General features: G+C 40.0%; 1 protein-coding gene and 1 pseudogene across 3 annotated transcripts; both read right to left on the minus strand.

Annotated features, from left to right (window-relative positions):
- Nucleotides 1-24,706: 24,706 nt before the first annotated feature.
- LOC112604836 lies at nucleotides 24,707-25,314 on the minus strand (annotated as a pseudogene). Its single transcript, XR_003115288.1, has one exon. The product of XR_003115288.1 is annotated as a 60S ribosomal protein L13a pseudogene (transcript).
- A 45,911-nt stretch (nucleotides 25,315-71,225) lies between these two features.
- Nucleotides 71,226-107,281, minus strand: SUCLG1 (succinate-CoA ligase alpha subunit). 2 transcript variants are annotated; one of them, XM_025353747.1, is made up of 9 exons: nucleotides 106,974-107,281; nucleotides 96,234-96,337; nucleotides 91,046-91,162; nucleotides 89,044-89,256; nucleotides 88,841-88,898; nucleotides 81,074-81,157; nucleotides 79,236-79,387; nucleotides 73,120-73,308; nucleotides 71,226-71,467 (listed from the first exon to the last, which is right to left on the minus strand). In XM_025353747.1, the coding sequence occupies exons 1-9, from the start codon at nucleotides 107,068-107,070 to the stop codon at nucleotides 71,441-71,443; spliced, it is 1,041 nt and encodes a 346-aa protein (XP_025209532.1). In that variant the 5' UTR covers nucleotides 107,071-107,281; the 3' UTR covers nucleotides 71,226-71,440. The 2 variants fall into 2 exon arrangements, with proteins under 2 accessions (XP_025209532.1, XP_025209531.1); XM_025353746.1 differs by lacking the exon at nucleotides 71,226-71,467 and having other exon boundaries at nucleotides 72,606-73,308.
- Nucleotides 107,282-144,179: the final 36,898 nt, after the last annotated feature.

The raw sequence follows: 144,179 nt of genomic DNA on the forward strand, positions 1-144,179 counted from the left end.
CCTCAGGAAAGGGGCTGAATCCAGGAGGCTAAACAGGGACAGTCTGCAAGCCCTGCTTCCCTAGTACTTCAGAGGATGAGACCCACTGGCCTGGAACTCCAGCCAACCATGGGTAGCAGTATTACACCTCCCTGAGACAAAACTCCCAGAGGGCAAAGTAAACCATCATCTTTGCTTTTTCACAGCCTTAGCACTCTGAAGAATCCAAGGCAACAAGGGACTGGGGTGGTCCCCCAGCACAGCACAGTAGCTCTGTGAAGCAGCAGCCAGACTGCTTTTTCATGCTGGTCCCACTTCTCTTCACTGGCTGAAATCTCCCAACTGAGGTCTACAACCACCCCTGCTGCTGTTTTCAAGTGAGCAACCTTTTAAAACCTCCCTAGGAGCTCCCAGAGGGAGGGAAAGGCTGTCATCTTTGTTATTTTGCAGCCTTAGCCATTGTCACCTTCAGGCTTTGGAGAGTCAAAGATGACTGGGGGCTAGAGTGAACCCCCAACACAGCACAGCTGCTGTACAAAAAGCAGCCAGACTGCTCTTTTGCACAGGTCCCCAATCCCATTTCTCCTCACTGAATGGGACCTCCAACAGGGGTCCCCAGCCACCCCTACCAATGTGTTTGAGCCACAGCTCCCATACTGCTGCCTTGGCCACGTTCACTATTGATATATTCATTTGCTGGAAAACCCAAGGTGACTAGGGACTGGAGTGGACCCCCAGCATACTGCAGCAGCCGTAAGGAAAAGTAGTCTGAATGTTTCTTATGTGAGTCCCCAGTCCCATATCTTCTCACTGAGCAGGTCCTCCCAACCTGGATCTCCAACTACTCCCACTGGGACTATTCAGTCATTAGCAGCTCCACAACTCACTGGGACAGAGGTCCCAGTGGGAAGGATGGATTATCATCTTTGCTGTCTCACAGCCCTTTCCCTTGCTGTCCCCAAGCCCCTATGGGACTAGGGGCTGATCTGGATCCCCAGCCCAAAGCACCCATCTCACAGAAATGTGGCTGGACTGTTCTCCATGCAGGTTCTGGTCCTCACTTCTCCTCACTGGGCAGGGCCACCTGACCTGGAACTCCAGCACAAGCACTCTGCCCCAGCCTGATGACTTCAATCAGAGGCAGTCCAGCAGTGAAAGAAACACCCACATGCAGAGACGAGGAAGAACCAAAACAAGAACTCTGGCAACTCAAATAACCAAAGTGTCTTATGTCCTCCAAATGATTGCACTAGTTCTCCAACAAGTGTTCTTAACCAGGCTGAGAAGGATGAAATGACAGAAGTAGAATTCAAAATATAGATAGAAATGAATATCATTGAGATTCAGGAGAATGCCAAAATCCATCCAAGGAAACCAAGAGTCACAATAAAATAATACAGATGCTGACAGACAAAATAGCCACTATAAGAAAGAGCCTGGCCAGGCATGGCGGCTCACACCTATAATCCCAGCACTTTGGGAGATAAAGAGGGAGGATCATCTGATGTCAGGAGTTCTAAAAAATAAAAAAATAAAAAATAAAAAATAAAAAAAAAAAGCCAGGCATCGTGGCACATGCCTGTAATCCCAGCTACTCAAGAGGCTGAGATAGGAGAATCACTTGAACCTGGGAGGCAGAGGTTGCAGTGAGCTGAGATCATGCCACTGCACTCCAACCTGGGCAAGAGAATGAGACTTGGTCTATTAGATCAGAACCTAACTGATCTGATAGAGCTGAAAAACACACTACAAGAATTTCTCAGTACAATCTCAGCAGAACAGACTGAGCTGAGGAAGGAATCTCATAATTTGAAGACTGGTTTACTGAAAGACAATCAGACAAAAATAAAGAAAAAAGAATAAAAAGAAATGAAACCTCTGAGAAATATGAGATTATATAAAAATGCCAAATCTATGAATCATTGTCATCCCTGAAAGAGACAGGGAGAAAGCAAACAACACTGAAGATATCTTTCAGAATATCATCCACAAAAACTTCCCCAACCTAACTAGAGAGACCAACAATCAAATGCAGAAATACAGAGAACACCTGCAAGATTCTACAAAAGAAGGTCATTGGCAAGACACACAAACATTGATTTTCCAAGGTTGAAATGAAAGAAAGAATGTTAAAGGCAGCTGGAGAGAAAGGACAGGTCACCTACAAAGGGTACCCTATCAGGCTAACAGCAGACCTCTCTGCAGAAATCCTACAAGCCAGAAGAGACTGAAGGTCTATATTCAACATTCTTTAAGAAAAAAATCTTCATCTAGAATTTTTTTTTTTTTTTTTTTTGAGACGGAGTCTCGTTCTGTTGCCCAGGCTGGAGTGCAGTGGCGCGATCTCGGCTCTCTGCAAGCTCCACCCCCCGGGTTCATGCCATTCTCCTGTCTCAGCCTCCTGAGTAGCTGGGACTACAGGCGCCCGCCACCGTGCCCAGCTAATTTTTTGTATTTTTAGTAGAGACGGGGTTTCACTGTGTTAGCCAGGATGGTCTTGATCTCCTGACCTTGTGATCCGCCCGCCTTGGCCTCCCAAAGTGCTGGGATTACAGGCATGAGCCACTGCGCCTGGCCTCAACCCAGAATTTTATATCCAGCCAACCTAAGCTTCCTCAGAGAGGGGGAAATAATATTTTTCTCAGATAAGCAAATGCTGAGGGAGTTTGTTATGACCAGACCTGCCTTACAAGAGACCTTGAAAAGAGCACCAAATATGGAAAGGAAAAAACATTATCAGCCAATACACAAACACACTTAGTTACACAGACCAGTGACACTATAAAGCAACCACACAAACAAATCTGCATAATAACTAGCTAACCACACAATGACGGGGTCAAATCTACACATATAAATACTAATCTTCAATGTAAACAGGCTAAATGCCCCATTTAAAAGTCACAGAGTGGCAAGCTGGATAAAATAGCACGACCCAATGGTCTTCAAGAGATCCATCTCACACACAATGACAGTCACAAGCTCAAAATAAAGGGAAGGAGGAAATTCTACCAAGCAAATAGAAATCAGCATAAAAGCAGGGGTTTCAATCCTAATTTCAGACAAAACAGACTTCAAACCAACAAAGGTCAAAAAAGACAAAGAAGGGCATTACATAATGGTAATGTCTTCAACTCAACAAGATGACCTAACTATCCTAAATATATGCACCCATAGCCAAAGCAAATACTAAGCAAAAAGAACAAATCTGAAGCCATCACTTACCCAACTTTATACTACAAGGCTACTTCCAAAACAGCATGGTACTAGTATAAAAATAGGCATGTAGACCAATAGAACAGAACAGGGAATCCAAAAATAAAGTCAAATACTTATAACCAACTAATCTTCAACAAAGCAAACAAAAACATACATTGGGGAAAGGACACCCTATTCACTAAATGGCACTGGGAAAACTGGCAAGCCACATGTAGAAGAATGAAACCGAATCCTCATCTCTACCTTATACAAAAATCAACCTAAGATTAATCAAAGACTTAAGTCTAAGACCAGAAGCCATAAAAATTCTAGAAGGTAAACATCAGAAAAACTCTACTAGACACCGGTTTAAGCAAAGAATTCATGACTAAAACCCCGAAAGCAAATGCAACAAAAACAAAGATAAATAAACGGACTCTAATTCAACTCAAAAGCTTCTACACAGCAAAAGAAATAATCAGCAGACTAAACAGAAAACTCACAAAGTAAGAGAAAATATTTGCAAACTATGCATCTTATAAAAGGCTAACATCCAGAATCCACAAAGAACTCAAACAAATCAGCAAGAAAAAAAAATAATCCAATCAAAAAATGGGCAAAGCATATAAATAGACAATTCTCAAATGAAGATAAACAAGCAACAAACATATGAGGAAATGCTCAGCATTGCTAATTATCAGGGAAATGCAAATTAAAACCACAATGAGATACTATCTTACTTCTGCAAGAATGGCCATAATTAAAAAGTCAAAAAAATAGACGTTGGCCTGGATGTGGTAAAAAAGTACACTTTTATACTGCTGGTGGGAATGTAACAGTACAATCACTATGGAAAACAGTATGGAGATTCCTTAAAGAACTAAAAGTAGAACTACTATTCAATCCAGCAATCCCACTACTCAGTATCTACCCAAAGGAAAAGAAGTTATTATATGAAAAAGACACAAGCACATTTATGTTTATAGCAACACAACTTGCAATTGCAAAGATATGGAAGCAACCTAAGTGCCCATCAATCATGTAACACTACTCAACCATAAAAAATGAACAAAATAATGTGTTTTACAGCAAGTTAGAATAATGGTCTTGAGCCCCATCCAAGTGATGTAAATAAGAAATGGAAAACCAAATATTTTATGTTCTCACTTGTAAGTGGGAGCTACGGTAGGAGGATGCAAAGACATAAGAATGTTATAACAGACTTTGGGGACTCGGGGAAGGGTGGGAGGAGGTGAAAGATAAAAGACTACACATTGGGTACAGTGTACACTGCTCAGTGGATGAGTGTACCAAAATCCCAGAAATCTACACTAAAAAACTTATCCATGTAACCAAAAATCACCTGTACCTCCTAAAACTATTGAAATAATAATAAAATAAATAAATAAATATTCACCCAGCACAGGAGTACCCAGATTCAAAAAGCAAGTTCATGGAGACTTACAAAGAAACTTAGACTCCCACACAATAATAGTGGAAGACTTCAACACTCTACAAACAGTATTAGACAGATCATCGAGGCAGAAAATTAACAAAGATATTCAGGACCTAAAATCAACATTTTACCAAATGGACCTGATAGACCTCTGCAGAATTCTCTACTCAAAACAACAGAACATTCTTCTTATCACTACATGGCACATACTCTAAAATCAACCACACAATTGGACATAAAACAATCCTCAGCAAATGGAAATAAATCAAAATCATATCAAACACATTCTCAGACCACAATGCAATAAAAATAGAAATCAAGACTAAAAAAAAATTGCTCAAAACCATGCAATTGCAAGTACATGAAAATAAAAATTCTGCTCCTTAATGGCTTTTGCATAATTAAATTAAGGCAGAAATCAAGAAGTTCTTTGAACTAATGAAAACACAGATACAATATACCAGAATCTCTGGGACACAGCTAAGGTAGTGTTAAGAGAGAAATTTATAGCACTAAATGCTCACATCAAAAAGTTAGAAAGATCTCAAATTAACAACCTAACATCTCAACTAAAAGCATTAGAGACCCAGGAGCAAACCAATCCCAAAGCTAGCAGAAGACAAATAATAACCAAAATTAGACTTTAACTGAAGGAGACTGAGACATAAAAAAACATTCAAGGCCGGGCGCGGTGGCTCAAGCCTGTAATCCCAGCACTTTGGGAGGCCGAGGCGGGTGGATCACGAGGTCAGGAGATCGAGACCATCCTGGCTAACATGGTGAAACCCCGTCTCTACTAAAAATACAAAAAACTAGCCAGGCGTGGTGGCGGGCGCCTGTAGTCCCAGCTACTCGGAGGCTGAGGCAGGAGAATGGCGTGAACCTGGGAGGCGGAGCTTGCAGTGAGCCGAGATCGCGCCACTGCACTCCAGCCTGGGTGACACAGTGCGAGACTCCGTCTCAAAAAAAAAAAAAAAAAAAAAAAAAAAAAAACATTCAAAAGATCAATAAATCCAGGAATTGGTTCTTTGAAAAAAAAAAGTTATAATATAGATAGGCTACTAGCTAGACAAAGAAGAAAATCTAAATAAACACAATGAAAAATGACAAAGGGGATGTTACCACTGCCCCACAGAAATACAACTAACCAGAGACTACTGTGAGCACCTCTATTCACACAAAACTAGAAAACCAAAAAAAGGATGGATAAATTCCTGGGCACATACGCTCTCTCAACACTGAAACAGGAAGAAATTGATCCCCCGAACAGAACAATAATGAGCTCCAAAGTTGAATCGGTAATAAATAGCCTATCAACCAAAATAATCCCAGCACCAGATTCACAGCTGAATTCTACCAGATGTGCAAAGAGCTGTTACCATTCCTACTGAAACTATTCCAAAAAATAGAGAAAGAGGGACTCCTCCCCAACTCATTAAGTGAGGCCAGCATCATCCTGATATGAAAACTGGCAGTGGCCAGGTGTGGTGGCTCACACCTGTAATCCTAGCACTTTGGGAGGCTGAGGCAGGAGTTTGAGACCAGCCTGGACAACATAGGGAGAGGAAACACTGTCTTTATATTAAATAACAATAATAATAATAAAAAGAAAAAAGAAAATCTGGCAGAAACACAACAAAAAAAATAAAATTTCAGGCCAATATCCTTTATGAACATTGATGTAAAAATCCTCAACAAACTGAATCTAGCAGCACATCAAAAAGCTAATTCACCATGATCAGGTAGGTTTTATCCCTGAGATGCAAGGTTGGTTCAACTTATGCAAATCAACAAATGTGACTCATCACATACACAGAATTAAAGACAAAAATCACATGACTATCTCAATAGATTCAGAAAAGGCTTTCAATAAAATTAATATTCCTTTATGTTAAAAGCTCTAAATAAACTAGGTATTGAAGGAATATACCTCAAAATAATAAGAACCATCTATGACAAAGCCACAGACATCATCATACTGAACGGGCAAAAGCTGGAAGAATTCCCCCTGTGAACTGGCATAAGACAAGAATGCCCTCTCTCCCAACTTTGATTCAACACAGTATTGGAGGTCCTGGTCAGAGCAATCAGGCAAAAGAAATAAAGGGCATCCAAATGGAGAAGAGGAAGCCAAACAATCCCAGTTTGCAGATAACATGATTTTATATCTAGAAAATCTCATATTCTCTGCCCCAAAGCTCCTTTAGCTGATCAACAACTTCAGCAAAGTTTCAGGATACAAAATCAACGTAGAAGAATCACTCTTTTCTTATATACCAACAACAGCCAAGCTAAAAGCCAATCAGAAACCTAATCCCATTCACAATTGCCACAAAAAGAATAAAATACCTAGGAATACAGCTAACTTGGGAGGTGAAAGATTGCTACAGTGAAAATTACAAAACACTGCTAAAAGAAATCAGAGATGACACAAATGGAAAAACATTCCATGCTCATGAATAGGAAGAATCAATCATTAAAATGGCTATACCACCTAAAGCAATTTACAGATTCAATGCTATTCCTATCAAACTGCCAATGACATTCTTCACAGAACTAGAAAAAAAAACTATTTAAAACTTTATACGAAACCAAAAAAGACCCAAAATAGCCAAGGCAATCCTAAGCAAAAAGCACAAAGACCCAGTTTCAAACTACACTTACAGGACTTCAGTCACCAAAACAGGATGGTATTTACTGGTACAAAAACAGATGCACAGACCAATGGAAGAGAACAGAGAATCCAGAAATAATGCTACACACCTACAACCATCTGATATTCAACAAAGCTGACAAAAAACAAGCAATAGGTAAAGGACTGCCTATTCAATAAATGGTGTTGGGATAACTGGCTAACCATATGCAGAAAATTGAAACTGGACCCCTTCCTTATATTATATACAAAAATCAACTTGAGATGGATTAAAGACTTAAATGTAAAACCCAAAACTATAAAAAACCTGGAAGACAATCTAAACAATACCATTCTGGACATAGGAACAGGCAAAGATTTCATAACAAAAACGCCAAAAGCAATCATAACAAAAGCAAAAATTGACAAATGAGATCTAATTAAACTTAAGAGCTTCTGCACAGCAAAAGAAACTATCAACAGAGTAAAGAGACAACTCACAGAATGGGAGAAAATATTTGCAAACTATGCATCTGACAAAAGTCTAATATTCAGTATCTATAAGGAACTTAAATTGACAAGAAAAAAACACCATTAAAAAGTCAGCAAAAAGCCGGGCGCGGTGGCTCACGCCTGTAATCCCAGCACTTTGGGAGGCTGAGGCAGGTGGATCACGAGGTCAGGAGATCGAGACTATCCTGGCTAACACGGTGAAACCCCCATCTCTACTAAAACGACAAAAAGTTAGCTGGGTGTGGTGGCGGGCGCCTGCAGTCCCAGCTACTCTGGAGGCTGAGGCAGGAGAACGATGTGAACCCGGGAGGCGGAGCTTGCAGTGAGCCGAGATCGCACCATTGGACTACAGCGTGGGCGACAGAGCAAGCAAGACTCCATTTTAAAAAAAAATTTAAAAATTAAAAATAAAAATAAAGTAGGCAAAGAACATGAACATTCTGGGGAAAAAAAAAAAAAAAAAAAAAGCTCAGTATCACTAATCATTAGAGAAATGTAAATTTAAACCACAATGAGATACCATCTCACATCAGTCATAATGGCTATTATTAAAAAGTCAAAAAATAACAGATTCTGGTAAGGTTGTGGAGAAGAGGCCATCATCCTTATCAAACTAAGGTAGGAACAGAAAACCAAATCCCACATGTTCTCATTTATAAGTGGGATCTAAATGATGAGAACCGACCTGGACACAAAGAGGAGAACAAGAGATACCAGTGCCTACTTGCGAGTGACAGGTGGGAGGAGGGAGAGGAACAGAAAAACTAACTATTGGGTACTAGACTTGGTACCTGACTGACAAAATAATCTGTATAACAAACCCTCAGGATACAAGTTTACCTATATAACAACCTGCACATGTACCCCTGAACCTAAAATAAAAGTTAAACAAAATAGAGTCGAATAGTTCTGAGTTTGTGTGTGTGTGTGTGTGTGTGTGTGTGTTTTAGAAAAAATAGCCCCTTGACCCGCTACCCCCACTCCCACCCACCATTCCCACCCCCACGCCACCACTGCAAAATACTGAATTGAGTATTTTGATATTTCCCTCCCTTCAAAGTTTTTGAGGCTTCCTCTTTATCATTATGGGTTTTCCATACTTGGAGATGAAGATTTAGCTCTCACGATTGCCTCTTTTCCTAACCACACACATGCCCATTTCCCAACTGCCCACTACAGAACTCTGTACTTTTGGTTATACCAGTATTTGGCGTTAACTTCATAATGATGTAAGTACTACTGACAGCTGAGTAATCTAAAGTAATATGCCTTTTCCTTTCCTGCATAACAATTTGTTTCTCATGAAAAAAACAACTGCTTTGCTGCGTCTTTTTCTTAGTTTCCCTGTTTAGTTGTGACTGACTTGTTCCAAACTCTGACCCCACCTATTACCTTTCTATATATTTTCATGCTCATCTTCTTAAAAAAGCCAGTCCCCAGCCTTCTGGCCAGCTGCAGTCTGAGCTGGCTGCTCTCTGGGCCTGTTGCTGTTGTCTTCAGTTTTCCTTTCAGCATCATTCTGGGATTCCCTTCATGTATTACCTCTCTCTTGATTTACTCCCTCATTTTCATTAAACACATCTTCCAGTAGCTTCCTGAGAAAGTGTGCATGAAAGACAATATATTTTAGACCTTACCTGTTACAGAGTTTTTATTCTATTCTTATACCTGCTTGATAATTTGACTGAGTTTAGACTTCCAAGGTAGAAATATTTTCTCCCAGAATTTTGTAAAGCTTTGTTCCATTGTATTCTAATATCCAGCATTATCTTGAGAAGCTCAGTCACTGTGAATTCCATGGGGCTTCAAGTAAATAATGTGGCCGGGGTTTGGGGAGAATAAACCTGGATCTCAGCATCTTAATGTCTTTTCTTTTGGACTAGTCAAAATTTCTAGAAAAGGTTCTTACAATGTCCCAGCTGGAAGATATAATCCTGGAAGCCCACATTCTGAGGGCTAGGTGGGAAAGAAGGCTGGAGATCTCCACATTCAGTAGACAATCCTCTACTTATGATGTTCCTGCCGTCGACTGTGACTGGTGTTCCAGACCAGAGACTTTCTCTTTTGCTCTCTTCAGAAGACAAACTTCCAATCTTCTGCCAGGGTGAAAAGATAGCACTCACTCAGAGGTGAGTAAGCTCTGTGTCTAACAGCTTTTTCGAAAGTTTATTAAAATGACCTCAAACATTCCTCATTTTAACAAAAGGGCATCCATAAAAAACCATCCACAAGCATCATATTTAATGCTGAAATATTGATCTGAAAGAAGACAGGGATGTCCACTTAGGCCACTTCATTCAACACTGCACTGGAGGTTCTAGCTGGGTCAGTTAGGCAAGAAACTAAGTAAAAGGAATCCAGATTGAAAAGAAAGAAGTGTAACTATATTTTCAGATGACGTCTTATACATAAAAAGATCTTGTACATAAAAAGTTTCTAAGAAATCCACACAAAATAATTATTAGAGGCAATAAACAAGACTGAAAAATACAAGATCAATATACAAAACTCAGTTGTATTTCCAAACACTAGCCATGAATAATCTGAATATAAAATTAAGACAACAGTAGCATCAAAAAGAATAAATTACTTAGAAATAAGTTCAACGAAAGACACATAAGACTTGTACACTGAACTGCTATAGATACTTCTCTTAATGACCCTAAAAATAATATCTTCCTGTGGGATTTTACTGTCGCTAATATAAGTGTTAGCATAAATAATATAACCTGAATCACTACCATGTGACTTTTGTCACTGCAAATAGTTAGGTCCTGAAATATTAAACAATATCTTATATCCCCACTACTGGCGGAATCCTGGTATTGCAAGTTCTTCAAAAGGAATGTTTACATCTCCAATTGAAAGGTGGAAAAAGCACAAACCCCTACCTTAAGTTACAAGCAAGTGTGACTTTGAGAAGATCCTGCAAGTCACCACATGGGGCCCCAACACAAGGAACACATGTGAGCTCATATGCTGCCTCTTTCGATAGCATATACTGTCAAGGGCTAGTTACAGGCTCAGAAAGAATGAGTCTGCTTTCCTCATCTTTAACACATGGACCACCCACACTGGAGCCATCCCTCCCTCCTCTCACTGTGCACTCTCCACTTAATCATTTGTCCCTCAAACATTTTCCTAATCATGTAACCATCTCCTGAAAAACACTCGATTGTGCTTAGTGATCTCTGAGATGAAAACAGGAGTCTTCATAATCCGACCCCAACTTACATACACAAACACATTCTTCCCAAACACTGAAGGAAAACATTACTGCATCCATGGAAATCTCTTCAATGATGTAGTCCCCATAAACTCTAAGAGGATCTACAAATAAAAGGTTTTCATCTGAAATTATCTCTACCGTCTATCCCCTCTACAATAATGTACATTTTACCTGTTTCCCAAAGCTCAAATCCACCTCTTTCAAAAAGTTTTTCCTGATGCATATTTAGTTTTTTCCTGAAATGTTACCTCCTTTGGTGGTATTGGTTAGTGAAAAATTGTGGGTTTTGCCATTGAAAGTAACAGCAAAAACCACAATTATTTTTGCACCAATCTTAATAGTTATGCTATTTATATTAATACATAATCATGTCTTTCTATTTCTGTAAATCTCAAGCTTAGGAACTAAATTATTGATCAGCTTCTGGTACTGGAGTTAATATTTGGATACGTCCAATACATGGGCTTCACTGTAAGGTGATCAGGTCAAGCCACATAACTTATATCCACTAATTTTTTAAAGTGCTGAGGAAACTTCTGTGGGGAAAAAAATGTACTTTATTCCCATCCATGATTGAGTTTCAGAGATGTACAGATATTTGTGATTGTCTACAGAAAAATCATGGGATACTTGGAGATAGACCCTGTCCTGAGTTGAATTGTTTCCCCCTGTGTCCCTAAACTCATATGTTGAAGTCCTAGCCCCCAATACTTCAGAATGTGATCTTATTGGGAGATAAAGTTGTTATAGAGGTAATCAAGTTAAAGTGAGGTCATTAGGGTGGGGCCTAATCCAATATGACTGGTGTCCTTATAAAAGGGGAAAATTTAGAAACAGAGACATGCATAGAGGAAGACGTTGTGAAGAGACACAGAGAGAAGACGGCCTTCCACAAGTCAAGGAGAGAGGCCTGGAACAGGTCCTTGCCTCACAGCCCTCAGAAGGAACCAACCCTGCTGACACCTTGATTTCAGACTTTCAGCCTCTAGTACTGTACAAAAATACATCTCTGTTGTTTAATCCATCAGTTCGTGGTACTTTGTTGTAGCAGCCCGTGAATTTTTCACCTGTTTGGAGAAGCTAACCCTCTCCACTCTGTAATGGTGATATTTTTTCAAATCCATTTCACCTTGTTTGGTTTTTGTTTGTTTGATATTTAAAAGATAAAATAATTAAAGATATCCCAGAGTTAGTATCTTTTAGTCACATTGGGAGCTACAAGAGGGCAGCTTTGACCATATCCACATTCTCCCTTAGGAATCTTAATACTTTTCATTCGGTGCAGTGGCTGGAATTTACATACTATGTTGTTTCTTCACACCAGTCCCAGTAAGACTTGCACTGGATCTCAGGGACTAGAGAGACCTGGGGGTACCAATTACTGACTCCTCTGTGGGATTCTGTTTCCATTCTTAAGGCTATGGCCCTGATGTGAATACCACCAGAAACACACGAGTGTTTTTGGTGAAGCAAGCACTTCTTTTTACCCTTTCCCACACATACCTCAATACTTAAACAATTTAAATTCCCACAGAAATGGATAGCAAACTCCTTGAGCACAGGGTTCTCCCACAACCTTCGGTCTTTGATCAGGCTCAGAGGTTATAAAACACCACGCATTCGGGGAAGTCTAGTTCTGAAAAACTCTTAGCTGGCTATAGAGTATGTGATGTAGTAAGCTCCAGGGACAACAGATCACTCTGAATATAGAGAATAAGCAAGACTTACCTCCTGAATCCATAATGAACCCCACAAGCTAAGCCCCTGTCCTGAAGTAGAGCACCTAAAATACCTTATACGGAAGCACAGTCCTACTGTAGATGTGTCAGGGTGCAATGCCGGCCTGCTGCTGGAGACAAGACAGCAGTCAGGACCCAGAGCACCTTCCCGTCTTTAGACCTAGCTGATACAGCAGTCATTTGATGGGTTTTAGAGAAAGGAGAAGAATACACTCAAACTAGGCAGCTGGGAGGTCCCCTGACAGCCACAGACAATCTCCTCTAGGTCTACAAACCCTAGGGCAGCTATTTTCAACACGGACTATACAATGTGATCAACTGAGAACTTTTCAGAACTGTTGAAGACAACCCTTTCCCTATATAATTTTTTTAAAACATAGCACAGGTGCTCAAAGGAAAAAAAAAAATACAGTCAGTACTCCCAACAATTAAATGAGAATTCCTGGAGGGGAGAAAATGTAAATACCCCAGGTTATTCCAACGTGATCTGGGTTGATAACCCATTTCTCTGAGCAACTTATCAACTCTGGCATTGCATTAGAACTGCTGATAAAACAATAGATGTGGCCAGGCACAATGCCTCATGCCTGTAATCTAAACATTTTGGGAGGCCAAGGCAGGAGGATCGCTTGATGCCAGGAGACCAACCTAGGCAACATAGCAAGACCCCAACTCTATCTTAAAAAATAGCCAGATGTGGTGTGACACACCTACAGTCCCAGCCACTCGGGAGGCTGAGATCGCAGGATCACTTGAGCCCAGGAGTTGCAGGTTGCAGTGAGCTGATTGTGTCACTGCACTTCAGCAGGTGTGACAGAGTGAGCCCCTATCTCAAAACAATGATGTAGTACCCCACCTGAAACTGATTGAATCTGAATCTTTAAGGTTGGGTCCCAGGCATGTTCTAAACCCTCAGATGATTTTTTTTACACAACCAGGATTGAGAATCACTGGCTCCAAGAAAAAATTCCACTTAAGTGAAATGGCCAGGGTTTGATATGCCCAAGGATACTGCTGTGATAATGCCCAAACCTATAGTTTTAGACTCTGAAACCTCAACTCATAAAGAACACAGACAAACCAAGTTCTTCTCAGGTCAAATTTCTCACTGTGCACAAACCAACCTCACTTGAGTTTTATCCTCCAGGACTAGGTCACCTTTAGGTGGACAGCCAAAGAGCTATCTGAGGCAGAGGCAAATAGCCACTCTCCCTTGGCCCACATATCATTAGAAGTTCAGTCAGGGCCTGAAGACTTATTTAGAATTAAAATAATAATAAGAACCTCCTATGTTGATATAACATTTCACTACTCTTCTTACCTAAAATGAGTCTAGCTGCTAGAATTGAGCACAAAGAGCCTGACCACAAAGAGTTGCATGGTGGGATCACATACAAACGTTAGACAGACAAAGCCAGCTTCTCACAAAAAGCCTGGAACAGAGATTTCATAATGTCTCTTACCTTGTTATTTGGTGCCCCCATTCAATGATGAATGATCCATCCTTCTGCTCCAGGCTGGTACAGCATGCAGGCCTCAACCACAATTATAAAAGACAATAAACTTGCCATTGCATTTGGTTTAGCTTTTCCAGGAACACATTATAGTGCTAAGTATAAGCATTTGCAGTGAGAGATTCCTGCTGTGAAAACCCCATTGACTTCAGCAAATCCCATGTAACGAACAAGATGTACTAGCTTGAGAGTACAGGTAACAAAGCCAGAAATTCCATTTCAATATGTTCAAGGGAAATGACATGTATCCACAGATCAATCTGGAGGGGCTTACTGAAGGAAGAACACCAGTTGACTTTTGCCAAGTGTACCTGAGACATCCTTGAAGGAAAGATCTGTTTTAGGTTACTGAGGTCCATTTTACACAGGTGAGGAGACAATGAAATTTGATGTGACCCAATTTTATTATTTTTTCTTTTTTCTTTTTTTTTTTTTTTTTTTTTTTTGAGACAGAGTCTCGCTCTGTCACCAGGCTGGAGTGCAGTGGCGCCATCTCGGCTCACTGCAACCTCTGCCTCCCGGGTTCAAGTGATTCTTCTGCCTCAGCCTCCCAAGTAGCTGGGACTACAGGCGCATGCCACCACACCCAGCTAATTTTTGTATTTTTAGTAGAGACGGGGTTTCACCATGTTGGCCAGGATGGTCTTGATCTCTTGACCTCATGATCTGCCCGCCTTGGCCTCCCAAAGTGCTGGGATTACAGGCATGAGCCACCATACCTGGCCTGATGTGACCCAATTTTATACTCAAAAGTAAAGTATGTGGAAGCGTGGGTTTCACATATTGAGGTAATAACAGAATTGAAACTCCAAATGAGGGCTCATGACTCCAAGTGTGATATTCTGGTTCCTGAGTCAGGATCTTCCTCCATATGCCAGAAGTTACAGCTTAGCCCTTATCTTCCAGCAAGAATTAATGACTTTGCTTCTGGATTCTAAATAATTGACTATATATTGTAATCAAATAAGATAGCCCAGGTTATAGCAGCTTGAGAGCAACAGAAGTAGTTTATCTATACCAGAATAAGAATAACCTTTTTATTCATCATCACAAATTCATCCTGGAGGGGGGAAAAAAAAAGCATGTGGACATAAAGAATGTGGAAGCACATATATATTGCTATATATTCAAGTGGGAATGGTATGTGTATCTGTATCTACAGATACAGACATAGGTTGGATGTGGTGACTCACACCTGTAATCACAGCACTTTGGGAGGCCAAGACAGGAGGATTGTTTGAGGTCAGGAATTTAAGACAAGCCTGAGCACATAGCAAGATCACGTCTCTACAAAAATTAAAATAAAAAATAAAAAAAATTGTTCAAGTGTACTGTTGCAAACCTGTAGTCTCAGCTATTCAGGAGGCTGAGGCGGGAGGAATATATGAGGCCAGGAGTTTGAGGCCAGCCTGGGCAATGTAGCAAGATCCCATCTCTACAAATAAATAAACTGGCCAGGTAATGCATGCCTGTAATCCCAGCTACTCAGGAGGCTGAGGTGGGGGGATCACTTGAGGCCAGGAGTTTGAGACCAGTCTGAGCGACATAACAAGATTCCATCTATATTAAATAAACAAATATACCAGGTGTGGTGATGTATGCCTGTAGTCCCAGATACTCAGGAGGCTGAGGCAGGAGGACTGATTGAGCCCAGGAGTCTGAGACTGCAGTCACCTATTACCTCATACATATCACTACACTCTAATGTGGGCAGCAAAGTAAGACCCTATTAAAAAAAAAAAAAAAAAAAAAAAGGCTATAACATATACACATTAGAGTTCATTTGCTAAGATTATTAAGGGAGGCTTTTAAATTAATATTTTACTTTAATAATCTGACACTGTAACTTTTTAGAAGGAAATGAACTTTAAAAGGATATAGTTCTTACTAATTTCCATCTCTGCATAAAATTTATAATTACCTTGGAATTATTTTAGTTTTTCCATAAAAGTATAAGATGATATAATGAATCAGGTATCACGATGTCTGATTATAATGATATCTGACAACAATAACTGTGTTGCTTTGAAATATATGTGTGCACACTACATGCCTTGCCTAAGCATAATACTAGTGTCTTAGTCTGTTCAGGCTGTTATAACAAAGCATCAGACTGGGTGGCCCATAAACAACATCTATTTCCCATAGTTCTGAGAGGCTGGGAAGTTCAAGATCAAGGCACTAATAGATTCCCTGTCTGGTGAAGGCCCACTTTCTGATTCATAGACTGCATCTTCTCATTGTGACCTAACATGGCAAAAAGGGAAAGAGAGCTATCTGGGTTTCTTTTATAAGGGCACTAATCCCATCCATGAGGGCTCCACCATAATGACCTAATCATTGCTCAGAGGTCTTACCACCAAATACTATTACATTGAAAATTAGATCTCAATGTATGAATTTTGGGAGTATACAAGCATTCCATCTATAGCAACTAGTGACTTGATATATGTTCAATTTGTTTGGCAATCTTGTTCTGTGGAGTTCTCTAATCTTTCAAGTGTGCTGATTTTTTGTTTCATTTCAAGTGTCTTTTAAAACCCAACTCAAAAAAAGAATTTCCTTTTGGTTTGAATGCTATACTTCGATTTTTAGTTTGAGTTATGAATATTTTATTTAATATTGGCTTCTTAAATAATTTTATTGGCATCCTAAAATTCTAACAGAAACAAAAATGAACTTCAAATTTTTTTTAATTACACAGACTGGAAGCCCTAGCCAGAGCAATCAGGCAAGAGAAAACAATAAAATATATCCAAATAAAAAAAGAAGTCAAATTATCTCTTTGCTGACAATATGATTCTATGTCTAAAAAACCCTAAAGATTCCACCAAAAGACTCCTGGAACTGATAAACAACTTCAGTAAAGTTTTGTGATACAAAAATCAATGTATAAAAATCAGTAATATTTCTATATACCAGTAATGTTCAAGCTGACAGCCAAATCTAAAATATAATTCCATTTACAATGGCCGCACACACACACACAAAAAAACATAAAATACCTAGGAATACATTTAACCAAGGAGGTGAAATATCTCTACAAGAAAAGCTACAAAACACTGCTAAAAGAAATCATAGATGATACAAACAAATGGAAAAATATTCCATGCTCATAAATAGGAAGAATCAGTATTGTTAAAAAAGGCCATATTGCCAAAACCAATCTACAGATTAAATGCTATTTCTATTAAACTACCAATATAATTTTTCACAAAATTAGAAAAAAAATTCTAAAATTCCCATGGAGCCAAATTCATGTGGAACCAAAAAAGAGCCTGAATAGGGAAACCAATCCTAAGCAAAAAGAACAAAGCTGGAGGCATCACATTACCTGACTTTAAACCATACTACAAGGCTACAGTAACCCAAACAGCATGGTTTATGTGACATATGGTCTATGTGACATAAAAACAGACACATAGACCAGTGGAACAGAATAGAGAGCCCAGAAATAAAGTTGCACACCTATAGCCATCTGATCTTAGACAAGGCCAACAAAAATAAGCAAATGGGAAAGGACTCCCTAGTCAATAAATAGTGCTAGGATAGCTGGCTAGCTATATACAGAAGAATGAAAGTGGACCCCTACCTTCCACCAAATAAAAAAAATTAACTCAGATTGATTAAAAGTTTAAATGTTAGACTTCAAACTATAAAAATCCTAGAGGAAAACTTAGGAAACATTATTCTGGAAATTGGCCTTGGAAAAGAATGTATGATTAAGTCTCAAATGCAATCGTAACAAACACAAAAACTGACAGATGGGACCCAGTAACTAAAGAACTTTTCCACAGCAAGAAATCAACAGAGTAAACACACAACCTACAGAATGGGAGAAAATATTCACAAACTGCATTTGACAAAGGTCTAATATCCAGAATCTATAAGGAACTTAAATTAACAAGCAAAAATCAAGCAATCCCATCAAAAAGTGGACAAAGGACAGGAACTGACACTTTTCAAAAGAAGAGATAAAAGTGACCAATAAACATATGAAAAAATGTTCAACATCACTAATAATCAGGAAAATGCAAATCAAATCCACAATGAGGTACCATCTTACATGAGTCAGAATGGCTATTACAAAAATGTCAAAAAAACAACAGATGTTGGTAAGGCTGCAGAGAAAAGGCAATGCCTATACACTGGTGGTAGGAATGTAAATTAGTTCAAACACTATAAAAAGCAGTTTGGAGATTTCTCAAAGAACCTAAAACAGAACTACCATTCAATCCAGAAATCCCATTATTGGGTATATATCCAAAAGAAAATAAATCATTCTACCAAAAAGATACATCCACTCATTTTCACTGCAGCACTATTCACCACAGCAAAGGCATGGAATCAACCTAGGTGCCCATCAATGGTGAATTGCATAAAGAAAATGCAGTACAAATACACCGTGGAATACAGCACAGCCATAAAATAGAATGTAATTATTCTTTGCAGCAACATGGATGCAGCTAGAGGTCATTATGCTAAGCGAATTAATGCTAGAAAACAAAACCAAGTATTGTATTTTCTCACTTATAAGCAGAAGCTAAACATTGGATACTTATGGATATAAAGATGACAATAGACACCAGGGACTACCGGTGGGGACTGGAGGGGAATAAGAGTTGAAAAATTACCTGTTAGGTACTATGCTTACTAATCGAGTGGCAAGATCATTCATATCCCAAACCTCAGCATCACGCAGAATACCTATGTAACAAACCTGCACATGTACCCCCTGAATCTAAAATTAAAATTAAAATTATTTTAAAAATTAATTATGCAGACTGCCAAGTTGAACTTCAAAATTTACTAGTTAAAAAAGCAGACAGAAAAGATATATGTGATTGAAGTCATTGTAGTTTCCAGACTAGTATTTTGAAAAAGGTAAATCCTCATGTGTTACATATTTTATATCAATTTATTGTATATTATTTTCTGCACAAAGACATTTTGAATCAAATCATAGACCTATCCACCAGAAAAATAAACATGAGAAATTGTTTTCTAATATTTAAAAATATATGAAATAGATAAGTTAACATATGTAAGCAGTTTAAATTATATAATAGAGATTTGCTTCATATCTTTATATTTGAACCTAAAATAATCACAAAATCTCTACAAAGTCTTGATCTTGTTGTTTCTCATGACCTGTGCATACTCAGTGTTTGGCCTGGACTATGACACATAGGTACATTTCATATGTTTGTCAATTACATGGATTAATTTCTGAAAGGTGAATTTGTTTTTAAAGTTGTTCTGCTTTTCCAAAATTTGAAAAGTAAAGACCAAAATAACTTTTATATGCATTCAAGAATTTAAGCAAGTTGGAATGCAGTTAAAGACCATGCAGTTAAAATTGTAAATTAACCCAGAAAGTTACCTACACGTTGTAAAGTGATATCAGTAGAGACGCTTCCTGTATTGTCTGTGGGTTATGGTTGCAGTATCTGTATTCTGAAAACTTCCAACCTAATACTTTCCATGACTTTTAATGCATACGATTTTTTATTTTATCATTTTTTCCAATAACTAATTTTTCTGAATGTTCTCTATTACAAATTGTGTCGAGTAAAAAATAATTTTGCTTTGTTCCTGAAATATGAGGACAATTTTACACAGTAAAACAAATTTAAAATTATGTCATCAATATAGATAAAACCTCTGTTTTGTTTTTATTAGAAACAGTGATGAAAATATACTTCTATTAAACATTTTACAGTATATCATACTGATTTATTACTTTTCCATTCATGGCACATAAAATAGTTAATGAGGACTATTTTTTTAGTTTGGTAGGCAACAAGAAATCATTTGCCATCTCTGATTAGGAAATTAGTATAGGATAAATTACACGTGTGTGCTGAATGTGGGAAGCCATGCCAACCAACCTATGCCACTCCTCATTTCACCAGGTTTACAGAGCCTTTTATACGCCAGAAAACACAGAGCAAGAGAAAGCTTTTTAAATCTAAAGAATGAAGGAATCCTTCCAGCCAAGAAAAAGACAGTTTCTTCTACATCGCCTTGTCTGTGCAAAAAAAAAAAAATTCAAGCATCACATCTACAACTAAATTTTGATTTATCCCTAAACCTGCTCCTCCCTCACTAGTAATATCATTATTATTGCTCATACCCCAAAACTGAGGATAATCCTCCACTCCTCTCCTTCCCATATCCAACCAACTACAAATATCATTTGTGTTACCCTCTAAATACATTCTAGGGAATCAACCACTTTTCTTTTCTTCAGCTTTTAAGTTCAGAGGTACACATGCAGAATGTGTAGATTTGTTACATAGGTAAATGTGTGCCACAGTGGTTTGCTGCACAGATCAACCCATCACCTAGGTATTAAGCCCATCATCTCTTAGCTATTCTTCTTGGTGCTATCCCTCCCCTGGCCCTCATAACAAGCCCCAGTGTGCATTGTTCCCTGCAGTGTGTCCATGTGTTCTCATCAATCAGCTCCCACTTATAAGTGAGAACATGTGGTGTTTGGTTTTCTGTTCCTGTGTTAGTTTGCTGAGAATAATGGCTTCTAATTCCATCCATGTTTCTGCAAAGGACATGATCTCGTTCCTTTTCATGGCTGCACAGTATTCTGTGCTGTGTATGTACCATAATTTCTTTATCCACTCTATCACTGATGGTAATTTGTATTGATTCCATGTCTTTGCTATTGTGAATAGTGCTGCAATGAACATATGTATGCATCTTTATAAATGCATATAAATGTCATCTTTTGTAAAGTGTCTGTTCATGTCCTTTGCCCACTTTTTAATGGGGTTGTTTTTTCTTGGAAATTTGTTTACGTTCTTTATAGATTCTGGATATTAGACCACTGTCACATGGATAGATTCCAAAAATTCTCTTCCATTCTGTAGGCTGTCTGTCCTCCACTCTGATATTTCTTTTGTTGTGCAGAAGCATTTTAATTAGATTCCATTTGTCAATTTTTGCTTTTGTTGCAATTGCTTTTGGCATTTCTGTCATGAAATCTTTGCTCATGCCTATAACCTGAATGGTGTTGCCTAGATTTTCTTCAAGGATTTTTATAGTGTTGGGTTGTATATTTAAGTTTTTAATCCATCTTGAGTTATTTTTGTATATGGTGTAAGGAAGTATTCCAGTTTAATTTTCTGCATATGGACAGCCAGTTCTCCCAAAACCATTTATTAAACAGGGAATCCTTTCTCCATTGCTTATTTTGGTCAGGTTTATTGAAGGACAGATGGCTGTAGGCGTGCGGTCTTATTTCTGGATTCTCTATTCTGTTCATTGCTCTACATATCTGTTTTGGACCAGTACTATGCTGTTTTGGTTACTGTAGCCTTGTAGTATAGTTTGAAGTCAGGTAGTGTGATGCCTCCAGCTTTGTTCTTTTTGCTTAGGATTGTCTTGACTATCTGGGTTCTTTTTTTGTTCCATATAAATTTTAAAGTAGTTTTTTCTAATTCTGCAAAGAATGTCAATGGTAGTTTAATGGAAATACCATTGAATCTATAAATTACTTTAGATAGTATGGCCATTTCCACAATATTGATTCTTCCTATCCATGAGGATGGAATATTTTTCCACTTGTGTCTTCTCTGATTTTCTTGAGCAGTAGTTTGTAGTTCTTCTTGAAAAGATCCTTGACTTCCCTTGTTAGTTGTATTCCTAGGTATTTTATTCTCTTTGTAGCAATTGTGAATGGGAGTTCATTCATGATTTGGCTTTCTGCTTGCCTGTTGTTGGTGTATAGGAATGCTAGCATAGTTTGAATCCTGAGACTTTGCTGAAGTTGCTTATCAGCTTAAGAAACTTTGGGGCTGAGACAACAGACTTTTCTAAATATAGGATTATGCCATCTACAAACAAAGATAATTTGATTTCCTCTCTTCCTATTTGAATTTGCTTTATTTCTTTCTCTTGCCCAACTGCCCTGACCAGAACTTCCAATACTATGTTGAATAGGAGTGGTGAGAGAGGGCATCCTTGTCTTATGCTGGTTTTCAAGGGGAATGCTTCCAGCTTTTGCCAAATCAGTATGGTATGGTCTGTGGGTCTGTCATATATGGCTCTTATTATTTTGAGGTATGTTCCTTCAATACCTAGTTTATTGAGAGTTTTTAACATGAAAAGATGTTAAGTTTTATTGAAGGTATTTTCTGCATCTATTGAAATAATCATGTGGCTTTTGTCTTTAGTTCTGTTTATGTGATAAATTACATTTATTGATTTATGTATGTTGAACCAACTTTGCATTACAGGGATGAATCCAACTTGATATATGGTGGATAAGCTTTTTGATGTATTGTTGGATTTGGTTTGCCACTATGTTATTGAGGATTTTTGCATCGATGGTCTTAGAAATACTGATCTGAAGTTTTCTCTTTTTTGTTGTTGTATCTCTGCCAGGTGTTGGTATCAGGATGATGCTGGCCTCATAAAATGAGTTAAGGAGGAGACTCTCTTTTTCCATTGTTTGGAACAGTTTCAGAAAAAAACAGTACCAGTTCCTCTTTGTACTTCTGGGAGAATTTAACTGTAAATCCATCTGGTCCTGGGCTTTTTTTGGTTGGTAGGCTATTTATTACTGTCTCAATTTCAGAATTCATGATTAGTCTATTCAGGGATTCAATTTCTTCCTGGTTCAGTCTTGGGGGGGTGTATATGTCCAGGAATTTATCCATTTCTTCTAGATTTTCTAGTTTATGTGGATAGAGGTGTTTATAGTATTCTCTGATGTCAACCACTTCTTATCTCCTCTGTAGCCAATGTCTACATCTCTCTTCTCTTCCCTCACCTCACATCACTCATGTGCCCTTTTTCAACAGCCTCCTGACTCCAATCCTTGCTGATACCAAAGGCTCAATCTCTTCTCCTACTTCAAACTTCTTCCTCCACCGGCTTTTGATCTGATTGAGTCTCAGAAAGAAGGGAGCCTTCACTCTTAATACCTTCATTAATTGCCACGTTGCTTATCTATTTTTCCTCCCACACTCTGTGTTCTCTGACATCTCCAGAAACACTAGTAGTAACAAAGAGAACATATTAGGAAGTCTTTAAGTGACCCTCAAAATATTTGATCCAAGAGATATTCACACTCCAGCTAGAAACTTTGAAGCAGCTGGCTTATTTTTCATTCTATCCCCTCAATGTTCCCTCTATAGAAATACAGGCTATAGAAATAGATAACCTGAAGAAGGAAAGTGATTTTTATAGCAGTCAGAAAAGAAAAATATATAATCATTTCCAGTGGTAATAATTTCTCAAAATATAATCAAACAGAATAAGGGAATAAAGAGTAACTCAGTGGGATGGAAGGCAATTGAATCAAACCCAAAAAAGTGCAAGTTAAGAAAGAAAGATCCAGGACTGTGTGATTTCAGTCAAGCTTGATCGACACTACCTGAAGTCTGAGATAGGTGGAGATGGGTAGCAGATAGGAAACGTTGCTAATCTTGCAGGGAAAGAAATTCAGGAAGATTGCCAAGGAGATTTGCTGCCATACAGTGTTTGAGCAGGAGAGATTAGGAGACAGATTTCAGGAGTTAAAAAGAAATGTTAATTAAGTCTAATTATAGACTGCTTTCAGTATGATTTGACAGGAAAAAGAATTAGCACAAATAGGAGGGAGATAAAAGAAACAGCAGAGTCAAGCAGTTTCCCTATTTTTAATGAACTCCTATAAATTTCTGAATGGGTAAGAAACAAAACCTATAAATATGGGAACCCAGGGACAATATGGAGTGAGAGGGAATTCAGGACAGTGAGGGTTTTAATTAGACACAGCGGGAAGGGATGTAGCGCCCTGGTGAAAAGACTATAAAGGAAGGGGAGGGAGATTACTCTCTGACATCACAGGGAAGTGTTAGAAAATAGATTTGGGGAGAGTGTTCTGTGGAGAGAGAAGATGACAAATGATTTCGGTCTTGTGTGGGGCAGGGATTAACCTTTTTTTCTTTCTTTCTTTAAAAGCAATTTATTTCTTATTACAAAATGCAGGTGAGGAGCACGGGCAATGCCTGTAACCCCTTGGTTGCGCATCTTCCCAGTCTATTTCTGCTTCTAGAAATACCGTGTGTACAACACCAAGCTCATGCTGTCCCCAAGCGCTTGCACATTCTAACAGCTGCAGAGTACATGAGCAGGTGGAAAGTCCAACAGATGCCCCACTCACAAGGCAGGGCCCTCCAACCCCTCTTCTGGCTCCCTTTTGCTAACAGTAACTGGTTGCTCTTCCTACTGGTCATAGATAAATGACACCTCCACAATTCTCTGAGAGCTTTCAGGCAACCTCGGGAGGCAGTGACTAAGACCCTTCCCTTGCTGCCAGCTTCCTATGTCCCAGGCTGCCTGTGGCACCTGGACCGCTGCTGCCCCTGGGTCCCGCACATTCCAGGGCAACGATGGAGGAAGGGCAGGCCATGCATGAGGATTTAACAGTCTTTACTGGACTCAGACCAGGAGTCAGTGGGTCTTGAGGACCTCTGTGTATTTGTCAATTTTCTTCTCCACCTTCTTCTCAGCCTGTTTCCGTAGCCTCATGAGCTGTTTCTTCTTCCGGTAGTGGATCTTGGCTTTCTCTTTCCTCTTCTCTAGGGTGGCTGTCACTGCCTGGTACTTCCAGCCAACCTCCTGAGCCAGGCACCTCAGACAAGCAAACTTTCTTGTAGGCTTCAGACACACAACCTTGAGGGCAGCAGGAACCACCATCCTCTTTTTCTTGTCGTAGGGCGGTCGGATGCCGTCAAACACCTGGAGGCGGTCCAGGGCGGCCTGGCCTCCCTTGATCTCGCACGGCAGCAAGTCTGCACGGTCTGCCAGAGGATGTGGCTGGGGGCCTGGAAGTGGTAGGGGCCTCTGGAAGTGTTGGTGTTCATCCGCTTGCGGAGGAAAGCTGGGTACTTCAACTTGTTTCTGTAGAAATTGCCAGAAATGTTGATACCTTGGCAGCATAGGACCACCACCTTCTGGACCAGCAGTGCCTGTTTAGCTGCGATGGCCGCCAGGGGGCCCAGGAGATGGCCTCGAACATTGAGCACCAGGACCTGTACCTCCGCCATCTTCCGCAGCTACCTGGGAAAGGGGGGACTAACCTTTTAAAGAGGATTAACCTCTTTTGCCTCAGTTCCTCCTCTCTGCAATGGACTCTAAATACTAATCACCTCACGGGGTAGTTGTGATGATTAATGAGTTAATCCATAAAGGCCTAAGAACTGTAACTGATGCAAAGAATCTCTCAGTGTATATGAGCTGTTATTATTCAATCTCATAGTTTTCCACAAATGCAAAATAATTATTTTGTCATAATAATTAGATATGACAAAATATTAATGATTATATAAAGTCTCATCATAAACAAGTTATTTTAATGAAAATTATATCACTTATTTTTCTCTATAATCATTTTTTCCACAGTTCATCTGGATACCAAGCAACATTTTCATATTGCACAGATGAGGAAATTAAGGTTCAAAGAGATTAGTGGCTTGTCCAGTTTTCACATTAGTAAATGATAAAGCCATGGCCAACCCAGGAGTTCTAAATCCAAATTCTATTGTCTTGACATTAAACTGAATTTCTAAATAAGGGAGAATTTCTTTAAAGGAGATTTCTGAATGGATCTTCACACATCCCAAAAAACTAATCATGGTTACCAACAGACTAAAGATTTTTTAAAGACAACTCAATTTCAACAAATCAGTCATACTGTCCTGTCTTTCCCTTTGCTGACAGATAAATGCAAAATGATAGTTCTTCATGTGATCACAAAATGACAGTCCAAACTCTAAGTATCACATCCACATTCAAAGTAGAAACAAAGAGGGAAAGATACAAGCTCCATCTGTTCTTTCTAACAGCAAAACAAAAAGTTTTCCAAAAGCTTTCACAGCACTCTTCCTTTGTATCAGGATTAGGTCACATGACCTAGTCTAGCTGTGATGGACACCTCGGGCTGGGCATGTGGTCACCCTAAACAAAATCTGAGCTACCCTGGCAAGTAAGAAGAAGAAATGGATATTAGGCAAACAATTAACAGTGCTAGTTACAAATACTCCCTGAGCTGGCAGAGTAAGTCAACCCAAGCTCAATAGGAGCAGCATGTAGGAGAGCAATCCGAGAACAATCACAGACCAAGGACCAGGTTCCATTACCACTTTCCAGATGCCAGGCAATTAAACATATTCCAAGACCTGAGAATGGTGGCAGAGTTGTCCTCATTGATATTGGATTTATTGCTAACACAGGCACAGAGCTATACCTAATTTTATTTGTAAAACAGGCTAATATGTTTTTTCCTTGCACCCCAAGTGTGTGGAACAATCTACCAACTACATTTGTCTTCTGAGTTCTCTACTGCTGTGCATCATTCTAAAAACATTAGCATTTTAAAGTAACCTTCCACAGAACCCAGAAAAGTGACTCATCTGGAATCGTCAAGTCAATCCTAAGCAGAAGCTATGAGGAAGTCAGGAACTAAAAACAGGGAGACTGATCTAAAGTTTGTGTTAGGTTGAACTACATGCAATTGCCTATTGTTAAGAATTGAGGTGTCTCCCACAAATATTCATGTGTTGAAATCCTAACTGCTAGTACCTCAGAATGTGACCTCATTTGTAAATAGGTTATGCTAGCCCAAGACATTCAGTGAACAGGACTGCAGAGTGGGATGATGCCTGCAGATGTTGCAGAGTCTCAGGGACATAATTCTAAACATCACCTGTCACAGTTTCCCAGACCTGGACTGTGCTGGGGTTGCTTAAACAGTGAACTGAAGAATCAGATTCTGTGAAAAGCAAAGACTTAGACTTTGAGAAAAGATTTTCAAATCACATATCTAATAAAGAACTTGTATCCAAGAATATATTAAGAACTCAAAACAATACAAAAACTAACAACTCAATTTTTAAGATTGTCAAAAGATTTGAACAGCCTTTTCACCAAAGATGTATGAATTGCAAATAAACACATGAAAAGAAGCTCAACATCATTACTCGTTCCAACCAAAACTATAATGATACCACTACATACCTGTTAGTGTCACGGGACCCCTGGGGTGTCACTTCACCAGCTGGAAACATCTGTGGCTGGCAGTGTCTTCTGCCTGAGTGTTGCTCATGCCCACTGGGCTCGTTGGGCCCACTCAGCTTGGCAGGCTGTGCTCAGCTCATGCTACCTGCTCATATCCCACACCTGCCAAGGGTGAGCCAGGTTTGGAGTGGTGAGGGGTGTGTGGGCAAGTGAGCACAGGGCCTGGCCACTGCATACAGCCAGGCACACAGGCTGCTGCAGCTAGGCAGGCAGCTCCAGGTACCAGCACAGGTGTCTGCTCCATGTGAGGCTGCAACTGGGCCTGATGTACTGCACGTGGCTTCTGCTGCAAGCACCTGCATCTGGATGAGGGGAACGTGGTGGCACCCAGAAGCTTGCAGACACTAGGAACTGCAGACACCCAAAGAGGGTGTAACAGCCCTGGCTTGGGGAGCTCCTAGGCCTGGGCTCCCCAAAGGGCTGAAGCTCTTCTCTCCTTCTCGTCACCCACAACATGGTGAGCAGGGAGCATGTTTCAGCACTTTTTGTGTTACAGCTTTTTAAGTTCCACCATTTGGTGAGTCCCTAGTTCTTGTCCCATATCCAGGAAGAATGAAGTACATGGACAACTGGAGGGTAAGCAAGGCAGAGTGGAGCCTCATCAAGTGACAGAACAGCTCTCAGGAGACCCAAAGTAGGTAGCTCCTATTTATGGGCAGATCCTCCTGATGTCTGAGTCTGGCTGAGTTTGGGGTATTTATGGTGTCAGAAAGGAGAAAGTGCATGGCCAGGCCTGGAAAAAGCACTAAGTTATCACTCCAGTCTGTGGACTCTATCCAGAATTGACAGCCCAGCCCCCACACTTCAGACTATCCCTGACTTAAAGGTGGAGCTTCACCAGGGATGTGCCCCTTTCCACCCAGAAGCCTGTCTGCCTCCTGTCACCATCAATCATGTCCATCACACCCAGGCTATTCCTGCCAAGGAGCATCCCCACCCTTGGCCCCCTTCCTGTGCTCACTAGTGTCCAAAGTCTGGAGGGGGGCCAAGGCAGCAGGGGGCTGGTGTATCAGCGCTGCCCCAAGAATGCACACACCCAGCCAGGTTGTAACATCACCTGGTCTTGGCCTCAGCTTTGCTCCACAATCAGAGTGGGTTCTGGGAGTGGGGATAGGCCAGGCAGTGCGGGCAGACACTTCTGAGCCTGTGGAGGCATGGGGGCTTTCCTGGTCCCCAAGAGTGCAGGGATGCCCAAGTCCACAACCACCACTGGGTGGCTACAGCTGTGCCCAGGAGGGTGGGAATCCTGCCCCACCAACTCCGTAGTGCGTGGAGTGTGCCTTCCCTACTACTGCCAGCATCTTCACAGTAGCTACGCCAGAGAGGCCACCACTGCCATCATTAGGATGGCTAAAATTCTATCATACCAATTGTTGGTGTGGATGTAAAGCAACTATAACTCTCATACATTGCTGACAGGAATGTTGAATGGTATAACCACTTTGCAAAACACTTTTTCAGTGTCTTAAAAAGCTAAATGTGTACTTACCGTACAACCCAGCCATTCTATTTCTAGGTATTTACTCAAGATGAATGAAAACGTATATCCATACAAATAACTGTTCATGAAAATTTATTGAAACTTTATCTGTAATAGCTAAATCCTGACTGCAATCGCAGTGTCCATCAACAGCTAGATAAACAGTGAAATACTACTCAGCAATAAAAAAACTATTTAGACATGCAACAAGATGGATGAATCTCAAAATAATTATGCGGAGTGAAAGAAGTCAGACCAGAAAACATGCATACTATATGACTCCATTTGTGAAAGAGTCTAGAAAATGCAAACAAATCTGAAGTAACTAAAAGCAGATCAGTAGTTGCCTAGGGATAGGGGATGCAGGGGGTGGTGAGAGAAAGGGATTACAAAGAGCTGTGTGGAAATTTTAGGGATGAGACGAAGTAGGGATGGGACTTGGCTTCAGCTCACCCCCACCAGAGCATTACTTCATGCATTCCCACTGACCACAAGACCTTGCAAGCTGTAAGTTATCTGAAGAAACCAAGAAAAGTGACATTCTACCATAAATCTTACTCAAGAAAACTCCCACCACCCTCATGTGCAAAATGCCAGGAGAATGACTGACCCTTAACCTTAGCTTCATTACAATACTAAAAATCACACCCAGGGGTGGAGACTCAACATGCTAAAGAGATGTGATGCATGCGGAAGCATGTTAACAAACTACATAGGTGCTAAAAATTCCCTTCCTCTACATGCCTAAACATCACTCCTTTCCCAACATAGCCACCCCCCATAAAACTGCCTTTCCAACTCCCCAACAGGAGCCCGCCTAAGAATATTTCCTCTCCCCCTCCGCCTCCCTTTCCCTCCTTCCCCTTTCCTCCCTCTTCACCTTTTCTCTCCCTCTCTCTCTCTCTCTCTCATGTTGCCTCCCTATGTCCAGGCATAAGTTCCAATAAAACCATCTCTGGGAAAATTATTTTGGCCTTGTGTCAATTTCAGTTGCATTGAGAGCCCAAGAACCTGTGGTAATGGGGAGGTGATAGACACACTTATTATCTAAATCATGGTGATATTTTATGGTTCCAGGGTAATTATGAGTGAAAAAAAGCACAGTTTTTTATCTGCTCTCATCCCACAATGATCAACACAGAAAACTTCAGTAACCAAATTTGTGGGATGTTTTACCCCCATACCAAGCAAGCAAGCAATCCTGCAGCTGCCAGCTGGATGCTCACTAATTAAATTCTGAAACTATCTACTTGGAGATAGCATCAGATCCCATAGGTTGAGGGCTCAGTCCCACAAGACTTCCCCCTATTTCTGATGCCAATCACAAGCCCCAGGTGATTTTACCTGTGCTTCTGTCTGATATAGTTTGACTGTGTCCCTACCCAAATCTCATCTTGAATTCCCACATGTTATGGGAAGGACCAGGTGAGAGGTAATTGAATCATGGAGGCAAGTCTTTCCCATGCTGTTCTTGTGAGAGTGAATGAGTCTCACAAGATCTGATGGTTTTATAAAGAGGAGTTCCCCTGCACAAGTTCTCTCTCTTTGCCTGCTGCCATCCATGTAAGATGTGACTTGCTCCTCCTTGCCTTCCACCATGATTGTGAGGCCTTCCCAGCCATGTGGAACTGTAAGTCCATTAAACTTCTTTTTTTGTAAATTGCCCAGTCTTGCATATGTCTTTATCAACAGCATGCAAATGGACTAATACACTCCCCATCAACCTGCTCACTATAAATCAAAGTTTCCACAACTCCCTTCTCAGGTTTGATTAATTTGCTAGAGCAGTTCACAGAATTCAGGAAACACTTATGTTTACCAGTTTATTATAAGAGATATTACAAATGATACAGATGAAGAGATGCAAAGAGTGAGTTATAAGGGAAGTGGCATGGAGCTTCCATGTGCTCTCTGAGTATACCAACCTTCAGGAACCTCTATGTGTTCAGCTATCTGGAAGCCCTCCTTACCCTGTCCTCTTGAACCTCTTATGGAGACCTCATTGGATATGAATGATTCATTAAACCATTGGTCATAAGTGATTAACTTAACTTTTAGCCCCTTCCCTTCTCTCCCTTAACCCCAGGTTGGGGAAAGGGGAGTAAGGCTGGAAGTCTCAAACCTCTAATCATGACTTGGTCTTTTTGGTTACCACCCCAATCCTGAAGCTACCTAGGGACTGCCAGACATCAGTCAACACAATATTAGCATACAAAAAGACATCACTTTAGAGAGTCTAAGGATTTTAGGAATTCAATGCCAAGAAAGAGATGGAAGAACAAATATGTATTTAACAACATCACAGGTATATACATATGTCAAAACTTATCAGATATTATATTAATACTTTAAATATGTGTAGCTAATTATATATTATACCACAACAAAAAAATTTAATTGGATTCTATTAAACTGAGATTTTTGTTTTCCCTTTGCTTCTTTAAACAAATTATTTCACAGTGGTTTAAAATAAGAGATTAACTTGCAAAAAATTATGAGACCACAGCAAACCATAATAGAAAAGAGGATTCAATGTTGTTAACACCAGAGGTTATATTTATTGTAAGCAGCCTATTTGATTTTGAAATTCCTGACTGCTGAGAAGGAGAAAGTAAGAAATGTAATTAGTTACACTGTTCTTATTATCTCATAAATGGAAGCATGGCAATTATTTAAGATAAATTCACCCTTGAATTCTGAAAGGAATTCATCACATGCGACTTTATGAGGATCACTGAATGATATAATGAACAATTGCTCTAACAGCAATTCCATAGCAATGGCAAAATCCTCTTTGTGTGGCCATCTCCTCAAGTCAGACAAAAGGCATACCATTAAGTCTAACCATTCTTAAGGGGAATGAAACCAATGTGGTCAGAAAGGTAGCATTCTGATTTTCTAATTTGAAGCAGTATAGTTATATGCTTGCATCCTCAGTTATATAGATAAACTATGCCCTGAGTCCCCAGGCCTAGCCTGCTGGTAAATAGATACAGACATGGAATCCAAGCAAATTTTATCTTCTTGTTGCCTGCTCATGTAGATGACCTCAGAACCCTGACAGATCTGCTGTCCTCCCAGCGTATCTGTTAGATACCACCCAGGTTCCTGCAGACCCCATAGTGCAGACCTCTCCACACCACTCTGCCTCTGCTGTCTGTGGAGGTCATTGTGGCTCAATGGACAACTTACACTGCTGCTTTCCAGTCTCTGGGAGGCCTCTGTGGAGGTCATTGTGGCTCAATGGACAACTTACACTGCTGCTTTCCAGTCTCTGGGAGGCCTCTGTGGAGGTCATTGTGGCTCAATGGACAACTTACACTGCTGCTTTCCAGTCTCTGGGAGGCCTGATTTGTTCCATGGTCTGCAGCAAAGCAGAGAGGAACATTCCTCACTCCAATTATGTCACACACTGTTAGTAGTTTTGCTGGGACCCGATGCTTTGAGTTTTTACTGGAAAACACTTGTCATTTCTGTCACAGTCCTCTCTCTCCCTAGGTCTAATATTTGCAACTGTGACACTAGGCAGGGGACAGAGTGAAGTGAATACTCCCAAAAGCAGAGTTCATGGCCTTTGTACCTGGGTATGCCTGGCTCCTTCCTCCTTGGGGATGGATTCTCCCCTAAGAAGCTAATCAGCCCCTCCTCCACAAAAATTTTGGTTGTTCATCTGACTCATTCTCCAGAAATGACTGGCTATTTCCAAATCCATGGAGTTAACATAATAAACACAAGTGGTCTCAAAGTTTGTCGCATGTTAGAATCACCTGGGCATCTTTGAAAAGTCCCCATATCCAGGAAGTACCCAAACCAGAAGATCTTAGATGGATCCCAGACATCAGTATTTTTCAAGAGTTTCCAAGTGATTACAACGTGCATCTAAGTTTGAGAACCTGTGATCTAGACAGAAGCTGAAGTCCATGCTACAAATACACCTGACAATTCTCTTTTGTCTCCCAAGACAAATGAAAACAAAGTTGAGAGATAACTCACTCTGGATAGCCATCTCCTCATCTTTGGATTATAAATTCATAGTCTAGATGCAAGGAAGTTGAGGAATATTTAATAGAAAGAGAAATGCAAATTAAAAAGTTAAAACCACGGACTGTGAAAAGTCTCAATACAATCAGAAAAACAAATTTTATGCTCAAGTAAAACACATACCAGGAATCACCTACTCCCACCTTTGCTTTCCACCATTTGTTTGTTTTGTGCTGAAATGATAAGTTTTGTAATGAAAGCATATTTCAGACTCAGCCTTCACAGGAAACCTTCTACACTTTCTGTTTAAATGACAGCACTTAGGATGATGCATGAATTTCAAAGAGACAACGTCCAAGCTCATCGCGGGTTTACTTGGGCATTATTATTCATGAAGCCCTTTCTGAGCTCTATTTGAGGATATCTGTAAGCTGTTTCAAAAGACCAGGGACCCCTACTGTAATAAACAAGTCATTTACATGGGGGAAATGAAAAACCTGCTATGTCTGCCAAATGAAGGCAGACGTGTCTAAGCAGAGGAGGATTGATGAAGCGAGATTAGAGAAAGCTAAAGGCTGGATTAAAATACATCAAATCTGCCAAGTGATGGAGAATATACTACCAACCAACAGGAATGGATGTTAGTGCCTAGATGATGTTGCCATTGATTTTTTTTTTTCAAAGCAGTACATATGAAAGCTTCAAAACCTAAGATTTAGCCAAATCACAGCCCGAGGATTTCAGACACCTGCCAGGTGCTGGTGAAGCATAACTGCATTTCTTGATGCTTTCTCCTTCAGCAACCAGAACAGCACAAATGTCCATCCTGCTTTAATAGATAAATATTTCTGTACTCTGCATCTGGTCCCTCAGCTTCTGGGAGAACTGCTGTGGCCTGATACATAGGCTGTGGTCACCAGCAGGTAGTAGCAAAGGGTACTCTGCAAGGGTTGTGCATCACTCCGCCCACCTGCTCTGTGTCTCTCTCATGGTAGCCTATCCTGGAACACTTCTCTTGAAACCTTCAGTTATTTTGCCAAGCATGGTGGCTCATCTCTGTAATCCCAACATTTTGGGATGCCAAGGCAGGAGGATCACTTGACGCCAGGAATTTAAGACCAGCCTGGTCAGCATAGTAAGACCCCCATCTCTACAAAGAAAAATGTGAAAATTAGCCCTGTGTGATGGTGCATGCCTGTAGTCCCAGATAGTGGGGAGGCTGAGGTCAGAGGATCGCTTGAGCCCAGGAGTTCGAGGCTGCAGGGAGCCATAATTGCAGCACTGCACTCCAGCCTGGGCAACAGAGTGAAACCCTGTCTCAAAAACAAAAAAAAAGTTTATTTATCACTTACATAGCACTCTTTCTGTGCTGGACATTGTGGTAAGCACTAATGAATAGGAACTCATCCATTCCTTACAACAACCCTCTCTATAAGATAGGTACGACTGTGATCTGAGTGACAGAGATAAGGAATTGAGGAATCAGAGCCATGGTGAGACTGAGTACAGTGTTCCAGGTCACAAAACAAGTGAGCAGTGGAGACAGGATGTGCAGGCAGACCAACTCTGGCTTCAAAGCTTGTCTCCTAATGACTGTTCTCCACCTCCTTTCTGGCAGCTATGAGACCTGGTAGGGTCTTGCTCTAGCATTGCTGTATGACTGTTAAAGGTCTAAAGCACTGGTTCTCACTCTTTGGCATGCATCAGAATTAATATCCCTTGGAGAGCTTGTTAAAACACAAGCGGCCTTAGAGTTTCTGAGTCAGTGAGTCCAAGATGAGGCCCAAGAATGTACATCTTTAACAAGTTTCTGGGTAATCCCGATTGCTGCTGCCTTGGGAACCACACTTTGGGAATCACTGGCCTAAAGCACTATTTTTAACTGTTGATGGACATTGGGCTAATAAACTGATAAGCTTTTGGATGTTAAAGGATTCCATCCTATGTCATTTTTATATAATTGGAAAGAAGAAGGATAGTCTCTCCTGGAAAGAAAAATAAAAAAGAAAAGATACTCACAATATTGTGTGTAGACTTAGAGTGAAGACACATGGTTTTGTTAGCTTTTCTGTTTTTAAGAAGGAAAAAAAATAAATAAAACTAGTGAATACACCAGAAGGAAGTTTCAAGATTTCCTGATTGGCAGGTGCAACTCTCCTGGATCCTTGGCTGCTGAAGAAACATTGGACTAACCAGCATCACCTAGTGGCCATGTGGCATTGACTCCACTGAAGGGGAATGAACTTGTCCCTTGGTATTTGAGTCTTTCTACTATGTCCCCATATATGACTTTGTTCATGTAATTAGTACATTATTATTGCTAATTTGTCACACCCTTATTTTAATAAGAAAACATTATATAGGTAAATACAAGTAATCAGAATATGTGCTTCACTTAGTCCTTCATTGATCAAACAATATTTACTGGGATTTTGTTATACACTCAACACTCTAGTAAGGACCAAGTGGGCACAAACCAATTATAAAACATGGTCCCTGTCCATATAAAACTCACAGCGCAGCTGGGAAGGCAAGTCACTCTCATTAAAACAGAAAAAAGCACACAAGAATCAAAACTCATGTTATCTATTATTTACAAAACAAATCCTTTTTTTCTTATAGTTATACTATATTATTTTCCCCATTTATTCAACAAATATGAACTAGGCCAAGTATTGTGCTGGACTCTGGGAATAGAAATAGAGACACACTTCTTGCCTTTAAGAAGTTCACAGTCTAGAAAAGAAAGGCACTTAAACAAGCATATACCAAACAAACAGGAGGATACAGCCAATCTGCCTGGACTCAGAGGGTAGTGAAAAGTTTCATGGAGAAGGTGACACGGAACTGAGGTAGGAAATGTGAGTGGGAAATTGTTCAGTGTACAAACTGTACACTGTAGAGGACTTAGCTTTCTACCGAGGAATGGCACATGCAGAGGCAGACAGGCCTCACCAGGAGGGCAGACTCCAGAATGGCCAGCGAGCTTGTACAGCCAGAACAGGGTGTATTTGAGGGAGCTGCAGGAGAAGCAGCCACCTGTCAGCAGGATGGGCTTCATGTCACCGGAAGGCAATTAGACTTTCATCAAAACAAAATGAGAAGCCATTGAAGAGTGGCAAGCAAATGACATACTGTCAGGAGAATTCTGGGAGACAGAAGAGGGTGGAGTGAAGAGAGGTAGGATACTGCGATCATTGTAGTATAGGATGATGAGGGTCTAAACTCAGATAAAAGAAGGCAGATCACAGAGTTTATTAAGAATATAGATTCATAGAAGCTTCTATAGACGTAGCTCACGAGGGACAGGGAGAAGTGCAGGATAGCAACATTGAAAGAAAAACATTAACATAACAATGTGGAATAAATAAAATACACTATTTCTCTAAAATGAAATGCCACAATACTAAGACAAAGAATGATGAAGAAGGAAAGGAAAATTAAAAATGAGAAGAGTAACAATGTTTACTTGTTAAAAGAGTAACAAATTTAATTAAAAAATTAAATCTTTATTTAAGATTAATAAAATTATGGGATGCCAATAATCAATATAAATCAACCTGGAAAAGCATTAGTCAGAAAACATGCTATAACAGTTGAGCACTGAAATGAATTTGGAAATTGTTCTTGTCCTATGCATATCTCTAACTTCACCTATGATACACAAAGATGACTTTCATCTTCAAAAGAAAATAGTTTCCTTTTCATTTGGCTTTTTAAATGACCATCAAGTCATTGGCACAGACTTTGGAAAAAGTCTACTTACACATTCCTAGAATCTAATTTAGGCATAGACATCTATTCATAGATCTCTCTTAAGAGGTTGAATATTAGATGGCTGGCAAGATAGTCGAATAGGAACATCTCCGGTCTGCAGCTCCCAGCAAGATTGACACAGAAGGCAGGTGATTTCTGCATTTCCAACTGAAGTATCAAGTTCATCTCACTGGGACTGGTTGGACAGTGGGTGCAGCCCAAGGAAAAATGAAGGAAAAAATGTTAAGGGAGCCAGAGAGAAAGGTTGGGTTACCCACAAAGGGAAGCCCATCAGACTAATAACAGATATCTCAGCAGAAACCCTACAAGCCAGAAGAGGGTGGGGGCAGTATTGAATATACTTAAACAAAAGAATTTTCAATCCAGAATTTCATATCCAGCCAAACTAAGCTTCATAAGCAAAAAAGAAATAAAATCCTTTTCAGACAAACAAATGCTGAGAGATTTTGTCACTACTAGGCTTGCCTTACAAGAGCTCCTGAAAGAAGCACTAAACATGGAAAGAAACAACCAGTACCAGCCACTGCAAAAACATACCAAATTGCAATGACCATCAACAATATGAAGAAACCACATCAACTTATGGGCAAAGTAACCAGCTAACATCATAATGGCAGGATCAAATTCACACATAACAATACTAACCTTAAATGTAAACTAGCTAAATGCCCCAATTAAAACACACAGACTGGCAAATTGGATAGTCAAGACCCATCAGTGTGCTGTATTCAGGAGACCCATCTCACATGCAAAGACACACATAGGCTCAAAATAAAGGGATGGAGGAGAATTTACCAGGCAAATGGAAAGCAAAAAAAAAAAAAAAAAGAAGAAAGAAAACCCCATCGTCTCAGCCCCAAATTTCCTTAAGCTGATAAGCAACTTCAGCAATGTCTCAAGATGCAAAGTCAATGTGCAAAAGTCACAAGCATTCCTATACACCAATAATAGACAAACAGAGAGCCAAATCATGAGTGAACTCCCATTCACAATTGCTACAAAGAGAATAAAATACCTAGGAATACAACTTACAGGGGTTGTGAAGGACCTGTTCAAGGAGAACTACTAACCACCGCTCAAGGAACAAGAGAGGACACAAACAAATGGAAAAACATTCCATGTTCATGGATAGGAAGAATCAATATCGTGAAAATGGCCATACTCCTCAAAGAAATTTAAAGATCCAATGCTATCCCTGTCAAGCGAACACTGACTTTCTTAACAGAACTGGAAAAAACTGCTTTAAATTTCATATGGAACCAAAAAAGATCCAGCATAGACAAGACAATCCTAAGCAAAAACAACAAAGCAGGAGGCATCACACTACCTGACTTCAAACTGTACTACAAAGGCTACATTAACCAAAACAGCATGGTACTGGTACCAAAACAGATATATAGACCAATGGAAGAGAACAAAGACCTCAGAAATAACACCACACATCTACAACCATCTAATCTTTAACAAACCTGACAAAAACAAGCATTCCCTATTTAATAAACAGTGTTGGAAAAACTGGCTAGCCATATGCAGAAAGCTGAAACTGGATCCCTTCCTTATACTTTATATAAAAATTAAATCAAGATGGATTAAAGGCTTAAACATAAGACCTAAAACCTTAAAAAACCCTAGAAGAAAACCTAGGCAATACCATTCAAGACATGGGCATGGGCAAAGACTTCATGACTAAAACACCAAAAGCAATGGCAGCAAAATCAAAATAGACACATGGGATGTAATTAAACTAAAGAGTTTCTGCACAGCAAAAGAAACTATCATCAGAGTGAACAGGCGACCTACAGAATGAGAGAAAATGTTTGCAATCTATCCTTCTGACAAAGGGCTAACATTCAGAATCTACAAGGATCTTAAACAAATTTGCAAGAAAAAAACAACCCCATCAAAAGTGAGCAAAGGATATGAACAGACACTTCTCAAAAGAAGACATTTATGCAGCCAATAAATATAAGAAAAAAAGCTTATCATCACTGTTCATTAAAGAAATGCAAATCAAGGTCACAATGAGATACCATCTCACACCAGTTAGAATGGCGATCATTAAAAAGTCAGGATACGGGGTCGGAGCAAGATGGCTGAATAGGAACAGCTCCAGTCTCCAGCTCCCAGCGCGAGCGACACAGAAGACAGGTGATTTCTGCATTTTCAACTGAGGTACTGGGTTCATCTCATGAGGGATTGCCGGAAATCGGTGCTGGTCAGCCTGGGAAGTGCAAGGGGGAGGGGAATCCCTTTTCCTAGCCAGGGGAACTGAGACACACAACACCTGGTAAATCAGGTAACTCCCACCCCAATACTGCGCTCTACCAAGGATCTTAGCAAACAGGCACACCAGGAGACTATATCCCACACCTGGACGGGAGGGTCCCACGCCCAGGGAGCCTCCCTCATTGCTAGCACAGCAGTCTGTGATCTAACGGCAAGGCAGCAGCGAGGCTGGGGGAGGGGTGCCAGCCATTGCTGAGGCTTAAGTAGGTAAACAAAGCAGCTGGGAAGCTCGAACTGGGTGGAGCTCACAGCAGCTCAAGGAGGCCTGCCTGTCTCTGTAGACTCCACCTCTGGGGACAGGGCACAGCTAAACAACAACAACAACAACAAAAGCAGCAGAAACCTCTGCAGATGCAAACGACTCTGTCTGACAGCTTTGAAGTGAGCAGTGGATCTCCCAACACAGAGGTTGAAATCTGAGAAAGGACAGACTGCCTGCTCAAGTGGGTCCCTGACCCCTGAGTAGCCTAACTGGGAGACATCCCCCACTAGGGGCAGACCGACACCCCACACCTCACACGGTGGAGTATACCCCTGAGAGGAAGATTCCAAAGCAAGAATCAGACAGGTACACTCACTGTTCAGCAATATTCTATCTTCTGCAGCCTCTGCTGCTGACACCCAGGCAAACAGGGTCTGGAGTGGACCTCAAGCAATCTCCAACAGACCTACAGCTGATGGTCCTGACTGTTAGAAGGAAAACTAACAAACAGGAAGGACACCCACACCAAAACCCCATCAGTACATCACCATCATCAAAGACCAGAGGCAGATAAAACCACAAAGATGGGGAAAAAGCAGGGCAGAAAAGTTGGAAATTCAAAAAACCAGAGCACATCTGCCCCTGCAAAGGAATGCAGCTCAGCGCCAGCAACGGATCAAAGCTGGACGGAGAATGACTTTGACGAGATGAGAGAAGAAGGCTTCAGTCCATCAAACTTCTCAGAGCTAAAGGAGGAATTACGTACCCAGCACAAAGAAACTAAAAATCTTGAAAAAAGAGTGGAAGAATTGATAACTAGAATAATTAATGCAGAGAAGGCCATAAACAAATGGACAGAGATGAAAACCATGACATGAGAAATACGTGACAAATGCACAAGCTTCAGTAACCGACTCGATCAACTGGAAGAAAGAGTATCAGTGATTGAGGATCAAATGAATGAAATGAAGCAAGAAGACAAATCTAAAGAAAAAAGAAGAAAAAGAAATGAACAAAGCCTGCAAGAAGTATGGGATTATGTAAAAAGACCAAATCTACATCTGATTGGGGTGCCTGAAAGTGAGGGGGAAAATGGAACCAAGTTGGAAAACACTCTTCAGGATATCATCCAGGAGAACTTCCTCAACCTAGTAGGGCAGGCCAACATTCAAATTCAGGAAATACAGATGATACCACAAAGACACTCCTCAGAAGAGCAACTGCAAGACACATAATTGCTAGATTCACCAAAGTTGAAATGAAGGAAAAAATCTTAAGGGCAGCCAGAGAGAAAAGTCGGGTTACCCACAAAGGGAAGCCCATCAGACTAACAGCAGATCTCTCGGCAGAAACACTACAAGCCAGAAGAGAGTGGGAGCCAATATTCAACATTCTTAAAGAAAAGAATTTTCAACCCAGAATTTCATATCCAGCCAAACTAAGTTTCATAAGTGAAGGAGAAATAAAATCCTTTACAGATAAGCAAATGCTTAGAGATTTTGTCACCACTAGGCCTGCCTTACAAGAGACCCGGAAGGAAGCACTAAACATGGAAAGGAACAACTGGTACCAGCCATTGCAAAAGCATGCCAAAATGTAAAGACCATCGAGGCTAGGAAGAAACTGCATCAACTAACGAGCAAAATAACCAGTTAATATCATAATGGCAGGATCAAGTTCACACATAACAATATTAACCTTAAATGTAAATAGACTAAATGGTCCAATTAAAAGACACAGACTGGCAAACTGGATAAAGAGTCAAGACCCATCAGTCTGCTGTATTCAGGAGACCCATCTCACACGCAGAGACATACATAGGCTCAAAATAAAGGGATGGAGGAAGATCTACCAAGCAAATGGAGAACAAAAAAAAGCAGGGGTTGCAATCCTAGTCTCTGATAAAACAGACTTTAAACCATCAAAGATCAAAAGAGACAAAGAAGGCCATTACATAATGGTAGAGGGATCAATTCAACAGGAAGAGCTAACTATCCTAAATATATATGCACCCAATACAGGAGCACCCAGATTCATAAAGGAAGTCCTTAGAGACCTACAAAGAGACTTAGACTCCCATACAATAATAATGGGAGACTTCAACACCCCACTGTCAACATTAGACAGAACAACGAGACAGAAAGTTAACAAGGATATCCAGGAATTGAACTCATCTCTGCAGCAAGCAGACCTAATAGACATCTATAGAACTCTCCACCCCCAAATCAACAGAATATACATTCTTCTCAGTACCACATTGCACTTATTCCAAAATAGACCACATAATTGGAAGTAAAGCACTCCTCAGCAAATGTACAAGAACGGAAATTGTAACAAACTGTCTCTCAGACCACAGTGCAATCAAACTAGAACTCAGGACTAAGAAACTCAATCAAAACCGCTCAACTACATGGAAACTGAATAACCTGCTCCTGAATGACTACTGGGTACATAACAAAATGAAGGCAGAAATAAAGATGTTCTTTGAAACCAATGAGAACAAAGATACAACATACCAGAATCTCTGGGACACATTTAAAGCAGTGTGTAGACGGAAATTTATAGCACTAAATGCCCACAAGAGAAAACTGGAAAGATCTAAAATTGACACTCTAACATCACAATTAAAAGAACTAGAGAAGCAAAAGCAAACACATTCAAAAGCTAGCAGAAGGCAAGAAATAACTAAGATCAGAGCAGAACTGAAGGAGATAGAGACACAAAAAACCTTCAAAAAAATCAATGAATCCAGGAGTTGGTTTTTTGAAAAGATCAACCAAATTGATAGACCGCTAGCAAGAATAAGGAAGAAAAGAGAGAAGAGTCAAATAGATGCAATAAAAAATGTTAAAGGGGATATCACCACTGACCCCACAGAAATACAAACTACCATCAGAGAATACTATAAACACCTCTACGCAAATAAACTAGAAAACCTAGAAGAAATGGTTAATTTCCTGGACACTTACACTCTCCCAAGACTAAACCAGGAAGAAGCTGAATCCCTGAATAGACCAATAGCAGGCTCTGAAATTGAGGCAATAATTAATAGCCTACCAACCAAAAAAAGTCCAGGGCCAGATGGATTCACAGCTGAATTCTACCAGAGGTACAAGGAGGAGCTGATACCATTCCTTCGGAAACTATTCCAATCAATAGAAAAAGAGGGAATCCTCCCTAACTCATTTTATGAGGCCAACATCATCCTGATACCAAAGCCTGGCAGAGACACAACAAAAAAAGAGAATTTTAGACCAATATCCCTGATGAACATCGATGCAAAAATCCTCAATAAAATACTGGCAAACCGGATCGAGCAGCACATCAAAAAGCTTATCCACCATGATCAAGTGGGCTTCATCCCTGGGATGCAAGGCTGGTTCAACATTTGCAAATCAATAAACGTAACCCAGCATATAAACAGAACCAAAGACAAAAACCACATGATTATCTCAATAGATGCAGAAAAGGCCTTTGACAAAATTCAACAGCCCTTCATGCTAAAAACACTCAATAAATTCGCTATTGATGGAATGTATCTCAAAATAATAAGAGCTATTTATGACAAACCCACAGCCAATATCATACTGAATGGGCAAAAACTGGAAAAATTCCCTTTGAAAACTGGCACAAGACGGGGATGCCCTCTCTCACCACTCCTATTCAACGTAGTGTTGGAAGTTCTGGCTAGGGCAATCAGGCAAGAGAAAGAAATAAAGGGTATTCAGTCAGGAAAAGAAGAAGTCAAATTGTCCCTGTTTGCAGATGACATGATTGTATATTTAGAAAACCCCATTGTCTCAGCCCAAAATCTCCTTAAGCTGATAAGCAACTTCAGCAAAGTCTCAGGATACAAAATTAATGTACAAAAATCACAAGCATTCTTATACACCAGTAACAGACAGACAGAGAGCCAAATCTTGAATGAACTTCCAGTCACAATTGCTTCAAAGAGAATAAAATACCTAGGTATCCAACTTACAAGGGATGTAAAGGACCTCTTCAAGGAGAACTACAAACCACTGCTCAGTGAAATAAAAGAGGACATAAACAAATGGAAGAACATACCATGCTCATAGATAGGAAGAATCAATATCGTGAAAATGGCCATACTGCCCTAGGTTATTTATAGATTCAATGCCATCCCCATCAAGCTACCAATGAATTTCTTCACAGAATTGGAAAAAACTACTTTAAAGTTCATATGGAACCAAAAAAGGGCCCGCATTGCCAAGACAATCCTAAGTCAAAAGAACAAAGCTGGAGGCATCACACTACCTGACTTCAAACTATACTACAAGGCTACAGTAACCAAAACAGCATGGTACTGGTACCAAAACAGAGATATAGACCAATGGAACAGAACAGAGTCCTCAGAAATAATATCACACATCTACAGCCATCTGATCTTTGACAAACCTGAGAAAAGCAAGAAATGGGGAAAGGATTCCCTATTTAATAAATGGTGCTGGGAAAATTGGCTAGCCATAAGTAGAAAGCTGAAACTGGATCCTTTCCTTACTCCTTATATGAGAATTAATTCAAGATGGATTAGAGAATTAAATGTTAGACCTAATACCATAAAAACCCTAGAAGAAAACCTAGGTAATACCATTCAGGACACAGGCATGGGCAAGGACTTCATGTCTAAAACACCAAAAGCAACGGCAACAAAAGCCAAAATTGACAAATGGGATCTAATTAAACTAAAGAGCTTCTGCACAGCAAAAGAAACTACCATCAAAGTGAATAGGCAGCCTATAGAATGGGAGAAAATTTTTGCAATCTACTCATCTGACAAAGGGCTAATATCCAGAACCTACAAAGAACTCAAACAAATTTACAAGAAAAAAGCAACCCCATCAAAAAGTGGGCAAAGGATATGAACAGACATTTCTCAAAAGAAGATATGCATACAGCCAACAGACACATGAAAAAGTGCTCGTCATCACTGGCCATCAGAGAAATGCAAATCAAAACCGCAATGAGATACCATCTCACACCAGTTAGAATGGCAATCATCAAAAAGTCAGGAAACAACAGGTGCTGGAGAGGATGTGGAGAAATAGGAACACTTTTACACTGTTGGTGGGATTGTAAACTAGTTCAACCATTACAGAAAATAGTATGGTGATTCCTCGAGGATCTAGAACTAGAAGTACCATATGATCCAGCCATCCCTTTTCTGGGTATATACCCAAAGGATTATAAATTATGCTGCTATAAAGACACATGCACACGGATGTTCATTGTGGCACCATTCACAATAGCAAAGGCTTGGAATGAACCCAAATGTCCATCAGTGACAGACTGGATTAAGAAAATGTGGCACATATACACCATGGAATACTATGCAGCCATAAAAAAGGATGGGTTTGTGTCCTTTGTAGGGACATGGATGCAGCGGGAAACCATCATTCTCAGCAAACTATCACAAGAACAGAAAACCAAACACCGCATGTTCTCACTCATAGGTGGGAACTGAACGATGAGATCACTTGGACTCGGGAAGGGGAACATCATACACCGGGGCCTATCATGGGGAGGGGGGAAGGGGGAGGAATTGTATTGGGAGTTATACCTGATGTAAATGACGAGTTGATGTGTGCTGACGAGTTGATGGGTGCTGACGAGTTGATGGGGGCAGCATGCCAACACGGCACAAGTATACATATGTAACAAACCTGCACATTATGCACACGTACCCTAGAACTTAATGTATAATAATAATAATAATAATAAAGTCAGGAAACAACATATGTTGGAGAGGATATGGAGAAAGAGGAATGCTTTCACACTATTGGTGGAAGTGTTAATTAGTTCAACCATTCTGGAAGACAGTGTGACAATTCCTCAAGGATCTAGAACTAGAAATAGCATTTGACCCAGCAATCCCATTACTGGGTATATACTCAAAGGATTATGTATCATTCTACTATGAAGACACATACACACTTATGTTTATTGTGGCACTGTTCACAGTAGCAAAGACTTGGAACCACCCCAAATGCCCATCAATGATAGACTAGATAAAGAAAATGTGACACATATACACCATGGAATACTATCCAGCCATGAAAAAAAAAAGGATGAGTTTATGTCCTTTGCAGGGACATGGATGAAGCTGTCTATTCTCAGCAAACTAACACAAGAACAGAAAACCAAACACCGCATGTTCTCACTCATAAGTGGGAGCTGAACAATGAGAACACGTGGACACAGGGAGAGGAATATCACACACCAGGGCCTGTCAGGGGTGGGGACTAAGGGAAGGATAGCATTAGGAGAAAATCCTAATGTAGATGACGGGTTGATGTGTGCAGCACACCACTATGGCATGTGTATAGCTATGTAACAAACCTGCATGTTCTGCACATGTACCCCAGAACTTAAAGTATTATTTTTTTAAAGGTTTGAATATTTTCTCATTAATTATGCCAGAGAAGAATGAGATTATGCACAAATATGAATAGATAAAACACATTAGAACTTTATTACTGTATTACTAGAGTTTAAATAAAATGTTAATTTTTTATTAATGAAAAGAACCACTGTAATGGTGCAGTTTATCATAAGTATATCTGGTAAAAATATAATCGTGTTTCTCCATAGATTTCTTCACTGATGATCAAAGCAGTGTTCATAATGCTTTGGCAAATAATGTGTAACTGGCTCTGTCCCTCCGATTTCTGTGATGGAAACCTCAAGGAAGGTCGTACTCTACTAAAATAATCCCCAACTATTTGGGGGCAATTCATCAAGGGTGTTTATGCTATGATTAATAAAAATAAGCTGATACATAATTATTTTTCACCTCCTCTGCACTCACTCTCAATCTGGTTCTTTGAGGTTCAAGGCAAAGCAGTGTCATGGTGCATCCCATCTCCAGCTGACACCCAGCAATGCAGTGCACAGAAGGACCCAAAACACCTGCTGTGTTATGGTCCCACAGGAGGGAAAGATCAGTGACAGCATCTGTACTATGTTACAGCCACACGGGGGGTGGCTGAGGGGATCACATGCAGGCGCCCAAGCCAAACCTGTCCAATGAGAGCACTGCTTCTGTGTTTTCCACACTGGAGGTGGAGGAGCGGGGAGCTGTGGGGAGTGGACACTGAGAACTTGTGTGTCTCATTGATTTAGACCTTTCCACATGGTAGGAACTCTCACTGAATTAAAGAAAGAATAAACTGAGGCACTGTCGTTGGCACATCTTGTCAGCCTAAAGTCTTCTCCCCCCAGGGTAAGGGTCTACAGGACTCTCATTTTATCATTCCACAGGTGACACCTACTCTATTAACCATTAATATATTTATGTACACAGTCAAATCTATATAAGCATGGTTTAGGGTTCAACTGGGATCCCATTACCTGACAAAATACACCCCAAAATGAAACAGGGTCTTGTGTAAGGAAGTGAGTTCCTCAGCTCTCAGAATTTTTAGGCAGAGGCTGGAAGACCATCTGTCCCTTCCCTAGGAGGGAGGCTGGTCCTGAAGACATTGCCATCTCTAATGTTTTATTTTTCTAGTGACAGCAGAGTAATAAGTGTCATATTTCTAGGTCTTCTAGACCTCAACTTAGCTGAGAATCAGGGCTTCCTTGTGGCAATACCAATTCTAGATACATTTGCTCTGAAAACCCAACTGTAGTCTTCAATTCTAAGACACACATTTTTTGTACTAATATGTCTAAAATAGTGATGTGTCTTCTAACCAGTGACTTGTCATTGTTAAATTTCCAGCACTTTGCTTTTTATTCCTTAGTGGCATATAAATGACAGCGTGCCTAACAACTGATGATGTCTTAGATTCAACTGAGTATGTTAGGTCTTTCACAGGTTCCTCTGATACAAGCATAGTCAATCTGTTCTGTTGTTTTTCTTGTGATTCTCGACTATGTATATATAATCTACCCTTTTAGCTATATACCCACGGGTTTTGCAGGCAAGCCTGCTGGATTCTCTAAGTTCTCAGATTAAAATTTTACCCATCTTGAAAAAAGAAAATTTTTTTTACCCATCTTGTTAACAAAGACTCTTCTACTTCTTAAGAAGTAAGGGACCCGAGTCCCATCTAACTCTCTCCTTGAAATTTCTTCTTCACCAGAGAGAAAATAAAACCCAGAGAGAGATTCCAAACAATGTGAATCATTAAGCAAGCCACCAATTCCAGACCTTGAGAATTTCTAAACTGCCTAGGACTGGGGGCTCCCTAACCTGAATCTGTGAGCTGTAGGATATTCTGATTTTGAAATGGAGGATAAATTTCATAAGAAGAAGAAATGCTTGAAAAACAAAATGCCACGTCTCTCACTCCCCGATCATTTATATTCCTTCCTGAATTCCTATGGCAGATATGCCCTAAGGTGCCCACAGCAAGTCACACCCTTGTACAATCCCCTCCCTTGAGTTGGGGCAGAATCTGTGCCTTGCTTCTCAACAACAAAATACTGCCAAGGTGACAGGATGTCACTTTCTTGATTATGTTACACTATAGAAGACTGTCTTAGCCTACTAGAATACGCAAACAGCCATGTGTGACTTGCCTGTGGGAGGACCACGTGGCAGAAAATAGCCTCCAGTCAGTAACAGGTTAAGAAGCTGAGGCCTTCAGTCACACTGCAAGGAAATGACTCCTGCCAACAACCTGAGTGAGCTCAGAAGTGGATATTTTCTCAGATGAGCCTCCAGATGAGAACACAGTCTGGGGAGACCCCTGCAGAGGGACTAGTCAAGCAGTGCCCAGATTCTTGACCCATGCAAACTGTAAGATAATAGGTGTTGTTTTAAGTGACTACATTTGTGGTAATTTGTTATTGCCACAGTAGAAAACTAACACAATCTCCCTTCTGCTCTTTTACCTCCCTCTTTTCATCATTGTGTCTGCAAACATTCATTCATCCACTAAATTGAGATATATATATATATGTATATATATTTAGAATCTACGCTGTTTAAACAGAGGACAAAATGGACCAGGATTCAAGGATACAATGAGGATTAAAACAAAGTATTTACCCTCTTAGAATTTACATTCTGATAGAGGAAGACAGAAAATAAACATATGAACAACTATTTTTTATGATAGTGATAGTTTGAGAAACAAAAATAACGGGAATGTGGTTTAATCCCCCCTTAAGATTTGCTTTTAATTTTTATTCCCCTTTCCTGTCTCTTTTTCCGCATGGGTGACAACTCGGATAAAATGAAATTCATGCTATCATCATAGTATATGACCCAAGAATTATTCATTTACACACAAAGATGAACAGGTAGTTGAAGGATAAATTATTGTGAGAAGAAAATGTTCCAGGGAGGCTGGAAACATAGAAATAAACATGAGCTGGTACCAGGACTGTTTTTAAATAAGAAGGTTTTCAATTACATACTTCAACCAGCCTCTTTTGGCTTTGCTTTTCTGTGTAAAGATTTATACCAGCACATTCTGCACATGCAGACAACTTACACAATCCCCACCAAGAATAACTAACTCTTCTCTCCCCCTCACCTCTGTCTCTAGTTTGTACACAGCGTTAAGGAATCTGGGAACCATGTTACACAAGGATCAGGTGGAGAAATTTGAGTTTTTAGCTAAGCAGAAAGCTAAAGCAATGTGCTAACATGAAATTTAAATCAATGGGCTCAAGTTACAAATAGGTTTCAGACAAGTCTAATTTCTTTAATAGTTGGAATTTGTTCAAAATGGAATAAGTTGCCTAAAAAACTTATCCCTGGTGGGATTCAAGCAGAACGTATCCACCTTTCTCGTATGGTTGTGAGAAGCTATTTCTCTAGGGGCTAGAAAATGGATCCTTTAAGGCCCTTAAAGGACTTTAATCATGTAATCTGAGCTGGAATGTTAAAAGCTGATGACAAATTAATTTGTTATCCTTCTGTATCTGGGTTCAGTTGCAGAAGACAGAATCTACTCTAGCTATTTGAAACGGAAAAAAAAATGATTTTGTGTAATTAGGTGGCTGGCAGAAATACCAAAAGAGCAGGCTCAAGGTTGAGATTTCAAGAACAACTTTTAAAACTACCCATCAGAACTTACCCTCTGAGAGAGCCTCTGTCACATCAGAAAGCAAGACAAGGAATCAGGGAGCTGCACCACAAATGCTGGTTCAGTACCACACTGCCTCTGCCATAACTGGCAGCAGCAGAATGGAAGCACCTCCCTCCCTGTGTCCATGCCACCTTCCCTGTCGCAAGAGCATGTGTCTGCATGGTGAAAGAGGGCATTTGCAGAGCCCAAGATATAAGAAACAGGCTTCTGGTACAAGGGAGACTCAGTAGGATTGAGAGATTCAGGGTTCTCCAAATCCTCCCAAACGTGGTAATTCCCAATTTTAGGTTCCTACTCCTTCTCATAAACAATCAATTTTCATAGGTGATCTGGTGAGGCTGTGAGCTCTAACTGTGTTGTAATTAATATACCCCCCAACTCCCTCCCCTAATACACACACAACAGACACTGCAGATGATTTTGATTATACAAACTCTGCAACAACAAGGGATAAGAGATTATTTTAGGGCAGAAGAATCTCACTAGTTCTCTGACTAAACCTCAAAATAAAAATTTGAAACTCCAAGTCTTTTTAAGTTTTCAAATGCTGTTCTAAGTAGCCAGCACACCCCCATGGTCCAGGTATTGCTACTCCAACTATATAGTCACTCAGTCCATGAGAGCCATGAGTCCAATGGACACTTTTTCCAGATTACCCTGGAACTTATGTAACTTAAAGTTTTGTTTCTCCTGGTCATGATCTACCAGTAGCCCCTCTTCTACCAGTTACTGGAACCCAGGAGCCTTCAAACCCAGCTAAGCCATGGAATCCACCCCAGATTCCCATCCCTAAATGTTTGTTGCCTATAATCACTTCTAGCAGTGATTACTCCAGGTTCACGGCACACAGCAGAACTCATTCTGGCAAGTTTTAGTATAAAGGAACTTAGAATTTACTATTAGGTGACTTATAAAAAAAAACTAGCATAATTGAGCTGAGCTCCCAGGAGTGACTCTCAGAACAACGCAGAACTTGCCCACCTAGACAACTGCTGCCTATGCTGTGATCAGGAAGCTGGGATCAAGAAGCCACCAATTATCTCCAAAATTGCCTACCTCTGGCATGATCCTTATCAGAAATTAAATATTAATATTTGCTTCTCAATACCCACAAAGCTGAGACCAGACACTAGGCCCTCTGCTACAGATGCTATAGAAATTTTTTAAAGTACCTCCACAACTATATTTGCCTCACAATGTTCACTTCCTTCTTCTAATCTTGCATGAGCGTATCAGCTAGAAGAAAGCTGGGTCATTTGTAAAACCAAAACATAAGGGAATCTAGGAAATGCAGCATTGTATTCAGATTTGCAGCCCCTACCATTCAGTTAGACACATATCTGAGTCTCATCCTCAAAGAATCTGCAGCCTGGACGTCAGGATTTTTAAAAGCTTCTCAGGTGACTTAATGTTCAGCCAGGTGAAAATCATTGACTCAACAGCCACACATAGGCTGTCCTTAGCCAGAGACTTAAAGCTAAAGTCATCACAAAGACTCCAAATGTCTGTGTAATCAAGAAAGTCATGGGAAGTTTATTTTGTGAAGACAACCCTATATGCATCACACTTGCCTTCTACCAGGCAAAATTAAGGTATACCTTCTAATTAGAAAGATTTGCCTAACTTTATAAAACAGACTGGTTGGATTCACATTATGCCAATGCATAGGAACGCTTCATCTAAACAAGGGGTGTCCAATCTTTAAAGGCTTCCCTGGGCCACATTGGAAGAAGAAGAATTGTCCTGGGTCAGAATGATAGCTGATGAGCTTAAAAAAAAAAAAAATCACATAAAAAACCCTCATAATGTTTTTAAAAAGTTTACAAATTTGTGTTGGGCCGCATTCAAAGCCACCACAGGCTAAAAATTGGAGAAGCTTGATCTAAACACTTTTTACATCCATTACAAAACAATGTTTAAGAAACAATTCAGTTCCACACATGTTATTAGGATATACAGCAGGGGTTGGGTATAGAAACACCAATAAAATTATTCCTGCTGTCACAGACTCTACAACCTAGCCATGTAAAGTATTCAGAGAGCGTGTATTTGCTTTTATTATTACTAGCAGATACCATTTGTTGAGAATTTGCTATGTACTCAGTACAGTCATTTTACAAACATTATTCATTTAATCCTCACAAGAAAATCTAGTGACGCAGATACCATTCTTCCCATTTGGCAAATAAAGATTTTGAGGCTCAGAGAGTTAAGCGACTTGCCCAGAATCACACATATGGTAAGTATTGAGAATCGAACCTAGGCCTTCTGACTGCAAATTGAACAACAACCTAGAATCCTAGCTTGAAAGGCCTAAGGCTAGATAAATGTCACTTCTGTTTCACCTGGTGACAATTCCATTGTAAATATTCTGACTCCCCAAATAATCAAGTTCCAAACCACCTTAGCCCCACAGGCTGCAGACCTCATTTAATCCTGCCTGCTCTGCTGACTAGAGCAAGAGTATGGGGAATCAAAGGGAGAAACTCCAGGCCCCAAAGCTCTACTTCTCTTTCAAAGTTCTGCAAGCCACAGGGACTTTGGGGGGTTATTCCTTCCACATTTGTGTATTACAAAAATGGATCATAGCCTGGGAGCAAAGCTTCTCTACTTGAGTTTGTAACAGAAAAATTAGACCAGTTTCAGCAGAGACTCTACAAAAACATCTCCAGAAGATGCCACAGCCATGTTTGTTTCTCCAAGGCAATCGTCTCATTCCTGGCTGCACATTAGAATCACCTGGGAGAATTCAAAACACCTCAGTGGTGGACCCACCATCTAGATCATGCTGTAATCACACTGGTGTGAGGCCCAGGTGTTGGAAGCTTCCTCAGGAGTCTCCTATGCATAATCTGAGGATCACAGCTTCAGTGTATTACATGCTGTTTAGAGCTACCAACAAAATAAACGTGAATTTCTTGCTTCCTCACCAACAAGGACAGGGAAGAAAATACCAAGAGTAGCAGGAGCTCATATATTCTTTCCCTAACTCAGCTACTAAAGTGGAAAATAAACCATCCATGCCCAAGTAGGTCCTAGATACCTCAGAGCAAATAATTGGCAAAATCACAGCATATGTACTGCAATATGGGAGAGCCTAAGAGGGTTTTTTAAATTGTTACATCTTTAAGCATTTATCTATATGTCTGACACAAATGATAAAAAAACACATGGTTCCTGCCTTCTAAGAGCAGGAATGTATAATGAAAAAAATAATAAGGTAAAAACATGCAAAATAAACAAAAGCAAACTAAACCATAATGCAATGTGATTTCACTCAGTGCCATGGAAGTATCTGTTCATTTATTCATTAGATATTCAATATGCACATACTATGTGCCAGGCACTGAGTCTACCATGGCCAATGTGGGTAAATAAAACAGGTTATCTCTACTTTTACCAACCTTACAGCTTATGGGAGAGATAGATATTAAACAGATAAGGAGGCATATAACTCTGTATTAGTCTGTTCTCACACTGCTATTAAGTACTACCTGAGACTGGGTAATTTATGAAGAAAATAGGTTTGATTGACTCACAGTTCCACAGACTGTAGAGGAAGCACAGGTAGGAGGCCTCAGGAAATTTACAATCTTGGCAGAAGGCGAACAGGAAGCAAGCACAATTTACCATGGCAAATCAGGAGAGAGAGAGAAGGGGAAAACGCCGCACACTTTTAACCAATCAGATCTCAGAAGAACTCATTCACTATCATGAGAACAACAAGGGAGAAATCCACCCCCATGATCCAATCACCTCCCACCAGGCCCCCTCCTGACACATAGGGATTACAATTCCAGATAAGATTTGGGTGGGGACACAGAGCCAAACCATATCTAACTCTAGGCCAAATATGTATGATAATTGGTAGAGTAGAAATGAGCAGGCTGCTACTCTGAAAGAAAATTAGTAAGGGCAGGGAGAGGGTCAAAATATAGATTTGGAGGATCTGAAAAGACCTAAAGAGTGGCTGGGAAGAAACTCACCAGTCTAATAGTGTACGTAGGCTGAGGAATCAAAGAGAATAACATGTTAGGTATCCCAGTGGAAAACTGCAAAAAAAAAAAAAAGCTAAAAGCTTTTCCTCTAAGATCATAAATAAGACGTGTGCCTACTCTTGACTCTTCTATTCAACATACTACAATAAGTACAAGAAGTCCTTGCTGGGGCAAACAGGCAAGAAAATGAAAAAAAAAAAAAAGTACCCCAATTTTTTTTATTATACTTTAAGTTCTAGGGTACATGTGCATAACGTGCAGGTTTGTTACATATGTATACTTGTGCCATGTTGCTGTGCTGCACCCATGAACTCATCAGCACCCATCAACTCATCATTTATATCAGGTATAACTCCCAATGCAATCCCTCCTCCCTCCCCTCTCCACGTGATAGGCCCCGGTGTGTGATGTTCCCCTTCCTGAGTCCAAGTGATCTCATTGTTCAGTTCCCACCTATGAGTGAGAACATGCAGTGTTTAGTATTCTGTTCTTGTGATAGTTTGCTGAGAATGATGGTTTCCAGCTGCATCCATGTCCCTACAAAGGACACAAACTCATCCTTTTTTATGGCTGCATAGTATTCCATGGTGTATATGTGCCACATTTTCTTAATCCAGTCTGTCACTGATGGACATTTGGGTTGATTCCAAGTCTTTGCTATTGTGAATAGTGCCGCAATAAACATCCGTGTGCATGTGTCTTTATAGCCGCATGATTTACAATCCTAAGTCAAAAGAACAAAGCTGGAGGCATCACACTACCTGACTTCAAACTATACTACAAGGCTACAGTAACCAAAACAGCATGGTACTGGTAACAAAACAGAGATATAGACCAATGGAACAGAACAGGGTCCTCAGAAATAATATCACACATCTACAGCCATCTGATCTTTGATAAACCTGAGAAAAACAAGAAATGGGGAAAGGATTCCCTATTTAATAAATGGTGCTGGGAAAATTGGCTAGCCATAAGCAGAAAGCTGAAACTGGATCCTTTCCTTACTCCTTATACGAAAATTAATTCAAGATGGATTAGAGACTTAAATGTTGGACCCAATACCATAAAAACCCTAGAAGAAAACCTAGGTAATACCATTCAGGACATAGGCATGGGCAAGGACTTCATGTCTAAAACAACAAAAGCAACAGCAACAAAAGCCAAAATTGACAAATGAGATCTAATTAAACTAAAGAGCTTCTGCACAGCAAAAGAAACTACCATCAGAGTGAACAGACAACCTACAGAATGGGAGAAAATTTTTGCAATCTACTCATCTGACAAAGGGCTAATATCCAGAACCTACAAAGAACTCAAACAAATTTACAAGAAAAAAACAAACAACCTCATCAAAAAGTGGACAAAGGATATGAACAGACATTTCTCAAAAGAGGACATTCATACAGCCAACTGACACATGAAAAAATGCTCATCATCACTGGCCATCAGAGAAATGCAAATCAAAACCACAATGAGATACCATCTCACACCAGTTAGAATGGCAATCATTAAAAAGTCAGGAAACAACAGGTGCTGGAGAGGATGTGGAGAAATAGGAACACTTTTGCACTGTTGGTGGGATTGTAAACTAGTTCAACCATTATGGAAAACAGTATGGCGATTCCTCAAGGATCTAGAACTAGAAGTACCATATGACCCAGCCATCCCATTACTGGGTATATACCCAAAGGATTAAAAAAAGTACCCAAATTTAAAAAGAAGTTATATTGTCTGTTTGCAGATGACATTATCTTATGTATAGAAAACCCCAAATACTCCACCAAAAACTGTTAGAGCTAATAAACAAATTCAGTAAAGTTGCAGGATACAAAATCAGCATGCAAAAATCAGTAGCATTTCTCTATATTAATAATGAACAATCCCCCCAAAATTAAGAAAACAAGCTCATTTACAGCAACATCAAAAAAAATAAAATACTTAGAAAAAATTGTAACTAATAAGGTAAAAGATCTGAACACTCATAACTGTAAGGCATTCAGGAAAGAAACTGAAGAGGCTAGGCACAGTGACTCATGCCTGTAATCCCAGCACTTTGGGAGGCCACAAGAAGATTGCTTGGGCCCAGGAGTTCAAGACCAGCCTGGGTAACATAGTGGGACCTCATCTCTAAAAAAATTAAATTAAATTAAAATTGAAGAAGACACAAATAAATAGAACAATATCCTGTGTGCATGAATTGAAAGAATTAATATTGTGAAAATGTCCATGTCTCCCAAAGCAATCTATAGACTGATTCAATATAATACCTATTAAAATTCCAATGACATTTTTCACATTAATAGTAAAACAATCCTAAAATTTGTATGAAGCTACAAAGGACCCCTAATAACCAAAGCAATATTGAGCAAAAAGAACTAAGATGGGATTGGGCACAGTGGCCTACGCATGTAATCCCAGTACTTTGGGACGCCAAGGCGGGTGGATTGCTTGAGCCTAAGAGCTCAAGACCAGGCTGGGCAACATATTGAAACCCCATTTCTACAAAAAATACAAAAATTAGCTGGGCATGGTGGCATGCACCTGTAGTCCCAGCTACTCAGGAGGCTGAGGTTGGAAGATTTTAAATGATTCATATTCTGTGTCCAAGGTATTTAAACCTATCAACTCTTCAACCTGCCCTCATTGCAGGGGCATTCCAATCCGTTGAATCTTCAACCTGAACTCAAATTAACCTACACTTTACTTTTATGCAGTAAGTAAATAAATGATAACAGTTGAGGATATGTCCCCCTCTAAAAGAATTTTTTTTTTTTAAATGAGGGCTGACCCACTTCTCTCTCACAGTCATTAGTGAGACTGTGGAAGCCTAGGAAGTCAGAGACTGCAGTGAGCTGTGATCACACTGCTGCAATCCAGCCTGGGTGACAGAGGGAGACCCTGTCTCGAAAAGAAAAAAAGAAAAAGGAACTAAGATGGAGTCATCACACTGATTTCAAACTATATTTCAAAGGTATAGTTATCATAGCAGCATGATACTGGCTGGGATTTCAAACTATATTACAAAGGTATAGTTATCAAAACAGCATAGCACTGGCATAAAAATAGACATATAGGCTAATCGAACAGAATAGGAACCCAGAAATATATCTTCTCATATACAGTCAACTAATCCTGAAAGTCTTCAAAAGTACACAATAGGGAAAGAATAGCATCTTCAATAAATGATGTTGGGAAATCTGGATAGCCACATGCAAAAGAATGAAATTGGAGCCTTATATTACATCAAAATGCATTGAAGTTTCTTTTAGGAGTTTTACAGTTTCTCCTAAAAGAAAACTAGAAAACAACTTCACAATGATCTTGGCAATGATTATGTAGACATGACACTAAAAGCATAGGCAACAGAAGCAAAAATGTTTACCAAGTGGGACTACACCAAACTAAAAAGTTTCTGCACAACAAAGAAAACAATGAAAATGAAAGGGCAACTTACAAAATGGGAGAAAGTATTTTCAAACCATGTATATGATAAAGGTTTGATTAAAATCCAAAATATATAAGGTATCCACACAATTCAGTGCAAAAATCAAATAGCCCAATTAAAAAATGGGAAAAAAAACTGAATAGACAATTTTTCAAAGAAGACATACAAGTAGCCAACAGGTATATGGAAAGATGCTCAACATCACTAATCACTAGGAAAATTCAAATCAAAACCACGATGAGATATCACCTCACACCTCTTAGAATGGCTATTACTAAAGAGAAAAAACATAACAAAGGTTGGTGATGGTGTGGAGAAAAGGGAACCCTTGCACACTATTGGCAATGTAAATTCGACTATTATGGAAAACAGCATGGGTGTTCCTCCAAAATTAAAAATAGAGCTACTATGCAATCCAGCCACCTCACTTTGGGTTATACACTTTTGCCTAAATATCGAAAGGAAATGAAATCAGTATCTCAAAGAGATATCTATAATATATCTTCATGTTTATTGCAGCATTGATCTCAATAGCCAAGATATGGAAACAACTTAAGTGTCCTTCAACAGATAAATGGATAAAAAATTTTGGTATAGTCATGAGCCACGTAACACCTTGGTCAATGACAAACCACATAATATTATAATGGAGCAGGAACACATAGTTAAAGAAGAAACAAGAAAAAGGAAATTGTGGGAGAAGAAAAAGAAGAACCCCCAAGAAAATTCACAGTGAATGGTTTAGCAGAAGCTTTTGCAGACCTCAACAAGCTCCTTAAAAACTTTGAAAGCATGGACCCTCACACTGAAGGGTTTTCATTAATAGAGAGGAATGTTCATGGTGCATTATATGCTTAGAAGCAAATCTACAATGAAAAAAAGAACTAAACCAAGCAAGCCACTATGGACATATTTCTGAAAAGAGTGACACTGCTTCAAGAAGAGCCTCAGGCAGGTCCTTCAGGAGGTATCCAGACAAAGGCATTGTTATCTTAGGAGATGACAATTCCACGTGTGTTATTGTTCCTGAACATCTTCTAATGGGACAAGATATGGAGACCGAAGACAGTCACATTGATGATCCTGACCCTATGCAGGTCTAGGCTAATATATGTGTTTTGTCTCTTCGTTGTTAAGAAAAACATTTAAAAAGTAAAAATATAACATTTTTTGGCCGGGCATGGTGGCTCATGCCTGTAATCCCAGCACTTTGGGAGGCCAAGGCAGGTGGATCACCTGAGGTCAGGAGTTCAAGACCAGCCTGGACAAAATGGTGAAACCCCATCTCTACTTAAAAAAAAAAAAAAAAAAATTAAATAGTAAAAAGCTTATAGAAGAAAGATACAAAGAAATAAAAGAAATTATTTTTGTACAGCCATACAATATGTTTGTGTTTTATGCCAAGTAGTATTACAAAAGAATCAAACGGTTAAAAACTTTAAATGTTTATAAAATTAAAATGTTACAGTGAGCTAAGGTTAATTTATTGAAGAAAAAAATGCTTATAAATTTAGTGTAGCCTGAGTATAAAATGTTTATGAACTCTACAGTAGTGTACACTAATGTGCTAGGCCTTCATATTCACTCTCTATTCACTCACTGACACACTGACTCACCCACAGCAACTTCCAGTCCTGCAAGCTTCATTTATGGTAATACAGGTGTACTAATTTTTTCTTGTATATTATACTTTTACTGTACTTTGTCTATGTTTAGATGTATTTAAATACATAAATACTTACCATTGTGATACTATTGCTTATAGTATTCAGCATATTAACATGCCATACAGGTTTGAAACTTAGGAGCAATAAGCTATACCATAGAGCCTAGGTATGTAGTAGGCAATGCCATCTAGGTTTGTGTAAGTATGCTCTGTGATGTTCACATAATGAATGTACCTAAAGGCACATTGCTCAGAACATTTCCCCATTGTTAAGCGGTGCATGAATGTATACACAAACCCACTGGAATATTAGTTAGCCTTTAAAAAGAAGGAAATTCTGCCAATTGCAACAACTTGAATGAACCTGGAAGACATTGTGCTAAGTGAAATAAGCCAGGCATAGAAAGACAAATTACTACATGATCTCACTCATGTGTGGAATCTAATAAAGTCAAACTCACTGAAGCAAAGAGTGGAATGGTGGTTACCAGGGGCTGAGGGGTGAAGGGTAGTGGGATTAGGGAGATGTTGATCAAAGAGCACAAATTTTCAGTTATAAGATGAATAAGTTCTGGGGATCTACTCTACAGCATGGTGACTATAGTTAGTAACACTGTGCTGTTTACTTAAAATTTGATGACAGCATATTTTAAGTGTCTTCACACCACACACACACACACACACACACACACACACACACAGAGTAACTATGGGTAGTGATAGATGTGTTAATGAAATATTTTTTTAAAGGAATGCAAGATGGGGAATACAGAATCACCAAGGCCCCTCACAGAGTCTTGGAAGGGCAATAAGAAGCCTTGAAGCTTAAGCTTGATTGGCTTCATGGTAAGCCTGCCCAGCTACCTCTATTTGCATCCTGCTCCATTGCCTTGAGTCGGATGAATGCTTCCCAATGGAACTATCTAATTAAGACCTAACACTCCCTTCTAACCACATTCATTCCCATTTCGGCCAGCATCCAAAAGAAAGCAATAGTGTAGGCAGTCAGGACTCATTTGGTCATTTAACAAATTTACATGTATTTATTAGATTAAATCTTAAATGTATCATCTTCATCGACTATTATAGAGCACTTAGTAGTCTACGGGCATGACCCAAGGAGTATTTCACATCTACTGTCTACCAGATTCTGAGGCTACAGTTGTGAATTAGATAGACACACTTGTTGGTCTCAGAAATTGAGCATTTTTCATCTGTCTTTGCAATTTTTGAGAAAGAGAAAGCTGAGATTATGACATCCTATAAAAGCAGGACAATCTCAAAGACTTTCATAGAAAGACTGCCTTGTGAGAGAAATGCGTGCACTTGACTCCCAGGATTCTGCTGCTTGCTGCATTTTTGCAAATTGTGTGTGTGTGTTCATATACACATATATATTATGTATAATAATAAAACATTCCTCTGTGTAAGACAGTTTAGGTGGACTTAGCAATTAGTCAAATTTGATTTTATAGGCGGAAATAGAGCCTGGGGAGGAAGTAAAGGGCAGAATTTCTGTAGGTGGGATTGTGGTGATGTGGTAATGGTCTTTTTCAGCAAAGAAGCCTAAGAGCAGGATTTGGCTGTGGCTTGCTGAAAGCTAGATTCCTGTGAGCTGATTCTGAGTAGCCAACTGCCCTAAAGTAACTCAGGTGACTAATGACTGTGAGAGAGAAATGGGTCAGCCCTCATTTTTTTAAAAAAAATTCTTTTAGAGGGGGACATATCCTCAACTATTATCATTTATCTACTTACTGCGTAAAAGTAAAGTGTAGGTTAATTTGAGTTCAGGTTGAAGGTTCAACGGATTGACTTTGAATGCCCCTGCAATGAGGGCAGTTAAAGAGTTGATAGGTTTAAATACCTTGGACACAGAATATGAATCATTTAAAATCTTCTGCTGTTTTCTCCCTTTCCTGCTTTCCTAGTGTATAGCAGTATCTCAAATGGCATCTGTTCAGTGACCTCCAAATAGTGCCTGGACCAGAATGATATACAGTAGTTTCTCCCAGAGTAATCCTAATCATCATTGTCTCAATTGGCTGAATTACATTCAACACACCCAAAATTCCTGTTGCTTCTTTCCAGTATGAATTAACTTTATAGTGCCTAATTACCTGGTGCAAGGTAAATGCCTTTAATAAAACGTTCTGGTGTGATCTGTCTTTGAGATTACTCTGACAGATTTTGGTATATGACTCTAGGTGACCGGGGCTCTGTATCCTCACATGTCACCTCCTATTTTTAGATAAAACAGAAATATAAGGTAATTTGGAGTATATTAGGGGCATAAAGAATCTAGAAAACCACACCTTAGAGACCTCATCAAAATGAAGAATGCAAAAGAAAGTGATTTTGCTGGAGTTTGGCTTTTTCTTTCTTAACTTTGTGCATAAAACAATTCCTTTGAGCCTGCAGAGTTGGGTCTAAAAAGTACCATTTATTCTTTAATATTTATTGAACAACAAGTAGGTATAGGGCATGACTCTGAGAGACACACAGCAACATAAAATGCAGGCTCTGCCCTTCAGAAACATAGTCTGCTTGGGAAGCACAAGATAGGTAGATGTAGGACATATAAATTGCAGGCCCAGCTGAACACCGTGAGGAGCACAGAAAATTTGGGTTACAGGAATTCAAATGCCAATCATAGTCCCTAAGAGCTTTTGACATTGGGGTTTGGAAAATATTGATGGAAAGGAGGGGTGGCATTTGGGTTAAAGTATAGACTTATAAGAAGATGGATTTTAAGCAGTTGAGGTGGTCAAGGGAAGGACAAAACATACATGGTTTATCTTAGGGTTTGGCCAACAAAATAACACCAGGCTTGGATGATATTTGAGGATGACTCTCCTGTGGGCACCTCCTTCACTTCATCCCATCACTGGAAACCTGTCACCTGCAGATGCCTGGTTAGAGGGGACATACTCTTCTCTGAGTCACTGCTTAACCTTCCCCAGCGGCTAGGAATTGCCAGGAAAAAAACAGATAGAATTGCAGAGGCCCTCCCTACCCTGTTTCAAAATGAAAGTTCTCAAATATTGATACATCATTAATTCAGCTGCTGTGAAGATGCCTTACTTTCCATAATATCAGAATACTAATGAGCTAAAAAGTTATTAAAAGGTAGAACTCCTTTATTTAATAAAAGCTATGAGTACTGACCTTTACATTATCAGCTCAATTTTCCCTTGGGTTACAGCATAACTAACCAGGCTTTTGATCACGAGCAATTTCAAATCTCAGTTCCAGATAGCACAGAGCTGACATCAGAGGTGCCCATCCCTGAAGAGCTTTGATGGAATTCTTGATGAAGTGAAACTGATGTGGAACTGCCATTCCTTTTCCAGTGGCATTTCCTAAAGCTACCATAACCCTCCTGCATCATCTATCTCAGTCGTCTGTGGTCAGCTCATTAGTGAGAAGAGTTGAGCTCTGAGCCCCTGAAGCCAAAGGCAAGGTCCTGACTCCTGCCCAGTCGTTTGTTTTGATGCCGTCTCATGGCTACAGACCACATTCTGACTGTGCCTCCATCTCAGTGCAAACCTATTCATATGTAAAATTCAAAGAGAGTAGGTCACAAGCGTAATTCACACTGTTTGAATAACTTTCTGTGGCTTATGATGTCCCTAAAAATGCTGCCTATTCTGAGCTCCTCCCCTTTTCAGGGGTCTGTCCCGCAGAACCTGACCCAACAGTGGATGAACAACATACACAGACACAGATATTATGCCTGTCAGTCTGTCTGAGCATCCAGGCCACTTACAGACTCCAAGAAGGGTGCTATAAAGAGTTGCAGCCATGGCCCTGACTCGCTGGCCCTGCAGCATTTATTTAGCACACTTTAAATGACAATGGCTTTGAGTCAACACCATTAGAGGGTAATCAACCTGGTTACCTTCCCCCAAGAGTGCCATCCTGCCCGTGAATGATGAAAGGTTAGTTTTAGGACCACAAGAGTAAACAAGTTATTTAGATAAACCACTCTACATTCCCATGTCTCTATGCCCTAAGCTTTTAAGAGAATTCAGCTGCCTTCAGCCAAACACTTTATGCAAACTCCCAGGCCTTCCAAGAGGGTTTGTGTTTATTTCCTATAATTTTACAATTTCTCCCACCATCCTGACTGAACCCCCACACCCCTTCACCTCTGAACTACTTTGACTGGCTCATATGCCCTCTGCAGCCCCTCGCCAAAGTGAGGTACAGGTCTAAGAGACAGGAGAGGCCACTCCAGTTCAAATTTCAGTTTGTCACCAACTCAGTTTTGATTTTAGGCTTTATCTCCATGAATCTCAGCTCTCCTATCTAGAAAATAAGGCTAGGTCAATCTTTAGAGGTCTTCTTAGTTACAGTCCCTCTCTGTCATCCAGGAAGTAAGAGACAAAGACCACACAGAAACCACAGAAAGGGAACTGTGTCCTTGGCCAGTGCTACCTGCCTGTGAGCCTCAGGGAGAAGTCCCATCCTGTCTGCCTTGCTCTGGGCAAAATATTCCCTACCGGGTGACGCTGGGAGAAACACTTTGAGAGCTGAAGGATGAGAACACAAGGACACATGGAGGGGAACAGCACAAACTGGGGCCTGTCCTTGGGTGGCAGGAAGGGAGAGTCTCAGGAAAAATAGCTAATAGATTCTGGACTTAGTGCCTAGGTAATGGGTTGATCTGTGCAGCAAACCACCATGGCACATGTTTACCTATGTCACAAACTTGCACATCCTGTACATGTACCATAGAACTTCAAATAAAAGTTGAAGGAAAAAAAATTCAAAACAAAACAAAATAAAATAAAATAAAAACTAAAAGAAAAAGAAAACCCAGTCAGAGAGCAGCCTAGGACCAAAAAACTTACAACTGCACAATTACCATCAAGACTCTGGGAAACTATATAGTGTGAGTCCTGGACTCTCCAGGGACACTGCATTGGTCCAGCCTCCTGACCTTTCCCCTCTCAGGTCCCAGGCCTTTCACCTCCTGGGCTCCAGGGTGCTCATCTGCAGCTGCAACCCTCACTTCCTGAACAGTCCTAAAGCTATTTTTACTTGTTTCATGGGTCACCCAAGAAACCTAATACCATGGTATATTTCCCTGCAAATGCCCTTTTATCTTCTGAGAGCACACCAAATATTAACATTCTTTTTTTCCTGGAGAATATCCCTTAGTATAGGGGGTAATGCCAAATTCCACCAAGAACTTCCATGGAGGCATCAGGTATTGCCCCACTGTGCCCCACGCTAACCTCCCACAGTATCTAATATCTAGTTTCTCCCCAAATTCCCCCAAAAAGGGACCTGCTGCTACACTGGCCATGATGGTGGCCAAGTGTGAGAGTCAGGGTAGATGACTTGGAATTGGGATGTTTCCAGTCAGCCTCTGGATCCATTTTCCACCCTTCTCTGCCCTGCCGTGTACCCCCAGCAGACTGCTCTTTGCATGGCATAATCGGCACTTGCCCACTCTCTGCCTTCCAGTTGAGTTCAGTCAATCCTCTTACTGACAGGAGCTTCGAGGTGTGTGAGGCATTTACTCCCTTCACCCCTCCACATCAGGTTTGACTTGGGTAGCGGTTCTTTCCTCTACACAGGGCCACAGCTTCTGCCTGAGGCCTCTCATCAGCTTTAGGAACAGTTCCCACCCCTTGACAATTCATGTCTAAAGACGGCAATGACGTCTCACTGTTGCTGATAGCAGGGAGCTTCACCTTTGGGTGTGCCGTCGGACACCTACCAGGGACAATTCAGGGTGGTGAAAACTAAAGGGTCACCCAAGCCAAAATCCACTGAGGAAAGCCAACTTTCAAATACATGGGAGAGTAGGTCCTAATGTCCAGTGCAAGAGTCAGACCAGGAATCAAAGTAAGTGATGCAAAGCCAGAAGGCCAGAACCTAGAAAAGACAGGACCAAACAAACCCAGTCAGAAACAAGCAAAACTGCTGCCAAAAGGATTGACAATGGGAAATTATGCTCACCTGTCTAGCAGCAGGTATAAATTGCCTGAATAGGATAGACTAGCTTCAAGGATGAGGGACACAATGAATCCTGTAATTCCCATGTAAGATTTAGTCTTTGCTTCTGCAAGAGCTGAATATTATGATACATATGCCTCAGGGAAGAGCTTTAAGTCAAAGGATCTAATTCTAGTGCCAAAGATGTGCAAGGGTATGCATTTCTGGGCAAAGAGTCCATAGTATTCATTGAATTTGAAAAAGGATCTGGGGCCAAAAATGATAATCATTTCCAGTTAATCCTATTTTACCACTCAGCGTTCTTTTTTCTTGGAAAATATCTCAGCTCCTGTCTACTATCTCAGCACCAACACTGTGTACCAGGAGGATGGTACACCTCAACTCTGCAGAGACAGAAGGTCCTCCTGACCTTGCCTTTCTCTTCCATTTGGCTGTTCGAGTTGTATTCTTTATGATAAAACTGTAACCATCATAAGTGTGGTGGCTTCAGAGAGCTCTGAATTATCCTAGCAAATTATTGACTCTTAAGGGGATTATGGGAAGCCCCAGATTCGTAACCAAGTAAGACAAAAGTGTGGGTGGCAAAAGTAAAACCAGGACTTTTGACTGGCATTGGAAGTGGGAACAGCCTTATGGGGCTGAGCCCCTTAACCCATGAGGTCTGTGTTAACTTCAGGTAGTTAGTGTCAGAATTGAATTGAACTGTAGAACACCTAATTGGTGTCAATGAATTGGTGTTGGAATGTAACAGTGAACTGGAATCAGCCAGATTACAGGTTGGAATCTGGGGCAACAGGACAAAAAGAGAATCCTATTTTGTACTGTATTTTGTATTTTCGTCCCCCCAGGGGGACACCTGTAATTGTGATTGTTTAGAGAGTGTTAACATGTTTGATTTTGAAGATCAAGACATCCTGAAAAGCTGGTACATGCTAGGGCAAAGATGCAGTAAGTGCTAAAAGCTCTACCAAGGAAATAAAAGTGATTTTCAGAGTTGGCAATGGCTGGCACTGGAGCAGCGTGGAGATGCAGAGCTCTGGCAGGGGAGCTTGGGGAGCCTGAGACAGGAGAAGGCTTGCAACAGGAGCTGCAGAAGAAGAGTTCCTGGAAAGGATCTCTATGTGGCCTTGGTATGACTCAAGAAAGGTATGACTGATACTCCCAGCTTGAGCACACCCTGCTGCTTCTCTTGACAAAAGTCGACCACAAACTAAGCTTCTAGAATGGGTTGTGGAGAATTCAAGAAGGGGCTACATTCTGCGTTGGGGAAGTGTAGACCTAGGGAGATGGGAAATGTGTGAGATATTCAAAGCAGTAAGGCAGTGGCAATATAACACCAGACCAGAAGTGACCAAGACAGCTTTAGACTACAGAAATCTGTTAAAATCTTGGTCATGGACTTCACCCATGATGTGGATGTAGCTGAAAGCCATTGCATGTGACTTTCACAGGACAGGGTGAAATCTGACACCCTCAGTGAAATAACTTGAAAAATCTGATTACATGTGAGAATGGCATGCCTTGCTCTGTTCACTGCTACTCATTTTAGGGGAGTAGCAGTGCTGGCCAAGAAGAGGGGGTTTCCATTTCTGTTAAAAGATGCAGTAGAGTTCCAGCTTCCGGCAATGATGGAATAGCTTGATCCACCTAACCTTCCTGCAGATAACAATTACTAAATCAGGACAAATTATTTATAAGACAACAATTACCTGAAAGCATTGTAGAGTGACCAAATCATGCAGACAGTGAAGGAGATTACCTGTGAAGGGGGCACTACAATGGGTGAGATTTCTGAGTTTGTAGCAGAAGTTAAAGGCCTTCTCCAATAAGCAGTAGGCAGTAAAAACCAAAAATTGGTACAAGGTCAAATAGGAAATCTGAAAGGTCCTTTATCTATCAAAGAAATTGAATTTATAATCAAAAGCTTTCACAAAGCAAATTTCAAGCTCAGATGGTTTTACTAGCGAATTCTATTAAATTTAAGGAAGAAACAATATCAACCTGACACCAACTTTTTCAGAAAGCAGAAGAAAAAAGAACATTTCCCAAATTATTGCATAAAGGCAATATAACCCTGATACCAAACTTGGCAAGGACGTGTATGAAATTTTATTTATTACAAGAAAATAAAGATCAATACCCCTCATGATCATGTTCATGAAAATTCTTAACAAACTATTAGCAAGTTGATCCATCAATGTATGACAAGGATAAGATCATGACCAAGTGGCAATTACAAACAGGAACGCAAGCTAACATTTAAAAATCAAACATTTAAATTGACCATATTAACAAAATAAAGTAAAAAATATACATGGTCATCTCAATAGACTCAGAAAAATCACTGGAAAAAATTCATCAGCCATTCATGATTTTAAAAATAAACAAGGTTGAGCATAGTGGCTCATGCCTGTAATCCCAGAACTTTGGGAGGCCAAGGTAGGAGGATCACTGGAGCCAGGAGTTTGGGACTAGCCTGGGCAGCATAGTGAAACCTCTTCCACATAAAAAAGAAAAAGAAAAGGAAACAACAACAACAAAAAAGCCCCACAACAATAACAAAGACATTTAACTAACTTAGAATAAAGGGGAATTTACCTCACATGTTTAAAGGACATCTATGAACATCTTTAAGCTAGCAACTTCTAGCAATCTTCAAAACAGGCATGAAGATTGGAAAATAAGTAAAACTTACCCTATCCATAGATGACAAATTTCTATATAAAAAATACCCTAAGGAATCTAATTTTTAAAACTATTAGATCTAAAAAGTGATCAGCAAAGCTTTAGATTCAATGTACAAAAATCAATGCATATTTGTGTATTTCTGCAACAAAAAAAGAACATGGAAAACTATTGTTAAATAAAAATTTTTCTCAAAATAATATACAGAATTCAACTCAATCACAATCATAATTCCATAGAAATTGACAAACTTATTCTAAAATTTATCTTAAATTACAAAAGGCCTAATAGAATACAGTCCAGAAACAGACCCATACATACATGGTCAATTGACCTTTCTACTACAAAGGAAAGCAGTTAATGGCCAAAGATCAGATTTTTCAACAGATATTGCTAGACCCACTTGAATATCCATAAGGAAAGAACTCAATCTTGACCCCTACTTCACTCAATAAACAAAAACTAATTCAAAGTTGATATAAGAACTAAATAATGAATAATATAGGTTTTACAAGAAAGCAGAATAGTGTCATGAACTTGGGGGTAGAAAAACATTTCTTAGGATGAGAAAGCAGTAAACAAAAAAGAAAAAAAAAGATAAGTCGCTCTTTATCAAAATTTAAAATCTTAGTTCATCAAAAGACACCAGTAAGAAAATGAATGGGGCAAGGCATAGAGTGTGAGAAAATGTTCTTAAAATATAGATTCGAGAAAGGTCTTGTACTCAGAATATAGGAAGAATTGTTGGAACTTCAGTCCTAAAAAGACAAAGAAATAAAAAATAGGCAAAGACACTTCTCAAGGAAAAAAATACCAAAGGCCAAAAAGCACACTTAGAAGTGCTCAACATTAGGCTGGACCTGATGGCTTACGCTTGTAATCCCAGCAACTTGGGAGGCTGAGGTGGAAGGAATGCTTGAGGCCAGGAGTTTGAGACCAGCCTGGGCAACACAGCAAGACCCCATCTTCAAAAAAAAAAGGTCTCAGCCTCTCAGCACAATTATTATTCAGGGAAACACTAATTTAAGCATGAGATATCACTGACATCCCCACTAGAATGAAATTAACGAGAACAAAAATACCAAATGTCAGAGAAGGTATGGAAAAACAGACGCTCATATTTTCTTGGGATAGAACATGAATAGTACAACTACTCTGGAAAAAAGACAGTTAAATATACACATGCTATTACATCTAGCTATTCTATTCCTACATATGTCTACAAGAAGAAAGAATATATATGTTCACAAAAAGACTTACACACAAGGATCATAGCAGCTTTTATTTACTAACAGCCAAAAGCTGGAAACAACAAAAAAGCCAGCAACTGGAGAATGGATCGACACAATGTGGAGTATCCACACAATGGAATAGTATTCAGCAATAACAAGGAATGAACTACTTACACAATGACACAGGTGAACATCACAGATACTATGCTGAGTGAACGAAGTCAGACCTAAAAGACGACATACTATATGATTCCCTTCATATCTGTTTCTAAAACAGACAAAACTAATTTCAGGTGAGAAAAAATACAGGTAACCTATAGAGAGGAGGCAATTAGGTAGGATATGATAGAACTTTCTGAGATAATAAAATGGTCTATATTATGAGGAAAATGTGGTTCCATGGGTTCATCCATTTCTCTAATGTATATGGCTGAGATTTATGCATTTCAAAGTATGTAAAATTTACCTTAACAAAAGAACTCTTATAACAACATCACCACTATGGGACATGGATTGGAGATTACTCTTACTGATCATACAATAATGGTAGAATGTTGATAATTTTCAAAGCTAGGTGATGGGTACATGGGAGTACATTATGCCATCACAATTCTTTTGTAAATGTTTTAAAGTTTACATAACAAAAGTTTTTCAAATTTACTGGAGTTGTGAGTAGCCCTTTCACTTTTTTTGTTAATAAAACTGAAATAGGAAACACCAGAACCTAAAATTCTACCCACTGCCATCTGAGCTCTCAGATCAGAGGTAGTGGCGGTGTTGTAAGAGGGGAGAGAGGTGAGAGAGCTGGTTAGGAGAAGGTGGCCTCACAGGATCCTATGAGTGGAGAGGGTAGGTGGGAAAAGCAAGATGAAAGGGAATGGGAAGATGCAGGTGGTGGTGGAAGAAGATGAAAGAGTCATGGGGACACTGAGCTCCCTGGATTAGGCAACAGGAACAGACGAGTGAAAAGAGAGATGTAGTCTTGGGACAGATGCTCAGAGGACAGGTCAGGGTGCTGAGGCAATCCCAGAGCAACCCTGGGTCAGGGTGCACCCTGAAAAGGATGCCTTCTGTTAGGGTCATGCAGTGGACTGAATGTTTATGCCGCTCCAAATTTGCATGTTGAAACCCTAATCAGAATGTGATGGTATTGTGAGGTGGAGCTTTTAGGATGTAATTAAGTCATGAGGGTGTAGCCCTCCTGAATGGGATTAATGCCTTTATAAATGACCAGCAAGCTAGCTAGCTCTTTCCACCTTGTGAGGACACAACATTGCTGTCTGTAGACCAGGGAGAGACCCTTACCAAGAACCCAACCCTGCTGGACCCTGACAGTGGACTTCCCAGCCTCTGGAACTGTGAGAAATAAATGTTTAAGCCATCTGGTTTATGGTATTTTGTTATAGCACTTTGAGCTGAGCTAAGACAGGTCACCTACCTATCATCTGAGTTGTGTCCCTGTCACAAAGCCCCAGTGAGTTCAACCAAGACATTTTCCTTATAGGGTCCTTGGTTTAGAGGGAGGAGGAAATGCCTTCCTTTCTGGACCAGTAGTGTCACCCTGGGCTGTCCTAAGCACAGCAGCAGGGTACACTCAAGTTTATGGAGCAATGCCAAGCCCTAGCCAAGCCTGCCGTGATGAGCACCCTCACACACAACGTATACCCAGGTACCCTCTGGCATGGGAGCCATTCTCCACATTTTTAAGCTGAGGAAATAAGCAGAAACTAAAGTCTACTTGATCTGAAAGTCGATCACCATGTGTCCCTTGGTCTGGGCAGAATTCCTTGGTCTGTGACACCTAACACCTGCTTTTTGTGTTCTCAGCAGCAGCCTGGGCGTGGTCATGCAAGCTCCCAAAACATATTTCCTCAGGCCCATCAAACCTCCTCTAACCCATCTCAAACCATCCAGTATTCCTTCACCTCCTCAAAATGAGCTCTTCCCCCTTCCTGAATTTGCACAGGCTGTTCCCTTACCTGAGTGTTCACACTCCGTTTTTGCATGGCTGGTACCTTCTCAGTCCTCAGGTCCCAACGCACGTCCCCTCCCCAGGGAGAATTCCCGTCTGCATTTCTTCAGGGGCTTCTCCCTAATACTATTTTTTTTTTTTATGCTCTTATTTGTTTCCTTCAGGAGAGTTACACTATCTGATATTTTGTTCCAGAATGTAAGTTCCTGATGACAGGCACCACCTCTGTCTTGTTTAGTGGCAATTACCCACTGGGATTACTTCTTGTTAAGAAGTTCCCTTTTGAACATGAAGTAGGATGGCTAACAGCTTTCCAGTTTTCTTGTAGTGAATGTCTTCAACCTTAAACAAAGAATGTAGGCTCTGGATGGGCTCTCTGCAGAACCACAGAAAAGCATGGCATTGGTGAAGACTCTCATTTCCCCAATGAGGCAGAAACTGAAATATAAATGAGCTTCTGCCTCTAATCCTGATGATGATAATGATGATGGTGTGGTGGTGATGGTAGTGATGATAGAGGCACTGATGACAATTAAGTTGCCTTATTACATGCCAGGGACTTCATGCATCATCTCCAACCCTCTGAACTACCCTGCATGATGGAGATATATACGTATATGAGAAAACAATAATTCAAAAGATACCTGAAGTCATTCTATGTCTAAGCTAGACAACGCAATGTTGACACTGTTACAGCCTCATTCCCCCAGAGGTTTTGGTTACAATGTTCTCTAAAGAACCCATTAAAGGCCCAGTGCAGTGGGCGGGTGGATCACAAGGTCAGGAGTTCAAGACCAGACTGGCCAACTTGGTGAAACCCCATCTCTACTAAAAATACAAAAAAAAAAAAAAATAGCCAGGCGTGGCAGCAGGCACCTGTGATTCCAGCTACTCGGGAAGCTGAGGCAGAGAAAACTGCTTGAACCCTGGGAAGCAGAGGTTGCAGTGAGCCAAGATCACACTACTGTACTCCAGCCTGGGTGACAGAGAGAGACTCTGTTTCCAAAAACAAACAAACAAACAATCAGAACCCATTAAAACATACACACACATAAATACACCTCCATTTCTCCCACTCTTTTCATCCTTCACACTGGAACAATAAGAAGTCTCCCAAACCATACTGAAATCAAATTGTAGATTTATTGGCTGTCTCTGTTATACAGTGAGGTGAAAACATCTTCATTCAGGACATCCTCCACCTTGTTTTGGCGTCCAGTTGTACTGCAAGACCAGTGTCAGGCACATAGGCTGATAATCAGTGGACAACAGAAGCAAACTGCTGCAGGGTCACATGTCTAAGTGATTCATTCCACAGTTTTAGGAATTTTTTTTTCTTTCATAGCATCTTCCTCTTTTCAAATTCCTTCAGAAACAGAAGAGAGAGAGAAGAGAGATGGAATGAATAAAGATAAAAGATCCAAATTACATTTATGGTCAAAATGATTTTGAAACCTATTATCTTTAGGATCCTTTGAACAACCAAATTACAGAAGAAAAATGTACCAGGATGAGGGTGTTTGAACACAGAACAACAGCTTTCAAAATGAGTCTGTGTCAGCTTGAATTTCATGAAACAAGACGCAGAGCTTCAACTTTATATTTCCTAAATCTAGAAGCAGAGAGGGAGATTTTGAATAATATGTATTTTTTCACAGCAGTATAATAACAATAATTTTAGGATCTGAGAAACTTCATTGTGCTTATCCAAACTGTAGTGCTATATACATGAACTACATCCAGCCCTTCTAATAAGGCAATGGAAACAGGTTTGCTCACTTTCTCAGAGAATAAAGCTAAAGACAGATTGTTAGGATTTGAACAAAATGTCAAGAACCTTAGAAATACCTGAAACAAACAAATACCTTAAGCAAAGTAGTGTTTAAGGAAACAATACCAAAAATCCTATTTTTCTAGATTTTAACAATTAGGATAAAATGTGTAGATCCCTGCTGCCACTTACTGGAAGAAAATGGTAACACACATCTCCAATGTGAATTTAAGCATTGGCTTTTCTCTTTACCCCCACCTTCAAATAAAATTCTTTCTCACACTCACTAAGCACCTAGATTTATTTCAAACACTTTGGCACATAGTGTTCTATTCCAAAAGCAGGATCATGCAAAGATTCAATAAAACAAGGAGTCCACTTTATTCATCCCTAAGACAAGGGCAAAGAAGACCACCAAATCAGGATTTTGAAATTTTCTCTGAATGCTGTTCCCTTCTAGGAAACCAACAGGTATCTATTTTCAGCATGCTTAAGAGGAGATTTTTTTTTTTTTTTTTTTTTTTGTGGCGGGGGTATACCATCATAAAATTAATGAGGGAGAGACAGCCTTAAATGACCACTCAAAGAGACAAGCTGAAAATCAGTACAAAGAGGTTATAAAAGACATCAAATTACTTAGAATATTTTAACCCAGAATGTCCTATTAAAAAAGGAAAATTAAAAAAAAAAAAAAAACAGTTAAGAAGTCACTCCTTCAACCTTTAAGTAACAATGGTATTACAACATAGCCAGCGCCAATCTCCTCACCCTCTTTAGATCTCCCTCCACCCCAACTCCTTCATCCAATTTCCATTTCTTGTTACTCAGCTTCCAACCTCCTCTCCCTAAAAACAGAAACCCATGGGGTCAGGGTGGCTACATCCCAAAGAAAAAAACAAGTAACAAAACAAAAAGCAGTGATCTGCACAGCTACCTTCCAAACCCTCAAAATGGAAATCATGACACATATGATCTTCAAGATGCTTTTTTTGTATGTTGTATCTTGCCACTTATAAAAATACAAATCCCAATGTTTAAAGAAGAAAGCTTTAAAATAAGAACATTATTCCTGGTCATGCCTAATTAGGGCACTAGGACATCAATAGAGTTGATAAAAACTATTAAGCTGCACATCAGAAAACCAATTAAGTCCCAGAAGCAAAGGCCATGATTTCCAGGTACCCAGTATGGCCACACACACAGAAAGCCTGCAGCCTCAGAGCACGTGGGCCACTGTTGGAGCTCACCTTGTAGATCGTGGTTCCCAGCTGTGCAGGAGACATACTGACCACAACTCCTGCACTCTGAAGAGCAGAGATCTTCTCTTTAGCTCCACCTTTTCCTCCAGCAATAATTGCCCCGGCATGACCCATTCTCCTCCCAGGAGGAGCAGTTAAACCAGCAATGAAGGACACTACAGGCTTGGAATTTGGACCCTGGAAAGAAAGTAATATTTTAAATGCTCTAATGAAGAAGTCAATCAAAACTGGACCTCAAAGTCTTGACTCTGCTGGTAAATGGTAAATGACTTGGGCAGGGGAAAGCCCACCATTCATCCTAGGAAAACCAACACAAATACTAAACCATGATAGAAACCACTGCATTCTCCTTTGAGTTAACTTTCCATACAAACTCAGGAATACAACACTGTGCCAATGTTCGTATCTGTTCAATATAAAATTCCCACTTCACAAATACACATGTGACTCTTTCATTTGAAAAGTAAAAGAGCATACTGGAAAATATGTTATATGATTTGTGATAATAATAATTTAAGACACAAGACTGGGTTGCTTTACTTCAACCTAATATTATGTTAATTCATTATTAGTTCACCCTTAATAAATGTGCTAAAAGAAAAAGATGAGGTGGGAAGTACACTGGAAAGGACCTAGGACTTAATTTCCTAGTGACAAAAGCTGCATGACCTTGGACAAGGTTTCTTGAGAACCAGACTTCTGCTGCCTCATCTATGAAATGAAATGGCCAAACTAGATTGATGCCGAAAAGCCCTTTCTACTCTGGAATTCTATGTCTAAGAGGGAAGATCAGAATTAGTTTTATTCAGCAAAAATCCATTCTAATGTATAATCTCTATGTACTAGATTCTGAGGTTTAAAAAAAAAAAAAAAAAAACCCATACAAAGAAAATACAAAAATTTCTGTACTCTAGACTTGCAAAGTAGTTGAAGACATAATATAAAATATGTATATACCTCAATCCATTAAGAGATACCAAAGGCCAGGCATGGTGGCTCAGGCCTGTAATCCCAGCACTTTGGGAGGCCGAGGCGGGCAGATCATGAGGTCAAGAGATCGAGACCATCCTGGCCAACATGGTGAAACCCCATCTCTACTAAAAATACAGAAATTAGCTGGGCATGGTGGCTCGAGCTGTAGTCCCAGCTATTCGGGAGGCTGAGGCAGGAGAATCGCTTGAACCCGGGAGGCGGAGGTTGCAATGAACCAAGGTCATGCCACCACACTCCAGCCTAGTGACAGAGCAAGACTCTGTCTTGGAAAAAAAGAAAAAAGAAGATACCATAAACTAATATATGAATAAATGATTACGTTTCACAATTAATGGTAATATCATGTTCATAACAGAAGTCCAGAGATAATAAGGAACCAGGTAAAACAGAGAGGCCTGGAGAAGGCAGAACTTGAGCACGAGTAGAACCTGAGAGCCTTCACTTAGGTACCATCATCTTCCCCTAGACCAGCAGTTCTCCAATCATTTGGTCTAGGGATCCCTTATACTTACGAGAATTACTGAGGATCTCAAAGACCTTTTGTGGATATGTATTATATCTAATGATATTTAGTATATTAGAAATTAAAACAAATTTTATAAATATTTGTTAATTCACTTAAAAATAACATTTTAACACTTTAAAAACCATTCTAGTGATAAGAGTTGCATTATTTTACCACTTATATTTTCAACTCTTGAATGTTTAACTTAATAAAAGACAAATGGATTCTGATAAATGCTTTCACATTCAATCTGTTGCAATACGTTATTTAAGCTGAAGTATAAAAGGAAAATCCAGCCTCACACAGATATGTAATTGGAAAAGGGAGAAGTATTTTAATTGACTGCCTTACAGATAATTGGGTAGTGTCTTCTTTGACACTACCCAAATCTCTCAGTGGTAATTTCTTAAAGGTTAGGTGCAATGTTGGAATCTGAAACCATATCAGTGAACTTTCTGTCCCTTGTTAATTTAAAACTCATTAATCTGTCTTGCACTTTGAGTGATCTTTTAACCACAATGATTTTGTAACATGCATTCCTCAGTTAGGAAATATGGGTTCATTGAGTTACGCAGATCTTCCAAATGCTGACACATTTCATCATTTAATAACCACAAATCAGTTATCAGTATCACCACCAAGCTCATTAGAAAAGCCTCTAGGTAGGAGGAAGTTGTCAAGATCACAGTTACAGATGCAAGTTTTCCGAAATTTTAAATATTCACTTGAAAGTTCAAATGTTATTAGCAGCAACAAATACTATCAACTGTTTTCCTTGACACAGCAGGTTTACTTTGTTCATTTTTGGGAAGAGATCTGTCTGAATTACCAGTTTGTCTGCCAGTCATTCTTTCAAGTAAAATTGGTATCCAACGAAAAGGACAGCTAGTTCAGCTCACAACTCAACTGTGAAAGTGCTTTACTTCCCATTTTATCACAAAATACTGACTCCAGCATCATAATTTAATAAAATTAATAATTTGCATTGCTTCAAGGACATTCATAAGTGAAACTGGCTTTTTTTTTTCTTTGCACTGTGAGTAGTACATGGCAGTGAATGACTGCTACTCTGATTCCACTGACTGCCCCGATTCCCACTAAGATGCCAGCACGCAAGGAGCTACGTGGGCAGACACTGCTTACTCCTGCCTCATCTGCCACCTTTCCTCCCTTCCTCCTTATCTTACAAAGGCACAGAATGCTCTAGCTCTGTGCCTTTGCTAAGAATGTTCTCCACCCTCCTTGGATACTTGGTAAACTCCCACTTAACTTTTAAGACGTGACTCTAGCTTCCTCTTCCCCCATAAGCCTTTTCTGTCTCTCTCTCCCACCCTCCCAACAAATGCCCTCATATTTGATCATCTCGTCAATGACCCTGCTGTGCCTTTTACACCTTTCTACTATTAAATTCAGCACACTGGCTATAACCTATTCCCCATGTGTTCTTCTACTAAACTATGAATTCCCTGAACACAGAGTTGTATTTTCACTAACTTTGGTATGCCTGGCACCTACTGTAGTACCTATGGTATAGAATTAAAAAAAAAAAAGACTCCACAGATTATTTATTCATTCACTCATAAGATCTACATAGAATATGAGAATCTCATGCTTGAGTGGCATTAATTTGTACTTGATTTCGCTCCCCCATTCCCCAAAAAGTGAGAATATTGTTGCACTAGAAAGGATCAAGATTTTGTTGAGCCTAGAATGTCAAACAAATCTGCATCTGTCCCATTAACAAAGAGCCATTGGAGGCTTCTTTGTTTTCTGTTTTTTAAGTGGAGAGAACTACAACTAAAAGACTATGGGGAAGTGTAGTCTGAAAATAGGACACAGAAATGATGAGAGGTATGTCTAAAAACAGTAAGGCCAGTTAGAATGCTATCAGTATAGTCTGAGCCTATGCCCAGGACTGATGACTCTTTGTTCTTAACTCCTTCAATCTGACTCCTCATCCTTCCATGGTGAAATGAAGAAGTCAGGCAAACCTGGATATGAATCTCACCCCTGGTTCGTTTGCTGTATACCTACCATTGGCAAGTTACTAATCTTCCTGTACCAGTTTTCTCATTCATAAAGAGAGAACAAAAACATCTTGCCAAAGCATCAGGATAAAAGTTAAACACCAGAACTTTTGCTAATAATTATTACCATTGTAATGATAACAAGAAAGGCAGCAGCAGATCATGTTTATCGAGTGTTTACACCAAGTATTACACTAGGCATTTTATATAATGCAGCATCTGAACTGTTTAACCTAGAATCTTGTACACATTAGGTTCTCAATAAAAATTAATTCCATAAGAACTAACCAGGAATAGGAAATATGCTGCCAAATGAAACAAAATGTCTATGTTTCATTTTCCCCACTAAATACCAAGCTATTCAAGAGATTCAGAATTGGGCCCAAATACATTTTAAATTCAATTTAACACAGCATAATGCTGTATTAACCCAAACCTTTTTTTTTTTTTAAAAGAAGTAAGTTTTTACTTAAATTTCAAACTATACAACTTTCTGAACACAAGAAATTTTACTCCAATCCTTAACAATCTACTCCTCCATTTATTTGACCTGTATTGGTGCCTACTGTGCCAGGGGACTGGGCCGGGCACTGAGATTAACAGTTCCCTGCAGTCCATAACACAGTCTAGAGTGAAAGTCAGATATTAAGCATGCCTTGCAGAAGGAACAAGCAAAGGCAAGTGAGAATGAAAACTGGCATGTCAGATGGAAAACTGATCTAAAAGGGAAAGTTTCGATGGTATGTGAAGGACTGGAACACCATGCTAAATCTGCCCTTTAGCTGACATGTAATGGGAAACATTACATGGGAAACACTGTCTGATGTGAACCAAGGACAAACAGCACCAATACCCATGTTTCAGAAGAGCAGATAATTTGCGTGGCCATAAGCAGAATGGTCTAAGAGTAAAGGGGGGTGGTTGGAGAAAATATGAGAGATCATGAAGGAAATCATTGAGATGGTCCAGATGAGATGGGATGAGGACCCAAACCAAAGTAGATGAACTAAACATAGACAAGGCTCTGAATCTAGACAAACCTCTGATGTCTCAGAGACAGATCTTGGTAACTGAGTAGAAACAGGAGAAGACAGAAATCAAAGTTAGTTCTCAGGTTTCTGCCATAGAAATAAGCACAGAAAATAGATCCAGGGAATGAAAAAGAGGAAAACCAGAAAGAAACTAAGAGTATGGAGAGGGTGACGAATGAATCAAGGCCACTGGTGACCTCTGCAAACACAATGTCAGGAGAGTAAGAAGATTCCACAGCAGCAAACGGCTCAGTAAGAGTGCTTACTGAGTGCCGGGCACTACTTTGCTATACATTACTAAGTCATTTAAACCTTACAGTCCTTACAGTAACTCCAGGAGGCAGGCACTACTATATCCTCATTTTTCGAATAAGGAAACTGAGGCAACGAGAGATTAAGAAGCATTCCCAAGGTCATATAACTTCTAAGTGACAGATAGGAGCCCGACTGCTGAGGATTCAAGAATGAAAGAAAAGTAAGGAAAGAGATTGAGAGAGTGAGGGTAAAGTTGAGTCATATCTAATATGGGAGTTAGGGCTTAAAATCAACACAAAAGAAAATCAAGTATATTCAAAATAGCCCTTGAAAATTCCTTAAAACACAAATAAATATGCCTTGTTTTGGGTAAACCACCCTGTACATGATATTATTGGTTCCTTTAACTCTCTAGTATTAGTTTTACGTGGCATTTAATTCATTCACTAGTGGATTTTTTTCATAAGCATAGAGAGAAAGTTATCTCCACTCTCTTGCCTGGTCTCCTGAAGAGAATTTTTCCCTCATTCCTCAGTGTAAGATAAATTCTGAAAATCAATGGCTTGATTTTTTCCCACAGTTCTCTGACACAACAATGGCCACAGCACAAATTCACTGAGTGGGGGCTAGTGGCCACCAAACTGCTTCAGTCACTACTGCACCCCCATCTCTCCTTTCACCACAGGAATAGGGCTTAATTCCCTCAAGCTAAAGGAAATGATGACACAACTCAACACTACTCCTTTACATTTAATTCTAAGCAAAAGGCAACAAGGAAAGCCTCCCCAGGACATAGACAGTAAAGCTTTTCTACTTGATCTCTGAAGGGAAGTGCCATTCCACAAGGAAAGTCTAAAACTAGAGGGATGCCAGATCCTGAAAAAAAGGCAGGAGGGGTAGGATCTTTAGGTCAGCCTTGAAAAAGAGAAAACAACACTTATTTCTCTCTGAGATCGGGAGAAAGAATACCAGTCACAGGCGAAAACCAAGTCTGCAGGTCAAGTAGGGGCTCTCGGGCTGATGGCCTGAATGTATCTGTTCAGCAGAAGAACAACTTACCTACCACAAAGTGTGGGACGATGCCTGGGGAGGAGAGTTCAGAACAGGGAAGTAGAGAATCACCCAGAAATAATACAGAATTGTCTGAGTGTCCGGTATAGAAGTCCCTGCTCAGAAAAGTTTTATCTTTCATGTTTTCTCAAAAAGTTCACCTTTGAAAAAATAAAAATAACTTCTGAAACAAGCCTCTGATATTAAGAGCAAAGAGCTACATTTTTCCAAACCCAAACTTACTGAATTATGTTGCTTCAAAAATTCTGCAGCATTCTCTTCTGCATTACCACCAATTTCACCAATCAATATGATGCCTTCTGTGGCAGAATCATTCAAAAAGATTTCGAGGCAGTCAATAAAATCTGTTCCATTAAAAGGATCACCTCCAATGCCTGAAAAAGTTGAAAAATATCAATAGCTGGAAATTTAAGAGTGAACCTTGGAATTTAGGTCAATAAGTGTGTTTAACTAGTTTGTCATTTTTCTTACCCTTCTCCCTAATATTTTTAAAGTATCATTACTCTTGCATTTAATATTTTAAAAAACACAAAATGCTACATTTATTTCTGTTGGTAATATTATATAAATGCTAAATGGTGGTTGGTTCCTGATATTCTAGGAATATTCTAGGGCTGTAACGAAGACAACCCTCTTTTTGCTTTAGCTCCTTTATCAAGCCTCTTCTGTCTCACAAAATTATTCCCAGATAACTCCTTAGAAATGAACATTTTAAGAAAATGTGTATCTGTGTTGCATGCTGATGTTACACCAGAGGAAAGAATAAACATTTAACAAATGTCTTTGAGCAAAGAAACTATTTGATGAAGTATGCTGCAGATAAACCACCCACAAGTTTTAAGACACAAGTGCCAGTGAGTGACAGTGACTGCCCTGATCCCTCCTCTTCTGGATCCAGAGCAGTGATGACAGAGCCTGCATATCAGAGCCGTACTACACACCACATTTAAGAACGAGTTCTTAGACAGGGTTAAAGTAAATGTTCCCTACAGAGAGGCTGCCACTTTTTATTTTTAAATTATAAACTTACTGAGGGCAGGATTGATTTCTTACTTTTCACTGCATCTCTGAAAAATGGAGTGGAAGAAGAGAACCGACATTTATTAAGTGCCAACCGTGTGTCAAGTCCTATGCTTTGGCACACGTTAGATCTGTCATTTCCTAATTTTCTCAACTTCTCTGTGAGACAGGCATTATTATCCTCTATTTACAAATCAAAACTGAAGCTGGAAAAGAAGGAATCAGTAAGCCTGTTTCAAACCCTTTCTTATTCTCTGTCACACTAAAGTATCTTCCACTTATGATTGTGCTTTGCATGTAGAAATGCTCAATTAATGTTTTCAATATTTAATTTATGAATTTGGATCTTAATAAAAACACTCCAGAGCTATATGTTATTTTTTGGTAAAGATACTTCTAGAAGGTTAAGAGGTATTCTAAGAACTTGAAGGAATACTTATTAATATGAAAACGAGGAATTTGCCTTGGCTTTTGGCAACAAATAATGAAATTATTTTAAAATGTAAAAACTTGTAAGTTGTATTTTTTCAAATGGGAGGCAGTATAGTGTGATAAAAAGAGAGGTTCTGAGGAACTGAACCTTCCTCAACCTTGACTTTCTCACCAATAAGGCTCTAACAGTACAATTTTCCAGCTCAGAGGCACCTGAGAGGCTTGCCTTAAGAATGAGACACTAATTGGCAAAGAATTCAGTAACTATGAAGCACTGATGAACATAATGGCAATGACAGCAAAAGTCCTAATATAAAGAACCATTTCTTCAGAGCAATCAAATGAAGTGATGTTTTCAGGCACCCAAGGTGCTCCAGGAGCCACATGTCCCAAGACGTTAGTTCTTCAACCTAGAAATGAAATCTTGGACCCTGAATCTTGAAAAACTATAGAACGACTTTATACTTAAGCAAATTAAATGTGAGATCATAACATCCTTTTTATAAGAGTATCAAAATATTTTGCAAATAATAAAATCAATAATTATTATACTCATCCAATGAAGACACTACACTCCAATAAAATGATTTTAGCAAAAAATCCCTCACCAACGCACAAAGACTGCCCCAATCCAACTTCCGTTGTCTGGTGAACTGCTTCATAAGTCAGGGTGCCAGATCTGGACACAATGCCTTAATGAAAGAGAATTCAAAAATATTAGATTATGTTTCTATGTTAGACTAAAATATGGCAAACTAAATACCAAACACTTTGAGTGACTAACATAGCTATAAAATTCATTCCATGATTTGCCATCAAAATCAATAGTATCTTCAAATGATGAAATGAAAAGGAAAGGCTTAAATTAAAGCAGGGAGTTTTTTAAATGTAGACATAGGAGAAAGTATATTATTAGTTAAGGTTATGACTATAAAAACAATGCAAGAAAGACTTAAATTATCTCTTCTGAGAATCTTTATGAAGAGGATAATATCAATATAAATTTGGTAGGTACAATCATACCTACAGTAGCAGAATGTAATAGATTAGACTTATATTACCTGATGTAGTCTGGGTATTTGTCCCCTCCAAATCTCAGGCTGAAATATGAAGCCCAATGTTGGAGGTGGGGCCCGGTGGGAGGTGTTTGGGTCGTGGGGACAGATCCTTCATGAATGGCTTAGTGCCCTTCCCATGGTAATGAATGAGTTCTCACTCTGTTCCTTTACATGAGAGCTGGTTCTTTAAAAGATCCTGGCCTCTCTCATTCCCTCTCTCACTATGTGACATGCGTACTCCCCCTTCACCTTCCGCCATGAGTAAAAGATTCCTGAGGCCTCACCAGAAGCTGAACAGATGCTAGTGCCATTCATGTACAGCCTGCAGAATCATTAGCCAAACAAACCTCTTTTCTTTATAAATTACCCAGGCTCAGATATTCCTCTGTAGCAATGTAAAACAGACTAATACAGTACCCAAACTATTAGTCACATTTTCAAATACTACCTATCTTCTCCACAACTATTTTCCCAATAATTTTCAACCAATATATAGGCTTTCAAATCAATATAAAGAAAACTGGGGAATAAGGTCAAGATCCCTCTGGAACCAAGTCTCCCACCTAATTTCTTTTATAAATGGACCTGTATGAAAGCACTCAATTTCACATCAGGATTAAGTGTGTGTGGAGGGAAGAGAGCCAGTGCGGGCCAGGGAGGAATGACAGCTAGATGTCTTCTCTTATAGTTTACTACGCTTGGCTGAGCTTCCAGAAAAGTAATGTATTCAAAGCCACAATCTATGTAATACTTTAGACAAACAAAAAAATTAATCCAGGGTGTCTATGGTTTACTTTCCTTAAACTCCTTCCTTGGAGCAACTTTGAAGAACTCAGAAGACCCTTTTCTAACAATATTATCACCCTACCAGGGCAAGTAGAATTTTTGTCAACCTGAGACAAAAAACATAAGTTACCTCAACTTCTATACAGCATGTTTACATTCTTAAGCAAAGTGCTATGTCACCATTATTGTATACTAACGCGTACTGAATGTGTGCCCTATGCATACATGCATCTTCTCACTAGGAATCTGGGCACACAATAACTTCAGGTTCTCCATACCAACCAGTCAAGTTGAAAGAACAGTGTGTACATAACTTAGTCATTGCTAAACAGACCCTACAGAACACTGTCAGATTGCTCTTTTAGATGCATTTCACTAGACAGTGACAACTACGTCCTCAATGATGGCTCACTTCATGTGGAACTCTGCTTTAACTCCCTAGCCCAGCACAGTCCCAGCCTTCCTCTCCAGACTTGTTTCTTACTATTTCCCTACCTAGTGAAACTGGGTTATTCCTCACTGATATTTCATGCTCTCCTATCTTTTCATATTTGTTCTGCTTAAAATGGAGTATTTCACCTCCACCATGTGACAAAACTTCTAATCATCCTTCAAGGTCCACATTAAATGCTACTTTCTCTTTGAGGTCTTTCCTGATCACCCCCAAAGAGAAGTGAGATATAATCTCTTTCTCTAAATCTCCTCAATGCTTTTATATTTCCTACTGCCCTCATTACTAAGAAATAACGAGGAGAAGTTGTGTCTTACCTACCACTGTGAAACCATAAGTATTTTTGGGGTAGAAACAACTTCATTCATTGAATGGTTCACTATAAGCCCTAACGCTACCATTAGACACAGTAAGAATGTTAGGCAGATGGCCAGAAACAAGCAAGCAGGGGAGCCCTGGAAAAAGTCCTAGAGGCGCTGCCTACTGACCGTCTGCAAAAAGGCAATGGCTACACTGGCTACTTCTGGCATGTGGTTGGGATCCACTGGCCCTGAAGGGGTCTTATCAGGCCCTAGTCGGAGATAATCATGGTAGGGACTTCCCCTGCTGACGAGCATGTGCAATCCTCCAATAACTTGCCCTAGAGTAGCCTTTTGCTCATTATAATAGTAAAAACCACATCCCTGGGTGGAGATTTTAAATGCTAATGAGATATGCGAAGTGTATACTAGCATGTCCAACTACAGAGCATATGCACACAAGGAGACTGCTTAAACATGGTTGCGAATGATACCCCCTCACGCCCCCTCATGAATAATCATGCAATATTCTCATAAAGAGGGTCCCTCAGCATTAGCTGCTGCTAGCTCATCCTCTCTTTTGAGCAGCCTGTTCGGAATCATCTCTCAGGGTGTACTGTCTCTTTAAATAAACACTGCCGCTACTGTTTTCCAGGAGGTCAGCCAGCCGGTCAGCCGTTCCTCTCTTTGAATGTACTTTATCTTCCTTTAATAAACTCTGCTACTTAACCCTGGCTGTGCATCTCTTGGTTGAATTTTTTCTTCTAAGAAAACAAGAACAGCAGTTCTTGCAGTACAATTCCAGTACTTTCTGGTAACAAGAGGGCTCATTTCTTGTCAACTCTTCTTGTTCCTGAGGTCAAGGCAGGTACTGATGCCAAATACTGAGGACAGAGGGAGGATCATGAAGAGAACACTGAATGGCCTACAGCAACCTACAGGTAATTATTTTTTTCTAGTGTTATAGCAAACACTACTAAGTTTGAGGTCACTTTTAGCTAATGCTAACTTTCAGCACTGTTAAGAATTATATTAAAATCATAATAATGCTTTTAAATAAACAAAAATTTTACCAAAAGCAGAAATCCTCAAAACCTGATCTAAAATACTGATTCTACCTAGCTTTAATGGGCAGATATTTATATTTGCGTTACAGAAAGCCTGCCTTGTGATGGAACGAACACAAACTCTTTATTCGGAAGGCAGGACAGTGCCTCTGATCAACAGCTTAACATCTCTAAGGAGACTACCTGCTGGCCTGAGCCCTGTCCTCAAGTCTGCGACATAACATGGCCTCCTACTGCTGACACAGTAAAATGGAATGATCCATCTGTAAAACATCCATGAGGAAAAAAGGAAAGGATAAATTTCAAGTTTTAATTTTTATCTAATAATTTTGGCTTGGCAAATAAACTCATAGTCAGGCTCGATCAACCAGCCTGAAACTTGAATATCCTGACCACACACTAATTCTCCAATTAAGAACAACATTCTCCTACCACCTGGTTCAGTAAGAGACCCCCAGTGGTGCTTGGGATTCTGTAGCAGATACCTTCTTCACTAGACTATAATTTTCAGTGAGGGGTCAATAAGTAAGAGTCTTCACAACCTCTATGTTCCCAGCTTAAAGCATAGTTCCAGGCACAAAAGGTACACATATATGTTTACTAAGTGAGTTGAAACTGAAAACTCATCAATGGAGTAAGACCACCCTCTTAAGTGAAATTTAATTTCAATAGTTTTAAGATTATTCACTTACTGAACCCTAATGCATAACAAATGACAACCACCACAACTTCCGCCCCCTATATGTCTCATTTATCACTTTTTCCCTATTCTCAGTGCCTTTGTCCCATCCACATCCTCTGTCTTCAACACGGTCCCTCCCCTCTATGAGACATTTCATCACTGAGAAGGTTAGGTGGGTAATGCCTACCTACTTATGTAATGGTGTATTCCTATCAAAATCCCAAGAAGAGTTTTTGCAGATATAAACAAGATCCCTTTTAAATAAATATGAAAAAGTAAACTGCATATCCAGCAAAGTATTAGTACCTAGAATATACAAAGAACTCTAAAAAATAAACCATAAAAAAGTAAACAACCCAATTAGAACATGGGCAAAACCCAAGGAGGGGCATTTCACTGAAAAAGATAACATATGACAAATAAATTTATTTTAAAAATCTATAAAAAGATAACCAATATCATTAGCCATTAGGCAAATACAAATTAAAACTACACTGAGCTATCACTAAACACTTACCAGAATGGCTAAAATAAAAACACAGTGACACCACCAAATGCTGGCAAGGCTGCAGAAAAACTGCATCACTCATACATTACTAGTAGAAATGGAAAATAGCACAGCCACACTGTATAGCAATTTAGCAGTTTCTTAAAAAACTAACATGCAAGGATCATACAACCCAGCAACCATGCTCCTGGACATTTATTCCAAAGAAATGAAGACAATGTTCACACCAAAACCAGTACACAAATGTTTATAGCAGCTGTACTTGTAATAGGCCAAACTGAAAACAACCCAGATGTCTTTCAACAAGTGAATGGTTACACAAACCGAAGTACATTCACACCATGAATACTCCTCAGTAATAAAAAGAAACAAACCACTGATACACAACAAGCTGGATGAATCTCTAGAGACTTATTCTGACTATAAATAGGCAATCCCAGAAGGCTACATTCTGTATGATTCCACTTATATAACATTCTTGAAGTGACAAAATTATACAATTGGAGATCAGATTACTGGTTGTCAGGAATTGAGAAGGGGGTGGAAGCAGGAGGCAAGTGACTAGAAAAGGGCAACATGAAGGATACTTGTGGTTATGGAAAAGTTCTCTATATTGACTGTATCAATGTCAATATTCTGTTTATGAAATTATACTACAGGTTTGCAAGATGTTCACCATCGGGCTAACTGGATAAAGGGTGATCTGTCTGCATTATTTCTTATAACTACACATGAATTTATAGTTATCTCAATATAGGCAGTTTAAAATTTTAAAAGAGGGCAGAAGAGTCAAGTATGTGACATGTGGTTGAGAGTAACAAACTGTCTATCATAAGAGAAAAAAATAACATGGTACAGTTAAATATCATCAATTTGGAATCCAATCACTTCCTTCAATAACACTCAATTAGCAGATATGCAATTATATTAGCTGTTATTAAAAAAACTGGAAATCCATTACACTATTACACTGCTATTACATTACATTATATTCCATTCAGAAATACCCAAGGGACTGAAAAATCTTTCCTTTCCCTTAACTCTCAACCTAAGGATCTGAAGTCAAGGAGGTTATTGAGACTATTAGCAATGGTACCAAAATAGGAATAGCTGGCACAAATAACCATCTTTCTCTCCTCACCCCCTCAAAAATCTTGTAGTGTTGAGAGGTGAAGCCAGCTGGACTTCCTGGGTCGAGTGGGAACTTGGAGAACCTTTCTGTCTTACAAGAGGATTATAAAATGCACCAATCAGCACTCTGTAGCTAGGATTGTAAAACGCACCAATCAGTGCTCTGTAGCTAGCTAGAGGTTTGTAAAATGCACCAATCAGTGCTCTGTAAAAATGCACCAATCAGCTCTCTGTAGGTAGAGGCTTGTAAAATGGACCAATCAGCACTCTGTAAAATGGACCAATCAGCAGGACATGGGCGGGGACAAATAAGGGAATAAAAGCTGGCCACTGGAGTCAGCAGCAGCAACTCGCTGGGGTCCCCTTCCATGCTCTGGAAGCTTTGCTCTTTCGCTCTTCACAATAAATCTTGCTGGTGCTCACTCTTTGGGTCCGTGCCACCTTTAAGAGCTGTAACTCACCGCGAAGGTCTACGGCTTCATTCTTGAAGTCAGCGAGACCAAGAACCCACTGGAAGGGACCAACTCTGGACCCAGTGTCACATATTTTATTCTTTTTTTTTTTTTTAAATGTCCCTTTTCAAAGGAATTAAATGCAGTCTCCCAGACAACTGTCTCATCAATGGGTTATGACCATTCACAAAGGCAAGGTCTAGAGGACATCCCTGAACTTCTCTTGATTTTCATTTTTTAGGTTTATGGGCACCTTAGAAAGCAGAGCAGTGATCAGAAAGGCAACTCAGCACACAGCATTCCTTCCATGCTCACCTTAAGACCACAGCCTTCAAAACAGACCCAAGAATATAAGAAATATTCAAATATGTACAAGAGCACCAGTAATACATGGATCAGGCCCCACTGGAACTCAGATGGCCTATGGAGCTCCCTGTAACCTCTCTCGTAAGTGAAATTATCAAGTACTGCCACTGGCAGCAGGGCTGACAGCTCTAAGAGACATTGGTAATAAACAAAAATCATGACCTTTAACCCAATTCTGTAAACTGCACAGCCGACACTCATCCACTATGATAATTACCCTTATTATTAGTAGCCATGGTTTATAGATAGAGAAAAATACGGTCAATCATCTTTCATGACTGAAAAACAGTATAGTTTAGAGAAAGTTTGGTGTAAAGCCTAAACACAAGCCTAATGTGGCAACTTTGAAATGTTGCTTTGGCTGTTTCCTCAAGAACTAACCAAGTAGCAGTACAATTTTCCTATAATAGGCCATGTGAGTTGCCTTTCTGATCACTGCCCTGCTTTCTAAGGTGCCTACAAACCTAAAACATTTTAAGAAAGTTTGTGGTATCTAAGAGAACAATGTGAATGGCCTTATAAGCACATGAAAAGGTGCTCTACGTCATTAGTCATCAGGGACACTCAAACCACAAGAGATACCATTTTACTCCCAGTAGAATGGCTACATTTAAAAAGGTTAATGGCCGGGCATCGTAGCTCACACCTGTAATCCCAGCACTTTGGGAGACCAAGGCCAGTGGATCACCTGAGGTCGGGAGTTTGAGGCCAGCCTAACCAACATGGAGAAACCCCGTCTCTACTAAAAATACAAAATTAGCTGGGTATGGTGGCGCATGCCTGTAATCCCAGCTACTCGCGAGGCTAAGGCAGGAGAATCACTTGAACCTGGGAGGCGGAGGTTGGGGTGAGCCAAGATCAAGCCGTTGCACTCCAGCCTGGGCGACAGAGTGAAACTCTGTCTCTAAAAAATGAAAAGACTAACAATACCAAATGTTTGTGAAGATATGGAACAATTGGAACTCTCCTACATTAACGATGAAAATATAAAATGATATAGCCACTTTGCAGAACTATTTGGCAGTTTCTTATAAAGTTAAACATATTCGACTTATGTTCATATGAACATGACTTAGCAATTCCATTCCTACACATTTTGCCCAAGAGAAATGACAATGTTTCCACAAAAAGACCTGTACACAAATATTGACCTAAGCTTTGTTTGTAAGGCTCAAACATGAAAACAACCCAAATGTTCATTAATGGGAAAATGAATAAACAAACTGTGGTATAATTATACAATAGAATACTCCTTAGCAATAACTAAGTTATAATAGTTAAATGAAATGAACTACTGATACATGCAAACACATGGAAGAATCCACAGAGTGCTGAGCAGGAAAAAAATCTTCAAACTCCCACCACCAAAAAAATCTTCATTGATTCTGTAGAATTGTAATGGCTTCTCAAATAAACTCATTATATTCAAGATACAGAATTGATAGACTACAAAACTCCCTGGTAAATTCTACTCAAGTCAAATTAAATTTGATTTGTAAAGTCAAAAATTATTTGTGAGTTTTGAGGGTTTAAGGCAAATGTTTTAATCTACAAGAATGTAACAAACAAACTCACCAATCCTTCCTTTTTTGTGAATATGGCCAGGCATGATGCCAATTTTACATTCTCCAGGCTGAAAGTAAATCACAGTTTTCAGAAAAGTTAAAAAAAAACAAAGTCACTCACAGGTCACACACACAAATACACTCACATTCACTCAAAGCTGTTTAGCCCTGTGAGAGGCTTAATCTGGGTTTCTTTTTATTTTTTGCACTCACATTGATGACTCCAGGGCAGTTGGGCCCAATTAGCCTTGTCTTTCCCTGGCGCAGCAGTTTGTGCTTGACTCGTACCATGTCCTGCTGGGGAATTCCTTCAGTAATACATACAACCAAGGGAATTTCCGCCTCAACAGCTTCATTAATGGCAGCGGCAGCAAAGGGCGGAGGAACATAAATGACAGAAGCCGTTGCTCCTGTCTGTTCTTTGGCCTGAAACATTAACAATGAAGCACTTTATTATTGGTTAAATCATAAACATTGTAAAATAAACTCAATACCATCATTTTAATAATGTCTTGGGGTAAGAAGAGGACACTACCCAGAGACATAGCATTCTTCCCATTCTCAAATTCGCTACAGTGTCAGAGTAGAGCAGAATCAAGCATAGCTCTTTCTCAGCCAATTTGAATGCCACTGTGAATTGAAAGCTTCTATGACATCTCACTCTCTATGGCATGTCAGTAAACCTGAAAGCAGCTTGACAGTAAACAGAGTCAAAGGATGCTAATATATCATCCACAAATGATGCCGGGGGTTAAAAAATAATTTTTAAAAACTCTGTTCAAGATGATAATGGAGGGGGAGACAAAAAAATATCAAAACTAGTATGGAACCAAAAAAAGTCATATCATGGGGATGTAGGTACTTTATCGAAAAGTACCTACAGTACATAGTTTTCTACCTCTAAAGGCTACAAATACTGCCAGAAGCTAGACTGTGACAACAGCAAATATTGTGCTGGGAAATCATATGGCTGAAAGGTACGAACCCTACTCATTCAAAAAGCTCTTTGAAAGAGCAGAATGGGTGAAAAACAATATCTGTCAAAAAACTTATAGAATATTCCAAATGTCACAACTACTTGTGTCACTATAAATTATAAATGGATTGCTGAGCAACAAGAACTTTCTTAAAAAAAAAAAAAAAAAAAAAGCAAAAAGAGGCTCATGACAAAAGAAAAGTCTACCTAGAGGAATTGTGAAAAAATATCTCCTCTCTATATTTTGAGGTTATAAAATCAGCCATAATAGAATTTACAGCAGGAAGGACTATAAATTTGTGCTTTAAAACATGTAATGCTTTAAAATATACCTTAAAAATATGCATAAGAAGAGGGGAAGAATACATTTAAGGCTGATCAATACACCATCCCAAAGAACTAAGTTTATTTCCTAGATTTTTAAAATTAAATATCCAAGAATTTACACAATTTCTCAGTTTTGTATCTATTCATATGAGAGTCAAAAGAGAATGCAAGACTACACACTGGGCTTAAATTAGCTCCCTACAGAAGCAAAATCTGAGATGTCAGAAACACTGTATAATTTACTTACCTTTTGTATCATCTGAATTTTTACAAAAAGTACCTATCAGTTTTGTAACAATTAAAGTTTAACTTAAAAATCAGTTTAAAAGGTAATTATTAAGAAATCAGCAGTTTGAGGAGAATCTAGGACACTGTGATTTGTAAATCTGACTCTACAATTTAGTTTATTCACATGGGACCACTCTTAACTCCAAGCCATTCTAATCAGCTGTGAGACCATGGACGAGATCTCTAACCTCTTTGCACTAGTAACATCCTTACCATTAAAATGAGGATGATAACAGCACTCACCTCCGAGGGTTGTGGTGAGGCCTGAATGGGGCAATTTGAATGAACTACCTAGCACAGTGCTGGCTGCATAGTCCCCACTCACAAGAATTAAGGGGTGGTTGCTGATATTTGTACTACTAACACACTGGAAGAAGAAAGGTAAAGAAACGTAAAAAGCCAAACAGGAGCCTGGCCATAGTACTTCCTCCCTTAATAGCTGATGCATATCTAAAAACAAAAATGACACACAGGTTTTGAGGGCAATTCAAATTTCTCTAGGTTACTGAATTTTCAAACAGCAAGTGACTCTCTCAAAAGAAACATAATTAAGATCTCTACCCAAAGAATGCTTGCTTTTCCCTTGATTTTCTTATCTTGCCAAACTCAGATACCACTAATTACCTCCTTCACAGTATTAAAGACAGGTAAGCCCAGATGCGTCTGGCCTCCTTTCCCCGGAGTGGTTCCTCCAACGAGTTTGGTGCCATATTCCAATGCCTGCTGGCTGTGAAAGGTGCCCTGAGGGGAAAAAGCACAAGATCCATGAGAAACCGCAGACTGGAAAGCCCAAGAGAAGCAAAAGCAATCTTAGCAACTTACGAAAAGAAAAACAAACAGGTTAGCTATTCCCAGACAATAACATATACGAAGCATTCCCATCAATGTACTAAACATAGCTTTGAACCTTGAAGCAAAACAAGCCTCTGAAAAACCAAAATAGCTATAAACAAGGGCCTCTTTGATTCCGTTTTCAAACTTGGCTGATGACCAGAAACTTCCTGTTTCTCAACTCCTCATGGGCTCACACTCCTCAGTTTAAAATCCATGGTAGATCATCACCCTCCCACAACAACCTTGGCTTTCTGTCACTTCAACTTAAATCTCTGGCAAAACCAAAACCTGGGTTATATCCAATTTTCCCCCTACTCTAAGTCTATACATGTGCAGCCAAAAAGTGGCTAGGGGGAAAAAAAAACATGTCAACTGGTCTCATTTTAAATTAATGATCACTCACCTTAAGTAAGCCTTTAATACTGCCTACCCAACAACCTATATTTCTCTATCCATTCACTTTTCCTCATCAGTCTCAGCATTATTGACATTTTGGACAGGATGATTGTTTCTTATGAGAGGTCATCCAGTGCCTAGTGGGACAATTAGCAGCAACCATGGGCTCCACTCATTAGACGCCAGTAGCATACCCTCCTAACTGTCATAACTCCATCCAGTTAATGACAACCAAAAACAGCTCCAAGGACTGAGATTCATTTTCACTAGGCTTCTGGGGTTCGACTTCCCCTCTTCTCTTTCTCTCTCCTTAGACTTCTCTTTTTCATCTAAATTCATACCCTTGGTGATGTCATCCCGTATCATGGCAATACATATCATCCATATGGTGACCCCTCCCACATACACAAAGACACACACACCCCACATATATCTAAGCCTTGAACTCCATACTCACATTGTCAACTGCCTACCTGACACCTCCACTTTGAGAACTAGCAGGCATCCCAAACTCAACATGTCCAAAACTGAGTTCCCGATCACTCCCCTCCATCTACCCTATCTCAGTTAAAGACAACTTCATGCCTCACAGATAATCAGACCAAAAATACTGAAGTCGTCCTTGATTATTCTCTTTCTCATATGTACCATATTAGATCCATCAGTAGATCTTATTGCTCTATCTCAAAGTATAATCAACAACTCCTCCCCCTTCTACTGCTATTACCTTGGTCTAAGTCACTTCAACTCTTGATGGGTTATTGCCCTTGCTCCCCTTCAATCTAATCTCCATAGCAGCCTGAGTGATCTGGTCAAAACATAAGGAAGATCATAGTACTCCTCTAATCAAACACTCTGATTGTTTCAGATTTCAGTCAAGTAAAAGCCAAACTCCATATACTGGCCTACAAGTCAATATACAAGCTGTCTCCCCACATCAGAATCCCGTACCTGCCTCCTTATTACACTCCAGCCACACTGGCCTTGCGGCTTCCACACACGGCAGGCACACGCCTGCCTCATGGCCTCATTGTGTCCTCTGCATGGAATATCCTTCCCTAAGATATCCACTTGGTTCACTCCTATGTCTCCTTTACATCTTAACTCAGACATCAAGCTTTCGCTGACCACCTGATATAAAATCGCCCTCTCCTCCATCCTAACCACCAGGACTACACATACTCCTCCTTTCCCCGGCTTATTTCTTCCATAGCAATTATACGTTGTAACATACCACATAATATACTCATTGATTTTGTTGATATATTTCCCCCCAACCACTAAAATGTAAATTCCATGAAGACAGTGATTTATGTCTACTTTGTTCATTGCAATATGACACCTAAATCAACATACAGTAGGCACTCAATAAATAGCTGTTGAAAAATGAATGAATCAATATGGTCATATCAAGCACCTTCAAAATGCGGTCCCAACTATTTACGTTCTATTAAAGGAATACAAATCAAGGCCTTAGGAAGGACTTCAGAAATTTTCTGATTCAAATTATTTTTCAAAATAGGAAACTTGATCCCAAGCATGTTAATTAACTTGTCTAAAGTCAGGGGCAGGGTTTTGAAAGAACTACAGGCCAGTGCTTGCTCTCTCTCTTAAAGCAGTGCTATTCAAAGCATAGTTTGCAGACTTGCTGCTCTGCAATGAGATAAGAGGAAAAAGAAAAAGAAAAACAACAAAAAAAGGAAGGAAGGAAGGGGGAGAGGGAGGGGGAAAATCTAATTTTTAAAAAAGTAAAAATGTTTGCAAATAAAGCAGTATGACATTGCTACAGCTTTTATTGTATTTTATTAAAATATTGATCTCCATTAGACTGAAAATTAAAAACAAACACCTACACTGTTCTTTTGCTACAGACACTGAGAAGCACTGCCCTAGACTACACTGCCAGGTAAACTCAAAAGTACCAAATTTTAATCCTAAAGTAGTGCTAAACAGGAATAACACATCTATTCAAAATAAGCTTTTTTTCCTTAGTTTTACTATTATCATCAGCCAGTACACAGTTAGGAATAGTAATAATTTTAGCAGCTTATAAACCCAGTAAAAGAAACAAGATGGCACCCACTGGAAAACTGTATTGCTGAAACATACTCTAAAAATACAAAGATTTTTCATTCATATGTAGAACAATGTGTGTACTGAGAAAAACTAATGAGGCAATATGCAGATTTACTGTGGAAGTAAGTTCTAAACTTCAGATATCATTATCTCTATAATGAATCTGAATCAACAAACCTGAGGCAATTAACGCTCTCACTTAACTTTAAAAACAAAAACAAAAAAAAGGAGAGTGAATGAGAAACAATGTTAACTGCAGGTAACTGAAAAACACTAAAACTACCCTTTGATTTAAATATTTAGGCAAACCATTACCTTATTTAGAACACAGAGACAGTTCTGAATAGTGCTTACACCATGGGCAATGGATTTTACAAAAAAGCTCACAGCTTAAAATGTCATAGAATCATATAATATTTGGCAAACAGAAAAACAAAATTATATATAATAAATTTATGTGGAGAATTTGGGTTAATCATATATCTGATTATATGCTAATAATATTAATATATAACAAAAAACAGGCTGAATATAACATCAGTTGGGAAGGGGATGATAGAATGCACTTCAAATCTTGGACGAAGATCTACTTTCCTTAGAATGTATATAAGGGAAGTGGCATACATAACATTATTTGGCTATCAGGATAAACCTATTTTTTTTTTTTTTTGAGACAGGGTCTCACTCTGTTACCCAAGTTGGTTCAATCATGACTCACTGCAGCCTCAACCTCCTGGACTTAAGTGATCCTTCCACCTCAGCCTCCTGAGTGGCTGGGACCACAGGCATGCGCCACTACAGCCAGCTAATTTTTCTATTTTTTGTAGAGATGGGTCTCACTATGTTGCCCAGGCTGGTCTCAAACTCCTGGGTTCTAGCAATCCTGCTACTCTGGCTCCCCAAAGTGCTAGGATTACAGGTGTGGGCCACCACACCCTGCCATTTTTACGAGGAACAAAATTTCAAGGTTTTATGGGTGTTTCATTTTTTTGTTATTGGTGGATTTTTTTTTTATGGTAATAGAGGACTGGAAGAAGAAAAAGAAGAAAGGTCTACTGCAACACATTTGTGTGCCCTGTCATTTCAGAAAAAAAAATAGAAAAGCAAAGGATCATTTCACATGAAACAACCTGCTAGCTGCAGTCTATAGGATTTGGCCCACTACCTGGTTTTGTAAATTGAGTTTTATTAGAATGCACCCAGGTCCATTCATTGACAATATTTTCTATGGCTGCTTTTGCTGTTAAAATGCTTTTGAGTAGTTGTAACAGAGACTGTATGACCCACTAAACCTAAAATATTTACAATCTGACCTTTTGCAGAATATGTTTACTGACCTCTGCTATAGATTACCAAAATACTGAAGAATTGACAAGACAATTCTTTTAATTACAGAAAAATCATTAACCTTAAATTATTTTTTAAAAATTGACTGTTTTTATCTTGCCATATCTCCTTTAATAATAAAAAAGGGATACTTTGGGTTAAGATACGCGGTTACACTCTAATTGATTTGATAGTATTCCCTCATTTTAAAAAATTCTGTGCATCTACTATGGTGGAAGTATAAATTTGTTCCAATGTTTTAAAGTTCAATTTAGCAGTAGCTATTAAAATTATAAATACACAGACCATATGACATCCAATTTTACTTTTAGGTATCTATTTTATAGAAATATGGATTGTATATATATTATATGCTGGATAATATTATATAAATATATATAGTGCTGTATAATAAACACTACAAAACACCTATAAATGTGTTTGTATACACAAGAAAAATATCTGAAAGGATACATGCCAACTTGTTAACAGAAGGAATTCCTGGGGAGTAGAAAGGTAGGAAAAGGGAAAGAAGATTCTTATGTGGCATTTTATTATAGAATCTCATCACAGATATATTTATTTACACTTATACAAAATCTGTGATGTGAACAGGAAAGAGGATGAGAGAATGAATATCAATAAATGAGAACAAATTAAAACATTTCAGGCAATTTTGCCTGCTAGTCCCAGGCCATGATCCCAGAAAAGTATAAGATGGGAAAAGTCAGTGGGCTGGTTCTTCTGCTTGTCTCAGTACCCATGAGCCTCTCTGGGTTTGAGCATTTCTCCACACTGAATACGGATTCTGTGTTTAACAATATGGCTTTTTGTCTGTTTGTACAAAACCTAAACACAAGAATCTAGTTTACTTAGTGCTTAGTCAAAGAAACGGTGATCTGTTTCAACATTGGAGGAAAATCATTAGTGTTGTATTTGCTGAAAGAAAGTGTATAGGCCTCCAGCACAATATACTCCTTTGCAAGGTAAGTTTAAACACAATTTTTATGTTATAGGCCGACAATAGCAACTAACCTTCTCCTGAGATACAACCCCATTGCTGTACAGTATATTTCTCTGCAACAATCATGTGTTATTTTTGTGATATTAAAAATAAAAAAATTGTTAATTTGTTATATCTCTAGTCTACATTTCAAAATAAAAACCTAGATATACATACCTGTTTGCCGGTGAAACCCTGGCAAATAATCTTTGTATTTTTATCAACATACAGATGTTTCCGAGAAGCTGTATAGGAACAATGCCGAATTCCATTCTGTGCCACTAAGACGTAAAAAACCAAAAAAAAAAAAAAAAAAGACACGTTATAATTTTTCTAAACTTTTGAACAATAATTCAACTTGATCACACACACACACAATCCTCTAATGCACGAGCTATCCTGTGATCACAGCAAACCTAAATGTCACCTTTTAAATAAGACACAGTGACCACAGTAAGAAGTTAGAAAAACAAACAAAAAAGACATCGTTCCATTCTCCAGGATCCCCTCTTTATCAAGAACCATGATCTTGTAGTTTTTTTCTGAACTGAGGAAAAAAAAAATTAATGTTTATCATTTTTATTTCCTAGAAAAAAACTGGGGCTCAAAGATAAATAGTTAAAATTAAATCCAGGGACTGAAAACGAAGTGTCACCCCTTTTAATACTGTTTACTAAAGAGCCACATGTTTCCCCATTTGACCCAAATTTTTGAAGTCTAATACCTTTAAATAGGTAAGCTAAGAGGCAAACTTTGTCAGGAATACAAGTAAAAATTGCTCAGCAACTTATTCTCTAGTAGGAACAACATATTAAATGTTAAGTCATAGGATAAAACTTACCTAAAATACAATAAAAAATCACTTAATCTCTTCTGATATGAACTCATGTATAAAAGAAACAGGGAAAATAAAATAAATAGGCAAGTAGACAAGAGAGGAAAAAGCTTGTTTTAAAAAACAAACCTAGGTTATTGAAGCAACCTACCTAAAAGGGAAATTAATTGAGAAATCTAAGTAGTTACTACAACCAGCTCCCCATGTTTCAAAAAACAGGAGGAGGAACATAGATGACTTAAAATTGTGGGCTACCTTCTAAATGTCCATTAATACTACCAACCTGACTTCTCTGTGGCCCATCCCTGGCCCTTTCAAAGTAGCCAGGCCTTCTGCCTATCATTGTGGTAGTCCACGAAGCCAGCCCAAGGAAAGAACATAAGGAGTAATCTCTATTGAACAACAAAAAAAGAACACCTGTCACATATTTGCCCAGAGTCCACTCCATGCTTTCTGCCTTAAATCACTGCCTCATGCCCACCTAAGTCCTGACCTCACATTCCATAACTGAAAGAGCAACAACATCTGCTTCTGGCGGAAGTATCTGGAACCCATTACACCTCCAGGGAAGAGACAGGCCCAGATTTAGCCCTTACCACCTGGATAATATTTGGTACACACAAAGAACCGCTATGTAACAGACAGCTTTCTCAGACGAGACTGTGATCAACAAGGGGCCATGGGCTTTGCAGGTCAAGTTCTGGCACAGCAGTCACAGCTAAGCATCTGACTCTAGGCCAGTGGACACAGCAGGGATTTATGGCCTGAGACCCTGTCCCTACTGAGCTGTGCAGCACAGCCCACCCTCGCCAGTGCTGCACTCCAGACCCATCCTTGCCCTTGGCTCCCACTTCTCCCAGCTGAACACCTATAACCATGATATTTGTGTAGAAGCTATACCCTTTCCTACCCTGCTACAATTCCTGACTAGTGGAAGAACCGTCTTTACCAGTCCCTCCCATTGAATCTTCAACAAAGGCTCATATCATTTCATGTATCATATCATATCATTATCTTATCATATGTTTTCAGACCAGAAGGTAGAAAATTTGATTGTAAGATCAGATGTTGTGATCAGGATATCTGGAGTCCCTACTTGTTCATATAAAATACTTTTTCTGGGTAAAGTTTGGTTCTGCACAAGTACTCTTATACTCACTAACTTAACAGATCAGACAATTCACTTCTCCTTCGAAAGGAGCAGAAGTCACCCTGAGAAAAGACAGGTCTGTCTGTGTCCCTAAAGCACAGCTCCAATAACAGACCAACGAAGATCTCTACTTTCTCCTAGTAACTCCAGATCTCCTGGATCAATTCTATGGAGCACAAGATTTTACAACATCAGATCTTTGGTGCTCATAAAAAGTGTATCAGAAGTGTGATAAACAGCAGCTCACCTCCCAATCCCCTGGCCTTTTAGTATTAGTCTGTGCAATGCCCCTAAGAGCCTATAGCATCTAATGAAGTAAATCTTGGGAAACCTCTAATGCATAGGTGTAGATGTGTGTGCACTCATGCATGTGTGATCTCCCCATCTACACACCAGGCCTAGGCTCACACAGACCCACTTCTAGATAAGCTGGAACTAATAGACTATTATCATCTTACAGGCAAATCCAAGAAATGTATTCAATGGCAAGAAAGTGAAATTCCTGATCACATTCCATCCTGACAAGAAACCTGTATGATGCCAGGCAAGGTTATCATCTGTACTGAAATGTGAGTTCGTTCATTGATTCAATCAACATTTGGGGAGCACCTATACCAAGCCATAATGTCAGGTGTCAAGGATAAAGTGACGAATGACAGTGTCTCAGCCCTCAAATAACTCACAATCTATATGAACTGATATAAAAGTCGGCCATAACTGCTTAGTGTGTAAAGTACTATAATAACAACAAAAAAAAGCCTTGGGAATTTGGGGTAAACTCCCCACACCTATTCAAGGTAGAGAAGTCTATGTATGTGTGAGAGGTGGAGTTAAGGAATGAATCCCTCATTGGGATTACCTCCAAATTGAAACCTAGGTTATCAGCAGTTCACTACTAAAACTCCCAATAACTTGATCTCCAAGCTCCTAAAGAAAGGAAAGAGGTTCATGTGGTTCCTGGTCCACTGTTATGACCTCTCCACAACTAAAAACTCCCTTCACCTCTGCCCCAGCCCTGGCCCATGCTACCTAACTTGAGCCCCTATCATCTAAACTGATAGCTGCACCTGCACAGTAGGAATTAACTTGTCACAGGAGATCCAGACAAGGAATCATGGACCATCATATGCTTCCTTTTCTAGAATACTGCTGTAATATGTTAGGCCAGCCAAGTGAGAAATGTTGGCAATCAGAGCAGACTCTAAAACCCAGCGGAAAACCGTGAGTAGCCCAGCAAGCCATGAGGGTATACCATAATCACCACAAACGCCTTTTGAATCCCAGAAACTCCACCTATACCAGAAGATGAATCCACTCTACCCCAGGCCCTTTATATCAAGCATGCTCCCCAACCCGTCATGGCTGTAAGGAGGACCTGAAGGTGAGCTATATGATGTAATACTCCTCACCTTAATTTCTGCCTCCTCAACAGCTTGAGGTAACACACTCCAGAGAGAACCAATTCTCAGTCTCCTGCCACTCCATGCTACCATGACACACCTAACAACTGGTGGATATATTTGAGGCAATACTATTATCAAATCAATGACAAGTCTTACTATTGTTGACATCATAGAATGAAGGAAATTCTTTGTTGCTGTATTTGCATTCAAATGGAAATAACGCAAAATATGCTTTTCCGAGTAAAACTCACCAAATGTTAAATCACTGTCATTCTCCTCATTCTTCCCCACCTTAACTAATTTAAGGCCCAGAATTCCAGGCTTGAGATTCCCCACAAAAGCAGACTCCCCACACCCCCACCTTCCCTCCTAGAATCCTTCCACCATTCTCCTTAATTTGGGCTGGTAAAGAGTGCAAACCACTAGCTGCTATAAATATTAAAATCAAACTGACTCTACACTTTCTTTCCCTAATGAATTTCTTCACCCAAATTATCAAGCAAATACCTTAAGTAATTAAAAATAGCCTACTCTGCTTCTGCTGGAGAATGCAAAGTAGTTCACAGTGCAAATCTTCCACTGTCCACTGCTTAACCCAACTTAATCATATTTTGGTTTTAAATACAATCCTGACCTCTGTGACAAAGCCATCAAATTACTAGAGTAAGTGACTTCCTAAAGTGAAATTTAGAACACAAGGCATACATTGGTAGCCAAACCATCTTGCAAATATCTCTTACCTTTCAATTAAAGATTTAATGTCCTCAACTTCCTGAGAATTTCACTTACGTTAATCCATATAAATTAACATTTAAATAAAACACTACAGCCAAGAATTCCTATATCTTCACATGATATATATGATTTATGAATATAATGGGGGACTTTAAAAGGGATCTGAGATTAAGAATAGAAGCTATGAACACTTTCATGTGCTATACAATAAACACCATCACACAGTACACTACTGAGTGCACATATATCCTTACTCTCTTTATCACATTATTTCTAAGTGAAATTATCTAAGCTTAAATTTATTTCAAGATTATTTCAAGTACCATCTAAATACTTTTCGCACTGCTAACTGTAAACTCCATGAGTGTCAGGACCATGTCTTATTCATCTCATCTCCTATGGTATATGGTCAGTTACTTACACACAATAGGTGCATGGGAAGCATTTCACTTAATTACAGGACAAGAAAAAGGGTCTCCAAAAGAAACACTTACACCAAACTAAACATCATAAGGTTCATCTCTTTTTCAGTGAGTTGGAAAAAGTCAATCTTGAACTCCCACGTATCAGGAAAGAGGGAAAAGAACCCTCTATCTTTTTTGTACATATAAAGACAATAGGTTTCTCTAAAATTCATATAGAGACTGCATGGAAGTTCAGCCCTAAAATGCTGCTGGCAGTCCCCAAAGCTACATTAATCTAGTAAAAATGCCATGCTAACATTTTTTTTAATAAATGAAACCCAAAAGCAGTAATACAAATTGAATATTTCCCTACATGAAAAAAGAAAACATTCAGACTGAGTAAAACACACCATAGGCAGAGTTAAAGGCAATGACAGACCAGGGGAGTGTTTTCATAACATTTAACAGACAAGGAATTAACCTGGGCAACAGGAAGAGCCAGCAAAAAGTGGAGCTCAAAGCCTAAGAGAAAAACTGATAAAGGCCATGAACAAGAAACACAATGGATGACAAACTACAAATCAATATATGATGAGATGCCTAGCTTTACTAATAAGAAGGAAATAAGTATTATTATTATTATTATTATTTGAGATGGAGTTTTACTCTGTAGCCCAGGCTGGAGCGCAGTGGTGCGATCTCAATTCACTGCAACCTCCACCTCTCGGGTTCAAGGGATTCTCCTGCCTCAGCCTCCTGAGTATCTGGGACTACAGGCCCACACCACCACACCCAGCTAATTTTTCTGTACTTTTAGTAGAGACAGGGTTTCACCATGTTGGCCAGGCTGGTCTCAAACTCCTGACCTCAAGTGGTCTGCCTGCCTCAGCCTCCCAAAGTGCTGGGATTACAGGTATGCACCACCATACCCAGCTGAAAATAAGTATTTTAAATTAAATATTAGAGCAGGAAAGGTGAGATTGGCCAACAGGAATAGTTTCTGATGGCAAATGCTATAGTTGTCACATCCTAGGCCACCTTCTTATCTTCAGATTCTTAGAAATTGTCCAGCTTAACCTTGGGACTGCATCCCAGGAGCAGCTGAGAACATCATCACAGGAATCAGACAGGCCTGGTCTTGAGTTTATGCTCTGCCTTTCAGCAGCCATGTAACCCAGAGCATATCTTTTGATCTCCCTTAGCCTTAGTCTTCCCATCTAGAAGTGGGATAACAGCTGCCCCTAGGAGGCTGTGATGTTAATATGAAATTACTCCTTAAATTGGCACCAGGTAGCACAGTGTCTGGTACACTTTCAAAACTGGGTTTATAACCCTACATGAACACAAAGGCAAATCTTTCCCTAAAAAGAGAGAAAAAATAGTTCATATTTTAAAATCAAATAAGTCTAGCCAGAAATGTTTTCTACATGTCCTTGTGCACATCTTACATGTTTATTTATAAAAATACTAATCCATGTCTACATATAATGTGCAGTATGCACAAATATACTTCTAAGTTTTTAACATATAATACATTTGTAAAGGTGCAGCCCTCACTGTAAAACAGGGACAATAATAGTATATACTTCATAGGCTGATGTGAAAATTAAATGAGTTAGTAATATATAAAGCATTTAAAACAGTGCCTAGGATAGAGCAAGTGTTATATCCCTAAGAGCTATTTTATTACCATTATTATTACCGATGCAGAATGAGTAGACCAAACTGCTTTGAGATGTTCACTGTGACAGGCTATCTGTCAGGTGCTAGGGATTCACGGGTGAACAAGACAGGCTCAGGGTCCTACCCGCGTGAAGTTTCCTGCCCTGTAAAGGAGCTAAACATTACACAAAGAAAAACAAAACTACCAACAGTACAAACTGTAATAAAGACAATGAAGGAAAGAGGCTGAGTAATCTGAGAGAGATGTGTTTTCAACGGGGGTGATAGATTTGTACCTGTCAGCCACATACTGGTCTTCTTCACCATAATAGTAACCGCATGATTTATAAGATGGCTGATGGGATGAATGATGCAATGTATGGTCAAAGAGCACCTGCCCAGCGTAGGACTCAAACCATGGGCCTTGTATGACCAGTACCATGCTCCTAACCAATAACCCGAGGCTCTATTCACGCAATACTCAATACTCCTTCAACCCACCTCTCAAACTGTGTCCCTGGTAAACATTTATTCATGCATATACTCATGAATTTAACAAATGCACACTTATTAACCATATGCATTATGCATATGTAAGACACAGGCTATTGCAGTCTACACCTACAGGACCTTATAATACAGCAGACTAGCTAGCAGCCACTTACCCCTAAACTCCAAACAACCCACTATTCAAATGTTAAATTACATATTCATTTAATATTGACTTACAAGTGAAGTTTAATAAGCTGTAAGTACCATATTTCATCAAATATAACACACCATTGATTTTTAAGACGTACTATTAATTACTGGTAAAAAAGAAAAAATGAGGCGGGCGGATCACCTGAGGTCAGGAGTTTGAGACCTGCCTGACCAACATGGAGAAACCCCATCTCTACTAAAAATACAAAATTAACAGGGCATGGTGGCACATACCTGTAATCCCAGCTACTCAGGAGGCTGAGGCAGGAGAATCGCTTGAACCCAGGAGGCAGAGGTTGCCGTGAGCTGAGACTGTGCCATTGCACTCCAGCCTGAGCAACAAGAGCAAAACTCTGTCTCAAAAAAATTACATATATATCAATAATAAGACACATCCTAACGTAAGAAATGTTATAATGTAAAAAAATGTGGGTCTATCGCGCCTGTAATCCCAGCACTTTGGGAGGCTGAGGTGGGTGGATCATGAGGTCAGGAGATTGAGATCATCCTGGCTAACACAGTGAAACCCTGTCTCCACTAAAAATACAAAAAAATTAGCCAGGCGTGGTGGCGGGTGCCTGTAGTCCCAGCCACTTAGGAGGCTGAGGCAGGAGAATGGCGTGAACCCAGGAGGCGGAGCTTGCAGTGCGCCGAGATGGCACCTCTGCACTCCAGCCTGGGGGACAGAGCGAGACTCTGTCTTAAAAAAAAAAAAAAAAAAAAAGTGGGTCTATGGCATGCCAGTCCCTTGATGACATGAAATTGTTGCCCTGCACTTAAGAGAAATTATTTTTAACATTCCCAATTACATTTCTATGGAAAAACAAATTTTATGTCAAAAATCAAATCACTTTCTCATGGCTACATTGGTACATTTGAATCAAAGCTATTTTGTATTTCTGAAATAAAGATTTGGTTGTTAGATGCAATGGCAACAGATGCTAGTATCCAAAACATCACTGTTGAGTATCTCCTTTTCCAAACTACACTTTAAATGCATCTCTGATTCTAAAAACAGGCCTACACACCTGGTAAACACAGGGAAAAGGAAGGCAACACCTTTGAGCAGAATAGTCACCTTCTCAACACATCACTGAGGCTGCCAAAAAAAATCAGAGCTTCGAAGAAAGCAGCTTAAATTATCACATGGTACATGCTGGTGGAAAGGATACTGCAGAGTCAGAAGACCTGGGTGCTAGTACCCCTTCTGATACTCACTGGGAACTTTCGGGATTTCCTCATCTGCCGTACAAAGGTTTGGGACCAGTTGGCTTTTAAGCTTTACTTTCTGGCATTAAAATACCAAAATTCTGAGGTTCAAAAATACTGGCTCTTATTCCCTATTTATTCTAAAAGATTCAAGTTACAGAAACTACTGACCAGTTTTAAAAAGACCTTGCATTACTTTATGCTTCTCTTAAAACATCATTATTTCAACTTTAAGGGTGCTTATGAAATCCTTAAACTTTCTCATGGAAGAAATCTTTCTCATTTTTCATTGTATTTTCTCTCTCCACTTCAACTGGATCCTTTTCCTTTTTCTTTTTCTTTTTTTTGAGAGTCTCACGCTGTCGCCCAGGCTGGAGTGCAGTGGCACGATCTCAGCTCACTGCAAGCTCCACCTCCTGGATTCAAGCAATTCTCCTGCCTCAGCCTCCTGAGTAGCTGGGATTACAGGTGCCTGCCACCACGCCCGGCTAATTTTTGTATTTTTAGTAGAGATGGGGTTTCGCCATCTTGGCCAGGCTGGTCTTGAACTACTGACCTTGTGATCCACCCGCCTCAGCCTCCCAAAGTGCTGGGATTACAGGCATGAGCCACCGTGCCAGGCCCCTTTTCCTTTTTTCATAAGCTGTAAAACAGGGCTCTGAAAGACAACTACCAGTGTTCACTTGAGTTTTTTGTTGTTGTTGCTGTTAACTCTAATCAATATTGCAACACTATGACCTTCAGCAAGTAACATACCATAAGTTTAAACTTAACAGAGGGAACAAAATTCCCTAACATCTGCAGCTCTATTAGCTTCACAGTCTAAATAATTTCTGGCCCCTTTAAAAAAAAAAGTTTGCAAGGTGATGTTGGAGCTGCTATTTTTCTAGTGGGAGTGAAAATGGGCTCAGAAATGTGGCATGGGAAATAGGAGTTAGAGTTTTGCGAATTTAGAGGTGTTTATACATTAAACATTGTTGTCCATAACCCCTCTTGATACAGAATATATCTTGGTTTAGATCTCAGACCCTTAACAACAAGTTAATCACATGACTTAGATAATTCAAGCCCACTCCAATAACAAAACTTAACCAGATGGTCACTCTAAAGCCAAGTGATCCTGGGAGTCTAAGAACGAACTTCCACTTCTGTGGGAAGAGGATCGAGAGTTCTGCTAAGGGTGGAGTAAGGAGCTAGATCTTTTAGACACTCTTCCTTTATTCTCTAGATTTTTCTAGACAGCAGACCTACCTGAGGCTAGGATCTTGCAGAACCTCAGACTAGCAAGACCACAGAAGCAAAAGACACAGGTGGGCAACTTCTTCCTGGGGTTTCCCACCACAGTGGTTGTGCTGCACACCTGATCTTCTACATTCTAACCCACTATCTATTCAAATTAAGCTGGTTTAAAACCATATTCAATATACTTTATTCTTGGTGCTCAAACTCTATTGCCCTGAGTGATTACTGGGTATAACGAATTCTTTTTGTCCTTCTGCCTACAACACCCTCAAGAATCTCCAGAAAGCTTTACCAAACAAACCAACTATTTCATACTTGCTAACATTATCTAGCCAGACCTTTGTCCTCAAGTGATTGGCAACTAAGTGTTAGCTACTGAGTGCACACTCATCAATGCACACTTTTAGAATGTAATCTTCTCAAGAAAGGAATTAAGTCTCATAAAATACTCAGTACATGCAGAATTAAGAACAAACCGGAAAAAGAAAACTAACTTTATTACATACGAGATACTTTATATAAATTGCTCCACTTATTCTGCAGTGAAGCCAGATCATCCTGTACATCATCATTGCTAAAACGCACATTTTGTTTCACTTTTTAAAAAACCAGGATACATGTGACAACCACTGGTGTGTCACAATTTTAATAAGCAATCGTTTTTCATTGTTAGTGGTAAACAAAATAATGGTCCACCTTACAAGTGATGGTGCTTCAGGCTCACTGAAATGTGTTAATATTTTCATGTGATTGGAAACACTGAAAAACAGATTAAGAAAAGTGTCCAGGGTTATTACACAGACTGAAAAGGGACTAGCCAGATTTCAAACCCTGATGTGGATGATTACAAAGTTTCTTTCTACTATAACCTACCTGACAAGCACAGAGACTTTGAATATAGCAAGAATTTTCCATAGTCAGCGTGTCTCAAAGACTAGCAACCTTGGGTGCTAAGTTTTCGGGAACTGATGTGTCCACAAACCGCCTGTTGGAGGCACTGCAAATAAGCTGGTTTAGGTCCCAGCCAACCATAAGCTTCTAGGAGTCTATGCGGCTATGCCGACCCACTCTGTGTAAAGAAACTATCTTTCCCCTGACGTACAATCTTGCGGAGGGGGAATTCGAAGTGTAGGACCTTTCCGTACTAGGGACAGCCTCATCCCCCAACTTCCTACTGAGACACTTCCCCTACCGCTCAACCCAGACACTTACCTTGCCCACCTCTTCACCCCCAACTCCAAATAAGGCCAGTCTAGACGCCACCCCCACCCTGTCACTTGTCACCGCTGGGCCGAAAGCAAGCTTCCAAATTTACAGGGCTTCCAGACCCGAATCCTGGCTCAGCCACCCAGTATCTCCATCTACCAGCGGCCTAAGTCATGCCCCCCACCCCACGTATCCAGCAAAGCTCCTTCCTCCGTAGGGGTCGCCGACTTGAAGCCGGAATCCCAAACCGCTCCCAAGCCCCCGCCGAGGTCCCGCCCTGAGGGCCCAGCCGCGGCCTGGGCCAGGACGCTGGGTCCGGCGAGGCCAAGAACCCACGGGCGCAAGGAAGACAGTCCTGGCCGGACTCACGGAGAAAGCTGCGCGACAGCAGACGGGCGGCTGCGAGGCCGCTGCTGCCGGAGACCATGGTAGCGATGTCAGCGGCAGCCGCAAGGGTCGCGGTCATCCGCCAATGACACTCCCAGGCCCCCGGGGACCTCACAGGGACAGAGGCCTAGGGGGAGGGTGGCCACAGCAGTCGCCTGAACAAATTTCCTTCTACAGAGGATTCTTCACGGAACAGCGGCGATGGCAGGTGAAGACAAAGAGGCATCCTGTCGGAGAGGCAGATAATAACTCGGCTCCTTCCTAGAAATGTGGGTTTGATTAACATGAATTATAACAGCAGCTGGGGGTAAACCCCCACGTGAGACTGGCCGGCGCGTGGCATTGTGGGCAATGTAGTCTGACGGCCGCGACTGGTTCGTAGGTTTTGAGTGAGGCTGCGGGAAGGGAGCGAGGGGAGAGCGGCAGTGAGACCGGGGAGACAAGGGACTTGAAGACTAGGAGGGAAGAAACAGCGAGGTGAGGTGCGAAGAGCAGTGCCAGAACTTTGTATCCCAGGCCCATCTCCTCCCCCCTTCGTTTTCCTCGTTTGCTATTAGAAAGAATAATATTTCTCACCGCGTACCTGTGCCTGGACCCGGAAGGGTTGCCTCTGGGGACGGGAATTCGAACTGGCGCTGGTGGCATGTGAAGGGAAAGACGTGATGAGAAAAACCAAAAGTTATCTTAGTGACAGTTAATTTCTTGGAATGTGGAGTTTCTAGTTAAATAATCATGCAGTTTGACTAGCAGTAAGTGTATGACTGTTTATTCCCTGGGTATCCTAAGGGCTGAAATTCGAGGTCAAATGCGACTTTGCTCCCTGTTTGGACAAACAGTTCCCTCTTCTGTAACAGCTTTAGAAGGAACCTCAGAGAGTCCCAGAGTCAAAAGGTAAACAAGAGATGAAGTAATCTGCGTCTCTGCCGAAAATCGTGCTCCCGAGATTCCTCATCAGAATTGTCAATAAAATTGCAATCCTAATTTACTTAGGTAGTCATTATAATTGGCACTGAGCTGTGGGATGGATGAGTGGGATTACCCAAGGAGATTGCCCAATACTTCCTTTATGATCCAATTATTGCCATTATCAGGTTGGACTTCACTGCAAATAAACTCCTCGATCATGGATCATGTTCTTGTGATAATTAAATTACTCAGAGTTAAATAGTATCAGTGGTTTCCAGATATATCCATTATAACAAATTGGACATTTTTATAGCAAATAAATAGAAAATCCCTTGCTATTTTATATAGCAAAATTCTTCGTGAACTGAGTTATATGTTTAGTTTCATTTAATTGATAAAATGAATGATGACAAAAAGTATAATTTCAGTACACTTTTAATGAAAATTTGTATTTCCATGAAGATGGGTATTTTTGTTTGTTTTGTACACTGAAGTATCCCCAGCACCTAGAACAATGCTTGACACAAATAACTCATTGTTGAATTGAATTGATATATATGGGAGAATAGTAGTATATAGATTATTTTTTGGATCCACAGACAATGTTTGATGAACTTCGGATATTTCAATCTCTTATAATAACTGCACCCCTGTGGCAGACCAGGTCTCATTAATACAAGCCTCCATAACAACGTTTCAGTACTGAGTAGCTAAGTTAAATATTAAAAGCCAGTGCCCTTGTACAAAGGCTGGGATGTAACAAAAGCCCACCAAGGGTTTTTGCCTAGGCCTTTCCTGGGCCTTAAAGCATGACAAATTAATGAAGGAATTCTTAACGGGACCCATTTAAGATTAAACAAGTTTTATTGGGGATCTGAAGAAACTCCCCAGGCCTCCACAAACAAGTTTATTGGAGGTCTGAGGGAACTCTCCAAACCTCTGTGATTTAGCAGGGGGCAAGATAAGGGTAATCACCCCAGCATCTAAAGCCATGTAGATTAAGTAAATTTACTGAGCCTCCAAGGAAGGTCTTCAGTACTCAGACCTTAGTTATAGATTAAAAGAAGTTAATCACTTATGTCTTTAGATAAATGCACGCTTACACGTAAACATAGCTTGGAAGGTATATAAGCTCTAGAAAACTGTAATTTTGAGTTGGTCTGGCGATAATTTCCAGGACTTTTCTATGTAACCGGTTGCAGAAATAAAAACTCTCTTCCTCCCCAGTTCATCTACATCTCATTATTGGGCCACAAAAACTAGCAGCCCAACCCTCAATTTGGTCCGGGAACACCCCTACCTCAATTCTGTAGCTCACAGATAGGGGACAACTACACTAGTCAATACCAACCACTCATCTTTGCAGACTGAGTTTGGGAATCAGACAGGTCTGGGTTCAGATTCCAACTCTGCCACTGGCTATGTGACCTCTGGGTTTCAGGTTTTATTACTGAGATGGGTATGAAACTTCCTAAGAGGGTTGTGAACATTTAATACACTTAGTATATAAAGCTACTGTCACCTTGTACCAAATATTCAATAATGGTAGTTATTATCATTAAAGAACTGTCTTTTTTACATGGCAGGATCATGTTTTAAAGGTTTTAACTGAAGTGAGTAACCAAATTAGAACAGGATATTTCTATTTGTCTCAAAACTTTGTCTAAAGCTCTAAAGCTGAAGACAACAAGCCTTACCTCCACATCCATAAGGAGGGCAGTCTAGGAGCTACTTCTCTCTGAAGTTTGATAGGAGGTGGCCAAATGTGTCTTTGAATTCTCACCCCCACATCCCAGCCGGCTCAGATAAGCAAAAGACTAGAATTCATTGTATGAGGGTGTGAAAGAAAAATAAATCTCAGGACCCCAAAGTCACCAAGCCAAGAGAAAAGTCCAGCTGGGAACTGCAACAGGCAAACCTACCTCCCATTTTATTCCTAAATAATATAGCTACAAAGATAATAAGCTACATACCTCCCTCACAATTTGCCCACAGGAAATTCCTTGTGGATAAAGGACAGGCAGAACTCAGAGTCATCCCTCTGAGGCTCACCTGAGACAGATGCATGTCTGATTGCTACCTCTGCCCTATTGTTTATGTAAAAATGCAGATTCACTGAGCCAGACTAAATTGTATATTCAATGGAAGGCTGATCAAGGACTCAAAAGAATGCAACCTTTTGTTGCTTATCTACTTCTAACCAAGAAGTCCCTGCCTTACTGGATGGACCAATGTACATCTTACAAATATTGATGTGTCATGCCCTCCTAAAATGTATAAAAGCAAGCTGTACCCCCAACCACCTTGGGCACATGTCATCCGGACTTTCTGAGTCACGGGTGCATCCTTAACCTTGGCAAAATAAATTTTCTAAATTGACTGAGACCTGTCTCAGATATTTTGGATTAACAAGGGGATTGATGCTTCTGAGTCTAGAGTTGTCAGTTTAATGTTCTTGTTTCCTTCCACTCCCAGCCAAGTTTGTGGGTGAGGGCTTCTTACCAAAACATTGGTGGTATTAAATTTCAGGATAAATCCCTACAGGACTGCAGAAATTCATGAGCCCACCTTAGTTAGCTAGATAGGTCTTGGTCAGAGAATGCTTGAGGAAACTTGAATTTGGAAGGCAGGCCTAACTATTAAGCTATGTCTGCCTCCTTCCTAGAGAATTGCAACGGCAGGAAGCTAGCTGGAGCAGTCCTCATCAGCAGGCAGGGCAATATTTGGTGTATCAAGATGTGTTAATATTCCTGTAGTAAAATGCATGCCAAGAAAGTTGAACTTCCCCCTAAGAGACATGCCATCCTCTGAGGCAAGGAACCCTAGCATAAAAGACTGCAGAAAACCCCCAGAGGGAGGAGGAAGGCAGGAAGAGTTACAAGGAGGCCAGCCAAAGAGTACCCAACTGACATCAGGATACTGTGCAGGGGAGTGGGAGAGGAGTTTCTGAAAAATCCATGAAATGCTCAGAAAGAGCCAGCATTCCGAAGAGAGAATAGAACATCAGGAGAGAACCACAAACAACACCATTTAAGAGATTGTATCCGAATCAAATCTACCCACTGCGGGAACATACAGCAAGGGTGTGAAGGGAGGAGTAAAAGAAGAGGGGGAGACAGACCTCAGCTCCTTCCTTCCCAGCTGCTGATTGTGGAGTCAGATCATGCCAGACATGGGATTGTCATGCGCTTCCGTGTGAAGAGACCACCAAACAGGCTTTGTGTGAGAATAAAGCTTTTTAATCACCTGGGTGCAGGCTGGCTGAGTCCGAAAAGAGAGTCAGCAAAGGGAGATAAGGGTGGGGCCATTTTATAGGATTTGGGTAGATAAAGGAAAATTACAGTCAAAGGGGTGTTCTCTGGTGGGCAGGAGTGGGGGAGCTTTTGAGCCAGGATGAGCCAGGAAAAGGACTTTCACAAGGTAATGTCATCACTTAAGGCAAGGACCGGCCATTTTCACTTCTTTTATGGTGGAATGTCATCAGTTAAGGCAGGGACAGGGCATTTTCACTTCTTTTTGTGATTCTTCAGTTACTTCAGGCCATCTGGGCATATATATGTGCAAGTCACAGGGGAAGCGATGGCTTGGCTTGGGCTCAGAGGCCTGACAGGGAGGGAGGGAGGGGGAGGAGCTTTAAATTAGGTATAAGGTTGAAGTTTTTCATTGGCTTGGATGGAACCTTTAGTTGTTGGTTTTTGAAATAGGTAATTTATTGCCCTGGATCAAAATTCAAAAGGTACAATAAATATTAAAATACAAGCAGTGAGAAATCTTCCTTCTAGTCTCCCCACCACCCAGTTCTCCCCAGGGGAAGTCAGTGCTATCCAGTTTCTTGTGTATCCTTCCAGAGCTATTTTTTTGTGTGTATTCAAGTATATACATATATCCATTCCCCCTACCCCACCCTTCCCTGTTCTCACTAATGTGTAAATAAGTAGGGACAATTAGAGATATGTGCTTGGGGGAGTCAGGAGACTCAGCAGTCTGGGTGGCTGGTGTCTAGAGGAGCAGCTCCAGGGGGTATCTTTTTCTGCCAAAGTGGTCCCTGCTCTTTGCAACCAAGAATCTTGACAAGACTGAGCTAAGTAACTGAGTTTTTATCTGTTGGAGCAAAGTCTCTCATTTGCATTTTTTTCATTTGCATTGTTTTTAACAAAATAAATTCATTATGGTCCCTCATGTGTGGAATCCAGTCAGAGCAGAAGGGAGAAGAGTTGACCAAGATTTGGGGTTTTCTGCCTATTCGAGAAATTTTGGCTCTTTATGTTTAAAAACAATTATAGTTCTATATCTTACCTTGATTTTATGTGACCCCCCATTCTACTAGAATGTCAGATTCTTTTCCTTTCACCAGAGTTTTGTGTAAATTCCTGGAGTGATGCTAGGGTGAGGTGGATGTAGTGTAAGGAGTATTTTGTCTTCTGTCTGTGCTGGCATCTCCTGATAACATACATCCTTCCATCTGGTCCTTAGCTGTGGTCCAAGCTATTGCTGCATCATCATTTACTCCTACTTTGAAGGCCTGTTTTGCTCTGGTTCTGTCAGCTATCTCTGGACTCTTCTCAGGCATATGAGAACATTTCAGCCTCTGTGGGCTACAAGAAACATCCCTGCTCGCTAAAACATACCATTTAGCTGCATCTTGCCAGCAGTTTGCATCCTTGCTCTGACATGCACTCTTGCTCTCTTGCTGTCTCTCTCCTACTCCCCCCAGAAGTTCCAGCTTTGTGGACCTGTTACAAGACAGGGGTCCCAATCCAGATCCCAAGAGAGGGTTCTTGGATCTCATGCAAGAAAGAATTCAGGGTGAGTCCACAGTGCAAAGTGAAAATGAGTTTATTAAGAAAGTAAAGGAATAAAAGAATGGCTACTCCATAAACAGAGCAGCCCCGAGGGCTGCTGGTTGCCCATTTTAATGGTTATTTCTTGATGATATGCTAAACAAGGGGTAAATTATTCATGTCTCCCCTTTTTAGACCATATAGGGTAACTTCCTGATATTGCCATGGCATTTGTAAACTGTCATGGTGCTGGTGGGAGTGTAGCAGTGAGAATGACCAGAGGTCACTCTGGTCACCATTTTGGTTTTGTTGAGTTTTGGCCAGCTCCTTTACTACAAACTGTTTAATCAGCAAGGTCTTTATGACCTGTATTTTGTGCTGACCTCCTGTCTCATCCTGTAACTTACAATGCCTTAACTGTCTGGGAATGCAGCACAGTAGGTTTCAGCCTCATTTTACCCAGATCTTAAGATGGAGTTGCTCTGGTTCACAAGCCTCTGACATTTCCTCCTTCCCTTTTATAAGAGAACCCTTAATCCTAAGGGTTGCAGAAGGGCAAAGATCCATATTCTCTAACTTCTTCAGGCTGAATAGGGGCAATGATACTCCTGCCTATGAGGGTCTCTTGCATTCAAGGTAGAGAGGAGCTCAGTCAGAAAGCCTCAGTATGGTAAGGTCCATTCATAACGCGCTTGATTTTGACAAAAAGTGATATCTGGAAGATTAGTAAGTGTTTAAGAAAACATTCAGTAAGCTTGTCCTGTATTCCTACACAAAAAGTATAACAGCAATATATTCCACAAGGGTAAAGCAAAACAAAGTTATTCCAAGAAAACTGAATTAGAAAGCTTTCCATGAACTGGGCGATTGTTGGAACCAAGCTGATACACGGTTGCTAGATGATTCCAATATGTGCCCAGGATTAGAGTATTGATCCAGATTTTTACATTACCCAACCCTCTTGTTTCTTCTGAGTAGCAGTCAGAGATTACTAATTGTTTCACAGGAATAAGCAGGGTTAGCCTAAATTGCAGAGACAAACTTAAAAACAACTGATAAGACTAGAATCTGATAATTCCAATTTTTGCTAAAGACAAAGCATGATAAGACCAATTTGTGTTATTATATTTGGCCTGATTATTTGTATAAAGTACAAGAATAATGATTATTTTTCATGTACGCTCTTTTTAAGTTGGTTTTGATGGAACTCTCTTCCATAGCACAGTCTCAGATAAGACTTTTTTAAAGCCAAGCCCTGCCACAGGTTTGTATCCTCAAATACCTATGAGTTGGGTAAATTTCTCTTCTTTTGAGGTCCCAAGATAACCTGGGGCTCCTGGACCTGTGAGAACATGGCATTCTTTACTTACCCTTCTTTACTTATACAGGCCAGAAACCCTGTACAGGGACTGTGTAAGGCAAGGTATGAGACCAGTTCCCCAAAGGGCTTTTATTGGCTCTACAAGTCAAGTTTGATTCCTTAAAGGAAGCACACCATTCCAGTCAAAGCTTTGGTAAAATAATCAATTTCTCCAATTGTATCCTGTTACAAAAGAAAACAGATTCTTGTTGCACTTATGCAAATAACTATATTGCTATAAATTAAGAATACTCACAGTTTCCACATTTTGGAGAAATCAGGTAGAGAGAAACAAATACGCTGCAAATTTTGTTCAAGGAGCATACTTTACTCAATTGCTAAAACCTGCAAATAGCTCAAAAAAAAGTTTCATTTATTCTGAAAAGCAAAACAAAGGATCAGCAGCATTTTAAGCAAAGTTAAAAAGATTAGCCTTCTTCAGCTTAGTCCATATAGTTAACTTCTGTTTGATAGTTATGAACATTATATTTCTCCATGAGAGTTCTGAAAATGTTTTCCTCTACTCTGATATCACAGTCTCCAGTTATCAGAAAACCTGCATTTAAGAATGCCTGTTAGAGTTCTATAATTGATTATAAACCACCTTCTGAAGAGGATTAAAACAAGGTAACAATTGTTTGTGGATGACAAAACATCTTAGGATAGCCACAGTTAAAAACACAATTGACAAAGAAATTTGGTTACCTCTGTGGCATACAATAATTCAAAACAACAACTATAATTATTACTGATAATGTACACTGAGTCATATCAAAATTATAGGAGTTTCCCATAATTTTGGAACACATATACCAATAACACATTTATACAAATACAGCCCAAAGAAAACCAAACACCATTTTTACAAATTTTTGTTAAAGAGCAGATCATAAGCAGGTTTTTGCTCTAAGAAAAACCTGGTTTTCCTTTATTCCATTGTTAAGTTTACAGAAAAACTGAATACTCCTTTAACTTTAGCCAATATGTTCACACAGAATCTCTTTTACAATTAATTTTTCACAAAACTTTCATAACTTGCTTACACCTTCAGATTTATCCTAACTTAAAACAATCCTTTAATCCTTTAGGCAAGAAAAATCCACATTCCCATGCCTTCTTACAATCTTTTTTTTTTTTTTTTTTTCCCATAAACACATTTTACTTTTCTTACACATCTTGCATGTACAACTGTTTCTTCAAGAGTCTCAATTACATGTTACAATGTTAATGCTTAGAAACTTTCATTTTTGGTGAAGTTCAAGATTGTAGTTATGTGCTAGGTGTGGAGCCTAGCCTAGGAGACACCAGGCAGAAGAGCAGATAAGAGCTGACTCTCCAGCATAGCTAGGAGGCACGGCTAACTCCACATGTCCCGAGGCCATATCTTACTTAAGCAAGCAAGTTGTATAGTAAGAGCCATAGTGGCATTTTATGAGGCATTTAGGAGGTCTAACAACCTTTGAATTATACAACAGTTCTTGCATAAATTCCCTTTCATGACTTACACAAACCATCTGAGACATTCTTGGACTTTCTGACTTGCCCTAAATATCCCTCCTTTTAAACAACCAGGCATTTTACTTTAGGACAAGAATTTAACATATGAGATCCTTTCTTATATAAAATCTCTCTATTTATAATCTTTGTGTAGCTAGGGGGCATGGCTAATTCCACATGTCCCCAGGCCTTATCTAGAATCTAATGACTTTAAGGTAGGTAAATTGAACAATTTTTAAAAGTTAAAGAGGTGGTTTATGACCTTAAAGCATTTAGCAAACTTAATCTCACCTGCATAATTTAGACTAAATGTTTCTATTTTATCAATAATTTTTAATAAATTGGACAATTTTTAAAAGTTAAAGAGGTAGTTTATATGACCTTAATGCATTTAGCAAACTTAATATCTGACCTGCATAGACTAAATATTTTTATCAATAATTTTTAATAAATTGAACAATTTTTAAGTTAGAGGTGGTTTATATGACCTTATTGCATTTAACAAACTTAATATCTGACCTGCATAATTTAGACTAAATGTTTTTATCAATAATGTTTAAAGCTGTTTTTATTTCCCAAAGATTACTAAAGTTACCTGAACTAAAAGGCATTACAGTTTTATTTAACTTTCAAAATATTTAAGTGCTTATTTTTATTTAAGCCAATTAGAGTTCATTTATATAAACATTACACACAACACATATATAGCTACACTCAAAGACAGAAGAAGATTACTACAGTAGTTGAATGTTTTTCATTTGCCAGTTTTTAAGTTTCTTAATTGGATTACTAGCTTTAGGGTGGAGCCCTTGGAAGAACAGGGCCAGGAAAGGGTCTGTGGTGCCTCCTGTTTATCCCAAGAAGTCCAGGCTGTTAGAGCTTGAATATCTGCTTTTAATTAAACTGATTTTAACCATAGCACTCTTTAATAAAGCCCTTTTAGAATTTCTTATGCCAAATGGCTGATACTCGGCTTTTGAACTTTATCAAAGGTAACCTCCCAGGTGCTTAAAGAAAATTTAAGACAGTACAAGGAGGAGAAGAGAATAGACAGGTCATACATATATTAAACCAGAGATTACTTACTTCCTAGGTGGGGAATCAAACCTGGACTGCCACTGTAAAAGTGCAAAACCTTGGCTAGTGAGCTATATAGGATGGGGCACTCTCCATTTCCTTTACCAGAAGGAGTCTAGAGTCATTAATTTTGAGTTTTTGACTATTTAATATGATTTTTTAGAGCTAACTATGACATGAACCCTAAAATTTCTGTTCCCTGGAAGGCAGAGACCAAGAGAAAGTACTGCCACATGGTTAAAAGGTCAAGCTTCCAAGGACATAAAATGAGGTGGAGACTTCATCCGACTTTTTTTGTTTGTTTCAGGAACCTGCAACCAAATTTGTTACTGACCAGCTTGTTGGGTTGTCTTAGAAAAGTGGGCTTACAGGTGTTCTAAACCCATGTTTTATCCTAAAGTACCCCTCAGCACAGAAAAACAAATTCATAGCACAAAATACACCAGCTTAAGACTAACCTTAGAATTCTTTTTCTCATTAATCAAAACTTTACAGACGAAATAAACACCGATTTGTTTTTTCCCATTCATTCAGCCGTTTGCAGAGAGAGAAAGAAGCCAGAAATCTGACTGGTAAGAAATTCTTACCCTTTTGCCAGCACGCCAAGCTTCTGAATTCCCTTTTCCTGAGTAGCCCTAGTGATCCAGCTTGCAGCAGCATCACCCTGGGGGCCAAGCCACATCATAAAGGAAAATTATTTTTTTCTTTCTGGCCAAAGCAAAATACATGTGATAAAACATAGACATTAGCCACTCTGCTTAGCACCCAATATCAAACTGGCAAGGCTTAAATTTGCCCCTAGATGGGCCCCATCATCTTTAATCCAACCTCTGGAGTTTCAATACATGGTCTCTGGGCAAGATGGTTGCCCTGAGTAACAGAAAAGATAGGGAAGGAAAAGTAAAGAAGTATTGCCTGTGGCAGGGTGGGGAAGGTGAAGAGTTTAGGGAGGCCAGAGAAAAGACCCACTCATTGCAGCCAACAGTGAAAAGTACAGTTGGCTGCTTGTCAGTAACAAAGAGATCTTTTCCAGCGGTCCCATCAGCTCGCCAATTTCTACTTTTAGGGAGGAGAAACCTCCCCCACGTCCTGTACCTGCCTAACCCTGTCACCCACAGCCATCAGCAAAGCATGCAAGGCAGATTATTTCAAAGAGAATAGCATTTAACATCCTATAGTGCCAAACCTGTACTTAGCCAAGAGGGACTTTACTGAGTGGGGCCTCTAACCCCCTAAATCTTAGAAGGGACTCTAACCCTCATTAAGTTGGGCCTCTAACCCAAGGTTGGTCAAGCATCCTTGCCTTTTATTAAGAGGGGCCTCTAACCCACTCTGTCTTAACTCCCCTAAGTTGGGGCCTCTAACTCAATCCCATTCTTTACCTGAGTATATGCACTCAACAGGAATAAAGAATGGCTGTTCCACAGACAGAGCAGCCCCGAGGGCTGCTGGTTGCCCATTTTTATGATCATTTCTTGATGATGTGCTAAACAAGGGGTGGGTTATTCTTGGTTCCCTTTTTTAGACCATATGGGGTAATGTCCTGACATCGCCATGGCATTTGTAAATTGTCATGGTGCTGGTGAGAGTGTAGCAGTGAGGACAACCAGAGTGACCTCTGGTCAGCTGGTTTTGGTATGTTTTAGCCAGCTCCTTTACTGCAACCTGTTTTATCAGCAAAGTCTTTATGACCTGTATTTTGTGCTGACCTCCTATCTCATCCTGTGACTTAGAATGCCTTAACCATCTGGGAATGCAGCCCAGTAGGTTTCGGCCTCATTTTACCCAGCTCCTATTTGTTGGGGTGATCAGAGCCAACACCAGGTTGTGGGGGCAACAAAGTCTGGTGGAGTCAACAGATTGAGAAAAAGACAGTTTGAGAACGTGGGACCGGGGGGCCATCACGATTGTGGAGGCTGTGAAAGGCCTGAGCTCTGGGAGCCCATGCTATTTATTGGTAATCCAACAAAGAAACAGGTGGTGAGAATGTGGGGGGGGGGGTCGAAAGGGCAGACACATGATCTACAGCTGTGATGGTTTAGCATTTATATGGAACATGTTCTGCTACTTGAGATAATGGGAATACAATTGATCTTGGAGCCTAGGAGGGCTAGTAGCAAGGTGCCAGCAAGGCTAGACACATTCCAGAGGACATTATGTCAGACATGCAAGCCCTGCCTCAGCTTTTTTCCCAACACTCAGCTTTTTCCCAACATGCTCCCCTTCTCTTTTTTGCAAAAGAGAAGGTATCATTATTACTAGCTATCATTATGACTAGCATAAAGGGTGGCCTCTTTTAATTGAGCAAGGCAATTGCAGGCTGTGCAGCCTTTAGTTGCTGGTTGGTGATCCAGCTTCATTTTTCTTAGCCCTTATTCAAAATGGACTCACTCTGGTTTGAATGCTTCCCACATATCTCCCCGTTCCCTTTTACAAGAGGATCCTTAATCCTAGGGGTTGCAGAAGGATGAAGGTCTGTCTTCTGTAACTTCATCATGCTGAATAGGGGCAATAATATTCCTACCTATTACGGTCTCTTGTATTCAGGGTAGAGAGGAGCTCAGTTAGAAAACATTGGTCCTTTAAGCATCGTGACTCCAGTCAGTCCTTGTTCCATCTTCGCATTCAGATTCAACTGGCTCATGGCTCACTGGGGTAACCCGGTCCATGATTGGCATCCATGGGTCCCTCCAGTCTCCCACTCTATGGTCATACACATCTTGAGGGCATCCATATGGTTCATTTGTCTCCTGCAAAGACACAAGCATACCCTCACCCCCACATTAGTAAATCTACTGAAAGAGAAGCAAAAATTTTTGTGGCTGTAGCTGGGAGGCCACTGATAATGAGATCAGGCCCCTTCTAACAGAAGGCACAGAGAAAGCAAATCAAGGCTTCTCAGAACTTCAGTTTGCACTGTACAGGTGGGTCCACTAGATGCTGTGGCTCATGGTAGATCTTCAGATGTTTGGTGGGCACCCACACAGGCACCTGATTGACACCTGGAGAGACACAAGCAAATCCTCTTCCCCATATAATTATCTTTCCTCTTTCCCAGCTCTTAGTATGTGCATCCCTCCACCATATACCCTGCCCAGCCTTTTTATTTTCCTTTGGTCCTGTCAGGTGTTGTTCTGCTGCAGTTATGGGTTGTTCTTTTTGTAAATTTAAAAAAATTAACATTAATAAAGCTAGATGCAATTGCATATGTGGTGTTTTATATTCCTGGTCTCCTGCCTTCTGCTTTTGTATTTGAGTTTTTAAAGTATGATTAGCCCTTTCCACTATTGCCTGTCCTTGTGGGTTATATGGAATACCTGTAGTATGGGCAATATTCCATTGTTGAAAGAATGGAGCCATGCCTTTACTACACTATCCTGGGCCATTATTAGTTTGATTTTTTTCTGGGATTCCCAAAACAGAAAAGCAAGATAAAAGATATATTTTAACATGAGGGGTAGCCTCCCCTGTTTGACATGTGGCCCAGATAAAATGTGAATAGGTGTCTACTGAAACATGTACAAAGAACAGTTTTCCAAAAGCAGGAATATGTGTTACATCCATCTGCCAGAGGGAATTTGGATATAAACCTGTAGGGTTAACTCCTGTTCCTTGATGTGGCAAATGCAGGACTTGGCAGGCAGAATAGTGTTGCACAACTTCTTTAGCTTGTTTCCATGATAGACGATATTTTTTCCTAAGGCCTGCAGCATTAAGATGGGTTAAAGAATGGAATGTTTGTGCATCAGCAAAGACCACAGACACCAATGCATCCGCCCTTTAAGTTTAGTTAAAGTGCCAGGGAGATTAGTATGTGCTCTCATGTGAGTGATATATAGAAAGGTGAATGCCTTTGTTGTACTACTTGCTGTAAAGAATGAAATAACAGATTACGTTGTTCATCAGTCACATTTCGAATTAAGGCACATTCAATATTTTGTGTGACTTGCACTACATAGGCTGAATCAGAAACAATGTTTACTGGCTGTTTAAAAGTTTTTAACACTGTTGTCACAGCCGTAAGTTCAGCCCTTTGAGCAGAAGCAAAGTCAGTGTGCAAAACTTGTTGTTGAGGTCCTGCAAATTAGGCTTTTCCGTTACTAGATCCATCAGTAAAAAGAGTAATGGCCCTTTGATAGGGGCTTTTTCAGTAATAGAAGGCAATATCCAGGATGTTAATTTTAGAAACTGAAATATCTTAGATTTAAGATATGATTATCAAAAATGCCAACAAAACCTGCCCAATTAACTTACCATTCTTGGGAATTTACATAGGCTTGTTGAATTTATTGTTTAGTTAATGGAACTGTAATCTGATTTGGATCATATCCCCCTCGCTTGTCCTACTAGCACAGCAGTTTGATCTAAGTACAGAGTGAATGTTTTGGTTGTGTTGTGAGGTAGAAAAAGTTACTCAAGCAGATCATTCTGTTGAATTATAACTCCTGTAGTCGAATGCTTAGTAGGAAAAACCTAAAAACTGTAATGGCTATATTGGATTAATTCATTCTACTTGTGCTTGCTGAATTTTTTCCTCAATTAGTTGAAGTTCCTCCAGTGCTTCTTTGGACAGGGAGCGTTTACTGTTAAGGTTAGAATCACCTCATGAAGTAGAAAAGAGGTGAGACATAGCATAGGTAGGAATGCCTAAAGTTGGACGAATCCAATTAATGTCTCCTAATAATTTTTGGAAATCATTTAAGGTTTCTAAATTATCTCTTCGAATTTGAACCTTTTGAGGCTTAATAGCACTTTGCTCTACCTTCATTCCTAGACATTGAAAGGGAGAAGTTTGGATTTTATCGGGAGCTATAATTAACCCTGCCACATTTACAGCTTTTTCTAACTGTTTGTAGCATAACATCAATTCTTCCCTAGTTTCAGCTGCACACAGAATATCATCCATGTAATGGATGATATAACATTTTTTAAACTGTTCTCTAACTTGCTTAATAGCTCTCCTGACATAAGTTTGGCAAACAGTTGGGCTATTTAGCATGCCTTGTGGTAGTACTTTCCAATGGTATCTGTCTGCTGGTTTTTATTATTTATGGCGGGAACAGTAAAAGCAAATTTTTCATAATCTTGGGCAGCTAAAGGAATGGTAAAAAAGCAATCCTTTAGCTCTGTCACTATGAGAGGCCAGTATTTTGGGATCATCGCTGGGGAGGGTAACCCTGGTTGTAGTGCACTGATAGGTTGAATTACAGCATTAAGAGCCCTTAAATATGTTAACATTCTCCATTTCCCTGATTTTTTATTAATGACAAATACAGGAGAATTCCAAGGGGAGAAAGTAGGGTCTATATGATCCTTTTGCAATTGTTCCTGCACCAGCTCTTTTAAAGCCTCCAGTTTTTCCTGTTTCACTGGCCATTGCTCTACCCAAACCGGTTTGGCAGTTAACCAAACAAGAGGAATGGGAGCCGGAGGCTCAACAATGGCTGCTTCTAAAAATGACACCCCAATCTGGTCCAATTGGTTTGTCCTTTTACTTACTCTTAAGGTTCTGATTGGCCATTTTTATCTTTCCCTAGTCCTTTCCCCAGGTGATATCCCATATTTCTCATCATTTGTCTATTATTACTACTATATTGATCCATAGGAATAGATATTTCAGCATCCCATTGTTGCAATAAGTCTCTACCCCATAAATTAACAGGAATAGGTGAAATCATAGGCTGAATTGTCCCTTCCTGACCATCCAACCCTTAACATGGTAAAATCAAGGAACTTTGAAAAACTTCTGAGGCAGCTTCTACTCCAGCAATACCAATGGATGCCTTTTGCTTAGGCCAATGCTGGGGCCATTTATTTATAGCAATAATAGAGACATCAGCTCCAGTATCTACTAATCCTTCAAAATCTTTTCCCTGAATAGTTACTGTCCAAATAGGTCTTTTGTCAGAAACTTGATTAACCCAATATACAGCCTTTCCTGTTGGATTAGTATTACCAAAGCCTCCTGTTCTTTTCACTGTGCTGCTTCCTAGTTTTATGTAAGATAACAGCAACAACTGAGCAATTCTTTCTCCTGGGGAGGCAGACCACGGAGTTGAACTAATAACTAATTGAATTTCTCCGGTATAATCAGAGTCAATTATTCATGTATGTACAATAACCCCTTTTAAACTTAGACCTTCCAAGTAATAGACTGTTCCTGAGGGTAAGGGTCCCGTAACTCCCATGGGGACCTTTTTTGGTGGCTCTCCAGGAAATAGGGAGACGGAAATTGTGTTGCAGAGGTCTATGACAGCACTGCCTTTTGAGGCAGGGGACAATTTGTACATTTGTAAGGGCACTGGCTATGCCAGATATGCCTCAGTTTGTTGAGGGGCTCGACGTGGGCCCCTCTTCCCATTTCCCAGAAGAGGTTGTCCATCTTTGCTAAATTTAGAATGACACTGACTTGCCCAGTGATGGCCTTTTTCACAATGGGGACATGCAGTGGGACTTTTCTGTTGATTGATGGTAGCTCTTGCCTTTTGATTTCCTTTTCTACATTCCTTTTTTGTGTGTCCAAATTGCCCACAATTAAAGCAAGAGCCTGAGAAATGGGGCATATTCTTTCCTACTCTTAATCCAGCTGTAACCTGAGCTAAAAGAGTAGCTGTAAGTTACCTCCAATGCCATTGTAAGCCTTAATATATCCAGCTAAATGAGCCTTCCCTCTCAGGGGTTTAATAGCAGTTTGACACTCTGCATTAGCATCATCATATGCAAGAAGCTGTATTACAACATCTTGAGCTGTTTTATCAGTTATAGCTTTATACACAGCCTCTTGGAGCTGAGCAATAAAATCAATATATGATTCTTTAGGTCCTTGTCGGACAGAACTGAAAGAAGGATATTTTTCCCCTGTAACATTTATCCTTTCCCTTGCCCATAAGCACACAGAGCACAGCCAAACAATGGCAACATCCTCCATTACTGCTTGATTTTCTAATCGACCCCAGTCAGGTCCAACTCCTATTAACTGTTCAAAGGAAACAGGCACAGGTGGTTGTGCTTGTGTATTTTCCCTTGCCTGAGTTTGAGCTTCGTCCGCCCACCAGATTTTAAACTGCAAGTACTGAGATGGAGTGAGAACAGATTTTGTTAAAGTATCCCAATCATATGGTATTAATCTATTATCAAGAGAAACATTTTTTAATAAAGTTTGCACAAAAGGAGAGTTTGGCCCATATTGACTAATGGCTTGAATTCCTTCAACAGCTTAAAAGGAAAGGTGGTCCAATTAGCTATATTCTGTCCTCCCTGCTGGATTATAGTTACGGGAAATTGCCATGCTTCAAGGTCTCCCTCAGCTCTAGCCTTTTGAATAGAATTTTGTATAGCACCACCAATTGCTCCAGGTTTTAATGTTGCAACTACAGGAGCAGTAAGTTTTGTAGCTAATTCATCTTCTCGCCCATTAAGGGGAGAGAAAGGAGGTGGCATTTCACTTAACTCAGCAGGTGGAGCCGACAGGCTAGTAAAACATACTTTTTTCAGTTTCCCGTTCTTTTAATTTCCTCCATTTCCTGTTCCTCACATTCAGAATCTAAAGTTAGTTTTTATACTCATCCTCCTCTTCCTCATCATCTGTTTGAAAGGGCTCAAGAGCTGCTTTTATTAGCACCCACATTGACCAAACCGAGAGTGGAATTTTTGCTCCATCTTTATATGTTTTAAAATCTCTGCCATTTCTCTCCCATTCATCCAACTCCATAGTCCCTTATTCCAGGAACCATGGGCAAAACTGCTTTATTGCACTAAAGAGTGATAAATTCTGAGTACTAACTTTCACTCCACCTCTCCGTAATAAATGCCTTAAGAAATTTAAATAAGTGGAATGTCTGCTTTCACTTTGTCTCATTGTTACCCTGGTTCTTCCGAGCACTCAGCTTTCCCGAGCTTCTTTTAGATGTCCGCGGCTTTTACATGCTGTAGCGTTCCTTTACCTGGGTCTTTGTCACCCCATGTTGGGCAGCCAGGAATGTTGGGGTGATCAGACCCAACACCAGGTTGTGGGGGCAGCCAAGTCCAGCAGAGTCAAAGGACTGAAAGACAGTTTGAGAGAGAAAGTAGAACCAGTGAGCCATCGCGATTGTGGGGGCTGTAAAGGCCCAGAGCTCTGGGAGCCCTCGCTATTTATTGGTAAACCAACAAAGAAACAGGTGGTGAGAATGTGGGGATTAAAAGGGCAGGTGCATGATCTACAGCTGTGATGGTTTAGCATTTATATGGAACATGCTCTGATGCTTGAGATAATGGGAATACAATCGATCTAGGAGCCTAGGAGGGCTAGAAGCAAGGAGCCAGCAAGTCTAGACACATTCCAGAGGAAATTATTTCAGACATGCAAGCCCTGCCTCAGTTTTTTCCCAACACTATTTAAGATGGAGTTTCTCTGGTTCACACGCCTCTGACAGACCCCTCAAACCTGTCTGGTAATTCTTTTGACTACCCACCTCCCTTCAACTACATGCTGGGGTAGTGGGGATGAGGCGAAAGCGCCTAAGCTCCCCTGGTTTCCCTTCTTCCCTAACCTGAGGATCCTTTTCTGATCATGGAGACATTGACTCACATTTTTGTCCTAAATCTAAGTTATTTCTATCCTGAGGTCTTTGAGTTACACATTCCCTTCCTGAAGTAATGGACCAAGAAAGCCAAATGGAAATTGACTGGGGAAAGGGGGCTGAATATTTGTGAAAAGAGAGTCAAAGAATAGAAGGCAATATGGGAAGGAAAAGCATCTGTTAGTATTACAAAGTATCTTACCTCTAGAATCGGGATGTGCTAAAGCTTTGTATGAATTCACCCAGGCAATCTGACTCTGCCACATGGAAATTGAACAAAAAGAACCTTCTGTATGCCCAGTTCTGACAACTTCTTTCTGGAAAAAGAAAATCTGCCTTCTAAAGGAAAAAAAGCTGCTTTATCCCCAGTGTACTTATATGTACACTTGAAGAGAAATGTAGTGTAACCAAGAAAGACAGGCTTCCTGGTTAAGCTGGCGTAAGCCCTCAGGCCCCACTGTAGGTACTACCAATTCCTTCATAAAACCAGTGGAGGGATTAGGGAGCTTGTATCCTTCACCTTATTTAGGGAAGATGGTACAACACAAATCAGAAACACTTGACACTTCCTTCTAGGAGAACTGTGAGGAAACATGAGTCAGAAGGGCCAGGGATTATTTTCATCTAAAGTGCAGCCTCAACGAGAGACAAAATCACACAGCACAATTCTAAGAAAGAATGAGCTAATACTGCTGGACGATTTGAGCAGAGGCAGATTCTTTCCCTCTCCTCCGACAGAGTGGCACTGCTTGCTGGGGGTTGCCTTTCCAAAAAAATGAGGACAAGGAACTTTCTGAAATGCACCTACAGGGCCCTCTTGAAAGCCAGTGACAGTTTGTTGAATGCTTGATCCACTCAGCACCTCTGAAGGGGAGGTTCCATCTGCATTGGACCTTATAGGAATGTCAAGAACTTTGACCTCTCCTCTAGAAGAAATGGATTCCAAATATAGTTTTCTTTTCCCATACTTGAGCCCTGTTGCAGATTTGGCCCCCTGAAAAGCCAACGCTGAATACCCTGTGCAAGAGTACCCCAGGGACCAAGCCTGTTGAAAGGAAGGGAAGAGAGCAAGACTGGGCAGTGGGAGAGGTCCACCTCTCCTGTTTGTTATAGGCCCAACAACAATCTTGGCCAAAACCCTTAGATTTCCCTGAATTGGGCCAAGATGCTCAGACCACCTGAGTTCTTGCCTGGTGTCCAGGAGGAGGGAGGTCACACGAATGAACAGAAGATGGTAAATGAGGGGGATTTTACTGCTGTTGAAAGTGACTCTCAACAGGAAGGGGAGCTGAAAAGGAGATGGAGCGGGAAGGTAATCTTTCCCTGAAGTCCAGCTGTCCCTAGTTGGATTCCTCTCTGATGCTACACCATCAGCTATCCCCAGCCGGACTCCTCTCTGATGCTATGCCATCAAGCTGCACCTCTGAAGTCAAGCTGCTTCCCTCTGACATCCAACCGTAGTCCAACATTCAGCTGCTTATCCCCTCTACCAGCTGAGGTCTGGGGGTTTTATAGGCACAAGATCAGGTGCAGGGCAGGTCATGGGTGGTTTTAGAAAAGGCAACATTCAAGCAGTAAAACAGGGATGTATGGTCTCACGTTGGGCTTCAGTACTAGGCTTTTTGGCTTGAGGGTTGAGCCCTTGCCAGGAACCCTCTTCTGCCCAGAATTTCCCTGCCTCTTGTCTCTACCACTCTCACACTGTCCAGCACTGGATCCAGCCATTCTTCCACCACCTCTCTGAACTTCTGAAGACTTTTGCCCTATTTTCAGGGCAATGCTGTCTCAGAGGGATTAGATACATTAGGGCTTCTACTAGTTTAATAGATAGCCTCTCCCAAATTACACGTTTGCGATCTAACAGATATTGCCAATGTTTACACACAAGAAGTGATTCACGTTGAAATTTCTGGAATTTCTGGAAAGACACCAGAAGAAAGCAAGATTCCCTGAGACCCTGAATGTAGCTGAAGACATTGTAACCCACTCCATACCCACTTTGTAGTGGGAAGGGAACCATAAAAGAGTTCCAAGAGTTACTACTAAAAAGAGAGAAAGCAGGGCCCTGGGGCCAATGGAGAAGAAAGAAGAGAGTTCTTGGGAAGCTGGTTGTGGCCTGAGAAAGGACTCCAGGGTAGAAGAGAATAACCCCCCCTTGTTCTTGAAGGGCAAAGGATACCACAAAAGTCAAACCCAAAGCTACTAGGTTATGGAAGCTCTAGCTCAGGCTCTGCCATTCATCTTCTTCAGCATTTTCATGGCTTAGGGCTGGGATAGTTGCCTTTTTCATTGGAGCTTTATATAGTTGTGAAATAAGTGAGAGTGCTGGGCTTTGCAGAGTGATGTCACTTAACAGCAATTGATGGGGTCTGTTTGGACTTAAAAGGAAGCATGCCCTTTCAGTGCCATTCTGCAACATTGTCTAACAAGCCCACCAAAGAGTTATTCTCTACAAAGATGAGCCTTTACTTGATTTGGTTTTACAGTTAATACAAAAATTATGTGCTTCTTCATTATAGATTTTATAGATAATTTCTACTTTGGGATTTATTGTCTTCCCAATTTTCCCTGAGGTTACTCCATTTTATAAAATAAAGAAAAATCAATAGGTTTTCTTTTTAATAGATGAAGAGATGTAGTTAGGACCCAGACTCTGTGAAGCTATGTTGACTTAATAGACTTTTATTCTGGTAGAAATGCAAATTATTTCTATCCAGCAAAAAAGAAAACCCCAAAGATGATGGTTTTGTTGCACTGTAAGTACATTCCTCAGTTCTATATCTCACCTGGAAACCTGTGTGCCTCAGCTCCTCACTTGTAAATAGGGATGATAATAGTACCTACCTCATATAGTTGTTGTGTGGATTAAATGAAATAATCTATGTAAAGCACATAGAAGAGAGACTAAATCCTAGTATACAATCGTAAATACTCAACAAATATAGACCATTATTTTCTTAGGCTCATTTAACTGGAAAACTAGGGCAAGCCTTCAGACATAGCTGGAACCAGTTACTTAAAGAAGTCATGGCCAGGCACAGTGGCTCACGCCTGTAATCCCAGCACTTTGGGAGGCCAAGGTGGGTGGATCACCGGAGGTCAGGAGTTCAAGACCAGCCTGACCAACATGGAGAAACCCCGTTTCTACCGAAAATACAAAAATTAGCTGAGCATGGTGACAGGCGTCTGTAATCCCAGCTACTGGGGAGACTGAGGCAGGAGAATTGATTGAACCTGAGAGGCAGAGGTTGCAGTGAGCCCAAATTGCGCCATTGCACTCTAGCCTGGGTACCAGAGCAAAACTCTGTCTCAAAAAAAAAAAAAAGAAGAAAAGAAAAGAAGAAGTCATGAGGGCTTGTCTTACTCCAGGCCTGTATCCTCACCATTCCATCCAAATCCTTCAATAAGAAAATGCCTCTGTTTTGGATCCTCTAGCAAACACATCAGGACTAACTGATTAGAAAGACTTGTGTGTACTTGTAGGGCCAGATGCTAGTGGGCTGGGCAGCAGTGGGCAGCAGACATGCCAGGCAGATAGCTCCATATCCTTGAATCTGTGTCCTGCTACCACCACTTAAGGCCCCAAAGCCTTACACTAACCCCTATGTCCCAGATTATTCCATTTACTTCATGGTTTCAGGCTAATGCGTAATAACACCGAGATGATATCTATCCTTTAAAAAAATTCCTCTATGAACTTAAGAGAAGCAAAATAAAATAGTAAGTGGAAAGAAACAAGATGTACCTTGAAAAACAAATGAAAATACCCTCACATGTTCACCCAGTGCTAATGAAAGTGATAAAGCTCACTAACGTGTGGAAAAGAATACACATGGACTTCACCATCAACAGTTCGGAGCTCAGATCTCTGCTTCAGCAGAGGTCACAGCAGTGTCACCTTGGGAAGGTCACCTAATTTCTCTGAGTCTCAGATTCCTCACTTGAATTTAACAGGACACAAGGAGCAACTCATACGCTCAGCTTTGTTCCCCATATGCCACAAACACCAGGGAGGTCAGCTGTTCAGGTCTACCTCCTCTGTCCCCATTTGTACCTCTTGATGCTTATGACAATCATAAGGAGGCAGGAAGTGACCTACTGGTCTATGCCACTCTGGCACAAAGATTTAGAGGTGACAGATGTTAGGCCATAGAAGCCTGCATTCTCAGGCAGCATTGCTGAGCAATGCTTTCCTGCTGGGCAGTACCACAGTAGTCCTAGAGGACTGGTTCGGCTATCTCCTGTGACATAGCTGGCAACTTTTTTTTGCCAAAGAGGAGGGAACCCACCTCCTGACAAAAACACAGACACATGCAAACACCTTCACAGATTTAATTTTTAGGGGAATATTCCTCTTGTATAGCTTCCACTATATATAAAATGTGGATCACAATACCTACCTCACAGGGTTATGATACAAAATAGAAAGAACAACACAGAAAAAAAGTATATTGCACACTTCTTGGCCCAAGGAAGGTCCTTGGTAAATGTCAGTTCTCTTTCCCTCTGATCCAATTAACTTATTTTTACAGTGGTATTGGAGCTGACATTTAAGTCATGCTTCAAGGTGAAATAGATGGCCAAAGTTTTGGATCTTCCTGAAAGTGAAATATAACCAGACAGGCATTTAATGTGTCAGGCTATTGAATAGCATCATCTCATTTTAAAAATATAGACCACGAGAGATAATGCAAACTGCTCCCTTCTAGAGGAAGCTGAGAATTCTTTGTCTTCTTGCAGCCTTAAGACAGTCCAAGGGATCTGTCCAGACCAGCCGCTGTCTCACGCATGACAGGCAGCAACCCCAGATTCACAGCTCTATTTTCTCCAACAACTGCTACTCAGGAGGTAGCCCCTCGGGGCAGATGTGGATATGACTTATCAGGGCCTAGCAGATGTGGCTCTGAATGACACTCTAGGTTTTTTGGTCAACTTGTTCTTATTGTTGAAGGCAATCACAGTGCTGAAGGAGCACAGATTGAGTGTAGGGGGCCTGGGACGCCTTCCATGCCTCCCTGGCTTACTTTCCTGCCAGCAGGACTCAAGCCCCGACGAGGAGACAAAAATGCAGGTGTCAGACAAGTGGGAGCTAAACACAAAGCAGTGAGGGTAATACATTTTATTTTATGGTTTTTTGTTTTTTGGGTTTTTTTTGGAAACAGAATCTCACTTTGTTACCCAGGCAGGAGAGCAGTGGTATGATCATAGCTCACAAAGGATACCACAGAAATCCTCCTTCCAGCCCCAAGAAGCAGTGAGCAAGGCCTCCCTCCACACCTGCTGCTATGTGCTTCTGTAGCTCTCCCCATGACAACCCTCCCCATGGTGCCACCATCACACATGGACTAATTACATCCTTCTCCATCTCTCTCTGCTGGTTCACACCTCCCTGCTGCCTTTGCAGCTCCTTCCCGGAGTTCACTGCAGCCTCCAACTCCTAGGCTCAAGTGATCCTCCCACATCAGCTTCCCAAACAGCTAGGATTACAGGTGTGTGGCAGCATGCCTGGCTAATTTTTTAATTTTGGGGGGTAGATACAGGGTCTCACTATGTTGCCCAGGCTGGTCTTGAATTCCTAGGATCAAGCAATCCTCAGGTGTTGGCGTTCCAAAGTGCTGGGATTACACGTGTGAGCCACTGCTCCTGGCCAAAAATTTGTATTTTTGAAAAGCTCCCCACCTGACTCTTATCCAGTCCCTGGCATTTGGCAACTCCCTGCTTTTGACCAGTAGCTCTCAGGATTTTATACTCAAAGCTTTGATATTCCTCCTTATGCTATTTACACCTATTTACATGTGCCAGCCAATATTGAGGATAACTGAATGCCATAGAGAGAGATAGTGTTCAAACTACCTACCAACTGTGAAACAATCAACCTAGAGATAGGACAAACTTGGAGATGGGTCTTGGAAATTTGCACAGTCATGGTAAGTTGTGTGCTCTCTCTCTTTCCTCTTCTCTTTCCCCACGTTTCTCCCTACTCCTCCACCTCCCCAGAATATATAGTCACCTAGAATAAGCATGAGGGCATGAGAAAGAGCACAGCAAAGTTTATGGGTTTCATATAAAAAACTTATTTTAAAATAATTATAGATTTATAGGAAGTACAATGAACATTCAGGACATGGAGTATGCCTAATGGTGACATTTCCAGCTTCTCATTTGTCCTCCTCTGATATAACAGGCAGGGAGAGGGAAGGGTACCTCATTATGGTCGGGCAGGAAGTCCAGTATCTTCCTGTGTGGCCTCCACTGACACCTTTTGGGGAGGGCTTTATTATTTCTAAGTAGGGATAAAAGTCCCAGCTCCCCACAAAGACATCACCCTACTATCCTGGTTTCTGGGGGTGCAGGGGACACCCGTTATAACTGAACAAGAATGGAAATCTAGGTTACCCACTTGGCTTTTGTTGACAGAAATGGGGATGGGACTGTGTTTTTGCCCATGGTGTTTGGCTGGGGTAGGGTAGTTATACTCTAAAAGATTTCTGTCCTGCTAAGCTGCCCCTTTCCCCATCTTTTGGCTAGAGAGAGCATGCTTTTCTATTCCTTTTAGCGTGTCTGGGTTGCTGACGTTTGCATCTAGTCCAGGATATATGAGGCAGAAAGAAATTCCAGAAAACTCATCATCAAATCATCCCTTAGGTCCCTAGATCCCTAGTCAATGTGCCATCTTCTCTCCACATTTCAGAGTCTCCTTATATTCATGTATAATGTGCAGGAACTGTAGCTGTACTCAATTGGAAGAATAGGATAAAGTATGTCTATTTCGTCTTGGCCTGGAACCAAAACCTGAGAGCAAAGTGTTGTACTACGTGATGCAGACACAATGTTCACCAAAACCAAAAGTTGTTATTTCAGCTCAAACCAAGATGTTAGCAGGGCCGCTTTCTCTACTGGAGGCTGTGGAGCAAAGTTTCTTCCTATGCCTCTTCTGGCTTCTAGAGGCTGCCCATATTTCTTTGTTTGTGACCTCTTTTTCCAACTTCAAGGCCAGTAATGCTGCACCACTCTGACCATTCTCTTGTAGTCACATCTCCCTCTGAACACAGCTGGGAAAGTTCCTCCACTTTTAGGGACTCATCCAATTAGATTGGGCCTACATGAATAATCTGAGATAATCTTCTTATCTTGAGGTCCTTAAGTTTAGTCACATCAGCAAGTCCCTTTCGCCATGTATGGCAGCATGGTCACAGATTCCACAGATGAGAATGTGTATATCTTTGGGGAGCCATTGTTCTACCTGCCACAGCACTCCAGTTATTCAAGTGTGCATCAGGGTTGCAAATACTAGACTAAATGGTATCAACAGGTTTTCTTGTATTCCAGAGATTCTATAATTCTGAGTTCTGAACCCAGTCCTGTTCTGAGTGCTTTAGGAAATTCAGGAGAAGGCAAAAATTCAGCTTTTGCTAACAGTCTAACTTAGAAAATAAGGCCAAGGCACAAGAAGCAGTTAAATGACTATAAAAGTATGACAGAATAGAGTTCAAGTCTCTCTGACCTCCTTTATTCTTCTCCATCCCAATCTCTAATGAAAGGGGAATTTTTAAAACAATAATGTGTTGAATTGATGCCATGAGAGTGATCAATGTTATCTGATGGGGGGTTTGTATGTAGGTGCTCTACTCTTAAGAATTAGCATAATAGTCTATTCACCATTGTCCTTCCAGGAGGGAGCCTGGAATGAGTTTCACTGTCTCAAACACAGGATGGAGGTGGGGCAGGATGCAGGTAGAACCCTGGGGAGGTCCGAGGGGTAGAAAGTAAAGAAGAAGAAAACAAGGAATGGAAGGAGACTGGGTCCTTTGGGTGTCTACTCAGGTCTGACTTTGATGGAATGACAGACTTTATGGGGACAGTAAAGAAGTGATTTGCACCATCATCTGGACTCTAGATGTTTTCATCATCTTCCTGCATTAAGACCTAGGATGAGTATGTTGGATAGTGGGTGGAACCTATAGAGGGGCAGAACAACAAGATTACATGAGGCTGTACTATGTGCTGCTGTAAACACACATCCTTTCTGCTCAAGAGGGGTTTTGGTTTTTTTCTCCAATATTGGAGATTGACACCCTCCCAAACCCTTCCTAAAGGCCAATTATGCGCCCAGTTCAGTGTTCAACCCAGCTCTATCTCTACGGTAAAAGTGGGTCTTAGTACAACATATGTCTGCCCATCTGAATTGATATTTCTTTGGGATCTTCCACCCTTTCCACACTAATACATCCCCAACCACTGATTCCTGCTTATCTATGGGAACTGGAAATATTTCAGGGCACACAAGATGCATTGCTGGCCTTGTCCCCAACTCCAACCTCCTGATTTGATTTGCATGCTTTCAGAAGCAGAATTGAAACAAAAGTTTCAAATTATTTGATGTGTCCCCATGTTCAAAAATCTTTATTCCTCATAGGATAAATACTTGCGATACTAAGTTGTTAAATAGGAGTTAAAACTGTGATTTTTCCAGTGGTATCAACTTCGTGTGATAATATGGAAAATATTTTATCTTAGCTGATTCATTTACCCCTTTGAGACTTCCATAGCTTCAGCTCAAACTCCCTTTTCTGCCTCATTTCTCATTAAAGACATTAGTTTATCCTACACACTACCCTTAAACTACTCAACCTTTCTAAAACACATGCCAACACGTTCACAATTCTGTACCTTTACTTTAAGTATTAAATACAAGGACCCCAAAACCTTGAAAAGCCACCAGTGGGGAACAAGCTTGGGGCTCTCCTTAAATGGTGCCCAAATAGATTTGAAGTCATCAGTTTCTTGAGGTTCCCCCTCCTCCAGCTTTACTCACCCCTCAGCCTGCCTGTCTGTGACTTCTTCCACCTCAAGCTGCCTGGTGTTTATTATAACCTGCTGACACCTGGATATAGTTGGAGAAAGGCAGGGAAAACAAATGTACACTGTGATTGCCTAAGGCCTTAATCTTACCACTCTGGGCTGGAAAAAGTCAGGAAAAGGCCTCCAAAGGCAAGTGACTAGAGTGATAATCAGTTGAATTATTTTCTCTGCTGGTTAATAGCTAACTGGCTTGCCTCCTTTATTGCCCATGCAAACCTGGCTGTCTTCCAGGTCTACATGGCTGTTTGCCTTTCCCATGGCAAGAAAGAGTTTTCTTTCACCACAAATGCGATAGAAGAACAAAACATTCAGTAGACAAGAGACAAAGAGGCCAGAGGAAACTGGTTCTACAAAACCATCTACAGTGTTCCCTGGACCCAGTGGCTTAGGAGTTTAATGATTAGAACTAGTCAATCACTTATTCATTCAACAAATATTTATTTAGCATCATTTATGTGTCTGGACCAGTGGTCAGTGGCGTATTACAAGGGTGAGCAAAAGAGGCTCTCTGATACCTGGAGAGCAAAGACTCACCTGGGGATGCCAAAGGAGTCCAAAAAAACCCAGCCACAGGTCTGACAACATAAACTTTAGCTTCACATGGGTTTGCATTTTTCTTTCTTACTCATTTACCACAGACAAAAAGGGTAAATGTGGTCTGGGAGTCAGGAGACCCAAAATTTTTGTCCTGCCATTGATTACATAAGACTTTTAAAAGTACAATTTCTCTCTGCATTAAATTTCTCATCTGCCAAGTGGCAACATTTATTTCTACCCCTCCTCTGCTCCAGAACTATTTTGAGGATCCAATGTGCATTGAAATTCCACTGGACAATAGAAGGTGCTGCTACATAAATATAGGATATTATCTGAATGCCTCAAATCCAGGCACCACAGTTATTATAGCCACAGCCTCGACTAGAATAATATGAACCCTGTGAAGAGTTGAGAAAACCCAACTTATCACTGACAGCTTGAGCAACTGCAATGGTATTCATCCCCCTAGCCACATGAAGTCTGGCTCATGTTGTATCCCTGGCTAACAAAAAGTAATTCCTGCAGAACCAACAATGTTTGTTATTTCCAGACCCTGGATGGTGGAGACAGAACTCAAATTTATCTCTTGCATTAAAGCCATAGACAATATAAGAAAGATTTGTGGTTAAATCCTGAGCAGCACTTGCAGACACTTGCCAAATAATGCTACCTGTGAATAGGCCTCAAGTCTGCCCGTGACGAAGCAGTGCTTGAATTTCACAGATATTTGGGCCAACTGGAGGAAGAAACTAGAGAGCAAGGGCAGGCCCCTTTCCAGGCCAGTGGGAGATCTGAGGTCAGCACTTAAAACCTGTTACCAAATTGCTGATTACACTCTTTGGACCTGGTACCAAGTCCCTGTCTATGGAGAAAACTGCAAAGACAGAAATTACATTCCTGGGGACAAACAACCTAATCTAGGACATCATGACATGGTGGAATATTTGTACATTTCAAAGCTGTCTTTAAAAAGAGATCCTGTCTTGCCAACTGACACACTCTCAGGATTCCAGTCTACTTTTATACTCAGTTTGGGGAATATAAATTGAGTACTCTGTTCTTAGGCATTAAAAAAATGTCCTGAGAAAATAATTCATACATGCTTACAGAGATGTGCAAAGGAAAATAAGAACTGGTCTAGATGCCCAACGATAGGAATACTAGGCAGGTATGTTAGTTTTCTACAGTGAGAGTAAAAAATTACCACAAAGGTAATGTTGTTTAAAACAACACAAATTTATTCTCTTACTGTTCTGGAGGTCAGAAATATAAAGTTAAATCTAAATTAAGATGTTGGCAGTGATGCATCCCTTCTGGAGGCTCTAGGAGTGAATCTTTATCTTTTCCAATTTCTAGAGGCCACCCACATTCCTTGGCTCCTGGCCCCTTCTTTCAGCTTTAAATTATACCACTCCAACCTCTACTTCTGCCATCACTTCTTTTTTTTTATTTGATCTTCCTGCCTCCTCCCTCTTATGCGGACCATTATGATTACATTGGGCCTGCCTGAATAATCCAGGATAATCTCCCCATTTCAAGATCCTTACTTTAATCACATCTGGAAAGTCCCTTTTGCCATGTAAGGAAACATATTTACACTTTCCAGGATGAGGACCTAGACATCTTTGGGAGCTATTATTCTGTCTACCATAGCAGGCATTAAATGAGTGATGTAGGGCCATTACTTCTGATCCAAACTTTGTTTGGGATGAGCTACCTCTAGGTATAGATTGGAGGTGGGAATGTGGATGGTGAGTGGCAGGGAGCACAGATAAGCTCACTTGGCCCTCACCATAAGCTCTCTTCCCTCATAATAGCTTTATCAATGATAAAGATGATATAGATTATTTACTTAGCTCCTGTATCTATTTCTCAAATAGGTCTGAAATCAGTCAGTGAAAAGGGGGGTATGTTATTGGCCTCCCTATAACTTCAACAGTGTGTATATGTAAGAGTTTCTTTTTTGCTTTCTTTTTTATCTTTTAAATTTCTTTTTACTTTCTGGAAGTTATTGGTAGAGAACATGAGAGTGTCTTTAGGGTCAACATTAATTGAATAATTGCTACCTGGGTCACACTGTAATTCACATTCCCACCAGAAAATTATGTATTCTTCAATTGTTGAATCAGGGAAGCATCATTATTTCTTTCTTTAGAAAGGCACAGGAGTCAGAGTGATGCTGAAAAAAATTATTCCTTACAGATGATATACTTTTGAAGTTAAAAGATATGTATCACCTACACCTACAGACGCAGGTTTAATAAGTACTGAATGGAGCTTAGGCTTTAGGATCCTTGCTTGGACAAGTTCCTTCCAAGGCCCTGCAAAGGCCCCAAGCGATATCTTCACATACTAACAAGTATTCTTTCTCTTTCCTTTTTTTCTGCAAACGTATTCTTTCTCTTTCCTTTTTTTCTTTCTTTCTCTGTTCTTTCATTCTTTCTTTCTCTTACAGAAACTCCATAAAATTAGCTCTGCCTTGCACCTCCTTATTCTTAAGGCTTTTTAGAGAATATGGTCTGTGAACTTGCTAGAATTCACTCTGAATTGGTTAGACCCACAGTTCACTCCTTGACCCCATATTTGTTTAATCTAGAGCAGTGTTCTCAAACTTAAACATGCCTCAGAATCACCCAGAAGACTTGTTAAAAAATGAGTTGTTAGACCTCATCTCCAGAGTTTCTGATTCAGTAGTTCTCAGATGGGGCTGCAAAATTTTCATTTCTAACGAGTTCCCAGGTAATGCTGATACTGCTGCCCAGGGAACACACTTTGAGAACCACTAACATAGAGACTCACTATCAACAGATGCTTGAAATGACACCACTGTTGATGTTTCTGAATCTTGTGTCCCTCAGGCCCTAGTGAAGACCAATACCCCCACCATACACTATGAATCCCAGAACAAAGCATTTTTTCAGTTGTTTACATTTTTTTTAATACTTGGACTTTTTGGCCTGAAGCAGCAGCAGAAATGTTTGTATCTACCACATACTGTTTTCCGCAGAAATAGGATATGTCTTTAGTGTTCAACTTTCATGTTATTGTGCAACTTCTTCCAGAAAGCCTTAGCTGCATGGTTTTCTTTCTTTCTGACTCTTTCTTTCTTTTCCTTCTCCTTTCTTTTCTTTCTTTTTCTTTCTTTTCTTTTCCACTTTTTCTTGTATAATTTAATGTACATTCAGTAAACAGCACCCTTTTACTGTACAATTCTTTGCATTTTGAAAAAGGTACCCAGTCATATAACCATCACCACAATCAAAATATAGAACTCCTCCCTTATCCCCCAAATTTGCCCCATGCTTCACTGAAGTCAACCCTCCTCTTACCTCTAGCCCTTGGTAATCACTGACCTATTTTCTATCGCTATAGTTTTGCCTTTTCCAGAATGAATATGAGTAGAATTATGAATATATTATTTATTTTTAAGATGGAGTCTCACTCTATCACCCAGGATGGAGTGCAGTGGCACTATCTCAGTTCACTGCAACCTCCACCTCCCGGGTTCAAGCGATTCTCCTGCCTCATCCTCCCAAGTATCTGAAACTACAGGTGTAAGCCACCACACCTGGCTAATTTTTATATCTTTAGTAGAGACGGGGTTTCACGATGTTGGCCACAATGGTCTCAAACTCCTGACCTCAAGTGATCCACCCACCTCCACCTCCCAAAGTGCCAATTTACAGGTGCGAACCACTGCCCCGGCCCATGAATATATAATTTTACTTGGGTTTCTTTCACTTAGCATAATGCATTTGAGATTCATCCAAGTTGATGCATATTAGTAGTTTGTTCCTTTATATTGCTGAGTTGTATAGTACATTGGGTAAATGTACCGTGGTTTGTTTATCAATTCATCCATTGATAGATCTTCAGATTGCTTCCAGTTTTGGAGATTAAAAATAAAGTAGCTAATAAAACATCTGCAATACAGGTTTTGAGGTAACCATACATTTTTATTTTACCTAGGAAACTCTCCAGGAGTGGAGTAGGCAAGTCATCCAGAGAGCGTATTTTTACCTTAATAAGAAACTGTCAAACTGTTTTTCACAGTGTCTGTATCATTTTGTATTTCCACCAGCAATGTATGTGAGTTCCAGTTTCAACTATATTTTTAACATTGTAACCTCTTACTTTGGATCCTGTGGCAGACATATTTTCCATGTAGTTTCTTTTTTGCCTATTCTTTCTTGTCAGTAGAATCCTAAGTTGTTTCTTTTTTAGGGTGCGAGGGGGAGTGGCCATGAGCCCAGGGAGTAGATCATGACTGTTAAAAGCCACTTACAACAATTCTGTTCTCTACTTTCTCAGCATTCCTTTCAGCAAAGTGTGACTATTGGATCCAATGAGACATAAGTCCAAATCAAACATAGGAGCTTCTGGGAGAGCTTTTACTTTTTGCTATAAAGGGACGAGTATAAGTATGACCTTATTCCCTTCATTCTACCTTCATTGTGGACATGATGGCTGGGACTGCAGAAGAAGTGTTCTTTCTCCCAGATCCACATTTTAAAATTCAAGATAAAGACTCTGATCATTGCATTTTGAATCATGTGCCTACCTCTCAAGTTGTTTTTTTCTGTTGAATGTTTTGGTTTCTGTCTTTGGTGTTAGAGGCTTTCCTTGAATTTTCTAACAGTCTTTAGTTGTCTGCCTATTTTTAAGACAGGGGGTCTAAAAACACAAAACAGTACCCAGGTAAAACTTGTTTACTGTATGCTTCACTGCAGGGTTGATCTGGGTGGGTCGCTTAGTCGTAGAACCTGGCTGCCCACACATTCAGGTCTTTCCCCTTGCGCTGGTCAAATTTCTCCGAGAAGATTCTCCCAGTCTACTGCTCAGAAAGTGGAGGTCTAACTACCAGTGCTTTGAGGCTGGGGTAACCAGCTCATCCTTGTTTGCTCAGGCCTATCAGAATTTTAAAACAGAAAGACCCCATCTTGGGAATGCCTTAGGTCTAAAGAAAATTGAAATGATTCAACACACTATGTCACCATTCTGGGAGCTAAGTAGGGAAAGAGGGTTGGGTGATCTTGTCATTTTGCATGTTCACATTCAGATAACGACACTGTTTTTAGTAGGTTACCCACCTTCAGGTACCTTAAGGACAGTACCTACTGTCCCTTAGAGTAGAGACATTCTGTTTTACTCACTCCAGAGAATAAATTTCCAGTCTTGTCCTGGGATTGGAGGAGGATGGAGCAAATCTGAAGACTCATTCAATCCTTGAACAGACTGTCAACTAGTCCCCTTGTTTAAACCCTTATTTCCAGACCTGTGTGGTGCCATGAATTCCAGAGGCTTCAAGGATTCTATTATATATATTAGTTGGTTATTCTCTTTTCTCACCATTGCTTAGAGTCCACCTTTATTTTGTGTCTGTTAAATCACTTACCATTCATACTTCATATTTTTGTTTCTTTTTCCATTCTCCTAATTTTTCTGAGTTTCCAACTTTAAAGAAATTCTTGTAGTGGGGTTTTAAGAAGAAATAAAAGTAGTTTGGTATAGTCAAAATGCCATATTGGTCTTACATCTGTGGGAATAATCTTGTCATACACTTTTTATCCAAATACCTAAGTGCCTCAGGGAATGTAATTCTCAGAGCTTACTGCTGTTGCCCACTGTGTGTCACTATCTTCTTACCATTTGAAACCACAATTTCTGGAGTCTTCCTAGTATTAACGTACTGAGTTCCAATATGTCTAAAGATAATAAAAAATAATGACACACACTACAAAATCATAACACAAGCAAAAGCTGACAGCACTGAGAAATTTTCTAGAAGATTTACTCTCCTAAAATTAAAATGGTAGTTTATCTTGACATAGTGACCACTTTCTATATATACTGTATATTCTATATATTTTCTATATACTATATGTATATATATTTACTATAGCAGGGGTTGGAAAATCTTTTCTTTAAAGGACCAGATAGTAAATATTTTCATTTACTATTTTAAAGGCATGGCTATGATCCAATAAAACTTTATTTACAAAAACACAGGTGGACGTCTGGATTTGACCCATACATTAGAGTTTGCTAATCCCTGCTCTGTGCTATATGTAGATAGTATATGTATACAGATTCTGTACCGTAAGTATAGATTATATACCATATGTATATTTTTAAACAAAATGAAATAATGTATAATATTCTGAAACTCACATTTTCACTTAACACTATATTGAGTATATTGCCCCATTTCATGTCGATACATATAGCTCTCCTTCTTTGTTTTAATTGGCTAGAGCAACTTATTGGGAATTATAGTTTAGATACTATATTTTATTTAAATATAGCTTCCATAAAAATCCTTAAATAAATATCTTTGTGCCTCTGATCACACATTTTTAAAGTCAAATTTATAAAAGAGAAACTACCTTTAAAAGATACACGTAGCTTTCAAAACTCAACAAATGCTGAAAAATTTCTCTCCAAGATGCTGTGCTAATTTGAACTCTATAAGCAAAAATCGTTGGCCGAGCCTACATAGTTGAAATTCCTGTAGTTAAAAAGTTATGTAAATGAGTCATCACTGAAAGGCTCCAGAAGGAATCAGCACTAGAAGACTAGATGGCTATGCAAGTGACGCAGATGGTTCAAGAGGAATCTAGGCTGGGACATCCTTGTTAGACACAACAGCTTCAGGCCCAAAGATGAGTAAAGGGGTGAGATGCTGAGATCAAATATTCTAACAAGGAGAACTGATATGAAACGGGTCCACAATAGGCTGTTTGTTCAGTTTTAAGAGACCGTGACAACAGACAAGGCTCCCCACCAAGGCACACAGGTGTATTATGGTCAAGCACGAGGGACTAAGGCCACAGTAAGAACAGGAGTGGTTGTCATTAGTTTGAGTTTGGACTCAAAGGCAAGACAGAATGGACAGAGTGAGATCAGAGGCAGCAGTTGCAGTTTGCAGCTTTCCCTGACGGCCACACTGAGGGAAGGGCTGTCTTTGTGAAAGGATGTGGTCCTAGGAGAAGGGGGTGGGGGACACGAGTCTGGCTCCACTGGAGACAAAGGTCCAAAAAACCTCAGCCCAGGACTCACACATTGGTCTGTCTCTGAGAGCTCAGGACGCTATTAGTGGTATCATATGAATGATCTGAGACCCTGGGACCATCAGTGTTGATTTGTTTGCTGGATACAGATTCTCTATAATGTAGCATTTGACAAAGGCCATGACTAATATCCTGATTTTCAGGAAGCAAAAAGGAGACGTTAGTAGAATTCCTAGATGAAGGGAAATCATTTTCCTACTGTACTCATTATGTCATATCACATTCAGAATCCCACTTTCAGTCCCGAAAGCCATTTTTAGTGTAGAATTACTAGAGAGTTCTGCAAAACTATCATACATGGACTAAAGAAACTGGAAGTTTAGGAGGGAGAGATTTAAAGAAGGAAAATTAAGGGTAGAATAATATCTGCATTCAAACATTAAAAACAAAAACCAAAAAACCCCGGGGACAGTTTGTAGAAGTGACTATAGAGTAGATTTTGACATCTACCCAAAACAGAACTTTCTGAAAATTAGAACTCTCTAACAGAGGCACAGATATAATGCATTTCCTGTAATTGGACGTGATCAAAGATGAGAAACTCACCTTCCAGGCACCATTCCAGCCTTCCATATCCAGCAGGCCTACTGGACACCAATTCTATTCTCCGTAGCAGCACTTCTAAAATTTAATATGAACTGAACCACCTGGGAATTATTAAAATACAGTTTGATTCATGAGGTCTGGAGCAGGATCTGAGATTCTGCAGGACTAGCAAGCTCTCAGGTGATACCAATGCTGCTAGTCAATGGATCACACCTTGAATAGCAAGCTGCTGTGGCAGAGGCTCTCAGAGGTGTCTGTGTGGAATCACCTGGGGTAGGGGACACTTTAGAAAAAGTATCAATGTCTGGATATCTCACTCTTAGTTTAATTCGTATGATGTGTGGCCTGGACATCAGAATTTTTCAAAGCTCTCTAAGTGATCTTAATATGCAATTAAGTTTAAATGCCCTTTGACTATTTATTTATTTATTTATTGAGACAGAGTCTTGCTGTGTCACCCAGGCTGCAGTGCAATGGCAATCTCGGCTCACTGCAACCTCCACCTCCCGGGTTCAATCGATACTCCTGCCTCAGCCTCCCCAGTAGCTGGGATTACCAGCATTCACCACCGTACCCAGCTAATTTTTGTATTTTTAGTAGCGACGGGGTTGCACCATGTTGGCCAGGCTGGTCTCGAACTCCTGACCTCAGGTGATCCACTTCGGCCTCCCAAAGTGCTAGGATTAAAGGCATGAGCCACCACGCCCGGCCTCTTTGACCTTTTCAAATCACAAAAACACTAACTTAAAGATCACCTCTGCAAAGACCTTTAAGTCTTGAAATGTAATTATCTAGGCTTGGCAGGGCTTATCACTTGTACATATTCACATTGGTTCAATATTTTGAAGGAAAGCTTTATAATAATTATTACTTCTCATAACTAATGGGGCACTAGACCATATAATGCCTCAAGTTCCTTTCAGATTTAAGAAACAATTGCCCTGATTCAAAATCTGGTAATGCATATATTTGACCACGAGGTGGTGATGAAGCAACAGAATATGATATCACAAACCCCTCAGAAAGTTGAGCAACCTGTGACTTATGCCAACACTTAAGGGTGCCCCACTTGCAGACTATGTCTGATTCTCATCTGTGAGAAGTAATTGGTCACAGCCTCTTTTAAGAATCTTATCAATGTTATGGACAAAGAAATGCACACACACAAACATGAATACAATTGTAAGCAGTTCACAGACCCTGAAATTAAACTGGACAGCCAAGGCTGAAGAGACATTAACTCCCGTATAAATTATATGAAGCCTCTACCACTCCCACCTCCACCCTTCTCAGCAGCTGACCACATCTCCTGCTTCAGAGAGGAAATACAATAAATAAGGCCCCAAATCTATAACTTTACCTAACACACTGCCACCTTCCTTCCATCTATGTGGGACAGATATCATTTCTTTTTATCAAAAACTAAATCTTTCAGCAGTGTTCCTGATCCATTTCATCCTGGCCTCCATCACGTTCGTGTTCCCTCCCCTTTATACTTTCCTATGCTTTCTTATGCTAATTTAAAAGTAACTAATTTTTCTTAATGTAAAAGTAGGATATTGTCTTCATTTTTAAACACACAGAATAGCAAAGGGCATCACATAAAAATAACCATAAATCTCCTAAATAGTTGTGTTTTTCTTCTGCATAGTTTCTGAGTTTATATATATTCTGGGATTATGAAAATATAATCATGTTATGCAAACTGTTTTATGACATTACTACCTAATATAACTTTAAAATATTTGCATCTTTATATTTCTTCACCTGCAGATGTGGTTCTTAACCAGAGATATTCATGTGAATCACCTATAAGAATTTTTCAAGCAAATACTTGTCTGAGTGCCAATGCCAAACATTCTAATTCATCAGATCTGGCATGAGTCCTGGAAATCTGTATGTTTAGAAACTCCCACCTGTCATGTTGAGGTGTAATACTAGAAATATAATTTTAAATCAATTTTATTGTTATAAGTTACATATAATAAAAT

Source organism: Theropithecus gelada, chromosome 13 (genome assembly GCF_003255815.1).
Source record: "Theropithecus gelada isolate Dixy chromosome 13, Tgel_1.0, whole genome shotgun sequence".
In the NCBI taxonomy this organism is placed as follows: Eukaryota; Metazoa; Chordata; class Mammalia; order Primates; family Cercopithecidae; genus Theropithecus; species Theropithecus gelada.

Coding starts and splice junctions, on each gene's coding strand:
- SUCLG1 (XM_025353746.1), bottom strand. CDS start 107,070: ATGACCGCGACCCTTGCGGCTGCCGCTGACATCGCTACCATGGTCTCC. Junction 91,163..96,233: donor AGGGTTTCACCGGCAAACAG/GTATGTATATCT, acceptor TTTTCCCCTCAG/GGCACCTTTCACAGCCAGCA. Junction 79,388..81,073: donor GGGGCAGTCTTTGTGCGTTG/GTGAGGGATTTT, acceptor CAACTTTTTCAG/GCATTGGAGGTGATCCTTTT.